This window comes from Histoplasma capsulatum, assembly GCF_000150115.1.
Source record: "Histoplasma capsulatum G186AR genomic scaffold supercont2.7, whole genome shotgun sequence".
Taxonomy (NCBI): domain Eukaryota; kingdom Fungi; phylum Ascomycota; class Eurotiomycetes; order Onygenales; family Ajellomycetaceae; genus Histoplasma; species Histoplasma capsulatum.
Genome location: NW_025544807.1, coordinates 1,377,397 through 1,498,222, shown reverse-complemented (window position 1 = coordinate 1,498,222; position 120,826 = coordinate 1,377,397). Strand labels below are relative to the sequence as shown.

Below are 120,826 nucleotides of genomic sequence, written 5' to 3'. Positions count from 1 at the left end.
TGTTGGATCACAAACATGCTGGGCATGATGCTCTGTCTGCAACGGAGCTGTTTGAATCAAGGGCGGGTGATATCAATTGTATGCTCTGTATCGATGATATGAATAGTTTAATCTGCAATATCAGTAATATCTGCTTAATCAGTAATATGTCTGTTACAAGTATCTATAAATATTCTATTCTCTAGAATCACATATTTTTAAATACTGAAATAAGTTATCAACAGATCTATAAACATTCACTGCATTCAAATATAATAAATGATAATCTAGATTTATAAAGTATTCTTCAGCAGTAAGTACTGCAGATGATTGAGCTATAATAATAATTTACTAAAATAAATATATCTATATTCACTATTTCTTCTACATCTGTATTTTATAAAAAGTCTCTGAAAGAGAAGCTTTTAATTCTCAATAAATATACAGAAGATCTAGTATTATATTTTATATAGAAGTTAAAAATAAATATTAAATTGAATATTGATGATTATATAATAGACTTATTATCAAATCAAATATAATATATTCACAGCAGATTAGATAACAATATATTAGCAAAATTTCAACTCTGAATAAGCTACTGTCTGAATAATTAGTGTATATCAGAGCTAGTTTTTCAACAGCTCAATACTTTCTTTCTTAATTCTATACTTTAAATTAAAATATTAGATTGATTAAATAAAACTCATCAGAAAAATATTATATTAGCAATCTATCTATCTGAATTTAATTATAAACTCTTAGAAATAGATGAACAGAACTGAGATGATGTTATTAAAATTAATATACTATTCAAAAATTTGAACTTTCAGCTGTATAACTGAAGTATAGAATATCTGAAGCTTTCAATATACAGTAAATACTATATAAATCTTCATCTACTTAATAATAATCTGTTTCAATTCTATATATTTCAGAACTGCAAAGAATTTTACTGAATAAATATATATATTTTAAATTGTTTTATAATAATCCTTATATCTGAATCAGAGTCAATGAACTGAATCTCTTATATAAATACTGAATATTCAAAAGTTTTCAATATCTCAGATAAAAATATCATCAATCAAATTATCAGAGAAGTCTGTATATACTGTGATAAATCAGAGCACTTTATAAATCAGTATTCAAATATGATTCTTTCAAATTAATTCTCTGTATATATAAATGCTGTGTTGTCTATAAATAGACAAGAATAGAGAAAAGAAGAGCTCTTATTCTAAAATATAAATAAAAGTTTAAGAAGCAACAAGTCAGCTGAAAATTCAAATAGAAGATATAAATGAATATAATTATAGTCTCTATTATTATAAATAATCTAGTTAATATACACACAATAATAGATAGTGATTTTCTTTATTATACTCTTATAAACATTCAGCTGATAGAGAAGTATAAACTTCAGTATATTTCTTTCTTTAAATTGTATAAACTGAATAAATTCAATAACTCTAGAGAATTCATCTTCTATAATATAGTAAAATTCAATATTGATATAGAAGAATATAAGAAGAAGAGTGTTTTTATATATAAAGTATAGAATCTTGAGTACAATTTAATACTTGATCTGTTATGACTTATAGAATTTGAAACCTTATTAGATATATATAATTATTATTTTATTTTCTTAGAAGATAATTGTATCTACAAAAAGAATGTTGATAGAACTGCTGATCTTACTTAGATATTAATAGAAGTATTCAAGTTATTAACTCATTAAATATATAAAAAGAAAGATATTCAGATGTTCACTGCTAGTATAATGAATATTAAGAAAGTATTAGAAAAATTAGAGCTTAAAAATTTCAAGAAGCTCTGCAAAGAACTCTCTGAAATATACAAGAACTTTATAGATATATTTAATAAAAAAATAACTGAGATACTTCTCTCTCATTAAGAGTATAATATAGATTATATAATTGAGCTTATTAAAAAAGATGATAAGAATCTACAATCATCTTAAAGCTCTCTTTACAGTATATTATATAATAAGCTTCTTATTCTATAAAAAACACTCAATAAATTACTGAATAAGAACTTTATCTATATTAGCAATTCATCTGCTGTAGTATCTGTATTATTTATGAAGAAATCAGATAAAAATCTATAATTCTGTATTGACTATTAAGAGTTTAATAAAATTATATAAAAAAACTGATATTCTCTTTCACTTATCAATGAGATATTTGAATAAATAGAAAAAATAAAATGATTTATAAAGTTTGATATCTCTGCAGCCTTCTATAAGATAAGAATTAATAAAAATAATAAATAACTAACTGTTTTTTATATATATTATAAACTATATAAATAAACAGTGACTTTCTTTGAGCTAGTAAATATTTCTAGTATATTTCAAAAATATATTAACTGAGCTCTATAAGATCTGCTTAATAAAATCATATCAGTATATATAAATAATATTCTGATCTTCACTGATGAATTGCTCATCAAATACTGTAAATATATACAACAAATATTTGACTATTTATAAGAAGTAGAATTACAGATGAATATTGATAAGTATAACTTTAAAATCAAATCTATAATCTATTTAGAATTCATCATTGAAGCTGAAAGAGATGTACAAATAAATTCTAAAAAAATGAAAGCAATTCTTAATTGAAAGACATCTGTTTTAATAAAAGAAACTAGAAGTTTTCTAGAATTCATCAACTTCTATTAAAGATTTATCAAAAACTTCTTAAATATTGTATAATCACTAACAGATTTGACATAGAAGAATACTGTATTTTAATAAATTATTAAAACAGATATTGTTTTCAAAAAGTTGAAGTATATGTTTATAACTGTCTCAATACTGCAATCATTCAATTCAGATAAGCATACAATTCTCAAAACAGATGTTTTAGATTATATAATAAATGAAGTGTTAATATAATATAATAATAAAAATGTTCTACAACTCTGTGTCTTTATTTTAAAGAAAATATTATCTGCTGAATGCAACTAGACTAGCTGATGAGACTATAAATTTCATATTTAATTTAATTTGATTTAATCTCAGTTCATTTCTTGACATTATTTTAGTGAGATCAGAATCAGAATGAGAGTATAAAGTGACTAGAATTATTAAAATATAAATAAAATGAAACTAAAAAATCTTGATATTTCATATAAAGTAACTGACTATCAAAATCAGAATATGATCTGAAATTGATTATAATTTTGACTCAAATTTGATCTCATTCTGATGATTATATAATACATCAATCTGATGATATAATTGATGAAGATATTATCTCTATCTTGCTTAATACTCAATGCTTTGATAACTCACTATTAGATTCTCTATCTATCACTGTTAATCTATCTACCACTGCTAATCTATACTGCTGTCAATCTATCTATCACTGCTAATCTATCACTGCTGTCAATCTATCTACTGCTGTCAATCTATCTATTGCTGTCAATCTATCTACCACTGCTAATCTATCACTGCTAATCTATCACTGCTAATCTATCACTGCTAATCTATTGCTGCTAATCTATCTATCACTGTTAATCTATCACTGTCAATCTATCTACTGCTGTCAATCTATCTACCACTATCAATTTATCTACCACTGTCAATCTATCTATCACTGCTAATCTATCACTGCTAATCTATTGCTGCTAATCTATTGCTGTTAATCTATCGCTGCTAATCTATTGCTGCTAATCTATCTATCACTGCTAATCTATCACTATTAATCTATCTACTGCTGCCAATCTATCTACTGCTGTCAATCTATCTACCACTGTCAATCTATCTACCACTGCTAATCTATCACTGCTAATCTATTACTGCCAATCTATATAGAGTAAATCATGATTTCATTTGATTTCATTTTGTAAAATAAGATTAAATGAAACTGAAATCATTAATTTATTAGTAAAACATGATCTGAGACTAGATTTATAATATAAACAGTGTAAAATGACTAATTTACTAAACATTATATAAAATCAGAACTAAGATATCTAATAATGAAACTGAGGAAAAATTTGATTTCAGTTTTATGTATAATTATATAGTCAGTCTAAATACAACTATAAGATCTACAATAAAAAGCTTCTGACAATTATATAATATTTCAAAGAATGAGAATTTAAGCTTATAAGTGTAGAGAAGTTTGAGATTATCACTGATTATAAGAATCTAGAATACTTTATAATTATTTATAAGTTTACAGAGAGGCATATACACTGATTGCTGTTTCTTAACTGTTTTTTATTTATAATTTATTACTGATCAGAGACAGAGAACACTCTTATAGATACTCTATTTCATCAAAAATAAAATATATTCTCTGATAATTTAGATGACAGATGAAAACACTGAGAATATCAGTTAATTGATTTCATAATTATAAGAAGTCTCATGTAATCAGATAGCTTCTATATATATATTAATCTATTTCAAACTCAGAAATCTTTATTTGAAGAGTAATAGAAGTAAGCAGTAGAGATGAATAAATTCTGATAATAGACTATAAAAGCTGAATAAAGCAAAGCACTCTGATTTTTCACAGATATATTCTCAAAAACAGATATCTCAGTATATTTAATTGATAATAATAACTGTCTATACTTTTGAGATAGATAATGAATCTCTGATTCAGAATCTCTATAAATATAAATTATATAAGAAATTTATAATTTATCAATAATTGAGCACTCAGAGTATAAAATTATATACAGTATTATTATCTGAAAATTCTACTGACTGAATATATTAAAAGATATATATTAATTTATACACAATTGTGATTGCTGTGACTCAGTGATAGTATAATACAAACACTGAAAAAAAATACTAAAGCTGTTATTTATCTCTGAACAAATATAATATAATATAACTATTAATTTTACAGTTTTTTTATCTGAAAATGAAGATTCTATAAATATTCTGATTATTATTAATCAATTCAGTAAAGATATAATACTGCAGCTCTGCAATAAAATAAATACTGAGATTATTATAAATATCTTCATCAAAAATTTATTTTATTATATATATAATCTATTTTTATTTATTATATTAAATAGAGATAGTCAATTCATCAGTGCACTCTGAATCTATATATATCAGCTACTGAGAATTAAGTAAAAGTTGTTAATAATATACTATTCAGAAACTGATAAAGCTACTAAGAGAATAATATAGATAATTAAGAATATTCTTTAAAAATTCTGTAATTATATATAAAATAACTGAAGCAATCTACTGCTGTATATTAAAATTATTATAAATAACTGAGATTCTACTACAATAGATATAAGTCTGTTTTTTCTTCTATATAATTATAATTTAGAAATTCTGAATTTCTCTGAAATCTTCTAAGAGATTATATATATCTACAGTTTTATATAAATAATAAAAAATATAATCAGTAAACTTAAAAAAGTCTATAAATAAGTTGAAGTTTTGATGATTAATATTCAGTAGAACTATAAAAATCAAATAAATATCAGAAAAAGTTTTATAATCTGATATAATATAAAAAATAAAATTTGACTAGATCTCAGAAATATAAAAACAGACTGCTTTTTATATATACTAAACTACTATTATATTAAATACACAGTAATAGAAGTATTAGATATTTATAACTATTGACTGAACACTCTATCTGATATTTATAATATTTTTTATATAAATCTATTTTAATTCACAGCTGAGAATCTATTTCTCTTATAGAAAATTTTTAACTGACAATCATCTACTATTATAGAAGAAAACAATGAATTTGAATAAGAAATTGAAGCAATTTTCAGTGATAGAATCAATTATTGCTGTTATAAATATCTTGTTAAATAAGTAGAATACAATTATTCAATCTAAAAATCTATATCTATTATAAAGAATATCATCATATTCAATGTCTACAAATCCTCACTCATTTCAGTAGAGAGAGATAATATAATGAGTTAATATCTATTAGCAGTTAACTTACACAATCAACTCTCTATCACATACTCATATATTTATATATACTTATAAAATTCTCTCACATCTTCTCACAATTCTATTTTATAATTATATATATTTCAATACTCTAATAATTCTTTCACTCTGCACTTCTTCAGAGTGCAATTTTCAATATTTCTTCTACTTTAATTCTTTTATCTATAAAAATTCTCTTATATAATCTCTTTCTCTGATCTTCTTTTTCTTTTTTTTCTTAATTGATTTATAAACTATTATCAGAATAGTGTCAAGTCTGTTAATAATGCTATTGAAATAAATCATACAAATTATACAGATGATATAAATAATTTAATCTGCAATATCAGTAATATCTGCTTAATTGATAGCATATCTGTTATAATATTATATTTTAATTTGTAATAGTAGTATTATTTTCTGACTCAGTGAACAAACTCAGCAACACTTTATAAAATCTGATCTTATTTTATAATTGATGAAAAACTTGCTGAATTAGAGATTTGATAGCATCACTGCTGAATTAAATATTCAGAATAAATATCTGAGAAATTTTGCAAGAAATCTATATATATCATCACTGAAAAAATCAACTCTGTAATAGAGAATATATTCTAAACCCTCTGAAATAAGAGAGATGCTGTGGTATTGAGATTCAATATTATAAGATGATGCTATGAAATTCAGAGGTTGAATTTCATAAGAACTATTGCCTTCTAGTTGAAGAGAGTCTTCATGATATTGAAAGTCAATATTGTGAGAGAATGATACTGCTGTGGGATTCAGAGATGAATATTATGAAAGAATAATGATAATACCATAAGATTCAAAGATTGAATTTCATGAGAGATATCAGTTTCTTTTTATTTTGTCAATACACTGATGTGGTGTTTTGAGAGATCTTTTTACTTGCCAATGCTGTAATTTCATATATTCAGTCTAGTTCTTATGAGAAAACTAGATGCCAGTTCTTGTAATTAATTATTATTGCAGATTTGAATGATTTGAGTGTTTTTTGTAGCTGTGTGGGCTAGTTGACCTGTGTAGCATGGGGGGTGTTGAAGCTACTACACAAGCTCTATCCCATATGACTCATATATACATATATTGTGGGATGGTTGATCTTGTTATTGTTGTGGTCACTAGTTAACTATATAGAGGTAATCATATGCAGTGGAGAGTCATCTGAGCAACTAGTGCTCAACACTCCTCCATACATCAATATATATAATATGTTTCTACAAATATTCCATACTAGTTATCTTAATCTAAATCATCTTAAAAATATACTATATACAGAAATTTAATTATTCTCACTGCTGTTAGTGAAAAATTCTAATAATTTAATGAAATATCTAAATACCACTGTGCTCAGAGATTTGATTAATCCATCTGCTATTATATTTTCAGTGAGAATATAATTAATTGAAATAACACCTTTATTCAGTTATATACAAGAATAGTGGAAGCAAGTGTTGATATACTTGCTGTATGCTGTAATTACAGCAATGATAGTTAAATCAATTGAATCTTTATTATCTGCTCTGATAGACAAGAGATTCTTTGTTATAATAAATTCTAGTTCTATATTATATTGCATAATTATATTGTTTTATATACTGCTTCACTGAGTGTCATATATTCTATCTTATTTGAACTTAAAGAAATACAAAATTGTTTGAACAAATACTATGAAATTAATGCATCTGCTAATTTGAATATAAAGTCTGAGATAGATTTGTATTCACTATTCAATAATTCTATTCAATCTGAATTCATATAATCTATCAGCAAATATGATATATTAAAAAATTCATCAATTTTATTGTTGAAATCTTTATATAAAATGTCTAGATCATTTATTTCTTTTAGATATTATATAATATAAAGAAGAGCTTTTTATATCTTAGATATAGATACAGTATTCTTCTGTGTTAGTAGAAATGCTGCTTATATAATATCTGAGTATAATTTAACTGTCAGATACTGCAAGCACTCTACTCTATATTGATATTATTTTTTAATGAATTCTTCTTTTTATTCTGATACAGAGATATTATCTATCTTCATTTCCTCAAGTATTGATGTAAAGATAGAGACAGTGTTGTCTAGGCAGAAATCTTGTATTAAACAATTGATATAGTATCTCAATATCAATTTTATAGCATCATCAAAGCAATATTCAATCTTTATACTCAAGTATTTCAAAGATTCTTTCAAATCTTTTATTTCTAATTTATTGATAAGAGTATCAATTAATCAATCAGTATCTGCTGAATCTTTTGCTATAATATAAAGATTATTTATATAAATTATTATATAAAGATAATTACAGAATATATGATATTATAGAGCAGAATTGTAGAGACTAGATTTGAAGCTATTTTTATGAAGTAATGCTGTAAGAAAATTATATCAAATCTTAGTAGCAGAGTTCAATCTATATAGAAAGTCTACAACAGTGCAAATTATTATATATAAAATCTTCATCTCAAATTCAGTAGATTGCTGTATATAAATTGTTTTATTAAATCAGCTGTGCAGATAGATTATAACTATATTAATCTAATATAAAATTTAATCTTACTTTACTGCTACTGTGAACATTATATAATTAGTAGTATTATTGATAACAGATATATATATTTCTTTGTATATACTCTTCTTTAATCAATTGTTATATATTATTCATTGAGATTTTTGTAATATATCATCAGAATCTGTATTGAGATTCTGAAAATGATCTTTTTCAATATAAACTCAGCAGTCAGAGACTACTGACTTATTAAAAAAGATATCAGAATATAGAATTATTGTTTAAATATTTCTTTATTTCAAATCTGCAATTTTATATTTTATCAATTTTTATCAATATTCATCAATTTCTTCAGATCTACTAATAATATTCTTATATTTTTTCAGAACAGAACTGATAAAAGAAAAAGAGATATAGATGACAAATACTTTCACTGATTTTATCTATTTAATATTGACTAATTCAGAAACAGCAGTATTATTAATAAGATAAATTATTGAATTTACAGCTTTGAATATTATATAATTAGTATCAATCTGCAGAGTTGTAGATTTCTTTATAGAGAAAATAATATTACTGATAATAATTATTTTATCAGTTGTAGAATTTCAGAGATAATAGATTGAGTTACTATAGAATTCTATAAGTTTAAATATTTCTGCTCTAACAGACAGCTTATTAATAGATTTTTAAGATTTATAAAAATATATATAAACATCAACATCTAGCTTTCTAAAATAATAAAGTTGAGATGAGATGTTAATTAGTGCTGAGAATGAAATAATATAGAGATATTATATAGATACTTCTTCAGTGTTGATAGATCAGTATTTCTCATTATATAGAGTGATAGATATCAGAGTATTATTGATAATTGCAACTATTATTTCAAAAACATCTGCTCAGAATTTCTTTAGTATATTTATATCTATAAACACTGTTCTAGCACACATCATTATCATACAGATTTCTCTCTCAGAAACATCATCTTGATAAAAGAATTGAGATATAATAGATTCTCAGATAGTATCATCTTTGATCATCATTGTTATCATTTTATTTGATCAAAAAATATCATTAATATCAGTTCTAATTAACATCAGTGATATAAAGCTGAGATTTTTCATGAATTGAATTCAGTGAGTATAAAATTTGATAGCTTGATTTTTAGTGTATAAAAAATAGATTCATCTATAATAAGTGGTATCATCAGTGATAAGTATATAATATTTGATCTTTTGATGAGATTCTATAAAGTAATCAGATATATTATTCAGTGTACAACTGCTATCAGCAAGATCAATATAAACACATTGTATTGCTCACAACACTTATAATATAAGAGTTTATAAGAATTTATATATTATATCTGCTTTGATACAGTTATCACAGAAGAAATCTGTTTTAGATTCTTTAATATAGATATCAGATGACAGATTCTTCACTAGTATAATAATTATATCAGTATAAATATACTCTAGAGTGATATGTTATTTTATAAGTGTTCTTATCAGAGAATTGCAATCACTAGATTGATTGCTAGATTTCTCCACAATTATTAACATTACATCTCTATAATTATAAGATTTGGCTATAAAATAAACAGTCTGAAATGAATAGACTGGCCGCCGGGACCATGAATTACACATTTGGTTTGGTTTGGTTTGGTCCCAGTTCATTTCTTGGCATGATTTTAGTGGGACCAGGACCAGAATGGGAGTGTAAAGTGACTAGAATTATCAAAACATGAGTGAAATGGGACTAAAAAATCTTGATATTCCATGTAAAGTGACTGACTATCAAAATCAGAACATGATCTGGGACTGATTATGATTTTGACTCAAGTTTGGTCCCATTCTGATGATTATATAATACATCAATCTGATGATATGATTGGTGGAGATATTACCTCTATCTTGCTTAGTGCTGCTGCCAATCTACCCACCACTGCCAATCTACCCACCGCCGCCAATCTATCTACCGCTGCCAATCTACCTACTGCTGCCAACCTATCTATCACTGCTAATCTATCGCTGCTAATCTATTGCTGCTAATCTATCACTGCCAATCTACCTACCACTGCCAACCTATCTACCACTGCCAATCTATCTATCGCTGCCAATCTATATAGGGTAAATCATGGTCCCATTTGGTCCCATTTTGTAAAATGGGATCAAATGGGACCAGAATCACTAATTTATTAGTAAAACATGATCTGGGACTAGATTTATAATATAAACAGTGTAAAGTGACTAATTTGCTAAACACTATATGGGACCAGGACTAAGATATCTAATAATGGGACTGAGGAAAAATTTGGTCCCAGTTCCATGCATGGTCACACGGCCAGTCTAGAAATGAATGATGAATATCTATTTGAGATTCTCATTCTATTATCTTATAGATCAATTCTTTAAATATATAAATGACAGTAAAGTTAACACTATTTGAGACTCTTATTATAAAATAAAAAGAAGTGATGTTAGATAGTTGATATCTGAAATCTTGATCTTCTAACTTTGTAAAAAATAGAAGATTAACAGTGAGATTGAGAATTCAGTGAATATAACTCACTGAGATATTTCTCTCTTCTGATTCTAGAAGAATATCATCTATTTTCTCAACTCATTCTATATTACTATCTGTGATGATTATCTCTAAATCCCTTTCAAATAACTTTGTATACATCAATAAATGTCTTTCATTCATTATATTAAAGCTTGCACAGATGTCAAGATACTAAAATTTAAATATTATAGCAGACAACACAGATAAAGCAAATACTGTATTGATATTAGATTGTAAAATAAGAAAATCTGATACTCTGATATCAGTAGATTTATTATTATTTTTATTCTTTTTTTTATTTTTTTTTTCTTTTTGATACTCTCAGTATTATCAGTATTTTTATTATTCTTATTCTTCTTTCTTCATCACTCAGATATTTTATCAGAGTTCAGATAATAATAATTAACTTTTATATACTCTGAAATCTTACAGTATCTACACTGTAAAATTATGATAATAATTGTGATATTATTATCATTATTATTAATGATTACATTGATTTTTGAAACTTTGAGATATTCAGAACTCTCTGATTTACTTATTCAGTAAGTAATTTATTTTATAAAATTATTAATATCTAAATTAATAATCAGACTCTGATCTATTTTATAGAATATATCAAAATATAATTTAATATAGATTCTCTGATAATCTTGAAGACTGATAATAAAGAAATTATGAAGATAGTTTTTATTATAATTCTTTATTAATTGTTGTATATAAGCAGATAGATAGTGATATTAATATATATACATCAAATAATCATCATTCTTGATATGTAAGTAAATAAGTTTTTTGAGAATATTAATTTTTTTTTTTTTAGAGATATTATATATACTGTGTTTATCTTATACTATAGAGCTGCTGTATTATTGAATTGAATAAATTTTATAATCAAATAAATAGAATCTATCAGAGATTGTAACATACAATAGAAGAGTAGTTTTGAATATATCATTCAATATTATTATTTAAGTATTGATAAATCTTCAGATGATTTCTGTTGATTTTTATTGAAAATATCTATATCACTAATCATCTCTGTATCTGAGAAGAATATTATCTTTTATATCTAATAATTGATACTATTAAATATAATGATAGATTTTATATTTAATAAAATCTGTGCTTTCTTCTGATATTCACAAGTCAGTATATTCAGATTTTCTTCTGATATAGAGTTTAAGAAAAATAAAGATAGAGAAGAAAATAATAAAGAAGATAATAATATATATACTGATATCAATTACTTATAGAGTGTAATAAGATCTGCTGCTGTCATAATTATTATACTGTTAGAATTCAATATAGATATCAGTATAGAACTGAGTAGACTGGCTGTGTGACCATGCATGAAACTGAGACCAAATTTTTCCTCAGTTTCATTATTAGATATCTTAGTTCTGATCTCATATAGTGTTTAGTAAATTAGTCACTTTACACTGTTTATATTATAAATCTAGTCCCAGATCATGTTTTACTAATAAATTAGTGATTCCAGTTTCATTTGATCTCATTTTACAAAATGAGACCAAATGGAACCATGATTTATTCTATATAGATTGGCAGTGATAGATTAGCAGTGATAGATTAGCAGTGGTAGATAGATTGGCAGTGATAGATAGATTGACAGCAGTAGATAGATTGGCAGTGATAGATTAGCAGTGATAGATAGATTAGCAGCAATAGATTAGCAGTGATAGATTAGCAGCAATAGATTAGCAGCAATAGATTAGCAGTGATAGATTAGCAGTGGTAGATAGATTGACAGCAGTAGATAGATTGGCAGTGGTAGATAGATTGGCAGCAGTAGATAGATTGACAGTGATAGATTAGCAGTGATAGATAGATTAGCAGCAATAGATTAGCAGTGATAGATTAGCAGTGATAGATTAGCAGTGGTAGATAGATTGACAGCAATAGATAGATTGACAGCAGTAGATAGATTGGCAGCAGTGATAAATTAGCAGCAATAGATAGATTGACAGTGATATAGATTAGCAGTGGTAGATAGATTGGCAGTGGTAGATAGAGGATCTAATAGCAAGCCATCAGAGCATTGAGCACTAAGCAAGATAGAGGTAATATCTCCACCAATCATATCATCAGATTGATGTATTATATAATCATCAGAATGGGATCAAACTTGAGTCAAAATCATGATCAGTTTCAGATCATGTTCTGATTTTGATAGTCAGTTACTTTACATGAAATATCAAGATTTTTTAGTCTCATTTCACTTATGTTTTGATAATTCTAGTCACTTTACACTTCCATTCTGGTTCTGATCCCACTAAAATCATGTCAAGAAATGGACTGGGACCAAACCAAATCAAACCAAATGTGTAATTCATGGTCCCGGCAGCCAGTCTAGAACTGAGTATATTATTTTCAGATTTCTTATATTCTGATATCTTATCAGTATCTTATACTAAGTCAGAGATTGTTATATCTTTCTCTATTATTATATATTCAGTTTAATCACTCTTCACTTCTGAGATGAATTTTTACTCAGTAACAGAGAAGAAGAATTGAGAAACTTTTGATTACAAATATAATATCTTCTTATATTCTGATATGAAGATTGCAGATAATTGAGAACTACTCATAATCAATCTGATTTAAAAAGATTCTGAATAAAAATAAATAAATAAGTTTTTAATTTCTTTAAAATAATAATGAAATCTCTGCAGCAGTCTCAACAGTAATTTCATCAATTATATTATTTTTATAGACAAAGAGCTCTTTTTTCAGAGAAATAATGTCTAACTCATTCAATATAACATTGATTGCAGTGTATTCTAATCAAAATGTATTGTTTTTCTTAAAAAACTGCTATTCAGATCATAACCTGTGGAATGGTTGATCTTGTTATTGTTGTGGTCACTAGCTAACTATATAGGGGTAATCACGTGCGGTGAAGGGCCATCTGGGCAACTAGTGCTCAACATATATTAGTTGCCACTAAATAGATAAACAACCAACCAAGGTTCAACCCTCTCACAGATTATGAGGGCAGGTGCTCTTTGCACTAAGTGCTCTTTGCACTACAACCGCTTCTTTCAAAATCCTAATAATTTCATTTAAATAAATACTCTTTCAGAGCCACCTTTATATAGATTCAAGGGAATCTAAAGAATGAAAATAGATATTATAATAAATGATCATTTTTCTTAGATCAAAAGAAGTTTGGCAATAGTACTGAAATATTACTAGTAATAATGGTTTTTTTACAACAAGAACTATTAGAAATAAGATAGAATGGTTTAAATTTACTAGTTTTTGAGAACACTATTTACAAGTCAAGTTTGGACATTGTATCTCAACACAATCACAGCAGCAGCGGTGGTGAAACTCAATTGAGCTTCACCTTGGAATATAAACCAATCAATTGTTGAATTTATAGAGAAACTCACTTGGATATATTTTACATACTTTTGCTTATTGGATTTCTACAAACAGTTGCTCTGTCAAGGAGTCCTTAAAAGATATATAGATAAACAACTGAAGGGAGCTACAAGGTTGACTTGAATGATGATGAACACTGACAGTATTGAACCCCTTGTGTCAACGCCTGCTCATTGGCTTTTATCCATTTTGTGAACAAAATCGCTCATTATCACAGGTAGTTGTTAGCTACTCTGCGCAGGCAAGGACATTCAACCCTTACAGACTTTGCAGAGGTTACCAAGGAGCAGATCATATGCGATTGTATAATCAAGCATACCCTTTCATATAAATACTGCCTGGTTATCATGTAATTATTGGAGTTAGAATAATAAAATTCAATTTATTTTATCGATATTCAGTATTTGGGTCAATATTCGGACTTTGTTAGTTCCGACACACTGAGTTTCCCCCCACCATTAACTGGCCAAATTTGTCTTGCAGTCTTGTTCGCTCAACAGCCCACTCCCAGAATTCAACCTCTCCATTTAAAAAATCAAATAATCGTGACCTTAAAATCAATCATGGCTGAAAACGATACATATCAGACTCCGCTGGCTTCGCGGTATGCAAGTATGTGTTACTTTCATTTGGGCTAACAGGAATGTCCACTAACACTTGGCCTTCGATTCATGACAGGCAACGAGATGAAGACAATCTTCTCCGCCCGAACTCGATCGACGACATGGCGGAAACTGTGGATTTGGCTGGCAGAAGCTGAGAAAGAATTGGGAATTGAAATCTCAGACGAAGCTATTGCTCAGATGAAGGCAAATGTGCTGATGACGGACAATTGCTTCAAGGTCGCAGCGGAGGAAGAAAAGCGACGTAGGCATGACGTTATGGCCCATGTATACGTGTGTATTATTCCAGTGGCATCTTCTCGAGAGCTCATTTTGTTGTACAACTTCTATGCCTCCATTACAGATATTTCGGGTCCCACGATACTAATACGAGGATTTATCTTAGGCATTTGGTCAAGTCGCCCCAGCCGCTCAAGGAATCATTCATCTTGGTGCTACCTCTTGTTACTGCACAGACAACAGTGATCTGATCAGCATTCGTGATGCTCTTGATCTTGTCCGTCCCAAACTTGCAACTGTGATCCACAAGCTGTCTCAATTCGCCGTGGAATACAAGGATATGCCCACCCTTGGCTACACTCATTACCAACCTGCTCAGCTCATCACTGTCGGACGCCGTGCTGCTCAGTGGGTGCAAGATCTCCTCATGGATCTTGAAGATATTGAACGCGCACGCAACGATCTCCGTTTCCGGGGAGCTCAGGGAACTACTGGAACCCAAGCCAGTTTTATGGAACTTTTCAACAACGACAGGGCCAAAGTCGACAAACTCAACGAAATTATTTGCACCAAAGCTGGATTCCCCTCCTGCTACCCGATTTCGACCCAAACTTATTCCCGCAAGGTTGATTTGCGCGTGGCCAATGCGATCTCTGCATTGGGCACTACAGTTCAAAGAATCACAGGTGATATCAGACATCTTGCAGCCCAGAAAGAAATGGAAGAGCCATTTGAGAAAGATCAAATTGGGTCGTCAGCCATGGCGTATAAACGGAATCCTATGCGCAGTGAACGTATTGCTAGTCTGGGACGGCACTTGGCTAACTTAAATAAAAACGCTGCGGATACATTTGCGCAACAGTGGTTCGAGCGCACACTTGATGACAGCGCGATTCGTCGTATCACCATCCCAGAGATGTTCCTAAGTGCGGACGCGATCCTCATAGCAATGGACAATGTGGTGTCAGGGCTTGTTGTTTATCCAGCCAGAATACGTAGCAGGCTGATGGAAGGCGGGTAACGTAATAACCCTTTAAATAAAGGGAAAATTTCTAACAATGGTGTAGAACTCCCTTTTATGGCGACCGAAAATATCATGATGAAGATGGTGTCTCTAGGAAAGTCGCGACAGGACGCCCATGAGGAAATCAGGGTATTGTCTCATCAGGCAAGCGACGTGGTCAAGAACCAGGGTGGAAAAAATGACTTGATTGAAAGGATGAAGAAATCGAAATTCCTGGCCCCAGTAGCCGGGGATCTCGACCAGTTGCTAGATCCAATGAACTTCATTGGAAGGTGCCCCGAGCAAGTTGAAAAATTCTGTGGACCAAATGGAGAAGTTCAACAGGCACTGAAGCCTTATAAGCATTTCATTCACTTAAGTAAAGTATCTGAGCTTTTTGTTTAATGTTGTCAGATAGTAATTCAGGTTCTGCAGACTCTTGCTTTTCTCATCTCAGTATCTTAGAATGTTCTACTACAAAAATGAATATATGTTGATGAAAGATTACAAAGTGATAACTGGTGTAAAAGAAGTTTGAAATGTGTATTGGAAGCTGATTTAAGAAATTTTGAGTAAATTTAAGATAACTAGCACTTGCTCTTTATTTAATCACTAATCACCTGCTGCTGATGCAATCATCATATTGTAATTGTCACCGCAACACAGTTTGTATTCACTGCGCATACAATATGCCTATATAGGGGTGCCGGGCGCAACTGGCGAAGCCAGTTGTCTTATGTCTTTTTGGCCTAGTTGGTTGGCACTGTAATGCCTGGCCGTTGCTCCCAATTACAGCACGATATAACAGATACTTATCAGAGAAAATGATGACCTTTAAGACAGTATTGAATATAGTAACATCATAAGCATCTGAACTCTTACTCTATAAGCTTTATTTAATACTCATTTTAAATACTTTAGATTATCACTGTAGCTATTGCTAGTCATTCTATCTTTCAACAATATACCTTAATCTGTGATAGTGGCACTACCCCTTCTGATCTAGTGATCAAGCTCAGAAGCACTATATAAGCCCGACCGTATCTTATATACAGTAAGAAGCTTGCTAAATTAAAGACTCGGTAGCAAGTGAGCAATATCTATTCATATAGATTGATCAGATATCGCGCACAGACGTAAATAGATAGATCGCTACCGTTCTTTCTTCTATTAGCAATCGATTGAATATCGAGCAGGTCTTTAGATAAATAGGTGGTTAGAGAGGCAGATAATTCAAGGCTAAGAATAGAGTCGATTGCGAACTAGTCGAAAAGTCAAGTCTCTACTCCAGAAATAAAAGTGGAGATTCTCTGTGTTTAAACCAATTAGAGATGCGAAGCAGTGAAAATCTCTATACTAATAAAATAATTGAGATTGAGGCCACTGTTTTGAACAAACCAGCATCTAATCATTTCAGTCAGGAAATGAAGCAACTTTTGCCACTCTCTCTCAAAGCTTTGCATGGTAGACTTCGCTTCGCTCTATTTAATAAAAATGAAACTTAAAGCTCTTATCAAATTCACTTTAATAATATTCATTATGTAATATAAGTAAAAATAATATTTAAAGTAGTTTATAACTATACATTTGTATATATTTAATCTTTTAAATAATATATTAAAAAAAAACAATTTTATATGTTAAGTGTAATATTACTTCCCTTGCTATCACCTTTATTATGAAGTTTATTTTCTCTGTTATACAAGTTATATTTGTTTTAGCGATGCAAGATATATTAGCGAAAGTAAGTACATTAAATTTATTATTATAAATAATTAACACCATTCATTATTTTACATAACTTATATTTATTAAAAAGTGTAAAATCTAATAAATTATTTGAACATTTAGAAAATATCTGTTCATAACATTAAACATATCACTGATAATAAAAATAATAAGAATAATATAGTAGATAATCGGCGAATATCTACTGCTTCAAAAGATTCTACTGATCAAATTATGTCATCATTATCGAGTACTCTATCATTATCAAATTTTTCGATGCTGAATTTGAATCAGAATAGCAAACAGTCTATATCTACATCTAATTTAGCATTAAATAACCGCTTTGTTCACTGTGAAGATCTTTGGTGCGAATATAATGAAGAATGCTTGGTAATTCATTGTGGTCCTTGTGTTGCAACTCTTGAGGAAGATGAGAAAGTTTGTATGAACATTATCATGAAATAAAAAAATTTCTTTCAGTCATTTGATAATTAAATTAATTACAATATGAGAATAAAATAAACAATAATTTGTGTTTTTTAATATTATTTTCCATACTATAATATTATAAATGTAGTTTAGATAACATATTTAATTAAAGAATGGATATATTTTTACAACATTTCATTTATTGTAAGTTAATTAGAATCCTGCTTATCTAACACTGAATCCATCCCCTCCACTGAGAATCCTGTTGATCAAATTATCCCCCATTTGCCAAGATTCCTTGACATCAATGTTTCAAATTAGTAGCAAAATATCGCTCCAATCTCGAAGGGACGTACTCGTCTAAGATAGAGAGACCTCCATCAAAAAAAAGCAGGGGCAGCATAACGCGATTCCAACACTACTAGTATATAGACTAGTTGAGTTTATTTTAGATTTCCTTCCTTATTTTCTTCTTTAACAATATTTCTTTGTTATTTTAAAATAACTTGAATCTTTCCGATTATTTACAGAGACATCGGTGTTATTCTCAAGTACAACAGACAACATCAGACTAGGTAGATAAAACTATACTCCGCTATCAAAATAAATAATTCCTGCAGTTTGTTTCGCTGAACAGGCCCGAAGAAATACTAACCCCTCAAACACCTGTGCGCTCAACCTAAAAATTTAAAATAAAGCCAAAATAAAGCCAAAAGAGGGAACCAAAATAGGAAAGAATACATTGATTAAATGGTATCGCGAATTGCTAAAAATTTGTCCAGAGGGTCCTCATGTTCCTCCGCCGCCAGGTCCTGCTCCAGCTCCAGCGTCAGATCCCAACGGGGCCCCCCCGGAAAGCCCATCCAACAATCCAAGCCCAGATCCAGTGACGGCCTTCCGACTTCCCGCCCCATAGACCATTTCCATTAACTTCGCCTTCTGTCTCTCCCTCACCCCTTTTAAATACTCATAAGCACCTTCAAGACCTTTGATCTGGCCTTCAACCAATAACTCCACCGAACCCTGCGCACCACTCCCAATCCCTCTCCCCACGCACTCCCAATCACCCCCACTACTACATCGACTACTAGCCCCTAATAGCTCAAAACTAGCCGAACCATTTCTCCTGACCAGCTGACTAACCAACTTCCTCCTCAATGTCTCCAGGTTCACCTTGAGGGTCAACAGCTTCCCGCGATGGTCCATTAGAAGATGTTTATTGGCAACCGTCCGCTGCCGCACAGATGACAGTAACTGACGGTTCTTTTCATATTTTCGCAGCGCGGCAGCGTTGGGGCCAAGCACGCGCGTCCACAGTGATGAGAGCATCTCTCCCTCTGCACGTTCCTGCGCATCTGACTCGCGTACAACTGTGCGCTGCAGGTTCAAGAACTGGCGGTCTATGGACTCGAAGAGAGCGAAAAGGGCAGCAGAATGAGTCAGTTCGCTGTTTATCGACTCCTCAAGAACGGCGAGGAATTCGGTGAAGGTATGGGTGAGGGTGCGGTGGGTGCGTTGAGAACGTGTAGTACCGAACATAGTAGTAATGAGAGAGCCTAGGCGGCTAGGGGAAGGAAGGGGAGATTTACTGCCGTCTGGTAATGTTGTTGTGGCAGTTTCAAGAGCGCCGAGGCGCCAGAGGATGGAGTGAAAGTTGTCAAAGAAGATGGAAGGGAGGGAGTTGGCGGGCTGTGATGAGAGGGCCCCCAGCTCACGCTTCGCCCAGTCCATGACGATTAGTATGGAGTCGATGTCAGCGTCGATATTGGCGAAAAAGCGGGTGAGTTCTAGAGAGAGGGTCTTGAGAGATTCGGAGAGCTCGTCGAGCTGGCGTACGATGATCGGGGCGCTTGTCATATTTGTGGCACGCACAGATTCACCCAAATCCCAGACAGCGACTCCAGTTTCTTGCAAAGCGCCGATTTGCTGTACCCCATTTTCGGAGTAGTATATTAGTGGCTCGAAAGATCGTGCGAGGCCGGAAAGTTTGACGAGATCGGGAACAGGGAGGGGGATAGGGGGAAGCAAAAATGCACGAATGATCAAGAAGGATATAATGCCTATGAGAAATGATAACACGGTGTTTGTGCGGCTTTTAGTCATAGAGTTAATTCTTTGGCTGACATAGCTGAAAATTGCAACAAAAGGTTCCCGATGTTGAACTTCCGCGCGCACCGCGAAACGGATATCTACGAAATGTTAGCTCCCGAACGAGAGAAAGGATATAACTGACATGCCGGAGCTTATGGGAACGAAAAATTAGTTTAAAATGGATTGGGAAAAATTGAAAATATACTACAATTTGTAAAATAATCCGGCGCAAGCTCCTCCGGCAACAGTTCAAGTGTGTCCTTTGTATTATTGGTATTGGTTTCTTCCTCCACCCCGGTTTTTTCTTCGAGCTTTATTGATGGTGCGGGACTAGGCGACCTGCCCTTCTGCGGTGAATCAGCACCCATGGGCAATGGTATATTTGCGGGTATCGTGAGGTCGGCGGGGTCATCTCCTCCAGAGCCGATGGGTTTCTCCAGGGCATCCTCATATTGCGGGCTAACTTCTCTCGACCGCAATGGGCTGAAATCATATGGCGGTCCAAAATATGGCTTGTCGCGCAGATATGGTTGATGCCGGTACCAAGCACTGCCCGTTGTTGGGGGAAAGTGTTGCTGTTGCAAGATATACCTCCGTTGTTGGTATCCTGGTGGAGACCATGGGTCACCAGCACTAGAGTCTATATCTGTTTCCGGATCATGATCATTTATGGTTTCGGACTGGAACCCGGAGTGCTGAGAGGGGAGGTCGAGGAGGGGCGAAGGGCGTGAGGAGTCCTCGAAGTCCTCGAGGGAGGCGGTTAATGAAGGGTGATCATCGAAAACATCCAGTTCCTCAAGACGGGTGGGCGTCATGATGGATATTACGGCCCTTGTTCAAGAAGTAGGAAAGGTACAGGTTCAAGCGCCACAGATTTTCCCGATAATGAAGACTGGAAATGTTGTATGTCGAGCGCTTGAGTGCGTTCGCAGATATTTGGCTCCAAAGGTGTGGGCCGGTTATTGAACATTATGCAGCCAGAAAAAGTCGAAAGATGATATTGGGAGATTTGAACGACGAGTAAACGCACATAAACAGGTCGTATTCGACAGTCAGGACACAGGGCACGAAATAAGGACTCTCAGACAGGAGAAGTAGTCGTTAATCACGATACCAACTGAGGGCCCATCAGTGGTCACGTCACGGTCCCGACGACACGGCGAAATCAGCGCGCTATCGGTGAGCAGATAGGCGGCAGTGATAATTTCGCGTGGATGTTGCTGGGGCGAAGAGATACGACGAGGCAACCAGCGTGATTCTTCGCCAGATGTTCATCCAAACACTCAGTTTGCGTGCAGGACTCGTTGGTTGAAGTGTTCTCCCTCTGGTAATAGCGGGGAACATGGGATGGCACTAGTAAGGACAAGCGTCATCTCAACAGCACACCATGGTTTATCATTGGGCAACACCGTCGCAGCAGGTTCAGCCAGCGATGTTGGTGACTGGTGGGAAGTTGGTGGCTAGGAGTGCGTGGTCAAAGTTCCATCCAGCCACCCCGATGCTACAGTCCAGCGGCTTCGTTTGTGCTACACACCTGAGACATAGGTGCACGCACACCATTTGTCGTTTTGTGCTGGAGTGCTTGAGGAAGTGAAGTGCGCGATCAGATATGAGCGCTTTGTCGCGAACCCACATCCTGGCTCCTCCGCTGAGGAGTAGGAAACTTGGAAGCCACACACGCCCTGCCTTGCCAGCGATTCAGGAATTGGGCGGGGGATATCGAGGGCTACACCAGCACTATCACTCCAATTGACCAAGGCATGTCGATGGTTTGGTGTATTTCCAAGTTTTGGTGCTGTCTCGTGGTACGGCGTATACAGAGTAAAAATGTAAAGAGATACTTCTGCTCCCTGGAGCCGCAACCCCAGTTTTAGCATCAGCATGCCTAACTTGGCAATCAAGATTTATTTAACCTTCAGAAGCTACGTTAGCCATCGTTGATACCGAACAGGCGAGCGAATTCGATTATCACCTCCCGGAACGTTTTTCAGATGAGAATATCAATCAAAAATCATGACCAAAACTGCTTTCAAAAAGCAAGTGTTCTTTTAGCTACCAAAGGGGATTAATTTTTAAGTTTATCTATCACTAACTAATGTTTATATAATCTTAATTTAAACCTTTCCTACCCAACTCTTTACCATCAACTTTAAATATACTGAATAGGATTGTCATGCTGCGAGGCCCGGAAGGCCTAGGTATCTCAAGGGATACCTAACTTATATACCGTATATATAGGCTCCGATAACAGCAGTGGCTGTTATCGTGTGTAACCTTTTTGATCGAGTAGTTAAGCCGGGCACCTCGCGTGATCCAGCTCCAGATCCATACTTAAATCATAATTACAGCGATAGATCGACACTTACATCAGACTCTCAGACTTCTCCTTTCATAAAATGAAATGGTCAGATCTATTATAAGGTCGTATATACTTGTACAAGAATTATTTTGTAATATAATGAGTATTAGCTGGAATATACCTCTAGCACTATCTATACCATAAAAATGAATTGATTGAGAGGGGGCAGAAAATGAGAGGCATATCAGCAGAGTTAGACAAGTGCAGTCAAACTAGCTGCCTTTCGAGAAATTATCTTCTTGTGTTAACTTAGGTATATTTTTATGTAAGAAAGATCTATCTATAAATGTAAATATATAGCATCAAACATCGTATTTTTTGGAAGGCATGAGAATATTCAAAAGTTTAAAAAAGAGAGAGAGAGAAAAGCAAAAAGCAAGAACGAAAGAAAATGACCTCATAAATATGCGTTCAATATCTCAAAAGTCATGTTCCTCATCATGTTTTCCTTCGTCACATTCCACATCCCCTCCTTCTTCATCGGTACTACTATTTTCTTTGTCGTGTCGTGAAGTCGGATGATCGCCTTGGGAACTATTTTCCAGAATCCCTGGCTGCTTTCTGCGTTCAAAATCTTGCGCATGCGCCGTTGCAAGCATGGTACCTACGCGAGACAGTGTCCGTGGGATTTCCAGTGAACTTGGCATCCTGCGTTGTGGACTTGGGCCCGGTTGATTCTCCTCATCGCCATCTGTCGCGGCTTGGGAACTGCTCAGAAAACTCAGTTGCGGTGTGAGGAAATTTTGCTCTTCCAATCGCCCAACTGAGATCCTGGCTTGGGAGGGGATTTCGTAGGGAAGCGGGACATCGCGTGAAGCCCGGAACCGTGAGACGTTCGTACAGTGCTCGTTCTCGACGCGGAAAATCGACCACATTCCTCTTCGGCATACTTCGGAGAACGCGAGGAAGAAACTCAGGATGGCCGAGTGCTGATAACCATGGGGGAAAATGGCGTATAATATCCAGTTGAAACGGAGAATTGGATCAATGGCCATCGCTAAGTAATACACCCAGTGACTGTGGAAGGCTAGAGAATCCCGAAGGAAGCGGTTCTTGGAATAGGGGTTACATAGACTCCAGTCCATGGCAAGGTCCCAAATGGAGGCATAGACCGAGTTAATAGAAGCACAGGTTATGAAGATGGCCCGAGGCTGGTCCACTCTCTGAATTCGGTATAGGCTAAGGGTCATGTAGTAGAGGATTGAAAAAGAGTATTTTCCTAGATTTGCAATGTGGGGGAAAACATTTCTAGTATCGAAATAACGTCGGAGGCATTGGAAGGAGCGCCAGATAGATGGAACTGTCGAGAGGAAGCCCATGACTCGTGAGTGTGAGGAATTGCACCTTGGCGCGTTATCCCATCCCTTGCTATATAGACAGAAGAATAATGCAATATTCTTCGATGCTGTTAGCTTCTTGCCTCGACGTGCTTTTATTGAGGAATTACTTACACTCATAGCATATACTTGGGAGCAGTACATATCACCCAGGAAAAAGTCTCGAAACTCGACAGGATAGAAACCCGCCAGTAAAAGGCGCCACTGCGCAACATTAGAATAATTACAGTTGGAATAAGCGAAAGGGGCGAGATAAGCATCAGTGTTGCTTACATTTGAATATGCCCACCATCTTCTACTTCGATGATAGAATAAAGGTATGGGAATAAACAAAATGAGCAGGGTGATGCCTATTAGAATAATAGGCCAGTAAATGTATAAGCTATTCACCCAGCGGAAATTTAAAAATAGAATTATCCCAAGTAATAGGACAAAAAGACAGGGTACCTGCACTGTCGGTTAGCTAGTGAATGGATAAAAATATTTTATGTATTCATAGGTTACCTCCAACAGTTCACGCCAATCCAGTACATGACGAGAATCAAATTCAAAAACGAAGGCATAATTGATTTTGCTGGCACCCCAAATTTTACAATCCATACAAAAAAGAAGAAAATGGAAGAGAGCGAGGAAATAACCGCCGTAGATCTGAGTTTAGTAAATTAGCAAACCATAAACGGCAATAGCAGCAACAACTCAACAAACCTGGAGTAAGTAAGCGGTGTAAAGGCGGACTTGAGGATTCCCATGGAACAACAGGTGCACTGCATATGTCAAACCCTGAACGCCAAGGACGACGCCTCCTGAGAACATCAAGCCATTACGAAAGGCATTGGAAGAATAATCGTAGGTTCTTGAGGTCTTGCTGCGAAGTTTCCGAGTGGCAACCTTACGATTGCCTCTCTCAAAATAGCGCGCGTAAAGGTCCTCGACGGACACCATGTGATTTTCAACAACTTCGCTTTGGACAAACCATGCCTTGTTGACCTTCTCTGAAACGTAGTGACCAGCCGGGCGTGCGGCGGTAACCTTGTCGTACTTTTTGTTCATTTTGCGAAACGCTTTTCGGTTTAGGTCAGCATAGGCCTTGAGGAGCTCCAGACCACGATAAAACTCTATCAAGGCAACTTTCAGTTTCCTTTTGGCAGAGCGATATGAAACGTCATTTAGATCTTCTCGGCGGACGAAGTCTCGTTGCTCATAAGGGTAGGAACACATAGGCAGCGGGCCCGAGGGAGTTGCAAGTTGCTCCATGGCTTCTGAAGTTTTTCTAGACCTTGCTTTACCCAGCTTATTTCCCAGAGGAACCCCCCATTTCCGTGCGGAAACACCAACGTCCGACTCGGAAACCACATTGAGCCGGGTTTTAGCCTCTGCATTCCGCTTATTGGCCATTAGCTCGCCAACTCTAGTATCTCTCATAAGATGAAGCTGGGCTCGTAACACTCCCAGCCGCTCAGTGGCCTCTTTCTCTTTGAAATGATAAAAAGATTCAATTTTTGCTAACTCCTTCTCCAAGAAAGTAAAAAATTCCGATTCTCTATGCCTAAGTGCCATAAATGCATCAACAGGCCCACGAATTGTTGAATGGTCACCATGTGTCCTAGAAGTAAACACCTTCTTCAACAGAGCTTTTGGGCTACCGAGTACTCGACTCGGAACTGAATGGCGACTTGGCTGGACTATATCGATCGCTCCCCGGGGATAGCTGGAGGTAGAGTTTTGGATATGAGGATTTATCAATTCCATCGTTCCGTTACCAGCTTCCCCAACAGTGTTTAAGGCTTGGGTTCCATCCACGTCGCCGCACGGTATCCTCCGGGTTAGAGTTCCAGGACGGAAATGAGGGTCTTCCATTTCCAAGGCAGGGTCTGGAAGTTCCAGGGAGGGAAGGATTGAAGCTGGTACACGCTGTGGGGCGGGGGCTATAATGTTTCCGTCATCGTCAGTCGGCTCATTACACCGGGACCCTAGAGGGCTCAGTGGCTGTCGTCCCTGGATGCCAACATCGAGAGTAGCCCCAAATTTTCCACGAGATAGGTCTTGTAGGGCAGAATCGGACCGTTGGAAGGGAGTAAAAGATTTCAGTCCTCGGGCAGCAGACGCTTGACGAAAGCCGGAACGTGGCGGAGGAAAATCGACAGTGGGACGGTCCTCATGGCGGAAGATATGGCTGAGACGTCTACGATGGGCAGAAGGAGATTGCTGCTCAGCATGGCGAAGTGCTCTCGATATTGCCTTCACCTTCTTTTTGCCAGCCTAGAAGGCAATGCCTGCGTTAGGAATGGTGTTGGAAGCAGTGATACAAAGAGGTCGCACTCAGGATATTTAGCCCTGACAAAAACCCATGCGCACCTTATAATTCAAGTACTTAGCCCTCCACTCAGGTACCAAATCCTCTTCGAGCTCCCTTTGATAAACAATCAGTTCATTGTAACTGAAACCAGGAAGAACAACGGTCCTGAATACCCATGACGTACTTGGCGAACTTCATTTTTAAGTTCCGGGAAAGATACAACAATTCAACCACAACAAAAGGATTCTCAATGGGGATTATCAATGGGAATTGTCAGTGGGGAGCGAGGAAAACAGAGCGACAGGCCAGGAAACACTTAAGTGAATATCAGATGCCTTGGAAGGGTGCGTGCGGCGCATGCGGAGGGTGGAAAGTCGCATGATGCCAGACCAAGCGCAATGACAACCCGAGATCATCTAGGTCCAACCAACTTCAGGTTTGTTCAATTTTCCACTTCCAGGGACGAACATCCCGTGGGCCATGAACCCAATCCAAGGCCTCCCACAAATTCCATCACAAATTCCATGGTTTCCACGTGTGGGGTCAGCTGACCAGCCAGCCAGCCGAAATCGTCGAGCGATTGGTTGTTCTGCGCTGTCACCAGCTTCCCGGCATGGCGCTGGGGGTGCAAGCTCTTCTCCCCGTGGCACAGCTAATTTTGTTGGCTTCTGGCGTCTTAGAACTTCCTATTGCAGACTAGTGCACCCCACATACGAGGCCATAAGTGTGGATCCGTGGGAGGGTTTTGATTCCCCTCGACTACCAGCATGGCGCTTGGTGTGATTGAGTCGCAGGGACTTTGTGCTCTTCAGGGATGACTAATTCTTCCGTGTTTGATTGCTTAGTTTTTTAAGAACGACTCGACTATTTTATTTTTGTTTTATTTTTTGTGGTTTGCTCTTAAAAAGAAATCCGGGCATAGTTTATAAGAGGAGACATTTTAGGGAAAGATCCATCAAAAATGGCTGTTGAATCGCCTTGGGACAGTATTGAATACAACTAGCTGAGCATGGTGTATGCAGGTGAAAAATTGAACAGCCAGTATCGTACGTGTATTCGGAGGGCAACGAAGAGGGGAAGATGAAAACGAATGAATATTCCATAAAGGATAGCAGTTGGATGCTGTTTAAACATGGCCTGGAGAGTGAACACCTTGGGAAGATAGATGATACATTGCAGAGCATCACTGAGAAATATATATGCAGTCAAGAAGGACAGAAGAACAGATACATTCACAGAGAAAAATAGAGGTACTTTGTCCATCACCAGGCAGTTATGTCTTCCACCTCAGCTTCACCAAAAGTGCTATTCTTCGTTAACTTGCCTACTTGTGCTTCAGCAACATTGACATCTTGACTGCCAGGTGCACTCATGATATCGGGAAGCACTTCCCTGAAAAACTCAAGAATATGGCGATTCACCTGTTCGAATTGCAGGAGGAACGCATCATGGCCTTCAGGGCTATCAATGTTTCGTAATCGCGAATCTGGAATACCATCCGCTAGCTCCTGCTGCTCAGCGAACGTGAACAGCCCATCGCTTTCAATACCAATGACCAGGGCTGGCTGTTGAATTTGAGAGAGTGCATCCTTGACCGGGGTCTTCGAGTTAGGATCGACTCGATGTCTGGAGATGTCATGAGTATCGAGCTTCCGTGTGATCGCGATGTAGCAATTGCTGTCGAATCGCTTAACGAATTTTTCGCCCTGGTATCGCAGATATGACTGCGCGGAAAAGTAGGTAGTCGGCCGCTTGGCAGTTTGGAAGGATGTGGAGGCAGGGGAGTCAGGTGAAGCGAAAAGTGTGGTGCCGTTGAACTGAGGATCCGTGAACGTCTGGTGGGATTCCAAGGATGTATTGTTCACCGATGGGAGTGTCGCCGGTAAGTGTCTAGTACTCTTATGGCCATCATTATGCACAGCCAAATGCTCGTTGGGGGGCGTGGGAAGGAGTGTCGTGCCGTTGATATTTTGCTTTCTCGAGGGGTCGGGGACATTTCTGCCAAAGCGCGATTCAAATGAATCTCGACTTCGATAAGTTAAGAGAGCAGACATACGAGCCGCTCCCAGGCCACTCGCAGGGGGGTCATCAAAGGAGTAATAACCGTCCTCATATTTCGGGTCACTGTAAATACTCTGGCGTTGCGCCTCGCCCCAGCTGATACCCCATGCTGAGTGGCGACTTGAAGTGGCGATTGGCACGATGCTTCGTACGTAGTCCTTGCCAAAATACGCATATTCTAAAACGAGCATACCACCCATAGAGCCACCTACTACTGCTGCAATTTGCCGAACTCCTAGATCATCCAAGACGAGCTTGTGGATTCTGGAGGCGAAAGGTGTTAGCAACTTAGGCAAAGAAATTTTGTTGAATACTGATGAAATTATACCTCACGTCATCTCTAATCGTTGTCAACGGGAATTCAGGGCCATAGAGGCCTCTATTACTATCCCCATTTTTATATGTAACAGCGCTCGCGCTGCCATATGGGCTACCTAAACTGTTCAGGCAAATAACAAAAAATCTGGTCACATCAAACGCTTGGCCAGGGCCGCCGAGCAAGGGCCCCCACCAGTCACTGACGTCTGCGCTACCACTCAAGGCATGACATACGACCAACGCATTATCTCCAGAGGGAGATAGGGTTCCCCTTGTGGTAAACGCGACAGGTACATTGAGAAGGGTGACTCCAGATTCAAGAGTGAAAGAAGGGACGATGGCAATCGATTGATCCGTAATGAGGGCGGAAAATGGATTCTCAGGTTGTGAGGAGACTCTCTCTACGGGATTTAGTAGCTGTTCAATCCAACAGGCTTCTTTTCCCTTTCTTTCCCAGAAACAGAGAGGGGCATAGAATGGCATAATACTGACGGTATTTAAAGGTTGAAACGGGCCCATTCTCAGGCCTAGTGCTTCTCGAGGTCATAATTGTCAAGTTATTTGCCTATTACGTGACGAAAAAGGTGGCATTGACAGCATTAAGACTGTTACACCACTTTGGGAGAAACGTGTTTCTGGGTGAGTCGAAGTGTCGAAGTGAGAAAAATTGATGATGCCATGTCCAGCCAATTATATGTCGTCGAAATGACCATGGCAAAAATCTACGGAAGAATATTTTGCCGGCCTACCATTTTCATCCAAGCTATGCTCCATAAATACTAGTACTGAATCTACTTTATTCAAGCCTGCTAGAAATTTAATATTATGATAGCATAATATCAATGAATAACTGCGGGATGTGTAGTAGAAGATGATTCAAGTACTGGTGTGGGAGTGAGAGATTGCTATGTTGTAGTGCCCTCAAATCATCTCTACTATTGTACCACCTGAATCTCCATAATAATCTGGCAATCTCTCCCCCCAAGAAACGATTGATGGGTAGGAGACAGTGGTTGCTTTATATGAGGTAGAAATTCAATTGGCAACATAGATGAGAAGATTGCGTGTCAAAAGTGGAAAGAAGAGAGACTGCAAAGCTAACTGTGAGAAGCAAGTAGATCACATTACTCTATAAAACACGTAAAACCCATTTTTCAATTATGATACTAGTATGTTTGGATCTCAAGGCCGCGCAGAGTGGAAATGGCTATCGCCAAGATGAACGCAAATCCATCATCTTTTTGGAATTTGTTGAACATGTACAGGGGGGTGGAAACTAAGTCCCTCCACGGGCTAGAAACTTAATAAGGTAGCGGGTAATTACTGGCTGTCAAGTTATACCACAAGGCCCAAAACTTCTACAATGAGGACTGTATTTATTTGAGTGAGCTCTTTGTATTGAGACTTCCATTTATATTCCTGGCATGTGCAAGGACTTATTTTCCGCACCTCCATACTGTATATACTTTCGATGTGCCAACAGAAAGGTCGATATCTTGATAATGGAAATTTACCGCATCCCCGTGTGCCCCTCTGACACCAACGTACATTTCGACATAGAAAATAATACTCTCTACGAGGCTAGGCGTTCAAATATCAATAGTAGTATTATATACTAGCACTGCTACCATGAGCGTACGGGTTACCAGATCTGAAACAAGAAAAATTCTAGTAACAATAACCCTAACCCATAGCTAGCAGGTAGAGCACTTTAAGTATGAAACTGGGTGCAGTGGGCAAAGTAGCCTTTACATAGGCATGGAGGGAATAACAATAAATTGGTTGGGGACTAAACGGGATTTTACCTTTGACTTACTTACCTTATGTGGGCAAGAGGAAACTAACCCCTCCATTATTTAAGCACAAGATGCACCCTTAGAACACAAAAGCCACTTGATATAAAAAAAAATGTCATCAAAAACCATAATAATTACAGGGTCCTCTCGAGGCATTGGCCTTGCCGTCGCCCACTACCTCCTCCGCCTCCCTGCCTCCCACAATCTGATCCTCCTTGCCCGTTCACGGCAACCCCTCCAGCAGCTACAGGAACAATACGGTCCTAACCGTGTGGAGATTCTTACTGGCGACTTTGCTACGTCCCATTATTCTTCCCCATCATTACTGTCACTGCCTGAGCAGGCGGTAGAGGTAGCCTTGAAACAGTTTGGAAGGCTTGACGGACTGGTCCTGAATCATGGAACGTTGGGGCCTGTCAGGCGGTTGGTAGATTGTGAGTTGAGCGAGTGGAGAGATGGGATTGAAGTTAATTTCCTCAGTGTGCTAGGGTTTGTGAGTATTTTTATTATTCCTAACTCCTTTTAGTTATGGTTATTTTTATTTTTTACTTTTTTTTTTTTTTACATTTGTTCTCATTTTTGTTTTTCATTTTATTTATCTCTTGTGTGTCTTGAGATGTGATCCAGGTGTAGAATTATTTACAACACCTTGGAAATTTTCAAAACCTGTGCATTGTTTATTCGCTGACTATCAATACATAGCTAAAAGCTGCAATTCCACACTTGCGCAAAACTCGTGGTAAAGTGGTTTTCACATCATCCGGTGCTGCCACATCAGCAACAACAGGCTGGGGATTATACGGCTCCAGCAAGGCGGCTCTGAACCACCTCAACATGACCATGGCACTGGAAGAGCCAGATATCACATCCATCTCCATTCGGCCAGGGATGGTTGACACGAAAATGCAAGAGGAACTGCGAGCGCAGCACATTGACGTTTTGGGACCCGTGCAAGGGAAGAGATTCCTTGATGCCCATACAGAAGGCAAGTTACTCAAACCGGAGCAACCCGGACATGTCATTGCGAAGCTGGTGCTTGATGCTCCGCGAGATTTGAGTGGGAAGTTCCTCACGTAGGTATATCTTAGTTCTCTTGTACTAAGTCGGACCTAGAACGCTGACTCGGAGACAGGTGGAATTGTCCGGAACTGGCAGCTTTCCAAGAGTGATTGGCTCATCAATCAATTTTGGAGGAATTGGTGTGATATAAACTAATGAACGTTTGTTTTGGCGGCATGTGCGTGATCTTGCATCCAGTGTAACACTAGAGCCACGTTCGGGTTTTGGCCGGCCCGCGTTCAACTGTATATCCATCTACATTTCTTACCATGTCCCTCTTTCCAGATGCATCAATAAAGTTTGAGTCATGGCGTACACGCTCCTTAACCTAATTTCAGGTGTACCACCAATGGGACAATTAAAATAGATAAAATAAAATATGCTGGCATATTCATGTAAATTTGTTGACCAAGATTATCAAAATCATCCAAGTAATATCTCATCGTTGTCGTTTCGTTGTTTTTTGCTTCTTTGACGTTTTGTGGGCTGTGTCACTTTTATTATCTCCTGTAATTTCACGATCATTCGATGTAGGGTAACCATTATCTGGAGATCTTTTGCCGGACTTGCGATTCGTTGAAGGCTTGGAACCAGAGGGATTGGGCGCTTTATCTTCATCCGGAACGGGCCCACTGCCCCGCTGCTTCGTTTGAGCCTGGTGTCTTAACCGACTGAACGCCTTCTCCATCCTGCTCTTCCCATCAGGACGTCGATGTGGAGCAAACGCACCCGCTCCCTGAGGCCCTTGAAAGAAGTTGGTGATATTCGATTGAGTTCCCTCCTGTTCTCTGCGGTTCATATCACGAATAACAGGAACAAGCACCTCATCGGTCCTCTCTTGGCTCCATCCAATAGTGGACATTAGGAACTGGCGTAGAGCATTAAGATCAGGTACGCCCCATTGGAAGGCTGAAGGATCGGAATCTACCTTAGGTTCGAGATATGCAGTATCGACGCGTTTGTCCGGAAACCCCGGAGGTAAAAATAACTTCGTGACATTCTTCTTGAATTTTTTTCGAAAAATGGAGTGGCTGTCTTCCGGGAGTTTGGCCCCCATTTGCACTTGAGACCACCAATCCCTAAAATCTTCCAACGTTGGAAATTCAGTGAGGATTTCCAGGGCGCTAACAGGACCCACTCCAGGTATCCCTTCAGTATAGTCACTGCCCAGCAGATGAGCAAACTGAATAAGCTTATTTCGATCCAGATTGTATTCCTTTTCAAGGTCGTTGCTAATATAACATTCCACAAACTTGGCTTGGTTGAACATGTTCTTGTAAACACGAGTGCCACCAAAGAGGAAAATATCGCTATCGTCAGTCACGACGCCATCCACCAATCCCAAGGACAACAATTCCGCGCATTGCGCTTCAGCCTCCATTGGAGCAGTGATGTAAGGAAGGCCGAAAAGTCTGAGCAATTCTTGACATTCTGAAATCATAATATGTGAAACTTCATCGGCGTCTCGCCGAGCTTTCTTTTGCTGGGAACGAAGCTGTTTCAATTCCTGCTCATAATTGAATGCATTTTCAGCCTGACTTTTCGAGTTGAGAGTTGATGCAAATCGCGCATGCTCTTCAGCTTCTTTCTGAAGTTGGTGTATTAATTCGTCATCCTCAGGATCTGAAAAGTCATCACTATCGTGGTCATAATGCGTAAAATTGTTGTGTCGGGATGTGTCATCTGAGGAATTGTACATATGAGGTGCTGTCTGTAGTGCTTCAGAAGGGCAGTAGATTTTGGCATCCTCAAAATCTGGGCTTGGAGGTAAAATTGCTTCTTGTGTTTTCATTTTGGAATTGGATTTCTCGTTCTGTACGCCCTTGTGGTATGTGGGTTCCCACTCGTAAGCTTCCCCATTATTCTCGACGGAGCCGCGATTATCAGCCCCTTGTTCAGCTGTACCCTCTGGTTCCGTATGCTCCTGGGTTGATGAAAACGTGTTTGCAAGTGGTTCGCGGCTAGAGACTGGTGGATGGCAGGTTCTGCAATTGGAAGCATTTGACTGAATCGGAACGCGGTGCGCTTGGTTATCTCTGCCTGTAGTTTCAAGCTCGTTTATCTCAATTCCCCGAGCAACACCCACGTCAAAGTTGATCATTTCGCCCTCCTTAGGAGTATTATCACATCGTCTTGCATCACTAGTTGGATCAACCCCATCAACCTCATTGCCGGGGTCTTGGTTTAGAAGTGTTTTCTCTGTGAGTTTCACGTCGAACCATGGCGGGAGAGCCTGTGGTATCCTCTGGCCATTCGATGTGGGTTCCTCTGAGGGCCCAGCTACGTTGATAACCTTGTCCCAAGAGGTTGGCTTGCGAATTTTCAAAGGTTCAAAAGGTAGTGGTCCGTCGAAAGGATTCGAAATCGAAGCATTGGGCTTGATATTCATTGCTTTAGACTTAGACAACGCAGCAAAGAAATTCATGTCCTCGTCATCGGCTATATCGGAAACATCCTCCTCGCCAATCGCAACCCTGCTAATTTCCTGATTTTTATCAGACGACGATGACACATCTAATTGAAGAACGGCTTGGTCGTTGCCTGTTTCCAGGGACATTTGTATTGCGCGGAGGAGATCGTCGTTGTCAGAGGTATCTTGGAATCTCGAGTATTTATGAAGGGTACCATGATCAATTGTGCTTCGAGAAGGTTCTTCTAGAACAAAAAGTGAATCCTTTCCTGAATTCGTCTGGTCGAGGGATTTGTCAACTACTTCTTTCGTTCGGTGATCGGTGACTTTCCTGGAATGCTCGCCAAATTTCTTATCGAAGACGCCTCTATCAAATACTGGTAACTTAGGCATCCTGTTAAGCCCCTCAATAGGAACATCCTCAAAGTCCTCATCCTCATTTTCCAAGGCATTGTGGTCATCGGAGAGCAGGTGTTCTCCATACTCCTCAACATCAATTGGTTTGTTACGTTGACCTTCGTCCTTGTTTCCCAATACTCCCAATGCCCAGCCTCCTTCTACTCCACTGTTTTTCACAAGAACATACTCCTTGCCTCTCTCACCAGCAATTCTAGAGTTACCGCCTATCTCATATAAAGAGTCATCATCAGTCATACCGCTAAGGTGCATCAATCTCTGCGTTAGATCATTTCGCTCCTTCACGCGTTCAATTTGGAACCTGGAGAAAGCCATCCGATCCGGAAACATATTGTCCAACTGTTCCTTCGAATAGCCCATTCGAAGCCTACTTCTTAACCTAGCTGCATTCAAAATGTTATAGCGATCACTGGGAGGCAAATTGACAAAAAAAGGACTGTTAAAGTCGATCTTCGAAAAGTCGTAAAGGCTAATATCTTCCCCCGAATGGAACTGACGTGCATACTCCTCGAGTTCTTCATGTGACATTATACGAGGATCGTTGGGAGCACCCATCTCAGCAAGAGAAACATCCAATTCGGGAAGATGATAAGCATCCTGCTTGCGAAACTGCCTGTTTTTCTGTCGTTCTTCGGGTGTCATATTCAGCTCGTCCACATACACGAAATGGTCCGGGAGTGGTTCTTCAGGTTCAAGATTGTTCGCTCTCATGCGTCTTTGTGTTTCTATCTCTTCCTCAGCTTTTCTCTGGATTTGAACGGCCAAAATTTTTCCAGCAGTTCTGGCCGCATTTTCCCTTTTTCCTTCTCGTCTTTGTTTCCGAGACATAATCGTCTGTCGCTTGAGAGTCGGCGCACCCCCGTCAAAGACGAAGACAGGTTTGATACCAAAATAGAGTAGCTTGCAGATTCGCTGGAAGAAGCCGACAATATGCGCGTTTCGAAGCGCGTTTCCTTCCTTATCACGAACTGCCTTAAGAAATTGGTATATCCATATTGATGCATCAACAGCAAGTCGCTTTCGATTCAAGGTTTCTATCTTGATCGGCCTAGCACAGGGTTTGACAACCGTCCAGAGGCCAGTAACACCCATGATAAGTTGACTATGGACTCTGAACGAGTTTGAAACGGCGCACGAAAGTGGTTGGCATTCAACATCAACTGATGGCACAGGCCCAGCTAAGCCCCGGCGCGTGAAGTCAAAGCACGAGATATCGGATTATAAATTATCCGGAAATCGCGGCACGAGGAATCCGGGCTTGGCGTTAAGAGTGAACGCGGCTATCTTCGGCGGCGGTCACGGGAATCCCAAACCCGCTCGCTGGACGAGCTGGGAGATGGAAACGGGAAATGGTTAAGTTGTTATGAACCCCAGGATGATCATCTTCTCTCCTCACTTATTCTCTACCTATATTGCAAGAAAATGGCAACATTGTCCCGAAGAGCTGTGCGAAAGCAGCTGCTGAACTCATTGTGCCGTCTGTACTCAACGCATGTCCCCTCACCTGCGGCACATCTTAATTTGCCGATCAATTATGGCACAACTCCCCTCCTTCACCATTCTCCGTCCACAATATCCTCCTCTGTAGAACTACCAAAGAGCGGAGCGACGAAACGAATAAACCTGTACCAGTCTATCAATTCAGCCCTCCGGACTGCTCTTTCAACGTCAGATCAGGTCCTCTTGTTTGGGGAAGATGTCGCCTTTGGAGGAGTATTCCGCTGCTCTGTGGATCTACAAACCGAGTTTGGGTCGGAAAGGGTATTCAACACTCCTTTGACAGAGCAAGGAATTGTAGGGTTTGCAATTGGCACTGCTGCTGAAGGGATGAAGCCAGTGGCAGAAATTCAGTTTGCGGACTATGTGTATCCTGCATTTGACCAACTCGTCAACGAGGCTGCGAAATTTCGATACAGAGAGGGAGCGACGGGAAGCCATGTTGGAGGCCTCGTGGTGCGAATGCCTTGCGGAGGTGTAGGGCATGGTGCCTTGTATGTAACAGTAAACCCTCCGTCCTACAATTCTAGTTTCGGATCAACCATCTAACATCGTACTTAAACTTGAAGGTACCACTCTCAATCTCCAGAATCACTTTTCACCCACATCCCAGGACTACGAGTTGTCATGCCTCGATCGCCCACTCAAGCGAAGGGACTTTTGTTATCTTCCATTCTCGAATGCAATGACCCTGTAGTATTCATGGAACCCAAGATCCTCTATCGTGCGGCAGTGGAACATGTCCCGACCGAAGCATACACTCTCCCTCTTGACAAAGCAGACGTAATCAAGCCGGGGAAAGATTTGACTGTCATATCATATGGTCAACCACTTTATCTCTGCTCGGCAGCAATTGAGGCGGCTGAAAAAGCTTTCAAAGGCGTCAGCATCGAACTGATTGACCTCCGCACCCTCTATCCTTGGGACAGGTCGACAATCCTAGAGAGTGTCCGGAAAACTGGAAGGGCAATTGTTGTCCATGAAAGTATGTTGAATGCTGGTATTGGTGCAGAAGTGGCCGCCACCATTCAGGAAGGCGCTTTTTTGAGCCTGGAGGCCCCTGTAAAACGTGTTACTGGCTGGGATATCCACCCTGGCTTGATCTACGAGCGGTTCAATATGCCTGACGTTGCGAGTAAGTACCATTTATTTCCGCAAAGCCACGGCATTGTCCAAGTTGGATTTTCCTGACATGGCATACCTATTAGGAATCTTCGACGCGATTAAAACGTCTCTTGAGTACTAAGCTCACGGTTTTCCAATAACCTTATGCACCCAATCGTCTAAGAGTTGCAGAAATCCCTTCAGTAGAACATGTTGAAAAGGTGCTTTCTACCTTTTCCGAGCTGCCATTCATCGTTTTGATTCGATCGGCCAATCTTCCAGGTTCTTACCTCTGCAATATGCAGAGTTTCAACATTCTCATTCGTGGTGATCCTGTCTCTGGGCCTCTTTTTGGTTTCGAGAATTAGATTTTATATGATTGTATCATTTGTCAAGCATTTTATGAAAGAGATGTGCCACTGCTGTCCTAAACATAACTACTGTATACTTTTTAGAAATTTGCAGCCTAGATAAACCGATACGGTTGATTTACATATGTGCTGCTAATTAACTGGTTAATTATATTTACTGTTGATAATGTAACTCTGTTGCTAACAAACTAAATTCACTTTATCAGACACTGCAAGGAATATGTTGAAAAGATTTCTTCTTGAGATAAACAAGTATCCATCACTTGCTGCACTTGCTTCCCATTCTTAAGAGTACCCACCACACTCACTATGATCTGTTATATACTAGTAAATCTAAAAATATTCAATATATTTTATTCAATATTCTGTTGGAGAATATAGTATTTTAGAATAATGTCAATAAAGAAAAATACAAGTAATTATCAAGTATTCATCAGCTGCAAACAGAAGTGATGATGAAGTATATAGTAAGAGATGGTTTGAGGGTAGGAGAGGGAGCTTGCCTCAAATCATCTCTTATAATATAATAGCCTTCTAGTTACCCCTGAAGTAGGCAGAGATTGCTATCTAGTAACTATATGATGATTGAGATTCAATTAGAATAATTTACAGCAGGAGTGTCAGGAGCTGTAAAGCTAACCTTTAGTTAACAAGCTAGCAGACCTTGCACTTGTGCAAAACGCGCCCGAAAACCCGTTGCTCAGTTATTTTTCAAAGAAGATGCAAAACCACTCTGGATGTCCATTGGGTCAGACAGTCTTGTAGCACGACTTGGCCAGAATGTGGCTGGAGTTCAAGATTGGATTAGTACAAATTTTTGGGCGAGTGGATGGATGAGTTTACTGAGACAATGCACGCCATCCTAATTAAGTTATTGAGGAGTAACTATGACTTGCATACAGCGTATTCACCTTGGAAGATCTCAAGGTCGACCACTAGAGCCTCGACAGAAAATATTCGTAAAAAGGATTACATGGACGGAATACTCCAGCGCATGCCCACTAGTTACAGACTTGTACTCGTGCACATGACAAGCCCCTCTCAGCGTGAAGCATCCATGGATGGAGCATGGCAACCCCGGCCGTTTTGGCTGTGGAGACTTCCTGCCTGAATGCGGAGAAAACCTTGGCTGCCCAGTTCGGCTCACGAGGAAGTTGGGAGCAAAACGTCAGTGCTGTTGGAGTTCAAGGCACATCAACACACTGTCCCTGCGTCACAGTCTTTCTCCCTCCGTTTCTCTGGCAGGACAGGGTATTCCGCTCCGTCTTTTTGATGATCCATCCGCTCAATACTCAGTTAGTGATGGTAACCCATGCTTAGCGACTCATTTTTGCTCTTGCCCGATCGCGCTGACTGTCCTATCCTCAGCTCAATCTGCCGTTGAACTTCCTGGGTCTCCAGTTTCAAAATGGAAATTCGCGAATTAGAGGGGAAGGGTATGCGATTCTAAAAAGCTATTTCTCTCTTCCTTTGGCTTCTTTTTTACTAGTTCCCTCTTGTCTTTCTGTGTCTGCGGATCTGTCGATTAACTTGCTAATCATACCACATCTTGTGCGTTGCAGAAAAACTCGAGGAGGTATCGCGATTGGTAAAATCACTTGCCAAGGATATAAAAACAAGCCATTTTCAAGCTTCTCGTATGTTGCTTTCACGCTGCAACCTATATTCGCCCAATAATAAATATTTCTGTGGACTAGCTGCCTGACTGTGGGCCCTGTGAACAGAACGTATCGAGATTCTCCAGCAGCTTCGAATCCATGGACGGAAACCGGAAAATGCAGACAGCATGTATTCAAGAGAGGTACGATCGGGGAAAAAAAAGAAGGGGTGGGTGGGGGGGGCCGCCCGGAGAGTGATACCACACAATATGCTTATTTTCTTCTTTTGTATTTAGGGGATAAAGGTACTGGCTTATTATGGCTTTGACGTGAAATCCTCCACCGTATCGCGCGAGGCTCTCCGTTGTCTCGCAAATGCCCTCCTCCTTGAACCAAGCATGCGCCAGATATTTGTGGACTTGGGATACGGGCCTAACCTCGCAGATCGGCTCAAGGTAGAAAATCTGTCAACACTGAATGCGATCTTGTGCTGATTTTGTGACTGCAACTATTTTCAGGAAGAAAATTCTGATGATGAATTTTTGGCATCGCGTTTGCTATTCCTAGCCACCTACGACACTGATTTAGACTTTGATAAATTGTTTGATAACAACAATCTCGGGGAATATATCAATAATGTATGGGTTTTACTATCCGATCTCTTGCACAAACAGCAATTCTAACAGGTCATCACAGCACATATATCGACATTCGAAACGATTCTCCAAAGCCAGAAAGAAGAAGCTCGATCAAATGGATGAGCTTGCACTCTCAGAAACGTTAAAACTGATGTTCAATATCACCAACTTCTACCCTCACCGAGTTGACGCATTCTCGCCTTCAATTCCGTATATTTTGAAGATACTAAGCCGCATTGAAATACCCACCCCGCCGCTCCAGGCCCCTGTCAACTACCTCATCAACTCCCTTCTTAACCTCGACCTTGAAGCAAAGAAAAGCAAACACTTCGGGACAAACCCCTTGTTTCCCAAATTCGACCAGAACTGCAATGTAGACAAGTTGATAAATATTCTAGATCAAGCTGTCGCGATGCATAAACCCCAACACCTCGAAAGTCTAGCCGTACCTCTTCTCACATTGTTACGGAAAATCTATTCCTTCGCACCTGAAGGCCCAAAAAAATATATGGAATGGCTGCTCCTTCCTGAAGATGACGACCATGACCTTCCTATCGGCAAATCAAATACACTCTCCTCTCGCCTCCTGCGTCTATCAACTTCGCCTGTAGCCCCAAGTCTCCGTGAAGGCATATCCGCTCTGATGTTCGAACTTTCTGGTAGCGATGCAACTGATTTTGTGAGAAATGTTGGGTATGGATTTGCTGCCGGTTTCCTCATGTCGCATGATATGCCGGTTCCAGAGACAGCCAAAGAAGCATTCAGCACCAGTGCTGGTGGGCTTGATCCAAATCTGAATCCCATTACTGGGCAGAGATGGGATGCGGAACCCCAAGATGGAGGCCCGGAAATGACAGAGGAGGAAAAAGAGCGAGAAGCAGAGAGATTGTTTATTTTGTTTGAAAGGTATGTTCACATTATTCATCATATTTTATTTTTACCATTTGCTAATTGCTTTGCTTGGTTATATTCTACAGGCTAAAAGCTACCGGTGTGGTTGACGTAGAAAATCCTGTCAGTGCTGCTCTCCAAACGGGGCGATTTGAAGAACTGGACTGAAGTCCGTAGTTTACGAAATATCCTTATCTGGTGTTTTGAAATATACTCCCACCTGTTTTTGCTGGTTATACTAAATGGGTTTCTCTTTTTTTGCTTTATTTGATTACAGTTCCAAATTACCCCATATGAATGCATCAATCGTGTGCTATCTTTCTCCGCTTGATATATCCCCTACGTACCAGCCATTGATTTAAACGCCATTATAAACCTTGATAATTGTGTATCCGGCATTAATATGCAATTCCCAATCCAATGAGAGTGCACATGATTTTATCGTGTTCTCCTCCCAATTCGCAACCCAATATCATTGATTACAAACGGAGCGAAATTCTATAGGGGGCGAAAATGTTGTTCAAGGTTTATTCTAACAGAGCCTCGAGAACCACTACCTTCCCCACAGCATTCATCCTAAAATAACTTGAACTGATGGGATATTATTCTTATCAGATCTCATGCAGTTGGGGGACGCTCCGATATCACATCATGTATAGTTTAGTGGAAACACTAGCTATATCTGAGTAACCTCTGAATCTGGAGAATGCTGGCTATCTCGCTGCCTTATCTACCCATCACAATTTAAATAATCTTGTCTAATGTCAAAATAAAGGTTTTCCGGTGCTATAAGTGATGTTGCTAATATATTATATTAAGAGATTTAAAATAAGGCTTACGGCCATTAACTATCTTATCAAGTAATTGTGATACAGTCTCCGGCAATAAGTTTGAAACCCCCCCCCTGTGATGCCAAGATAGAACTAACCCAAACTCAGTTATGTCAGTTTGCTGCTTTTACTCTACAATTTTCCCCTTTTCCAAATCCAGAACAACAGATTTTAAAATGCTGACTGAAAAAATCTTTGATAAGATTTTCATTATTAATCATAGCAGTACTTATTTAGAACTTATTCCACTAGCACTAGTTTCAGTTTATCATATATCTTATTATACAAATGACAATGATTTTTTCATATTTCTAGAGAGATTCTAATACTACTAACTCTATTTAGTCTCTAACTCATAGTTCTAGTATTTATTTGTAGTATAGATGATGAGAAATGATATGAGCTGAGTGTTAGTAATATATCTAGATTCTAGTGTGTGTAGATTTAGTGAGTCTTCAAGACCCATATTTTATTAGTCTTATTCATAAAGTCAATAAAGTGGTCTTACATAAAATATTAATAATATTTTCTACACTAGTGAGGATGAGCATGAAAAGCAGCTATATGGATATTAACGCGATATAGCTAGCATGAGCTCGGCCGCCTGAGGGGGGGTTTCAAACAGTAAACTTATTGCCTCACACTGTATAAGTACAGTGCCTTGCAATAAGTTTGAAACTATTGTGACTTCTCATCAAAATCCACTAGTCCAAAAGTAGTTTAGTAGTTGTAGTGTTTATTGCAGAACTAGTTCTGATTAGACTGGCCGTGTGACCATGCATGGGACTGGGACCAAATTTTTCCTCAGTCCCATTATTAGATATCTTAGTCCTGGTCCCATATAGTGTTTAGTAAATTAGTCACTTTACACTGTTTATATTATAAATCTAGTCCCAGATCATGTTTTACTAATAAATTAGTGGTCCCAGTCCCATTTGGTCCCATTTTACAAAATGGGACCAAATGGGACCATGATTTACCCTATATAGGTTGGCAGCGATAGATTAGCAGTGATAGATTAGCAGTGGTAGGTAGGTTGGCAGCGGTAGGTAGGTTGGCAGCGGTAGGTAGGTTGGCAGCGATAGATTAGCAGTGATAGATTAGCAGTGGTAGGTAGGTTGGCAGCGGTAGGTAGATTGGCAGTGGTAGATAGGTTGGCAGCGGTAGGTAGGTTGGCAGCAATAGATTAGCAGTGATAGATAGATTAGCAGCAATAGATTAGCAGCGATAGATTAGCAGTGATAGATTAGCAGTGGTAGGTAGGTTGGCAGCGGTAGGTAGATTGGCAGTGGTAGATAGGTTGGCAGCGATAGGTAGGTTGGCAGCAGTAGGTAGGTTGGCAGCAGCGATAGATTAGCAGCGATAGGTAGGTTGGCAGCGGCATAGATTAGCAGTGGTAGGTAGATTGGCAGTGGTAGATAGGGGATCTAATAGCGAGCCATCAGGGCATTGAGCACTAAGCAAGATAGGGGTAATATCTCCACCAATCATATCATCAGATTGATGTATTATATAATCATCAGAATGGGACCAAACTTGAGTCAAAATCATGATCAGTCCCAGATCATGTTCTGATTTTGATAGTCAGTCACTTTACATGGAATATCAAGATTTTTTAGTCCCATTTCACTCATGTTTTGATAATTCTAGTCACTTTACACTCCCATTCTGATCCTGGTCCCACTAAAATAATGCCAAGAAATGGACTGGGACCAAACCAAACCAAACCAAATGTGAAATTCATGGTCCCACCGGCCAGTCTAGTTCTGATTGATTAAATTACATCTGGAAATCAAATATTTCCACTCAATAAAGAAAACATGTGAGGAAGAAGATAGAAAAAATGAATAAAAAAGTAGAGAATGGTGTAGATGAGTGGAAAAATACAGGTAAATGGATGCATTTGTGACACTATAACTACAACTAATTACTACAAGTTAAACTACTTTTGGATTAGTAGATTTTGATGAGAAGTCACAATAGTTTCAAACTTATTGCGAGGCACTGTATTTCTTTTCATAAACTATACTTAATAATGCTAGTAATATAGGGAAATTTGACTGTGTAACACCATGAAAAAAAATTCGTAAATTTGCTTTACTCTGTTGATTTTAGCAGTACTTCCGGGAACTCTCCTGTATCTAAAAATGGTATGTGACTAGAACCTGATCTCCATTTAAGACTCATTTGAAGTATGTTTGCATTGTGGATTTAAGAGGCGTGTTTGCTCACCTCCCAAAAGAGGTGTACTATTATATATTTATTCTTTAAATTTCTAGCAACTACTGTACGTATATACAGCCCTCTCTTTGGTTACATAGACATCAGGGACCTATACATAATTGTGTTACAGTGTTTCCCTGCCCATTTGCCTTCTTGTTATTTATCTCTTGAAGAAGCCGAAGGACATCAGCTACCAAATACAGGCTACCGGCAACTACCAAAGGCCCACTTTCACCACTTTCACCACCACCTTGCTTTGAGACTTCATCGGCCCACTCCAGCGCGGACACAATATCACCCCCAAAGTCCTTCGATTGCGCTAATTCACGCGTGCTGTCACTGTCGCTGCCGCTGCTCCTACAACTGCTTACTGCAGATAGCAGCTCTGCGCTTTCCACACTCCTCACCCACGGCATCCCATCAACAGGCCCAAACTGGACAACGGCAACATTGTCACCAGGCCTGAGCATGCAGCTGAATAATTCTTGAGTGTTCTTGCCCTGCGACGCAGCAATTACCCAAGTAACACTAACATTGTTTATCTTCTCATGACTGGATGGATGTTTTCGAAGGTTGCGGTCTACATACGAGCAGAGGACACGTGCCGATTGAGGGTTATGTGCACCATCAAGGAGGATCGGTTGGCTGCGGGAAATAAGAGGGTTGAGGGAGAGTTCCTGCAAACGGCCTAGTCGTGGCGTTTTAGGGATGTGTTGGAATAGGCTTGGCAATGGTAGAGATGACGGCAAAATGCCCTTCTGCTGTAGGGCGGCGACTGCACAGGCAATATTCGCCTTCTGGTGTGGTTCAATGTTTAGGCATTTGAATATCTTCGCCAGCTCAGGGAATTCTTCCATGATGGATTCTGGGTTGGTGATGATGAGCGGTGTTTGCGTTTCCCATCCAATTCCCTCAAGGGTAGTTAGAACAGCCGGCTCATTTGTCCCATCAATGACACAGGGAGTCCCGGGTTTCATAATACCCGCCTTCTCCCGCGCGATCTCCTGAAGGGTATTGCCCAGGATCGCTTGGTGGTCATGGCCAATCTGAGCAATGATAGACACAAGAACATTACTTTTATTCAAGATATTTGTCGCATCCAGGCGGCCGCCCATACCCACCTCAACGATCCCAACATCGACATTTTCATGTGTGAAGATTTCAAATGCAGTGGTGGTGAGCAGCTCAAACTCAGTTGCACCAATTCCTAGTGATTGATTGCGGAGTTTGACATTGTGTTCTATCTGGCGGAAGAGAGGTTCGTGGACCACACAGTTGTCGATTGTTATACAATCCCACCGGTCGATGAGGTGCGGGGAGGTGAAGGAGCCGCACCGCACACCAGCTGCTGTGAGTAGAGCAGAGAGGTAGCCTGTAATGGAGCCTTTACCATTTGTGCCAGCGATATGGATGGCTCTCCAAGGCAGGGAAGAGGGCTGGACCAATTTAGCAATGCGGGAGAGTCCGAGTTGAATCATCCTGTCCCATCTGTCCTCACGAACCGGCGGGTCTCAGGAATCAAGGACAGAAACTGGCCAATGCTTGACCTCAGAAGCTTAGCCCCTCGGCTATAGTGGATCGAGTGTCCAATCAGATCTCTAGTAAATCTATAGAGTTTGCATATTATCCCTGAAAGATGAATTCCTTCAGTGGTTAAAATTTCTAGTTGTGTGTCCTTGAAGGAGGCGGGTTACTGTTGCTCAAACACTAGTCCGCAATAGGAAGTCTACCTAATATCATGCTCCAACAACTCAATTTCCTTCGAAAGCCAGGTCTAGCGAACAGCGAAGCGCAGAAATAGAAAACCTCACGATAATAAGGCTAACAGCTTACCATAAACGCCAAAGTGAAAGGAACGTGCCATTGAGAATAATCTATAATACAACCAAAACTAGAGCACATACCACCAATCAACGCAACCAGTAACTTCTGTTAATATGCAAATACATCGCTTCTTCTGTCCTGAAACAGGGAATGGGGAGCCTCTCTGGTGGCTTCATTGGTCCAGGAGCCAATTTCTTACTTTCAATCTCAGTGCTAGCTTTTCGCTTGCCTTTGCCAAGCCTTGTATCTCCACGGTCAATCTCAACTGGGAGGTATGACTCTTCCACGACTACCTGCACAGGGCACCGTCTTACGTTGCCGAGATGTATTGTGGGATCAAAACTGATCAAAATTATGGGACGTTTACCACCCGATGTGGCAGGCGCTGTTGAGTAAACCATAGAGCGTTCATCGGAGGTAGCATCCACATCCCCACATCTTTCAGGAGGGCAGAGTAGCGATAGAAGTTCCGGGTGGGAATTTAGAGGAGGCCACAGCTTGATCCCGCGAGATTCGAAACGCTCGTCGCTGTTTGGTATCGGTTCCTTTTGATTATCCAGTTCTGGCGGATGCAAAAGGCCGTCCTCACCTATGGGGTTTCTGCGCTTCCGGGAACCTACACGAAGCCGTAATCTATCTATCTGTTGTTTTGATTCAGAATTATCATTAACCAAGTCGATAAAAGCTGACGCAGAATGGTTGTATGTTCGATATTTTGTTTTTGCAAAAATGAAGTCTCTGGCCATAGATGAAGACAGCTCATTTTCATCATATTCTGGGTGGTAATTTCGGCGGAGGCGAATTTTGGGAGGTTGATAATTAGGCTTGCTGCGGCCATCGAGAGCTGAAGTTAATGGATCATCAGGAAGAAGACGAACCGAAAGATATTTAGGAAATCCGGGACTGTAGGACTCATCGCTTGAATGGGGTTCCCTTCCCGTTTGTGAATCTTTGCCCTGAAACAAGCCGTCCTGCTTTGAAAAATCTGTCTTGCAGCATGAAAGGGGTTGCATATAGTATGTCCTATAATTTTTACTGCCAGCACCGCTCCATTCTCTTCGACTTTCGATGATTAGGGGTTGATTCGTTGCATCGTCTGATTGAAGTGAGATGTTAGTCCACATGTCGTGGATCGGGCCTTCGCGGTGTTGTCGACGCCACAACGCACGCCATTCGACATTGTGAGGAGTTTGTACTGGAAACCGAATGCAAATATAGTAAGAAGTCCAATCAATTTCTTCATCTTCAAATCTGTTGGCGTTTGAAACGGCGTAAAAGTGGTTATCATGGAGTTCAAAACAGATTGAAGACCCGATTTCAGATCCGACAAAGTTTTCCAATTGGACGGGGCGTTCTGCTAGGGGTCTCCTCTCAACCAGGTCCCAGCCATGAATTACCCATTCGTGGTGGCCATGCTCGGCAAACCGAGAATGAGTTCCATAAAATAAGACCAAATCATTGTGGCGTACAAATATTCTTCGTGAGGATTCAAGCTGTTTCAGGAAAAGCAGTCTCCTGTTCTCTGAAGTAGATTTCTCACGAATATCAAGGACAATTAGCCACGGTTGAAGGCCGGCTATCTCACACAAGCCTGCGACGATGCCGTGGCTATAATTCAGAAGAGAAAATTGCACTCCTTGGTTAAAATCGGGAGGCACTCTCCAGGCACCAAGCAACACAGCCCCAACATTGACAACTTGCTCTTCCCGAGCAGCTCCATGCACATCAAGCGTACGGATCTCGCCTTCATCCAAATAACATAATACACCTTGGTTGAACAAAAATGACTCGCCATATGCAACCAAACATGCCGAGTAAGGTTGTGCAGTTGCCACGGCCTCACGCACGTCATATACTCTCCTGAGAGCCTCAATATATGTGATCTTTCCTTTCGCAGCCAATTTCCCTTCTCTTGTGTGGGAAATACATAACTTTGCAAGGTGTCAGTCCGTAACTAGATCATCAAGAAGTTGACCTTATATCTAGATGCGTTAGGAAACTTACTTGTACTGTCTTGCGGGCGGTGAGGTCACTTTTCAGCAAAGAATATAATTGCCGGTTGACAAAGCTCAAGTTAATGTAATCTTGAGGATCGAGACAAGAAGCAATTTGATACCATAAATCAAAGGGGATATCATCAATAGTGGTAGTCGGCATGATATAAGCAGGTAATGTCTAGGGGTACCAGCGAGGAGCCGCGGTCCATAAGCATCGAGGAGTAGAGAATAGAATGGGAAATGGCAACGTGGTAATGTCACCTTTCCTAGCGGGTTTATATATGCTGTTGTCGATGATGAGGCTGAAAGTTTGGAGTCCGGAAAATAGCATTTGAAGCTGGCACCACCACCCAAACAGATCCGACAGGGCCACATAAGGCTGGGGGTTTATTGGTGCATTCCTAGTCGCATAAAGGAGCAATTTCCGGGACGTTTATTTGTCAACCAATATTGCCGGATTCAAGCTTATCAGTCCCGAGGAGTGTGTCAATTCTTCCGCTAACATGAGGCTCTGCGAGAGAAAACAAAACTTTTCATCAACGCGCTGGCCATGTTCGCTTGCTTCCCAGGTTGTGACAAGCCGGCTAGTCCCAGCCTGTGTATTTTTAGGTTCCCAGGATCTGTTCATCTTGGTCATGGGAGGCTCCAAATGATTCTCTGGAATGGCCTACTGCGTAATACTACTGAGTGGCGAAGCGACAACAGAAACAATAGGGCGGCATCGATTGGCTGGAACTTGTTCCTGGATGTGCTGCGTTTGAGCCGCTTAACTCAGCTTTTCCCTGCAACCCCCCACACATCCCTCATAATACCCATGACAAGAACAAACCCTTGAGCGGGTTCTGATGCAATGTTGACCAGAGTGGCTTCTCTATTATTAAGTAGTATCTAGTAGTTAATATTATTTCAGCCAACAACGCCGTGGTATCCTGTCGGCCAAGTTTTCGCGCACTCCGTTTCCTATGTAAATTGACGCAGTGTCGCGTGTCTCCAAGTGGTGGTCGCCCCTCCGACTTTGAAATTTTGCCAAAAGAGGTTTCGGTTGTGTCCGCTATGAAGAGATGGAGGAGTTGTATCTTGAGCATCGAAGGGTGATTGGGCTAAACTACGCCATCGTTGTAGCTGCCAGCCAATCATCCCTAGAATTGCTGCTCAGGCGTACTCCCGGAGTTGCATATACATACGTACGTACTAGTACAGGATAATCCCGGTGGGTGGCTCTGCACAACGCGCATTCGCCTTCGGCTTCTCGTTACGGCTCTTTTTTCGCATCTGTCCGGGGGTGTGGAAGATCACTCCTTGCACACACTAGAGATTAAATGGAAATCTCAATACTTGAGCCCAAATGAATCCAGTGTCTCAACATCAATTATGACAGCCAAGCTTTAGGCATTAAGCCTCTAAACTCGACCAAGTGTTTGGGGACTTGGCTTGTCAACTAGTTGACTGATTTGTGCCACATGCTTAACTCTCCTTAAAAATGTCTGGTGTATTCAACCATGATACAGGTGTTGGATGCGGCTCTGCCCTGTGGCTATTTGGGGGGGTGCGAAACAGCAAATTGCCATCATCTTTTCTGCTCTTTTTCTTCCAAATCAACGGTCCAATTTTCTCCCCCATATTTTCCCCTGCTATCGGCTGGCTCAATAATGACCGCAGTGGGAATGTATTGTGGATTCACGTAATCCACTACTCAGCACCCATGCTGTTTTCCATATAAAATCAAGGATGATCAGTTATATCTCTCAACAGCTATTGTGTTAATTCCCTATGTGACTTGTAATTTATGGATGTAGATGAATATTTTTAACAAGTATTTTAAAGTCCAAAATCGTCTTTATATTGTTGAGCTATAAACCTGTATATTGTAAGTTAGCTAAGTGCTTTGGCTTTTAAATTACATCAGCGCCACTGACATCCACCTGCTCCTCTGATATGGCCAGTCCTCGATTACTAGTGCTTCTCCGCATGAACACGGCAGCAACCACACTCACCAATCAATCGTAGGGGTGTATACTTAATGGGCCGAATGTAATTTATAGGGGAAAACACTACCAATATATAACATTGTAGCCTTCTGAGTCTTCATTGTGGATGCTCACTTGCAAACTTCTTCTTCAACGCCGCCACATCAAGTCCACAAACCTCTGCCTTCTTTACAATATCTCTTGACCTTTCCACAACAGGAACATCAATCATCATGCCATCCAATGTCCATGCACCCCTCCCATCCTCTGCTGCCTTCGTATCAGCCACAATAACCCTCACTGCCCACTCCACCTCCTTCAACTCAGGACTGAAAAGCTGCTGCACTAACTCCACTTGAGATGGATGAATACACTGCTTCCCATTGAAGCCCATGCGCTTGCCATTCAGCACCTCATCCTCCAATACAGCAGGTGTCTTGAAGTCCGTGCATACTAGATCAATTATTGACGGCAAGTCATGTGCACAAGCAGCAGTTACAATTGCAGAGCGCGCGTAGAGGAATTCGGTTAGCGAGGGTGTTTGGGTTATGCTTAGGTCTTTGGAGAAGTCTGCTGCAGCGAAGACTAGGCCTGATAACTGATGTGTGGTGGCAGTGCAGATTTGAGGAAGATTCAGAATTGATTTCGCGCTTTCAATTAAAGCTATGACGGAGATTGGTGGATTTTTGGATGGGTCTGGATTGGATTCGGTGGGTTTGAGGTTGGAGCGAGTATGGGATATTACATCAGAGATGAAGTGGAGGTCAGAGGCGCTTTCAACTTTTGGAACGACGAGAGTAGTTAGATTTGGAGATTTGAGCTGGATTGAGGGTGAGAAGGTGTATCGTCTCTTGAAACCTTATGAATCGTGCAGGAAGAGTAAATTTTACTGACCATTTCTGTAAGATCAGCTAGGGCCAGCCCACTGCTGACGGAATTGATGCGCACAGCGCGCTCTTTTATGCCAGATGGCTTGGGTTGGTCAATGGCATTTCGAATCAAGGTGCGTGCTTCGGCCTTTCTTGTTTGGGTTACGCTATCTTCCAGGTCATATGCCACACAGTCCGCGACGAGATTGCGAGATTTGTCCAGCATGCGCTGAGAGGAGCCCGGGACTATTTATGAAGAGCGTCATTGTATTGGCAACGATATGAGCAACTTGAGTACATGAAATCGAACATACCGTACAATAAAGCCCGGCGCAAGATGGTACCTGTGGAGGCCATGATGATGTAAGATGGGTAACGGTAGTTAGTCAACGCAATTCTTTGGAGCCAAAGCCGATGCTTATAAAAATAAGTCGATTTGGAAATGTCACATATGCTTCATTTACAAATGTGACCTTAGCATGTTAGACATAGCCCTCGGTGAAGTTGCGGCTGCAAGTTGTCATGCCGAATACAATGGTGCTCTTGGCACTTAGGCAACTGGTAAACACAACTTTAGCTAACTACTTTCAGTTAACTAGTTAGTATTTTATCCTATCTAAAACTACAGATCTGTACAGATCTGTATTGACTCCCAGTGATGACAGTGGCCTACGGTGTGATAGCAGTATAACTAACTACTGGTACATTTAACCTTACACAGCTTTCTTCTTGTAGAGTTGTAAGGATTCACTTTAAATCAAACAGTGAGCCTAGGGTCTTAGGCTCATTTTTACATGGATATTAGTTTATGTTGTACTGTATGAACTGTGTAACATCGGGCTCCATTACGCGGCGTATACAGCTAACAAATATTCAATGAGGAGTCAAAACAGAGTGATGAAGTTAACGAAAGACGATTCAATGATTGAATTGAATACAAGTGATCATATCTAAAATGATTAAAGTAACTTCATATAGAGAGAGCCATATGTCTCATAGATAGCAATTGCTTTTGGTTACTCAAAAATATTTCTATCAATTTCGATTCTCGAACAAAGTTTGTATAAGAGAAACTATCAAAAGTTGAAAAATGCAGTATCAAACGGAGCAAGGTGAAGTTTAATATAGAATTCAAGCTTAGTTTTGATATATACTCAGAAAGAAATACTGAGTAGCATTTGTGTGTGAAAGCAGCATTTTCGCCATCCGACGCTCAGTCATCCATTCTCTGGCTCCCCAAAATCTGCCGGACGAAGCAAACCACCATCCAAAACTGTTCCAATATGCGTCTTCCCAATCTCTTCACAATTCATCCGAACCTTCGTCAAAAATACCTTTAGAAACTTGACAGGACTGTTGACGAAATTCGACTTGCTACTACCCTTCAAAATAAACCCGTCTGCAGCGATCGCCTGACCGCTTCTATCCTCCTCCCAGGCAAGACCGAGAAGCTCACACACCTCCACATATTCTTTGAACGAGCTGAAGTACAATTGCCCAGAAAATAAATTCAGCTGCAGGACCAAGTAGCGAGGCAGGTCCCATGCCACTAGCTGTTTAGGGTTGGTAAACAAATCCAGCCCATCCAACGCGCGAAAGCCCATGTTCATGCGCGGTGCATACAGGTGTAGTGTTGTAACCTCGGACTGTTTTACTACCGGTAGGAGCTCCTGCGCTTCATATGGGCTTATGACGATCATGTGCTGGACTGTAATCGATGAGCTGCCGGTGATGTTTGTCAGGATCCACTGTACTGGCCGCTGGTACGCATCGGAAATGTATTTACCACCGGATATTTGAACTGTGTTGGCAAAATCAGCGCTCACGAGAAGTCCAGCAGGGAATTGAGAAACGTCAATATGTTTGGCGGCACTGGAGTTGCGCAATATCTCAAAAGCAGGCTTATAAGCTTTTGATTTTTCAATTAGCCTACCAGTAGACACGAATTCTATTATATCACGGTGGATGTGATGCTCTGCAGCTTTGGCTGGAGGTGGTCTCTGAGTCTGCCGCTCTTGCTCATTCTCAGGGGAAAGCTCGCGTTCCTGCTCCTCCTGGAGTGTGGCTGAGTTGAGGTCTGCACTGTCAAATTCACGACAGCGTTCCATGATGAGGTTGAGGTTTCTGTTGTTGTTCACTTTCCCAGTGGACGCCACTAGAGTGCTTGGACTGGGTCGATACCTGGCCTCAAGGGTTTGGGATTCCTCTTCAAGAAATCGTGCAGCTTGTGTCGTCGATATTTGCACCTTTGCCTTGGTGCGGGATTCAGCCCAAAGTGAACTGTGACGTTCATATCTTTGACCTTGTATAGCCCAAAGCGGAATGCTCCGTCGCATATCAATGCAGGTTTCAGATATAGCCCAACTCAGGACATCTGACACATTAATTGAAACGTTTTCCGCATTCGCACGTGCCAGAATTTTGGTCTTGATCTCTCCTGGGATACAAAATATAACGGACTGGCCTTCGCCAAGTTTTCTCATTCTCATACATGCTGCCCAAATGTTAGTAGCGTCAATGACAAATTAAGAGGGTAAACTTACCCTGGACCAGTCGGTCTTTTGTCAAATTTGCCCCTAAAGTAACTGCAGCTCGATAGTAGTCCGGCAGTTTTAGATCCGTCCCTCTCGTGTGAGCCTCATCAAGAAATATGAGGCATAAATCAAGTTGCTTAGCGTATGAAGACGTCTGTAACGGTTCGATGTGACCTCTCCGGTCGAGAACAGAAATCTCGTCATGATCGTCAAAGAACACCACAGCCTGCTTTTTCTCCTTATTTGGCACCATCCTTAACCACTCCCTTGCGACCCCTAAATTGCTAAGCTCCAGGATCTGTGCCCCAACATCCAAAATCACTTGCACTTCCGGCTCCATTGTTACCACCATAGCTAGTAGGCGTTCCGCATCCGTATTAGAGGTCTCATCTCGTGGCTGCATAAGGGATACAGAATTTTCGGGTCGCAGGAGATGCTCCAGGACCAAGGCATTGGTATGCTTTTGCCGGGGAAGATCCAGGTGCTCTACACTAAGCGGGAGAGTCTTCCTCGAATCATTTGTCCCACTAAATCCGGTTGTCGGATGGGATTTTATCCTTCCAATATTCCAGCCTGATGCGGACAGCTTGTGTGGGAATTCCTTCACCTCCTTTGGGAAGACGATATGTTCTAAAAAGTAGTCTATGACACTCTTGGCATGCCGAATAAATGGAAATATTCGTTCGAGGCATTGGAGGCGATCTTTGAGGTTTATGCCCGTAAGACGACGGAAATCCGGTGGCAAGTGTGGAGCATCCCTCATCCACACCTGATATTCAATGTCCGCTTGGTCGGATTTCAAAAGATGGGAAAATGTTGCAAACAAATCGGCATCCTCAAGTCCGCCGTAATAGTAGCTTAGCGATGTTAGAGTTATTACAACGTCGGGGTGGCTGAATTCAGATCGCGGGGTGGGGTTGTCCTTTGCTCGGTACGGCACTGCAAGCTTTGTTGGAGGCTGCCTGGTTGCGTCAAGCCCATAATTTACCCTCCAGCGTTTCTGGCCCAATGCAAACCGCAATACTCCCCCAGCTATAAGGCCTCGTAATAGTAGAAGTGTATTTCTTGTTGCATCTGTCCAAAATCCACCTGAGCCCTGATTTTCAACTTGACAAACTTCGTCCTGAGTGAGTTCAGGTTCGGTGATGTATTTGAACACAGCTTGTCTAACATCTTCTGGTTGTCTGGCAATAGGGAAGCCCCTGAGTCCTGTTTTACATATCTGCCGTGCAACAAGATCAAACATATGTCGTTGAGCATCATGTCCGAGGATCCGGGTTCTGGGAAAGCTACCCGGCCAGCGCTCATGAACTTCCATCGAAGGAGGAAAATGTTTCGCCACACTGGCAGAAAACTTCCTCACAATGTCCAGTACTTTATGAATATATATCCAACGATCGGGACTAAATTCAACGGGTCGCTGCATGCCCATGGTGTAAACCAACTCGAATTTTACACTGAAGTTTTCATCACTCTCGTCCACGATATCACGAGAGAACGCGTCAAAGAATTCTTGTGTTTTGATCAAAGAATGACCTATTGATTCCTTGCCTGAAATGAGGCACCCGAGACCCATTAGCTCGAACGACAGAATATGTTCGGGCTGAACAAGTAGGATACCGCCTTTTGACATGCATTCACGATAAAGATCGCCGATCATATTTGCCTCTCGTTCTCTAATCTGCAGTGCACGGGAAAACGGCATATGATAAACCCGTCTATCCAACAATCCCCCCAACTTGGAGACGAGCATCTCGAACATTTGTCGAGATTGTGGCTTAGCCACTATGACACGAACTAACCGTGACCCATTTGCGAGAGCAGCAGCTACGATAGGAACAATTACAGATGACTTTCCCTCACCCATGTTCAGCTGCAGAACGGCGTTGTTATTGGACTGAGGATCTCTCATCTGCGAGGCTATCTGTTCTTGCACCTCTCGAATCATGATGCCGCTCTCCACTTCCAAAAGTAAGGACTCGGGATATTCAAATGGATCCCAATTCGTGTGGCCAGAATTCAACAATTCTTTAATAAGATCGGCGTGGTTGCCGGATAAACTCACAAGTCGCGCCGCTCGTTGAAGTTCAGTGAGGGCAATCCCGTAGTAAACGATGGACCGCTTCCAGTCTGCCCCTATCTTCTGCCACCGATTACTGGAGAGATGCCGAAGGAAAAAGGTTGGAGATAACCGTGGTCGCTGCTCGGTCATAGCAGTTGTATCGACGCACCTCTGTGAAGAGTGTGGATGCCCTGTTTTGTGTTCAGGTGCCGCAGCACAAATCAGTGCATTGTAGATCTTATCGACAGCTTCCTGGCATTGGCGACGGTGTTGAACAAGAATGCGTTTGAGATCATTATCCTTTGTCCGTAAGCAATGACTATCTTTCCCGAAATCCTGTTGTAAGGAACGGAAGCTCTCTCGCAGATCATTGACGAAATTCTTTTCGTAATTAGAGTGTGCTCGAGCACCAAGCTGCGTTATCAGCGCACTAAGGCGACAGGTTGTTTGTTTCACATTAGCGGCAGGTGACAGTAGCCAGGACATATCTGTTACATGACGGGACTCTAAGATAGGTGCTGGACAAGAGAAGATATCGTCATTGCTAATGAAACCAGATTTTTTCGAGATATTCTGTGCAGGAATGACAAAGTTAACCAAAGAGGTATCCACTGGGTCAACCATTTGACGCGAAATTATGGTCTCAATTTGGTGAATATAATCCTTGAAATAATGGTTGTCGAACCAAATCTTGAACTTAGGCTTTACAATTTGGATGAACTTTGGTATATTAAGATATTGATGAAATGCTGGGTCAGCATCATCAACAGGGGCACTAGGAGTCTCACAAGGCCACTGAGATGCTAGTGCTTGATAAAATCTGTTGCGAACACGGCTTCGGTTATTTTGAAAGCTTGTGCTTTTGCGTTTCGCGAACGCACTTTCGGATTCGTTTTGACGGCGAATCAGATTCGCTTCAGGACAATGATGAATTGGAAGAAATGACGATTGGAAAGCGTCTTCCAAACCGACTTGGCTCATGTTTGTACCTTTTTGGAGATTGAAATGACGCACGTACGGAGCAGAAATCCGATCCATCTCAGCCACCGTAAAAAACAAGGCTAATGCTTGAACAATTTTCATATCCGCATCTTTGGCGAAAGCAAGCGTAGAGAGCCAGATCATCACACGGAATTTGTCAGCCGCTGTGAATACGTGACTAAACATTTGGTGAATAGCACACCAATGCTGAGAGATAAATTCGGACGATTGTAGTAGGAATGCGCTGTCGTACACTAGCTCGGAAGATTGAAGCGCATGGTTAGGTCCAAATATTTCGGGAATCATCGAAAGGAATTTCCAAAGATGGGTTCCCAATCCAGTTGAGCCAGCATAATGAAGAGTAGTGCGTCCATGATATACAATATTCGAGATAATAAACGCTCTGCATCCACTTTCTGAGTTCTGGCCCTGATCTCTGGGTTTGTATTTGACATCATGTGCGATGGTGTGGTCTCCAGCCCCAAAAGAAGGGCCACGAAAACTGGACGACCGGATAGAATCACGTTCCAACAGGTATATATCAACACTATCCGGAAGAAGCAGCTCAAGCTTAAGATCCGGGTGGAATATTGACATCCTATCTGCTTGTTCGAATATAGATGTAACGGCCTTATGGAATTCACCATGCTGAGCCATAAAGCCGAGGGTTGATGACCATTCAACCGACTGCATCACACGTTCTGTTGCCGGATAATATCTTCTTCTAGGGGTCAACCGTGCAATCTGCTCCAGGATTTTGACATTCTCCTCAGTTAGCTGATCAAAAGATCTGACGGCCGCGGAGCGTAAGATATAAAGGGCATTTTCTGTCCCGGTATTACGTATCAAGGGATCGGGTAAGCAAAATGAGGTGAGAGCATGGAGATAACAAAGAAGCAATTTGCTCTGTAAACTCCCATTGTCAATTAGCCCACAAATTTGATTGTTTATGGAGTATAAATGGGCTTTTGCGGCAGAGCCTTTCTCAATGGTGACGTTAACATGAGCTTCCTTTTTCACGCAACTTACAGCCCCTTCAGGTAGAATAAAATGTCGACTACCGTCCTCATGTTGCAATACGAGTTTATTGTAAAGGCCGACTAGGGTACCAAGCGACTGATCTCGATCGACAGCCATTCCGCGAAATTCTCTGGACTTCAGAAACGAATCCCCTAGCTTAAGGTAAAATCCCAGCTGTAGTCTGGGAAGCTCAACCTCCACCGACGATAACGCATGGTCGAAGATGATATGTATACGGGAAGAATCCTCAAGCGGGAGAAGCATACCGGAGATCTCGTTTGAAGTATCGCTACAAATGCTAATCAAAGATGTTCCATTTCTTGTCAAACGCCACCGGGAACCGAACTTCATTAGTCTCCAGTTGTTCATGGATGAAGTCCAAGGATCTTCAGTAGGACGAAATTCTACACAACCATTGGTCATGTCGTACCACTGAACGAAATTTTCGACAAAATGCTCAGGGAACATCCCTCGCAAAATCCTGGAGGGAATCAGCTCGAATTTCAGGTCGTCTTTAACAGCTTGGACCAAGATGTCGTATTTTCGTGAGCTTGGGACATCAGGAATATAGTCGTTGAGACCGAAGTGCAATATATAGTCAGCAAACTTCTTCTTTCCTGAAAATTGCATTCCCTGTACAGCAGTGGGCATGACTTCCAGAGCAGATTTCCCAAAAAGCGTATGGTATGTGGGATGTTGTTCGTACTTCGCAGGTAGACGGGACAGTGGATGGCCGTTTACGAGCAGCTCGCCGGTCAAGAGATTGAAATGAATTGGAAGTGAATGGGTATTCCCATCGGGTGCTGTCTTGCTGAGCAACCAATAGTCGAGCTCTTCTGAGGCTACTCGCCAGGCGTCTCCTGGCCGATAAGCTGACCAGGATTTCGTTATGGCGTCGTCTAATGGCCATCTATCTGCTACAATTTGCTTTGCGAGACTAGGGTAACATCGGTATGAAAGGCATAGTCGGCGCTGGTATAGTAATGCGATCGCGGGATCGGATGCCTTGCTAAGACGATTGCTACCTTGTTGGATGACAATGGAGCACTGTATGAAGTCCGAAACAGTTTTTGGCTCGGAAAATAGATTATCGAGATATTCCTGATCGACATTGCATGAATCAGTATAAATAAGAGCGATCTCCACGGCTTTTGATGTTAAGTCTACTCTGTGGCTGTCGTTGGCTGTCCGATGTGCGTAGTCTTTGAGAGATTTGAGCCAGTCGACAGTAGTAACTCGGATAGAAGCTAAATAGGCAAGACACTGTTCCTTGACTTGCTGTGTAGAAGTTAATGTTAGCAAACGCCTAGCCAAAGACGTAAACGTGCTCAGTGCCCAAGAAGATTCCCAGTTCCCTCTAACTCTCCGTAAGGCATCAAATAGACTTGCTAGAAGAACGTTGGCGAAAGTGTCGTCATCAACGATCTCATGGCCATCTCTAAGGACATTCCTGTGGCAGGAAGGTCCGGCTTGGTAGATTGATTGAAGAACTACCAGACCTGTCTCTATCTTTTTGAAGTCAATAGTGGATGTGGAAAGTTGCAATAGGATATTTTGCCACTGAATTCGACAGCCGAGAGGTATTGTGCATAGCGCCTTGTATTCATCCAACGACATGTGGGCAGGACAATCGGACTGGCCGGCTATGACAGTGTTGGGTGGTAGCCCATTGGGTCTTGTGAACGGGCGATGAAGAAATTTCTGAAGAGATAGCGACTGCACAGGAAGTGTGTACATGAAACTCTCAGAAACTTTCTCCCTAACACTGATTCCTGCCACAAAAAGACCCAATGTATTGTCAAAATAACGATAGTGCATACCGTTGTCAGGACAAACTTCACTTTCTGTAGCAACAGAGATTTTCTTGCCACGGCGGTGTGTAGCTATGTGGGGTTTGTTCTCCGACAAAAGACAAACACGTTGTGTCGCACTGAACGGGCTAAAGAAAGACCTAAGACCCGCATATGTGCGTAAAGGATGATGTGATCGCGGGTTAGATTTTGAAGAGTATTCGGTTTTTAAAACATCTAACAACACGAAGATAGTAATGTCGCGCCAACGGCCAAAAAATGGAGGTACCTTGAGTTCAAAAACTGTGGATTGAGCTTGCAAGACGTTTTTAGGCAATGGCCACTCATGGATATTAATTGTTAAGGAGTTAGCTCTGATTCGGTAGCTACACCTTTTGCAGATGGGGCTGTGCTGTTGTTCACTGAAATTATTGGAGTAATGAGGAATGGCTTCGTTGTAATCGCATTCGATTTCATTGTAGATTCGCATTAGGTCATTGTAGTTCTCCTTTTTTCGTCGGAGTTCTTCGCGTTTAATCTGTCTCTCCCGTGTTGCCCACCTCTCAATTTCCTCCAGAGTGTTTTGTAGCTCGTGACATTGATCGAAGTACTTGACAGAAAAGGAATATCGAAGGCCAAAATCGTTGAATATACTCGAAGCAGAAAATCTGGCTCGCGTTTGACGGGAATAGAGATATTTCTCTACCCGAAGAAGCCTTTCCATTTCATCCTTGAAAGGCAAAACTAAAGATTGAAAAAGGCCTTGAGGAATTCCCGGGTCATAATCCAAAAGAAGTTTGCATATATGCACAGCAGATTCGTCACAAGCAACCCAAAGTTCAAGAATGATGAGCAGCATTGCGGAAAAGGCTTCCGGGTTTTTTGAATGAACGGGAGAGGCAATAGCATAGTAATTTTGAATCAAGTCGCCTAGCTTGCCACAAGTGCTGCCGTTCGATTTATGGCACTGCAGCCACTGAGGTAGCTTAGAGACAACCCAATCCTCTATGACCCTCAAATTAAACGACGCATGTTCCTCGGCCAAGATGTTTGGGCAATTTGGAGGTTCGTCAGCGCTATATTTCGCGAGAATGGAAGCTGGTTGAAATGGGCCAAAGTTATTGATGATTTCTCGTTCGGGAAGCAACTCGATATATTCATCTAATGCTGGGAGAGAATGAAATACATCTTGGTTGAAATCCAGGCATCCAAGGCCAGATAGGTCGTAGCGGGGACCGCTATTTTTCACGAGGCTCGACCATATATTTTGAATCCGGTCTCTGGCGTTCTGCATCGTTTTTGTAACGAAAGACTGTGTTGATTCCTGAAGGGGCGAGTCGATTTTAAGTAATCGGCGAGAGATTTTGGCAATCTGGATATATAGGAGATCGCTGTGAAATGAATGTCTGAGTGATGATTTCAGAACACGACTCATGAGAAATATCATAAACTCTTTGTAGAGACCCACTAGAGGCCTTGTCGCAACTTTTGTTTCTCTGGAGAAGACAAGTTGCATTACAACACGGACAAACAGCCATAGTGGAGATCTTCGCCACGGTAGCAAAGCATCGCTCCACAATACTTCTTCCCGAGTATTTTTCCAAAGGCGAGACACGTCCGCAGGTTGGCCAACAGACCTTAGAATCCCCGCAAAAAGCTCAGTTACCATCTTTGGGTGCACAGTGTCTCGGATCTCATCGTGCATTTGTCCGGCCTTCTTCACCTTCGGCATTGTTTCCGCAGAAGGCTGATAGCTCATCTTAGTAAGTGTACGAGAGACCATAGCTTGAAATCCGGGGGCCTGAAATGCACCAGTGCCCAAAGAGAAGACCGGCCCTGGGAAAGACCGTCTAAGCCTGCCTTTTGTTGTGATAACAGCTTGATTGAGTGGAGATAGTTCAAATAACTCGAAATTAACGGAGTTGGCGACCTTGCCGACCAATATGCCTGTATTCTGGGCCCGTATGTGAAGCGGAACCATCCCACCTTTGGTTGATTAGCAAGAAGGAGTAAACTTAAGGAAGAAAAATGGAGGCAATAAGCTTACCATTGTTGCAAAGATTTTTAAGAGCATTCTCAAGCTTCTCTTCGCTGAGGGAACCATCAGAACTTGAACACTCACGCACAGTCTTCAAGTTTGAGATCATAACAATGACCAAATCGACGATTCCATGCTGGTCGCGTGTGACACAGTGCTTAAAATCTAAGAGAGCCTGGAATATGGTGTCCAGCAGTAAATTTTCGTAATGCGAATTGAAGTCATCTTCCTGGGGGAGTTCAGGCGGGAGGAAAATGTGATGAATCAAGTACATAATTGCGCCATGCGACAGTTCCATCGTTTCGGGGGCCATGGTGACTACCGGGTTAAGTGCAATAATCCAGCTAGAAAGAGTGTGGGTTATGAGTGAGCACCGATTAGTATCAGGTTTCGGAGAGGGAAGATGAGGTCCTGAGTAACAGTATCAACATGCAACCCCGGAGGGCAACTCCAATAGAAGGGCGGCGAGACGATTGATAAATACCTCAATATGGTGAGCCGACCGAAGTAGAGACGCAGTCGTACCGCTAGGTTTGATGTAGTAAGAAATATGAGGACTGTCGAGCTCAGGTTGCCATTGTCATTGTGTGCCTTGGAGGAGGCTATTTATATATAGCCCTAACAATGAATAACACCGGGCCGTGGAAGACCGGTGGGTGAAAGGAGCCCTTCTAGCAGGCTTTCAAGATAGCTTCGTTGCATCTTTGAATAGACCTATTCCAAGGCTACCACATCACAATGGTGGGCGTTGGAGGCCTCAAACATCCGCGCATGTTGCCAAATTGTTGGCTGAAGAGGTATGTCATCATCCCCCAGTCAGCCCAGTAAAGGCACAGCATTTGAATGGTAGCTACGTGTAAGTTTTGAGCATAAACTTGAGCCTTCAGCACGAGTCTACCGAGACGTGCTGGTGTGTTGCTGAGACTGATATAAATTCACATGTCAACAACAAATATTGTCTTGAACTCCTTGTGTTGCTGGCATGGTACATCTGTCTCGTAATAAAATCGCTATCGTCAAGAAGAACTTCCGTTAACCAGCTCATTTGATCGCTTAAATGACTTGCTTTAGGAAACGGAGAAAATTCGTTGAATTTCCTGGAGGTATAACCATTGAGTTTGTAACGTGATTCTCATCGTGATGAGAGCTAGTTTTCTAACCACACTCAGCTAGGCATTTTAAAATTAATTCCCAGATCTGCATGCTTTTCAAACCCTGTCCCCCTCCTAACTATCTAAGCCCTCACTTCAGGAATGTTGGGCCAATGGGTAACCTGGGAATGTTGTCGCGGCCGGAAGCATGCATATCAGTAATTTAATTCGTAAGGAGTTGTGTTGTGGGTGTGATTTAGTCGGGTTAACTTTTCAAAAACCACATTCAAGTGTTCTGAAGTAGTATTTATCATAACCCTAAGTAGATACTGTTGGGAGTTCGGATTGGTTCGTCCCCTCTACTACTAGCATGGCTACGGCAGCCTATAGCGACAAATGTGTCAAATGCCGTCATGGCGCTGGTGGTGATCGCTCGAGCTCTTTTACCCCAGTGGCCTAACAAATGCAAGTATCATGCAAATCCTACAACCTATTGAACTCACTCAAATGCAAAATAATTACCCGTCCATTTACTGACTTAAGCCTTCAAGGAATCCTACTAGTACCACTTCACATGTTTCGCATTACTTTTTGGCCTGTCTCTTCCTTACATATGTAGCACCCTGCACCGCTCATACCATGCAATATTTTCATCAGATCACAAGATGTCATTATCCATGATGTGAAAGGAAATCTGATTACCAGATAGATGCCTGTTATTATTGACAACCGAGGAGAAAGTTATGTTTTGGTTGATCCAGGGGTTGGGAGTGCACTCTGTGCTGCCAGCGCTGTTACAATAGCTTCCGTAGCTACTGCTGAAGATAGCTGAAGATAGATGTAAACTTAGATTTTTCCATGATTCACAACACTTTGGGTTTGGTAAGTTATCAGTGTGTGAGTGCTTATACTTCCCGTGCTAACAGTTTTTGTTTATCAAGTTATCCCCACCTCTATGTCCCATGCCAGATCCATTGTCAAACAGAGTCAATTACAAGCCTAGCAACCATATTCTTGAGCTAGAAGATGCATGAGATAGTTATAGATGGAACTTTTGATGGTCCAATCCAGCCACCCATCCGGGCCAGAGCAGTCAGATCGTTTCGAACTGAAAGTTGGGCGAGACTATGTAATAATAGTAATTTGAGAAGGCAGAGTAGCTGCATTGGATTGATTGCCCAGCAAAACCAGCTGCGTATGGATGACGGCAACGTGGTGTACTAGGAATCAACAGATAAAATCACGAGTTACGCAGCACGGAGTAGTGTGAGTAAATTCCATCTGCCTCATCGCGAATGTTGCATGAAAGTTCTTACTACTCCGAAGCACTGCATACATACCAAGAAACAAAATCTGCATGGTATGGAATAATAATAATCCATTCCATAAAGGGCCTAGCAGGATCGACAATGTTACAGTACTAGTAATAATGGATACATTCTTTTTCTCTTCAATGAGGGGAGACTCTTCCCACCGAGATTTTGCATTGCTTCGTATGATAATACTATACTAGTATGTTTGATCAACTTTGTCGCAGTAACTACTAGTATTCGTTTCTTCAGATCAGCATTGAGGGATATATATCAATGTCATACATGCTTGAGGTTGGAATGTCCATAATACTGTTATTGCCTGGTGCGTGCGGGTAAACTAACATTGTTTCCAGCACCTCGACTCCTCACTTCCAGTAACAGCGATTCAAGTGATTGATAGTTCTGATGGCAGATTTATCCTAAGTGGCTATGGGCCATATCTCCAACTAGTTGATGAGGCCAGTGGTACTCGGCTGGATCGGATTCAAATATTTGAGAGAAACACCGTCCATGGTATTCAACTTGCCAGTTTGGCATTTGCGAAATCCGCTGTCAATGTTACCAGCTTTCTCGTTTGGGGTGGTCAGTCCTTCCGACTATTCAGGTTAAATCTTGGAAGTTGCTCATTTTCAGTTTCCAGCCCGGAGTGTGCAGCTCCTGACTGGATCCTGAATGCAAATTTCTATCGTCCAGAGGACAATGATCTAAACTCCTCCATAGCAAATAGAGCTTGTTTGATAACTGCACATAATGTTCTCTTTGGGTTAGAATGGGAAGATGACTCTATGACATACCAGGCGGACATTCGACTGCGCCAGATTGGAACGGGGTTGAAGTCGGTCCTATATTCTGCTGATGTTTCATGGCTATCACCGGAACAGATTCTCGTCGCTGCAGGAACGGTGTTTGGGGAAATAGTTGTTTGGTCATCTCGCCTTCCTACTACGCAGAGATATGTTTGCTGGGAAAACTCCTCCGTTACTATCCATCATCTCTTCACTGGACACGATGGGTCAATTTTTGGAGTGGATATATCTCCCAAAATCCGCTGGCTGGACAACCAGACTCGAAGGTTCCTGGCAAGTTGTAGCGACGACAGAACTATACGGATTTGGGATATTTCGGCCTGTTCTTCGCCTCTTGCAACCGAAAAATATGAAAGGGCAGCAGCAAGACCTGCAACTCGCTCTACCGGATTTGGAAACATTTTCCGTGATGATTTGGATATCGACCCGGAAGCCTGTATTGCGAAAGCATGGGGTCACACCTCTAGGATTTGGAAGGCGAGCTTCGTGGATATGACTATTTCACCGCAAGCAGCCTGTTTGGAACTCGTGTCTCTCGGCGAAGATGCTTCCTGCCAAGTTTGGCGCTTGAGGTTGCAATACGACTCGCATGTTGAAGAACACCTTGTCTCATATAAACATACAATTCTTCAACATATGTCAACGCATGCCTACCATACTGGAAAGAATATTTGGTCCATGGCAGTGCATAAATCACCGGACTCGACGACAGTGTACTCCGGAGGTGCAGACGGAAGTGTACACTCATTCGTTATTGGGACAAATGAGGCGTCCTCTAAACATCGGTCGCAAATACGGACATACGATATATATGATCTTTCGCAACGTCTCCCTGTGTCCGTCGGCTCCATGCCTGGTAAAGCACGGAGACAAAAATCAGATGACAGGTTGAATCGATATGCATTTGTTTCTGAAACTTGTATTCTTGGGTTATCTTCCCATGGTAAGCTGAACGTGGGTCGCATTTCAGGTCTGGAAAGTATAGAGCCTCAACCGATGGATAAGACGCACTCCCCAACAATCTCCTGGGAGAATATTGAGGTTCTGGATTCACCCGGATCTCAGTTTGCTATGGCTAGCCATCCAGAGCTAGGGATTGGGATGATCGGTGATGTGCAAGGTACTCTGTGGTGGTACAGAAATGACACTAGGGGAATCTTTACATTGATTCAGTTGGAAAAGAAGATAACAGGCATATTTTTCGCATCCTCACAGACCAAATATGATAATAACATTGACCCTATGTCTTCAATCGCTGCGGTCACTACATCTCTGGGAACACCGAGCACAAATCTATTTTTGATCCCTGACAAAAATTTTCCTGAGAACTTTACGAGGATATCCCTGGATCTGCCTCCCACATTCCTGACGACAAGCGCTGCTTTCATTGGACACAAGTTTCTCTTAATATTAGGGGCTAAAACAGGGCATCTAAGTGTTTTTGACCTGAAAAATGCCAAAGACCCTACTCCCCGTGTTCCAGCGCTTACCGTTTTCAATTTACATGCAAGGGACACTGTAACGTCAGTCACTCCACTACCACAGCTTCAGCTCCAGGAGGAACGAATTTTGACTACGGGAAGAGATGGATACTATTGTATCCACTCACTCGCTGGGACCGGGGATTCGAAATCTCCATGGGCACTACAGACCATTCATAAAATGGCTCCACCATTTGGACCCTATATTGAAGGTGGTTACTTCGATAAAGCCACAAACCATTTGATTCTCTTCGGATTTAAAAGCACTGAGTTTACCGTATGGAATGAATCAACCCAAACCGAGCGAGCAACTATTGAATGCGGTGGTGCTCATCGAATCTGGGCCTACAACCCATATCACGCTGGTGATTCAAGCGAGGTTTTTGCATGGACCAAAGCATCTACCTTTAACTTGTTTAAAAAAACATCCGTGCTACACCGTGCTGTGACGCTTGGCACCCATGGGCGAGAGGTAAAAGTAGCGGCTATTTCGGAGGCTCCTTTCGAAGACGGAGGCAATAAACATAGGATTATTGCTACGGGAGGTGAGGACACTTTAATTCGCATATCCATCTTCGAAGAAATGACTTCTTCCAAGTCGCGGGCCAGTTTGACTTGCTTGCGAAGTTTGAAAAAGCACAATGCGGGTATCCAACACCTACAATGGTCGCCATGCGGAAAGTTTTTATTCAGCAGTGCGGGAGCTGAAGAATTCTATATCTGGAGACTTCGATCTATTCGCGGCTTCGGGATGGGGGCCATTTGTGAGGGAGAATGTCCAAAGACAGCAGAAGATTCCGACTTACGGATCACAAGTTTTGATGTTCTGCAGACCGCCACCCACGATGAGACAGAAAATTCGTTCCTGCTCTGCTTAGCATATTCTAACTCAACTGTCAATGTAAGCATGACCCTTGTTTCTGTGATTGATGCTAGCTAACAAGCAAGATTTTCCACTACGTCTCCGCCGCTTCCGGTGGTTCGTTTATTCATCTCAGCAAAGGCCGATACATGGCAAACTGCCTTACAGAGATATACTTCTCCAACTCGACTTTAGGGCTATCATTGATTACTGCTTCCACAGACGGATATATTGCCACATGGGACACCTCCGAAAGCTTGAATGATATATATTATCTTTCTAACGACGGGTTAAGACAACCCCGAGGAACCAAGACGTCTGCAGAACCGCGGTCGATAAACTGGCAACATCGGTACTGCATTCATCAAAGCAGCGTCAAAGCCATGGTGATATCTCCTTTATCTAACGGAGAATGCCTAATTGTGACTGGCGGGGACGACAATGCCATTTCAGTTTCCCGCCTTAGAATAGGCAATGGTGCGAATTCGGACCGTGCCAAAAAATCATTTTCTACAATATCACTACCCCAAGCACACGCGTCGGCTGTAACTGCTATGTCTGTCCTGGAGAAGCCGGCCCGACTAGTAAGTATGCGCCAGCAAGATTATGCCGTATTTGAGTTGCTCATCGCATCGACTGGAAACGACCAGCGTCTTAAGCTCTGGTTAGTTGAATTGGACTTTGCGAGATCTGGCGAGGATGGAATTCGCGTATCCCTGTTGCAAGATGTGTACACTTCAGTAGCAGATATGTCGTCGATGAGTAGCTTCAGAACGCATATTGGCAGGGGTGACAACAATGAGCTGAGGACATTGAAAATTTGTTTACTTCTTTGCGGAGTCGGGGTAGATTTGTGGTTCTTGAGGATGGCATGATGATGCCCATTGCATCGATTGGAATTCAGAGTTCTAATTTTGGGTTCCAAAAATTAAAGTAAAGCAAGACGAACAACATTTCTACAATCATACAAATTCCAGAAGCAAACGGAATAAATAAAAGAAGTTTCAGCCTTTTCCCACATGGGCATATACATCTAAGCTGACTCTGATGTATCAATCATCACTTTCGTTGTGGGCTTTTTGCAGTGGGGTTTAGATCAGCGACGATTACGGTGAGAGAAGCAGGCATCAACACTGGTTTACGGGGTAACGAGCAAATATCAAACTTTCCAGCATCCTTGCTGTGTGGCAGCCGGTATACTTTTGTCACGCCCCTGCTAATTTGATATTCAAATCAACGATGCGATCCTTCGCTAGCGCTAGCGAACGCAACATTGCCCGAGTATCCGTGAGGGTTATTTGCTTCCTGGCAATTCAGGCAACATATGGGTCGACCAAATATAACCATATTGATGAGTGATAACCGCATCACATCCTCTTGAGACGTTAGCATAGCTACCTATACTTCCTACAAAGAGGCTAGAAAGCAACGCAAGAGAGAAGATGGCAGCTCAAACCCCCACCAAAACCCTCACGGCTCACTGCTTTTGCCGTACTGTGCACTACAAGCTCACTATCCCCATCACTTCCCTCCCGCTACGCACACACCTCTGCCATTGCGGCATCTGCCGCTTCACTCATGGAGCACCATGTGTCTTCCACGCGCCACTGCCCGCGGGTATAACTCCACAATGGGTTGCACCCTCAGGCCCACATAACCTGACCAGCTACAGACATACTAGTGGTGCTCTTTCCGATCGTGTCTTCTGTAGTACATGCGGCTGTCAAATCGGTGACATCTGGCCCGCAAAGCCTATCAATAGCAAAGAGGATGAGGAAAAGGAAGATGCAGCTGACAATCGACACTGGACCATCTCCACCTCCATCTTCACCGACCACAGCCCATCCAATTTTCAAATTGACAAACATATCTTCACCGACTCCGCCCCGGGAAAGGCGGGATTGCATCAACTCCTCCCTCGTATCAGCGGGCGCGATATGGAAATTTACACAGGTCACTTCCTCCCACCAAATGCCAACAGGATCCTTCCCCCACCCCCAGCACCCCCTCAGGCTGAATTTGGGAACGCGGATGGTAAAGAGGAACGGTTGCGTTGCGAATGCCACTGCGGCGGAGTGTCTTTCACCTTCCCTCGCCCCACCCAAGCCATCCTCGGTAATTCCGAGCTGAACAAATTCGTCTCACCCACCGACCCGCGCAAGTGGCTCGCCTGCCTTGATCTCTGCGATGACTGCCGCTTACTGAACGGCACACATGTGACCGCGTGGACGTTCCTACCGCTGCAACTGTTGGAGCCAGCTGTTGGAACTGACTTGATCATCGGTACGTCAAAGACGTTCGAGTCTTCGAAAGGGGTGAGGAGAGCGTTTTGTGGAACGTGCGGGGCGACGGTATTTTATTGGTCTGAGGACAGGGCCGATATTGTGGATGTGGCGCTTGGGTTGGTGAGGGCGAGCGAGGGACTGTTTGCGGAAAGCTGGGTGACATGGAGGAATGGACGGGTGGCCTACCAGGAGAGCGGGGAGAGGTTTGATAGAGATTTTGCGGAGGCCGTGGCGCTGGGGATTAAAAGCTGGGGTTTGGAGAGGGAGGGAGAAATTTTAGATTTCCAAATTGGGTGAGGCGGGTGAGGTGAGTGAGTCTCCGAGAAGAACAGAGTCATCATTAAGGCACAACAGTACAACAGGTTGGTTTATTTTATAGGTTACTGAGGCAAATTGCTCCTCCAGGCGATGTCGGAAGATATGAGGTCTGGGTCCGCTGGCTCTTCAAATATATGGAAAAATTCGCGATCACTGGACATACGGAAAACTATTTTATTTAATGGGTCTGTATATGAGGGCTGGATGGCTTTGAGAACGCAATATATAAGTTATAAGTGTAAACATTCTTGATTTTACAATTTAAAAGCAGTTGATAACCCCGATTTGACTAATTTCTCAAGGGAGAGTGGGAATATTTGAGAAAAGTAAGCTGAATAGCAATAGTTATGCAAATGTCGCATAATCAGAGTAAGATAGAAATCCATCTCGATGAACAATAATGCGTATGGGGATGTTATTTCATATAGTCAGCTATCATTGATTACCTGGCCATACAAACCAGCCACGAGCTGTGAGGAGCCACCCTGATGCTACGTGCTACCATGCAGTTCAGTGCGGATGGCTCGCCTGTAGAAGATTCAGTACTGGATGGGATGTTAATATTGGCCCTTTCAAACGAATTGGCAGAAAGCGATCAACGCTGGGCCATGTTCCACGGATACATCCTCGACCATAGCGACGAAATCGGATCGTGGACATGGACGGCAGAGAGACTCAAAATGGTAAAATAAGATAATCCAGGTCAATTTTCTACTTATCTGAAATGGCTACAGACGGACATACATCGCGTGCAGACAACACAGCATTCTTTCTCGTTATTATTTAAAATATTTTCTGCAGTGCGTCGTTGTCGCAAGAAATTCCTGAAATCCCCTGCCTTTCCGTGGGTCGGGATCAGGGGGCATCTTATTGTGGCGGATGTAAAGCTTGCGAAAACAGAATTTTCTGCCACCCCCTGAAAAGTAGTAGCAAAACACCACAAAAATAACCAAAATATCCATGTATCTCTAGAATCATTCAAATATCATCCAATTCATTCAAATATGCATCTTTATCATCAAATATGCACCTTTATCATCAAATCTGTCAATATGCCTCACAACACCCACTGTTCTACTGTCTTGCAAGCTTGTAAAAGAACTTCAACTATTCTGTGTCTTTGTCTGTTCAAACCATCTATTCTGAATATTCTGAATAATGACAAAAATTCAACTGATGATAAGAAGAAGAAGAAGAAGAAGAAGAAGAAGACACAGTCAGAAGATTCTTGATTTCTGTGAATATCTATCTCTGAGTCTGAAATCTCATTCAGACTGTATAAATGAGTGATTATCAATGAGATAAAGAAGTCTATAAAGATTAAGTTATGAAATGTCACAACAAATAATATGACTGTCAGCTTCTATTGTATTCAATATACTGTAAAAAGAATAGCTGAAGAGTATGTTATAAAACAGAACTGCAAAAAGATAGAAGTTGCAAATTGTATAGCAGTCATCTCATCAAACAAATATGAATCTTCAATCAAAATCACCCTTGAGAAGGAGATAGATTGAAGAGAGATTATCATTCTTTTGAAAAAGTTATATAAGAAGAAGATGAGTGAATTTAGCATTGAGATTATCATCTCTTTTAATCTTTTTGATATCTCAACTCTATTCTCAAACATCTCTGTAATATATGATTCTGCAGCTTTCATTGAAGTATTGGATTCATAATTAACAACTCAGACATTGACATCAAAAAGAGTATTAGATGTCAAAAAAGAAGTAATCTCATCATCTATCAAATCCCCTCTCTATTGTTCTGTCAAATCCTCTTGAATTCATGAAATATCTGATGATGAAAAGCTGCTGTCTATATGTATAAGATTCATGACCACTAGTCAGCAGCTGAAGAAGGCTTGAAATTGATGATCAAATAAGTATGATTCTTTGTGGATTGAATGTGAGATAACTGCTCACTGATATTGTCAAAAGATGAATTATTATAACTTTGAGCAGAGCACTTGTTGAATGATTTTTGATGATACTCATATTCAACTTCTGAGTAGTGAGATTGTCAGTTGAATAGATGATATTGAATGTGAACATACAATAGTTAAAAATCTATCAAAAAAGATAATAAAAAGATTAATAAATAGAAAGAAGAAGAAGAAATGAAAAAATGAATCTATCTCTGCTTCTAATCCTTCTATACAGACATCTCAGATATCAGCAGTTATCTTCTCTTTCTCAACTTCTTCTTCATCTAATATTGTATCTTCAAATAAGATAATCAATGTGATGATGATGAAATATATAATGAAAGAAATGAGAGATATGAAAGGACTGAATTCAAACTTATTATTGAATTCAAATCTATTGTTGAATTCAAATCTACTGTTGAATTCAAATCTGCTGTTGAATTCAAATCTGTTGTTGAATTCAAATCTGCTGTTGAATTCAAATCTGCTATTGAATTCAAATCTACCTTCTATTTGAAATAGTTCAATCTCTCAGTTTAGTGAATATGTGGATCTGTTTATTGATGAGTTTTTCAACTGATTGATGATAGAGAGATCTTGAAGAGCAGAAGCTCTTTTAACTGTAAAAAGTATTATTCAGAATAAAGAATTTGAACTGAATTATATATAAATAATGATAAATGAGCAGGTGGTTCAGTTGAATATTGAAATGAATATATTTTTGATAATAAGAGATGAGTTAAAGAGTTCTATCTGACAGTCATGATTGAAGAAGATTAAATTATCTTTATCTGCTGTTTATAGTGATGACAGTAGATCTTATACTGCTTCTGCTTCTGAATTTGAAACTTAGATATTATATATTATTATAATTGAATTGTAATCTGAATTTTTCTAGATTTTACAATACTATTCTATATGAGCAGATCTGAAATATTCTCTTATATCTTCTTCTTTTATGAAGTTCTCAACTGCATGATGCAAGAAGGCTTCAAAATCTCCATCAAACTGATTCTCTAACTGACATCTGTATCTTCTAATCTATTCTTTCAATGCATGAAATGACTTCTCTATAGAATTATAATCAGAAGAATATGAGAGTAAGAATAAAAGTTTAATATCAGCTTCTCTGCAGAGATCTTGCAGTGCTTGTAAATAATGAGAAGAGTAATTATTCATCACTAGATAGTGATAATCTTGTTGATATTTGGGCAGTATTCAGATATATACAAACTCATTGAATCTCTCTGTATTATAAAACCTCTGATATATATCATAATCAAGATATTTATTGATATTTATTGCAGATAAGATTGATCATCTGTGAGATTGTTTACAGAGTCTTCTAATGTGATAAAGAAATTCTCTGCTTGATCATTCATATTGTCAATCTGCAGTATATTTATTTGCAGTACTCTCATCTAAAAATATAAGTTGATCAGATTGATACTGAGTAACTTGAATATACTATTCAGCTTAAAGTTCTTTGTTGTGTTGAGTGGTCATGAGTTCAATCTATATCAAATAGAACTGATGAATTAGCAGATTCTATAAGTGACAATTGTAATAATTAATCATCTTTTTCTGTGTCAAATTCAGTTTCTTCAACAATCTAGATATTGATTGAGAATGAATATGTAGTAATTTCGGCTTATTATTCTTCCGTGGTGTATGCCACCCTCTATTATCAAGGATGGTGTATGCTACTGCACTAGTTATTTTGTATAAGAAGAGCTGCAAAGCTTAGAAGCTTTGAGAAGCTTAAGCAATCTTTGAATTATATCTGATAGCATGTCTAAACTGAAGGGAGTATATGCTTCTGAGAATGTGATAATTCTGTCTATGATGTGAGTTGTAGTTATCATGTCAGTGTGGTCATCTCTATACTCAAAAACTTGATTGTACAAATAAGTAATAAAGTTGAAATGCTTCTGATTGCAATATTAGTAGCAGATAACTCACTTCAAAATACAAAGTAAGCTGAGAGTGTAGAAAGATGATATAGAGGTGGATGATGATTCAAAGAATCATTCTACTTGCAAGCTTAAGAAGAAGATGTCAGTCAGTTGTATGATCAAAAAAATATCATCAAGAAATCACTTCATAAGAATAATATTCTTAAGATACAGAGAAAAGTGTATAATTGATGATAATTATTATAGACATCTTCAATCAACATCCATTTCTTGTGTCTGAATCACAGAAAATGCAATTAGTTCTTGAAGATCTATATAAAGCAGTATGTAGAGCAGCAGCTCTTGTATCTGAGAATGACAAGCTTCTCATCCACAATATCTTGTTGAAAGAGATTTTAGTGATGTGTAATCTTTATCAGATGAAACTTGAAGTACAGAAGAAATGTCAGTGTATGAAAGCTATTCAGCAATAAATAATGAATGTCATGAACTTTGCAGATAGCTTAGCAAATATCAAAAATAAATGAGATACTCAGATGACTGATCTTTGCTGAGAACTGAAATATATATATTGTAAGACTGAATACTCAATGACTCTTGAGATTCCACTGTGTAGCTTAACTAGCTCATTCAACATTAACACTTCAGCAAATGACCTTGACTCAGTGTATATAATATAAACAGTGCTCTTGAAGAATATGCTGCTCATCATGAAATATATCAAATCAGATGATCTATCTAATCTGTCATGCTTTGATGATAAATATAAAAATAATGCTGCTCTTAACTGATTGAGTTGTATATATTTCCACTATTGTATGAAGTATGAGCTCATGAGATGACAACCCACTGAATTACAGCAGATTTTATATATAGTATCTATTCTTAGAGAAACAGCTAGATCTCTCTGAATAATGACTGAGAAAATAAATACAGAGATATCTGATAAGTATGAGCTACTGTAAATATGAAATGATTTTACAAGATGAATTCTGCATAACTTTGAGAAATTGAATGCTAAAGATAAGTGTTATGAATGCTTTGTGAAATACAAGTAAGAAGAAGATCTTGCATTGTACTACATTCATTTCAGCTTGTATTATCTTGCAATGAATCAGAAGCTTCTGACATTCTTCTGTTTGTAGATATTTATATATAGTTTGATATCTGAGCTATACACTGAATGAAAGTATCTTAACTCACAACCACAGATAGTAGAATAAGTGTATGAGACTCTACTTACAAGAGAACAAGCAGACAAGCTGTGAAGACAAGTAGAGAGAATGTTGATGAATGCAAGAAGATTCATGTCTATACCCACAGCATCATCACTGAGACATTCAGATATGATGAATATTGATCTCAATGCTATTGTAAAAGCTTCAAAATCTTTCAAAAAAAACTCATCAGAGTGAGTGATATAATATTGCAAGTACAGAGTATGCTTTCACTGTGGCTGACAGAATCATAATACAAGGGATTGTTGAAGTTGTCTGCAGAATAAGAAATTAAAAAACTAGACAGATCAGCAGAGCTGAAGATGCTTGCTGATCAACTACTGAAAATCTCTGAAATGAATGAGTTGTCTATACTAGATGATTCTCTGAATTCTATAAGAGCTAAAGATAAAATTGATGAAGAGATAAGTGCAGAAGAAGAAGTGAATGAGTATCTGAATACTGTAGAACTGCATATACTGATGTATAAAGAATATCTGAAATAAAAAAGAGAAGTGGCAGTGAAAGTGTTATTGAACATGAATGCTTCAATAAAGTATATCAGTGATCATATACTAATAAGATTATCTGATATATAATAAATGAAGAAATCTAAATAAGTAAAGCTTCTGAACAATTGATATCTTATCTCATCTGTAAGAATAAAGATGCTTTTGTATTTTAAAAGATGATTATACTGCATCTGAATATATATACTTCTGAATGTAAAATATGATCTGATCTTGAGACTTAATTGATTCCAGAAGTATGATCTCAGAATTCATTGATATATATATCACATACAGTTGATGAATTATAAGAATCAAATTTATATGATACTACTTATAGATATGAGGCACAGATTCTGTGTGTCAGAGATGGAAGGCTTGAATCTCATCATTCAATATCAAGCAAAGTAAGCACTGTGTAAACCTTCAACTCAGAGCATTCTGTATATCATAAGAGAATCTAAGACAGAGGAATTGCTGTCTGTGAAAGACTCTAAAAATGAAAAGTATATAAAGACACTGCTTGAAAAGTATAAAAAGATCTTCTGAATGAATCTTCTATCTTCTCTGCTGTCTGAAAGAGAATTTATTCACAAGATCAATACAGAGAATGTAAAATCAATAAATTGCAATATGTACTCTCTATTGCAAATACATCTTGAGAAACTACAGTGGCAGATAGAAGAATTGTTGAAGAGAGGTCTTATATGATTATTCTCTAGTATGTGGAGCTTCTCAGTTCTATTTGCTAAGAAACTGAATGGAGAATAGCATATGTGTATCAACTATTGAATGCTCAATAAGCTCACTGTAAAGAATGAATATCCACTGCTGTGAATCCAACAACAACTAGATATAATAGAGAATATCTGATATCTGATGAAGATTGATCTGCTTGCAGAATATTGACAGATTTATATAGATGAACTGTCAGTGCTCAAAACAGTGTTTAACATTCAATAAAAGAAATTTGAATTTCTTGTAATATCAATAAAGCTTATGAATGTCTCTGCAATCTTTCAAACAATAATGAATATGATTTTTGTCAAGCAGAATGGCTGATTGTATCTTGTATATCTTAATAATATCTTGATCTTCTTGAATTTATATGAAGAGTATCTACAATATATAGATCAGATGCTCATGACTCTGACAGAGCACAAGCTCTATACTAAATCATCAAAATATATATTTGATATAAAGAAATTGAAGTTCATAGAACATCTTGTGGGAGGGGGTTGCATATACTCAATCTCTGAAAAAATGAAGGTTATTGTGAAATGATCAAGATCTAGAAATGTACATCATATATGCCAATTTCTGGAATTGGCATCTTATTACAGAAGATTTGTGAAAGATTTTGTATGAATTGCTGCTCTGCTGTCAGATTTTTTTAAGAAAATAAATGCTGAGCTGTATAAAAAGAAATTTTATTTGATCATCTGAAATGTCTTCTGCAAAGAGATCTTTCTGAAATTAAGAAAGTATATAATGATATTCTCAGTGTTTGTTCAACTGAATCATACAAAACTCTTCATAATTGAAACAGATGCATCAGAATAAGCCATTGAGTACTTCCTCTTACAAGTGAGAGAGAATGATAAATTACATTCAGTAGTGTATGATGACTGAAAGCTATTGAATGCAGAGCTTAACTATTCTGTGTATGAGAAGAAGCTTCTAATGATCAAGCATGCACTAGATCTATGAAATTGATATATTGACAATGAGCATACAACAATGATGATCATCAACCATGAAAGTCTTATTTATTTACAAATGATAATCAAACTCTCTAAGTGACTGATATGATGAATATCAGAGTTTCAGATATATAATCTTCAAATCAAATACTGAAAAGAATTGAATGCTATCATATCAGATGCTATAAGTTGTAGATCTGACTTTATGGAAGAAGACTCAGTGAATATAATGCAGAGAGAGCTTATATTGACAGCACTGAGAGATTGTGATGAGACAGAGTGGTTGAAAGCCATGATTGTCCACTTGAGAGATGAAAGTGTATTGAATGATAAATGTCTGACAAAGATGATAGAAGAAATGCTTTCAAAATTCAAGTTTGTAAAGTTGAAGAAAAATGTTGTGCTCTATCACAATCTTGATTACACTGAGATACTGTATCTTGAGTCTCAGTTTCAATGAGATCTGATAAATTGTATGCACAAGAAGTTTGACCACTTGAAAAGTTCAGAACTCTTAGATATTCTGAAAAATCAAATATACTGATTAAGTATAAAGAAAGATATTCAGACATATATACAAGAATGCTCAAACTGTCAAGTCTCTAAGAATGCAAGACAAGACTTGAAGCATGAGAGAGCACAACATCAGATAAAGAGTATAATTAAGCTGTTTGAATGTTGAGGGATAGATCTTATAGAGATATTATCAAGAATGTCAAATAAGAACCACTGAATAATAACAGCAGTTGATTATGCCACAGAGTAGTCAATTATGTAAGTGATGTTAGAAGTGATGAAGAAAATCATTACTAAGTTTCTATATGATGATATCTATATTAGCTATAGTATGTCTTATAAGATATTGATAGATAATGGAGCAAATCTTGTAGAAGAAGCTGTGAGACACTTTGTTAAACAGTTGCAGACAAAGCATCACACAACAATACTCTATTATTCTTATACAAATGAAAAAGTTGAATATTTGAATGAAATACTAGACAGCATGCTGATGAAATATCTAGTGGGAAAGCTTATAAAATTATGAAATGAATATCTTGAATAAGTGTTATTTGCAATGCAAGTTTGTCAGTATACAGTCTCAAAGTGTTTGCTGTTCTATCTACTCTATAAGATACATCTGTATATTCTGAGAAATACACAGAAGCAGATAGAGAAGAAGACAGTAATTATAGATATGAAAGTAAGAATGAGAGAAGTTAGTCATATCTGAGCAAAAGCAAACAAATTACTGCTCAATCATATCATACAAATAAAAAGAATACAAGACTCACTAGTGAAAGAAACAAGTCTCACAGTAGGTATTTGAGTTCTTGTATGCAATAAGAGATCTGAGAAGTTTCAATCAAAATGATTTGAGCTGTACAAAATTCTCAAATCACATTCTCTTGAAATATATACTTTGAAGAAATCAGAGGGGTGGATTCTATGCAATCTCATCAATGACTCTTATCTTATAGAGATGAAAGTAGAAGATTCAAATAAACTGTGATTATCTGCAGTACTATCATCAGTGTTGAAGAAGAGAGAATTTATAATAGAAAAGCTCTGAGAAGTTAGAGAAATTGTCAATGCTTATGAACTGAATGATATCATTTACTTGAATCTCTCCACAATAATCAAAAAGAAATGAAAGGAAATGAAAAAAGTGGGTATATAATATATACTGATAAGTGATGAGACTGTTGCTGGCTGTATGATATTGCAATATAGACAGTGAGTACAATGTGATTGAGAACAAGCTCAAGACAGCTGATCAACACATGAGTCAGATTATAAAAATAAAAGAAATTTAGATGAGAATTCAACTGTCTATACTAGCTTGAGTATGAAGATTTCAGAGAATAAACTGTCAGAAATGTCAGTGAATGCATTGAATCAAGTTAATTTAATATCTGAGAATGCTCAGAGATTGAGCAAGATTAGTTTCAATAAATTATTTGCTGTAGTTATCTGAGCTTGTGAAGAGGGACAGTATAATGCATGGAGATAGAATACTCTTATTGAAAGATATGAGATCTGCTGCATCTGATTATCAAAGTGTAGAACTGATAAAAGATTGCATGAGATTGATATCAGATAAAAAGAAGAGAAAGAGAAAAAGAAAATCAGAAAAAAGATCTATTTGTATGCAGCTCTAGTAGCTGCTGCAAGAACTTTATCTGATTTCTAAAAATATATGAATATTGTAAAATAAAGAAAAAAGAAAAAGATGTATATCAATGAAATGCTCAAGCTCAACATTCTCAAGAATAATTTATACACAATAAAAATTAAAACTTAATCTGTATTAAGAACTTTAAGATCTCAAGATGAGTGTATAGAAGTGCAGAGTATACCTCTGTCTCATGAAGAGTCTGATATATTGATTTAATATTCTCAATGAAGAGATTTGCAGAAAGCTCAATAAAATGATGAAAATATATATATGAAGAAAAATCAATCAGAGTGAAGAAGGACAAGATGAAAGTGAGTAATGCAGTGGAGTAGATATCTGAATCTCTATAAAAATAAGTGATGAATACTCATCTGATAGAAAGTGAAGAAAGAGAAGAAAGAGTAGAAGTGAAAGCAGAAGTGAAGAAGAATGAATGAATTGCAAAAGAATTGAAGATGAAAGCAGTAATAGATGTATATGAGATAGTATTCAAAGTGACTACAAAGTATTAGCAGTTATTATAATGCAAAGAAAAGAGTATATATTTACTGAAAGAATAGAAACTCTTCTTGAAGCTTCATAAACAATTGCAATAGAAGTGAGAATGATCAATGAAACAGTTATATACAGAAGACAGAATATAAAATTGAAATGAATCTTTGTTATATATACAACTCACACAAGAAACAGATGTATACTTACTCTGAGTATAAAAAAGTGCTATATTACCATTCAAACTACTCTACACACATATTTTCTTTCTATAAATAACTAGTTTGAAGATTATATATCAATATAAAGAATGATAGCATTCATCTGATAAGCTGAAAGTGTGTAAAGACAAGAAAATGATGCAAAAACTGATGTGAATGAATATGATGTGAAGATTTTCATCTGTTATAATCTCAATAATACAGAGACTCTGAACAATTTCATCTATAACAAATTAAAATAAAATTTATAAATAAAGAGAGAAGAGTATTGCATATACTCAGTACAATCTGTTTGAATGACAGTATTTTCTCTGAAATGTATAAGATTGCTAAATATTTTGTACTTGCTTCAAGCAAGAGATGTGATCAACAAATAGCTAGTGAAATGAATTGTATTGTACAAAACTTGTGTATGAAAATGTGTTTTTTCAGAAGCAGTGAATGCAGAGAGAAAATGTGAAGAATAAAGAAGAAGACTGCTGAAGATACACAACATCTCTAAAAGAGTGAGTGAAAGTAAAAAACCAGCATAAAAGAAGAGAGAGGAATTGATGTGGGCAGAAGAGATAGAATTGAAGGCAGTGAGAGAAGCACAAGCAATAAAGAAGATAGAAATAGTAGAGAAGATAGAGATATGAATGAGAGCAGAGAGAGCAGCAGCAGAAGATAATATGAGAGCATCTGTTATTATATTGTCATCATAAGCATCACCACCACTGCTCATATCTGCACCAGCAACCTCACCAACTGTTTTATCCATGTTTTTGTTATTAATTGAGACATTCATGTTATTATTATTGTGTCTGATTCTCACAACATTGTCAGACACAACCTTCTCAACAGAAGTGAGATTGTATAAGAGAGGATTATTGAAAAAGAAGTTTGAATGATTGTGAGTCAGATGTGTACTCTGATGATGAGAAGTAGAAGCTAGCAATGATTAGCAACTGCAAGAGTCATTAATTTGCAGTCAAATTAGCTTTTGACAAAATTTGATTGATGAGAACTTATCAGTAGATCAGCTGATGTGACTAAAATGATATAAATTGTGATGATCAGATGCTATATTGTAGAATAGAAGAGAGCTAGACATTTGATAAGATAGAATAGATGTGTAGAATGATTGAAAACAAGGCAGAGAAGATTGAATGAAGGGGTATGAGTGAATGAATAGAATGAGATAGTTGTGAATATGATGTGATTAGTGATGAGATGGTGTTGTTGTGATAGAAATTCTTGTGCATGCAAAGTGAGAGTGTCTTACTGTTTTGAATTAGACAACACATGATCACAACAAGGGCTTGATGAACATATACTACAAACATTTCAGAGATAGTATGCTGTGAAGGTGGGTGTGGATGGCAGAACACAGTCACAAGAGTATAGACAGATTTGATAGAAGAGAATGTAGTAATTTCAGCTTATTATTCTTCTGTGGTGTATGCCATTCTCTATTATCAAGAATGATGTACACTATCACACTAGTTATTTCATATAAGAAGAGCTGCAAAGCTTAGAAGCTTTGAGAAGCTTAAGCAATCTTTGAATCACAAATATCAACATCAAATTCATCCTTCACAAAGCAGACAGTCTCATTGCAATATGCAGTTGGATATATCTCAAAAAAATCCTTCAAATCTGACAAGATATCTGATGTGATCTTTGACTTTACATCTCATGTTGAATGAGAACTTCTAGCAGTTTCAAAGCAGTGAATATTTTGTTGAATTTAATATACAGTGGCTAGATGATACTCAATGATCCACACAATCTGAGCAGGTATATAATCATTGTTTAGAAGATGTATGATCTCATTGATGGTAAATTCACTGAGCTGAGGGGACATATTGGCAGATTTGATGATAAAGGTGTGTATTTGATGATAAAGATGCATATTTGAATGAATTGGATGATATTTGAATGATTCTAGAGATACATGGATATTTTGGTTATTTTTGCAGTGTTTTGCTACTACTTTTCAGGGGGTGGCAGAAAATTCTGTTTTCGCAAGCTTTACGTCCGCCACAATACATCTTACGTGGTGAAACAAACAAACCACTGACTTTGACGATTTCATTGTCGGCGTTTTCGATTCTTCTCCCTCCACTATTTCATCAATTCTGCTTCGCCTCCCGCACATTCCATTATTTATACTGCGGGATAGGTGTTTCTTCCTTTCTTCTTTTCTTCGAATATTAGACTTCTCTTCTTGAATATTATTGACGCCTTGTCCAGCGTATAACTACTATAATTCCTCTAGACCCTGTTCATGCGCCCCTTGAAATATGTCCACAGAATATTGAATATCAAGCGAGCCCGGCGCGATAGTTAATATAATTACTAAATTCATTCCTCATATCCTTTAGCTCTGTTTTTCTCGCCCCAACCTCCTATCCGTTAAAACCGGGCTGCTTTCCCCTCCTTAAATGGCCGCCATGGCCATCCCACGCTCACTGCGCCGAACGAACCCTATTACCCTCATTCTAGCTGGTCTACTCACGGTTGGGTTCCTTTTCTTTATCTTCTCTCCTTCGACTTCTGCCACTGCGTCCACTTTCCAAGAACGGAAAAACTATGCGGCTGCGAGCGTTCTCTCTCCTCCTTCCAAACCCTTCTTCAAGGAATCCCCGATGAAATCGAATGGCCGTCCTGCGCCGCCCCCAGTCGTCCGATATAATATGAATAACAACACTGCGACAACAGACTCGGTCAAAAACCATGAGCGTGTGCTCATTCTTACGCCGCTAGCTAGATTCTACACAGAATACTGGGACAATTTGGTGAAACTCTCATTCCCACATCAATACATCTCTCTGGGATTTATTATCCCGAAAACGCGGGATGGGAATGCTGCGGTATCAGCATTGCAGGCTGCTATTAAAAAGACCCAGTCAGGGCCGGTCGATGATAGATTTGCTAGCATTACTATCCTACGGCAAGATTTCGACCCCCCAATTCCATCTCAGGATGAAAAGGAACGACACAAAATGGAAAATCAAAAGAAACGACGGGAAGCTATGAGTCGGGCGCGGAACAGCCTTCTCTTTACGACATTGGGGCCGTCGACATCCTGGGTCCTCTGGCTCGACGCCGATATTATCGAGACCCCTGCGAGCCTGATTCAAGATCTGACAAAACACAACAAGCCCGTCATCGTACCGAACTGCTATCAACGTTTCCAAAATCCAGACACAAAACAGATGGAAATACGGCCATACGATTACAATTCATGGGTAGACAGTTTGCAGGCACAGGAACTCGCCAAGGATATGGGCCCGGATGAAATTCTGCTGGAGGGATATGCAGAAATGCCAACCTACAGAACACTGATGGCTCACATGGCCGACCTCTCTCCAAACCGGAATACCGATGTAATAATGTCACTTGACGGAGTCGGGGGAACAGCTCTTATGGTAAAGGCGGACGTTCATCGCGATGGCGCAATGTTCCCTGCTTTCCCTTTCTACCATCTAGTAGAAACGGAGGGTTTTGCAAAGATGGCACGAAGACTCGGGTGGAAGTGCTTTGGATTGCCGAATTATTTTGTGAGTACCCCACCTTCTTCCTACTTATAGAAGCTGATACATCATACCAGAGTGCGTTGCACCTGTTGCTAATTTTTCATTTTCCTTACAGGTGTATCATTATAACGAGTAAACTGATTTGCATTCAACATACTTGACATTGATTCTCTATCCATTAGAAATCCGGGTTTACTATAAGTATTTTGGCGCCTCATATTTCATCTATTTGTTTCCCTTCCGTAATTCTTGATCCGCTTTGGACTTGTTTACACTTCAATTTTAATTTGCTTCCTTTTGGTCACGGAGTATCTAATGGTTTCTCTTCCCACATAACGTACTTCACCACTTTCTCAGCCATGTACCCATGTGACATAAAACTCAATTTAGTTATTCCTATCAAACTGATTGACCTGCTTGACATCACTATATGACTACTAGCCGTAGACATTAATATAGAAATGCAAGTATTGTCTAGATGTTGTACGCAGGCTTCATATAACTAGAGTAAAGAAGTGTAAATATATATAGATAAAATTCACTATACAAGACCAGCTGCTATAGTAGATCACAGCTTTCATCATTTCAAATCTGTAGCGTTTTTATTTATACAAGTAGTGATACAATTAATCATGTATATAGTGCTTCGGCTCTTCACTGACTTGTCACTAATTTTCAAAGGATAGAACACTCAAAATAAGTTGATATTTACACTTAGAATTTCTGAGTATATGAATGTACTGTACAAAGATTGGAGCCGCATTGTTCTAACTCGTGCTCACATACTAGACTATATCTCATAGGTAGGTAGGCATAACGCAATACACTTGTTGGCTGTGTCGTTACTACGTATATTTCTCAAAAAAAAGTTCTGCCGTAACAACATGATTATCTCCAACCATCCAACCCGCCATAACTTATATGCGCACCAAGAAAGAGATAGAGTACATAGGGCCTTCGTAGTTTATGTAGGCGTCCTCAGCAAGAATTATGTTGTTATGTCGTTATTAGATACTAACGTGATCGTGGTGTTAATGTTGTGACACAAGGTGGGTGAGGTGAACGCGGTGAAGATGGTGTAACTATATATAATTGAGGCATTTTTATATTTAAATAGTGATCTACACAAAAAAAAGACAGCTTTGAAGAAGTACCAAAAGCACCCTTTCGTTCCTCGTTTCACGAGGTCAAAGTATTCATCGAACTCCAAATTCAAATGATTTGTTAATCATTTGGCTGTACATTCGGGATCTGGGAATGTATTTCTAAAGAAAAAGTGTGTCCAAACTGCTGCGAGGAAACGTTACTGAGTCATTGACCGAGTTACTCAAGCTCTTCTTATTCCTGTTGGTCATATTCACTCCAACGATGCCTCAATCAAGCCCACGATATGCTAGACAGAAAATAGTCAGTAACTAAAACAAATAATAATCCTCGACCAAACTTACCAAAGCATAATTCCCGCCCCAGCTGCCATTGCAATAAATTGTTTAACTGCCTTGCTCAACTCATGCCCTTTATCCCTGCCCGTCTCCAATAGCTCAGGAATAACTGCAACAGTGCCCACATACAAAAACGTTCCCGCAGTGAACGGAAGAAGCATATCTTTCATTGTCAAACTCGTGCCAAGAAGGCCTGTTTGCAACGCCCTCGCCCCAGAATCCGAGAAGTCTCCTACTTCGCTGTTGTTGCCAAACTCTTGAACCGCGATTCCAATGAAGGTTCCTAGGAACGCTCCAATGGCAGTGAGGAATTGGGCACCCATTGCCTTCCGCTTGGAAAAGCCAGATTGGATCAGTAGTGCAAAGTCGCCGACCTCATGGGGGATTTCATGAAAGAAAACTGCCACAGTCGTTGTTGCGCCGATGGTTGGGGAGGCGTAGAAAGATGAGGACATGGCGAGCCCGTCGGTAATATTATGAGTGAAGTCCGCGATTAGGTTGAGATATCCACTTAGCTTTGTGCTCGGGTTTATTTCCTTCCCGTCGGTCTCCGACAAACTGTTTGCCTCAGGTTTGGTGTTTGGCTTGCGCTTCTTCAGCTCGCCTTTGTTCTCCATATTGGAGGTTGCGGAGCTAGAGGATATTGCCATACTATCTTCCACTGCATGGCTATGGCTGTGGCTATGATCATGTCCATCCTCTCCCCCGGTAGCGATACGGAGCCCCTTGTCCATGGCCACGAATGTCAAGAACCCTACGAGGATAGCAAGACCAAGGAGAATGTTTCTATTTGGTTCGACGAGGACAAAGCGGGCATGTTCGGGGGAATCTTCACCTAGGAATATCTCGGGTAGAAGATGAAAGAGAGTATCGCCGAGAAGTCCACCAACCGCAAACGCAACCATTATCGATAACGAGGAAGGATCGATGTTTGGAGGACATAATGCGAGGAGGAAATCTGCCAATTGTGAGAATGGAACTGTTTCAGGGCTCAGCTGATAAGACGCATACTGGGTGGTCCTGATATGTAGAATGTCGCTAGTATAGCATTTACCGCTGGACTGCCAGGGAAGAGCACCGCGAAGAGTTGAGAGGTGAAGCCTGTGGATTCGGGGCTTGTTGCAAGTTTGTGCGCGTTCAGTTCTTGGACAAAAGGGCATTCCTAGTTTAATTGATCAATCATTTATGATGTTCCGCTATTCAGTTTCAAAATCGGTAAATGAAGGTGTTTCGTACTTGCAACTTGGCTTCTATCTCTGACGCTGAGAGCTGTTCAACGGGTATCTGCTCGCGTGAGCTCTTAGTCGCCGCGAGACATGTGAGGAGTAGAATAGTAAGTAGGAACAACGCCCGATGGCGTCGTGAGATATAAGAAAGCATTTAAATAAGTAGGGCGCTTGCGCCCAATGATCGTGGAAGATCGATTGTCAAAATCTTTGGTTGATTTCAATCCTGAGCTTTGAAAGCTGTTGCATTCGAATGAAGCCAGCGACTGCATGTAAGAGACACGTGATTTATGACACTTGGGAACTTCTCAACGCATAATCTGTAGTCGAAAATCAATTCCAAAAACCTTCGTAATTGAAAATATGCAGTATTTCCTGGGTATGAAGTGCCATGTACTTTGTCATCAGAAAGGCGTTATAATACTTAGTCGAAACGACAGAATGCGGACCCATCTTTCAACCGATTTAGGAAAAAAAAGAGAAGAAAAGAAGAAAAGAAAAGGCTACAGGTATCAAAAAAAATTACAACACCCCCTTTGTACTCCCTACCTCCCCACCGCCTCCAACCTCTCCATCTCCTCTTCTCCGACAAGCCTGTCTCGTCGCTACCGCAACAGCCTTAAAAGCGCTCTCTGCCCGATGATGATCATTTTCCCCATAAACACATCCAACATGTAATGTGACGCCCGCCGCCTGCGCGAAACTCGCAAGTCCATGCGAAATCATCTCCGTACTCAATGCGCCGACCTTCTCGCGCTTCAGGCCTAGGTTTATCACACTGTATGGACGGGAGGAGATGTCGATTACTGCCCACGAGAGGGCTTCGTCGAGGGGGGCATCCCCGCGGGCGAATCGGACAAGGGAGACGCGGGGGCCGAGCGCTTTTGTGAAGGCGGTGCCGAGCGCAAGAAAGACATCTTCCACTGTGTGGTGGTCGTCGACTAAGGAAGTGAATTAGCGACTTGCTTTTCTTCTTTGATCTTGTATGGGAGAGAAATATCTATGAGTGAAGGAGGCGGGGTGACAGAAGAAACTGCCGCCAAACTCCTGCAAAGCAGAAAATAGGTATCCAGTAAATAAGAGAGGGGGAAGCTAACTGATCAAATCCCCTTTACATCGCACTGCCAGACTCCATCCAGCATGCTTCGCTAGCGCATGTAGTAGGTGATCCAGAAACCCTATGCCGGTAGTTATGGTGATCTGTTGCGAGGGGGTGAATTGAGTGGAATGTGCTGCTTCAGGAGGAGGTATTACGCGGAAGGATTCCTCTGAGTTTGTCCGTGGGAAGTGCTCGCACGGTTCGTAGGCCGGGAGCACGCCACCATCAAGTGAGAGGGAGACTTGCACCTTTGTCTCGTTGGTTAGGCGGGTAACGGTAGTGCTGCGAGGGGTGAGGGACATGGATGGAGCTTTCGAGTATGATATACCCTTATGTCAGGATAGTTGGTGGCTATTTGGGTATTCAATTGGATTGCAAATAAATCGTAGAGGGACGAATATGGCGATAGAAATGCCGATGAAATTGTTCAACAAATCCGAGTTACATTATGTTTGCCGATCGGATAAATATATGTCCGAATCACTGTCAACCTCCTTTCGGCTTTTTAGATCCGAACGAGGATAGCGAGGGCGGAGACGAAAAGAAACCAATCCCTCACATCTACCGATCAACCTGACTAATTTATCGCGTTTCGAGGTGTGATGGCTATAAATTGAGCATCGTTGTTGTGGAAGAAGTCCTAGGCTATCTATCAAATAATAGCTTCCCTGCTTTCAACTGTATCCTCCGCGACCCTCCGCCGCACGCAGACAAGAAATTCATCTTTACATGCAGATGAACCCCACATGTTCGATATTCGCGTACAGCGGGGCTCATACATATAAAACATAACACAATGCCAGCGCCCTCGAATCAGCGCGGAGACATTGACCCGCCCCCCGAAGTCATGCAAGAAGCTCTCAAGGGTTTCTTCACTGGTGCCGCTCGTGTACGTCTAAACCCGTTTAAATTTAAATAAAGGAACGGAAAGGAAAAGGGCAAGGACTTCAAATACCATCTCTTCTTCTGCTACATCAAAAAATAAATTAAAAAGGGAAAAATGTATCCAACCCCACAGTCAGGAAATAACCAAAGTAGAAGAAAATGAAGAAAAAAGAACTGCTAACAGACCCGGCTTCCCTCCAACACCCTCCAGTACGGTTCGATCTCTATCCTCGCGCACCTAATCCTCCTCCTTCCACACCCACTCCGTTTTGCCTCCTCTAATCCGCCTTCCAACACCTCCTCATCCCCAAGCTCTTCAATGTCTAGTTCCCATGGACACCCCGAACCCAAGCGCAGACCTACCCCACACACTCCCCTCCTCTACCGCCCCTTAACCTCCCTCTCCGCCAACCTCGCCCCAATCTCGCGCATTTACCGCGGCCTGACTCCACAGTTCAAGGTGTTTCTGCAGCTGAGCTCAATGACGCTGGGCGGTTGTATCTGGGCGGAGAAGAGGGTGAATGAGTATTTGGATGTTATGAGGAAGGTGAAACGGGCGGAGAGGCTGGAGGCGGAAGGTGGGAGGTAAATGCAAGCTGGGCGAAGCGGCGATGCCTCTTTCTGCGCATGTCTTGAATGTATCTGTATAAATACTTATTTGCTGATAACCACATCTTACCTCTCTCATGAGCCTGCTTCTGTGCGTTCTTCCATCCAAGCGAATGTTGTCATGTATGGGCTTCAGATTCCGAGGATATTATCGTGACGTCACCCTGCGATTGCCAGGATTTGTGACTTCAGGCTGTTGTCCTTGGGGACATGGGATCCTTGTTCCAGAAAGGTTTGCCAGTCGTAGAATGCGTCGGTTCAAAATTCAGCATTGTGATCTTGTGTTAACCAAATATCTCGCGAGGATCCCGTTCGATGATTTAGCGATAATGCACTGTACATGTACTGTACAGCACATGCCGCTCCCCTCCCCACCTTCAATCAAGTCAGGGCTAAGTTGCCACAACTCATCGGTCCACTTGCTAGAAACCCGTATTGATAGAAGGTGAGTTCCGCAAGAATTGGTCAATTCACGTTCTGTAGGCTTCCAACATTCGAGAAGGTCTCCACAACGGGATTAGGAACTACACCGCAGCTTTGGAGACGTCCACCACCGAATTGATACGGCGTCGTGTCGACCAGGAGTCTGCGCTTCTAAAGGGAAGCCTATTTTAGCGTCGTCAATTAACCACCAAGATTTGACCAATCGATGGGCCTGTTGGGGGACTGTTTCGCTAGTAAGGTTAAGAGTGTAGCAGTTTTCCAACTTTTGAAATCCATATTCCTCACATTCTTGGACTTTGCTTGATGAAATATTCAATGATGGCAGTCCAAAGGTCTCTGGAATAAATATGCCATCGCTCAACGTCATGGAAATGTTCAAGAGATCCTGTAGAAAATGATGCTCTGGTATTTCTTTAAAAATGGTCGTCAGACCGTCTTCTAATGAGGAATCATTCTGGAGGTTGTCAACGCTATTACGTAGAGATGTCATCCCATGAGGTTTCTGAGCATTGTTATAGGATCTGATCATGTCGGGCACACAGCTCACCACCGCGGCGGAAAACCACACCCGACGCCAATACTGATAGTGGTGGCCGTCGTTAGAACTCTCTGGGCATCAGATGAATAACATAATGGATGTTAAAGAGTTATCTCCGCTAAAGAATGTAGCCACCTCGCTAGTGGCCAACCCATACCTTGATATTTAGCAACCTAGGTCTATCAAGAACCTTTCGCTAAGCAAGCCATGTTTAACGCTGTTGCTGGCTTAGGGCTGGATTGGACCTAGGTACAGGTATCCAACTACGGAATAAGGTTGCTTAAGTTCCCATGGGCCGAACTCATAGCCCAACGGCAACGAAGGGAGCCGAGCTTCCGTTGGGAGCAATGGAGACTCTATTGCATATTAAGATGATGATTCACTCTCGATATCTTGCTGTTCGCTTGTCTGTGCTCTGTTTCTTCTTTATTGGGCTGCCGATTGCTATCATACATCTCTGTTTTTCACCATTCTTCGCGTGGATACGGTTTCATACTGTGGCGGATCTAAATATTGTGTTCTCTAGCACTCCATATTCATAAGAAAGGATCCTGTCCGACTATCTGTCTGCCATTTCTAAGTCGATCCGGCTGCCCGACCTAACCTCGCTGCAATCTGGTAGCCTGCTGTGCCATATATGGTCTCTCTGCCTGGATCATGGATACAACAGAATCACCGCTTCTAGAAAATTTCATCACCACACCCAAGCACAGCCTGGAAGCTGATCGGCCAATCTCACCCTCGTCAAACTCACTGGAGCCAATCGTCTTCTTTCCTAAAGGTATATACTCTTCCTCTTTGAAGGTCCGCGAGCGAAAGCAGGCCAGATCGCAAAGTTGTATATAGCTAACATAAAGAAATACATATAGCACGATGGCCAGATCCGAACCGGAACGCTGTGGCACGAATGAACCCGATCACTATTGCTCACCGCGGCGCCAAAGCCAAGTTCCCAGAGAATACTATGGGCGCGTTTATCCACGCCATCGATGTTGGTGCACAAGTCATTGAGACTGACCTGCACCTTTCCAGGGACGGGGAAATTGTTCTATCTCATGTATGCTGAGACATTTCTTTGTTATATAAATATACCTCCATGCATTCCTCGAAAAACTCGAATCAAGTGCTTTTATTTTCCGTTTTTGTTTCAAAATTCTAAAAACAAAAACCCCGATCATCAACATCAAGGATGCGACCCTCCAACGCTGCTTCGGTGTGAAAAAACGGATCATCGATTGTGATTGGCAATATCTCAGCACCCTACGGACGACAGGAGAACCTGTCGAATTCATGCCCCGCTTGGTTGATGTGCTGCGGTACGTTTCTGCTGCGCCTGAACGGAAAGACGTGTGGATTCTATTAGATATCAAGGTACACTTTGCCATTCGCCGCTGCATACATAGTTACACTTATATCCAATTTCCAACCGTTCATTCTTTGCCATGCCATGCACATCGTACTAATCTATACTACTTCCAAATAAAACAGCGTGACAACCATCCCGAAACCATCATGGACACTCTTGCAGACTTACTCCGCTCCACCCCTTCAGAACACAAGCCGTGGAACGAGAGGATAATCCTCGGCTGTTGGACAGTGAGTTCACCTTCGCTGATGAAATGAATAAATCAAACAGATATATATAATGTCTTATATATCTCGGATTTACAAAATAACAATAATCATCATCATCCATCAGACTAAATACCTTTCCCTCGCCCACCGCCTTTTCCCGGCCTACCCGGTCTCCCTAATCTCCTTCTCCCTCGCCTTCGCCCGCCAATTCCTGAAGGTCCCCCACATAATCTTCAACATGAATATGCACGCGCTCATGGGCCCTGGGGGTGCGCAATTCCTCGCCGACGCCAGGGAGGCGGGGCAGCAGGTCTTCGCGTGGACGGTGAATAGGGAGGAGTTTATGCGGTTGTGCATTCGGCGCGGGCTCGATGGGGTTGTCACGGATGAGGTGGAGTTGTGTCGGCGGACTTGCGACGGGGGGAAGGATGGGCCGTGTCGTTTGCTTGAGAATGGGGGAGATGATGATGGCGATGACGGGCTAACCGTGCTGCAACGCGCTGGTGTGCTGGTTAGGGCTGTGCTCTTGTACGCGGTAGGGAGCCTGTTTACCGCTGTTTATCGGGTGGATTTAGATCACTTTATTTATGGGTTGTATCATGATGGGAACGGAAAAGAATATAAATAGAGGCCTAGATTTTCCCCGTTTTTTGAATTGAGTTAGATGGAATTGTATGCTTGACAATGAATAAGGAGCATGGTAAATATGTGACCGCTATGTGCGTGTTGTCTTCAATGGACTTCTTTCCGTGTCGTATCATCTTAACAACTACAGCACCAGAAAACACAGGAGAAATATAGCCTAACATCTAGCCGCACAGATACACGATGTAACAAAAGAAACACGCCAGGTATACTTGCTCTTCCATTTCCAAAGCTAGAAAGGTAGGTTTTTTACAACAAAAAGAAAACGCAATCATTAACACCATTTACGTCAGAAATAAAAGGGACAAAAAAACCCAGGCAAGAAACGGAAAAAAAAAAAAAAAAAACAAAACAAAACGAGAAGTGATAGATCCAAATATGCACATGTACATGCAGATTTAAAGAGAAGAAAGGAAATACCAACTAAAATCATAACACAATAACAGGCAACATATCATCCCTTGTTCTCCCCCACCCAAAAATTTCCGTTTTTTGCGTTTGTTTTATTGGTGGGGAAAGACAACCTTAAGGGCTGTGGTAAAGACGATAATATGAATGTACAAGGAGATATCGTATCTACAGATCTTGTAGTTCGTGAGAGACCCAAATAAAAAGGGAAAAGTTCATGGTACAGTGAAGTGGGCCAGCCGAGGGGTTAGAGGTTAGGAAAAGCAATTTAGTATTCCAGACTTGGAGTCTGGCCCTTCACACGTCCGATGACGATGTGAGAGGCATATTTGGGGATGACCTCGTCGTCGTGAAGCATCTCAAATTCTAAAGTCAAAAGAGAAGGAAAGGTTGTTAGCACTTTCAAGCCATGATGAGTATCAAAGGGTGAGCATCGGTGCAGAAGACGTGACGCTTACCTTCCGTTGCATCCTTGCCCATATGGCTAAAGAGAGCCTGGGCCCCACCAGGGTGCTCATCGAGCCAATTAGAGACATCCATCACGACACCCTTAACAACGATCCATAGGTCATCTTTCTTGTTGTGCTTGGCAACCTCTTCCATTGTGAACTCCTTGTTAGGGACCTTGAAGTTCGCGATGTCCGCAGCACCGTCTGCGGCCTTGGCAGATGCAGCAGATGCAGTAGAAGGGCTTGTGGCCGCCACGGGAGCAGGAGAAGCTTGGACAGAAGCTGAGGCACCACTTACACCAGATGGAGTAGTCCATTCAACGGACACTTTGCCCGGCTGGGACGGATCGATGTGGAGGGATATTTGGTTTAGGCGAGATGAAGCGAGAGCTGAGGGGTTAGAGAGGAGTTCCTGGAAGAGGAATTGGCTGGCGGAGTCACCAGCAACACGCCCGTAAACGACACATCCCAAAAGAGAGGAACCACCAAGACGATTGGCACCATGGACACCACCAGCAAGCTCACCGCAGGCAAATAGACCCTCAAACGGTTTCTTTTCCGAGTTCAAAACCTGAGCCTTGTCGTTGATCTCAATTCCGCCCATTGTGAAGTGGAGAACGGGTTGCATAAGCGCAACATAGAAAGTATCATCAACACTCATAGGGCCATTGTGGAAGTATTTCTTCCCAAACGGATCCTTCTTCTTACCATCAGCAATCTGATTGTATTCGTCGAAGGTCTTCCTGAGAGCAGCTTCTCCGCAGCCAATTTCCTTAGCCAGCTCTTTGCCAGTCATCTTCTTCATCAGGCCACGGCCGGAATAGTGGCGAGTGTGGAAGTCAAGGACATTGGAAGCTTTGCTGTTAAGTATAAGGCGAATTGGCCACTTGCCCTTCTCCTTCTCTTTCCACATTTCGCCAGACACATAATCTCGGTGGCCCAGCTCATCAGCGAATCGCTGGCCATCAGAGTTGAGGAGGAGACCTCCCTCCCCACGAAGAGCTATTTACCAAACATTATTAGTCAACGTAGTACTTTTTGACGGGAAAATATATCAAACGTGGAGAATACCTTCGGCAGCCAAGAACTTCCACTTGGAGTCAGGATCCTTAGGATCAATGAGGCCAGTTGGGTGAACTTGGACCTTGTCCATATCAATACCATTAGCACCAATGGCCATGAGCATTTTCTGGCCATCACCTGTGGCATGGACACCGTTGGTGCTGGACAGATGGAAGGTGTCCGGTCTCCATTTTTTCAGGAGAGAATCTTCCGTGAAATCAGCAGCGTATCCACCAGTGGCCAAAACAACAACACCATCGGCCTTGTGGGTCTCGCCATTATATTCATAGGTGACGCCAGTGATCTTGTTTCCTTCCTTGTTGACTGCGGTGACACGGGCCTTCTTAAGCACCTGTACGCGGTTTGGCTCGCTTTCTGTGAGCTCCTCGAGGCGCTGCATCAGAGCATATGTGATAGCCATACCGGGGAATTTGGCATCATGGCCGCGATGGGTGCGGGGGAAGGAATGCCCTCTGGATAAATCAGCCAGCAATTAGCATTCCTAGAAATATCGTATTTTGAAAGGGGTATGATGCAGGAAGAGCAAGCATGGGACAAGTGATTAGATTTTAAAAACAGAAAGGAAGAAAGAACAAAGGATACGAACCCGAGTCGCGACACAAGAGTAAGATCAAGCTTGAAGATCTCTTGTAGCCAATGAATAGCGGAGGCAGAGTTGTAAGTAAGGACCTTGATTAGATCTGGGCGAGCCTTGTCTCTGGCAGATTTGAGAGTATCCTCATAGAACTGTTTCACACTATCCGCTATACCCAGATCGATCTGTGTCCGTGTGAGAGCACCATTGATGCCTGAAGTGGCCTTGGTGGAGTTGCCGCCAAAGAAGCCTATGAGAGGGAAAATATAGAGTCAGCTAGTTGCTTGTATCGTTTCTCAGGCTATGGCAGGGCAGCAACCAGGTGCAACCTGTGAAGGAGGGGGGGGGGGCTTTAGCTACTTTGCTTGTCAAGAACCAGGACATTGCCGCCATTCAGATAGACGGTGTGAGCCGCACTGAGGCCGGACACTATTCCATCACACAAATGTTAGCAGAGCCAACGGAGAGGAAGAATCTGGGGAAAGGGCACCAGCGTACATCCACCACCAACGACGATAACCCTAGGAGGCATGGCTGATGATAAGATAGCAACAGAGGAGGGGCGGATAAGGTGTGCTGTAGAGAAGGTGAAAGAAGATGCAGCAGATGCAGCAGATGAACAAGAAGACGAAAGAGGAGAAGATGAGAAGAAGCGAGGAAGTGAAGCAAGGAGGGAAAGAGAGAAAGAAAGAAAGAAAGAGAGCAAAAACGGCGGCGGGTTTGTTCGTCACAAGCTTCATCCCTTCCCAAGCTACAGACACAGACTCGGCCGAGGTATTGCATCCATTACATTGCGGGCTGTAAGTTACCCGGTATTCTATGACGAGATCGTTTCCAAGATAATCCGCAGCAGAGCAGGCAACTAGTCGATATATAGTTTAGCGTTCCCCTGCAGCCTCCTTTCCCCAGGCCAAGCTGGTCGCTCTGAGGACAAAGACAGCCAATCAATATCGCATGAATAAGCCTAGGTGCCCCCCAGGTAATCGACGAACAATACAGAACAGCGGGGAATAAGATTCAGCCATCGCTCGGAGGTCAGGGTACAAGCACATGATGATGTTTTTTCTCCCGTTGAGCTACGCCCATCCGGATGCATGGCAGCAATTCTCACAACTTTCCACGCTGTCGAAGACCGATCAGACGGGCCAAATCAATGCCAGATGGTGTTGACAAGGAGATGGGCACCATTGGGCTTTAGGAACTTCCCACCCTCTCTGATGAAACTACTCGGTTGAATGTGCCAAACCTGTTTGACAACGGGTTTTTTTTTAATACTTTGTTTTTCTTCATACTGAGATTCGTCGTACATAATCTAACGGTTCGATTACCGGGATGGGATGGCTGTGGGCCATACTTCCATCTGTCAGGCCTGGATGCTAGTTTCTTGCTTGGGCAGCTGGCCCCAAAATGACATTTCAGCCTTGGTTCCTCGAGGCTGCAAAATAGAGCTCTGCTCCTTGTACGGAACTTAAATTCAGGTGTCAATTTTGAAGGTGGTTATATATTCGGGGTTTCGTTACTGACGTTGAAAAGACTGGTACTTACAATGGCATCGAACTATGGAGCGCGGAAGGGCTTGGATATGATATGTTGATAATGGATGGGGGATGGAAGATCATACAAGAGATTTGCTAACATCACGTATGGTAGTAGACGTGTGATGCTTTATCTTACTTAAATACCTAATCCCCGCAGCGAATGAAAGCACGTACTGCACATAGGCTGCGTACATTAAGTTCTTCAAACCCAATCGGGAAATATTAGCTTCGTGAGCTCTATTGGGAGCAAGTGCAAAACAAAAGCGTGTAACATTATACCACAACCCCATGCTGAGCCGGGCAATCATCGTCCCTTTGTACCACCCCATTCGACGACAGGGAGTAATCAGCATCCCTCCTCCGCCGCCGCCGCACGCAGTGAACGGCGGACACTCACGCAAATATATCATTTATTTATATTCAAGCCCCCATTTGCTTTGGGGCATATCTGGTGACATGTAGCCAGAGGCTGCGAGGTTGGAAAACCAAAGTGGATAGATAGATACATACTCCGCTAACTAGTTATCAGAGCTCCTGGATGATGTCATACAATGTGAAATAGTCAAATAGCTAGTCATGTGCATGGATTGTCAGTCCCTTGGTAGCCCGAGAGATGCGCTGAGAGACGCCACAAACCATTGGTTTCTCCAATTAGGGTTGGCCTTCGGTTGTTCAAAGAGATCATTCATTGCCTAGGGAGAATTACAGGAGAACATCAGAGAGTGGTGCATCTGTATATCTCATTGCTAGGTGCTATTTACATGAAGCATATACGAGCTAGCTTAGCTACATTTATAGAAACATTTTGTTCTGTGCAAAATGTCATTCTCAAATATGATGGAAGTTAGACGGAACGAGAAAGCCAAAAATAAACATAAAAAATAAAAATAAAAATAAAAATTGAATAAAAAGTTGTTGGACAACGCTGGATTAAAACATCCGGAATAAAGGAGAGAAAAACGAAGGGGGAAAACCACCCAACTTATTTGGCATACTTCTGATGGAACGCCTTCACCTTCTCGATTTCGTCGTAGCTGCCCAAGAAGACGCCACTGCGGTCATGGATATGCTCTGGGGAGAGAGAAAGCAATCTTTCCATCTTCGAATTAAGCGCCTGGCCTCCCGCGTTCTCAAACACCAAGGCCATAGGCGCACATTCGTACAGGATACGCAGTTTGCCCTTGGGACTCTTCTTGTCGGCGGGGTATGCAAAGACACCTCCGTACAGCAGTGTCCGGTACGCATCAGCAACCATGCTGCCGATGTATCGGGAACTGTACGGTTTGCCGTCAGCCGGGTATTTCAGGTCCTTGAAGTACTCGAGCACCCAGTCATCCCAGTACAAGGAGTTTCCTTCATTGACACTGTAGATCGCGCGCTTGGCGGGGAGACGCATGTCGGGGTGGGTCAGGATGAACTCGCCCAGAGATGAACTCGCCCAGAGAGCATCCATTGTGAAGCCATTGACCGTGCCGCCCTTCATGGTAATGACGAGCTGAGCCGAGGCGCCGTACATGGTGAAGCCGGAGGCAACGAGTTCAGTGCCGGGACGGAGGACATCCTTGGCCGTGACGGTGTTGTTGGGGCCCAGAACCTCGTCTGGGAGCATGAAGATGCCGAAAATGGTACCGACGGACACACCCGCATCGAGGTTGGAGGAGCCATCAATCGGGTCGCAGACAACAGCATATCGCGCATCGGGGCTCTCGTTGAAAATGATGGCTTCCTCCTCCTCTTCAGAGACAAGGATGCGGCACTTGCCTGATCCGCGCATGGCCGCGATGAACAAGTCGTTTCCGATGACGTCCAGCTTCTTCTGGTCGTCGCCGGTAGTATTAGAGGAACCTGCTAGGCCGGTGAGGTTGATCAAAGTGGCGCGTCGGATGTAGTACGAGATGGATTTGAAGGAGAACTGGAGCGCATGGCAAAGAAGGCTGTGAAAAAAGGTCATTCACTAAGTTAGAACTAAATCGCAAATCCAGGGAGAGTTTAATCTGATTTAGCTATCCTGACAAGAGGCGGAATGTATCAACTTACGTGAAGTCGCCCGTTGCTTCAGGGTGTTTCGATTGCTCCTCTGTCAGGAAGCGTGTGAGAGAGATGATGTCCGTGTTGATCTTTTCCTGGCCCACGGGCGGATTAGAGGAGCCGTTTGCAGCGGCCATATTGACGAATTTCTTTCCGGTATATTCTGGGCGGACGAAGAGAGGTCGGGAAGCGAGAAGGAGCTTGGTGATAGCTTTTCTTTGTCTAAAAAGATCTATAGCATCTGTTGGAAGAATAGAACACAGACACACACACACATACACAAGTATTGAGACTGAGAGGGGGCGAAGGGATAAGAGACAATAATTCGAAGAACGAACGTAACCAAATTTAACTGTCTGTGGGAATGGATGGAATAGAGAAGAGTGTTATGCCCGGGTAAATGGAGGAGGGGAAAGGAGAATCGCAACCAACTGGAAAAGTTGGATGATGTAGTAGAGAATAAAGGCCAAAGGGCAAAGCAGACAGACTTCGGAGCAGCGTCAGATGGTCAATTGACATCTAGTTATTATTGTTATCCTGGCGTAGTTAGTTGCCTCCTTTATATACAGATGGAGACGGCCGCCGAGGTTTCATGTAGCGCGGAAAACCCAGGCAAACGGTCCCCAGCAAAAACCCAGTCCGTACCGTGGACAACCGGACTCCCACACCACACCACACGAAACCAGGAGAACAGAGACAGACACAGGGACCGCATCTGCTTCCTTCTACGATGTAGGTATTGTTGTAGCCTGTGCTGTGGTGCACCCCACCGGTGTATTGACCTCACTACTCAATAATACTTTGCTGGCCATTCCTCATCGTGATACAATTCAGGACCCCGCCATGATGATGAGCCTGGTGCATCTGCGATGGTTCCAACGGGAACGTCCACTCTAGCTCATCCGGGTTATTTTCGGAGCTTGTCCCGCCGGCTATCCCCACCAGCGGCCGGTTTTGAGTTCATGATGAAAGCAAATCTTGGAAATTAATCATCATATTGTCAGCAACCGACGAAAAGGTTGAACCGCGGTGGTAGTGATGGTGGTCAGTTAAATTGATGATAATTGCGAAACGGCCAGGCTCAGGAAGGGGAAATGGGATAATAGTCATTGATTTGAAGAGAATGCCGCCCAATGTATGAGGGGTGAACGTCGCTCTATGTGGATGAGTTGACGCTGTGCTCAAGCTTGCCCCTCACTTGAATGCTCAGGGACCGTTTTGTTTTGCTCCTGGAGCTGGTTGACCGCTACTAGCTACAGTGGTAGCGGAAAGTGACTTGAAATTACATAACTACACTGACTTCTAATTCAGCAGTTAGTTAGTTAATACTACGTGATAATTAATACTTGATCCGCGGATATTGGGGGAAATCAATGAAGCTTTTCAAATGCTGGGAGGTGAGAATTACCAGACAAGCAAACAGTGCAAACCTCCAGGGGCCAGTGGTAGTTAAACTGTATCAGGAAAGGCGTCTCGGTAAGCGGCGCTATTGAAAAGCTCGAATTTTTTATTTTCTCTCAGCTTCTCTCCCAACATCAACCGTGATCACAACCGATGCTTCACCTACAATTGGGCATGGAGAATCCATATGTCTCTGCTAAAGCTGTGCATGTGCTTCTTCGGCGCTTGTCGTGCGTTGTAATTACTTACCACATACCTGGTATGTTTCCCTCTGGTCATCAAGCCTGTTTTTGTCTTCCCTTTTGGTGATGATCAAGCACAACCGCATAAACTAGAGTCTTTGACCCCTTTAGGGGTGTGAAACTGCTTTGCATGTCAGACTGATATATTATATTTATTTTCCTTTCTTCCTTGAGATTACGGCTCTACTATTGTTTTGGAGAGCTTTCAGGCTGACCTTGGAACAGGATCAACAGCGCGTTGACCACGCACCCATCGCATCTGGAATCACAATGGTACGCTCTTTCTCCTGTCCAGATCGCACTCAAATCGCTCTCTTATGATGATCATTTATTGTATAATATACGCTGGAAATTACCGGCCGAGACCTTCGGGTTTTTGACGATACAAAATGGCTATTACTGATTCAACAAACTCTTTTACTTTTCCTCAATATATATCGAAATTCGATGACATCCGCTAACCTGTCAACTTGACAATAGATGAGCTTGTGGGGCCTCTGGTCCCAGAAGGCAATAGTTTCCGCTGACCCTAGTGGAAGCTACGAGCTCCATCCCGTATGAGCCCTAGCCACATTTTCCTTTGTTCCCACCACTTTTACTTTCCAGGATGAATGGCACTGGGCTCCGACGGTGTTGATATCACAACCCGGTTATGATGGACATGCCCTTTGTGGCAGGCCTAGAAAACCTCGCCCACTGATTCTGCAATTCCATTATCTATTTTCCGCTATGAACACCTCGATATCTAGCTTCATTTCTAATGCTTCTCTCAACATTGCAGAACCGGTGAGTATAATGTAAATATGGCTAGAAATCTAGACGTGTTAGGTGTGTACGCGAACATTTCAAGTTTTGCTTCCTATCCGTATCCATTCTATGATGATTCCCTAGATGACGAGTCTTATTCGAGTTTTCGATGCAGACAATTTTCTCTTTTTTAATACCATTCATGCTTTTCTGAAAATAATCTGTCCATTTGAATAAAATATCCAATTTCCTTAATGGGTCTCCCACTAACTCTCTCTTGACGCAGGCGCCTGCTGGACTGGCGACAAGGCGTGTTTTTAGCCCCACCACTGACCGTACGTCGCATCAACCGCAACTCTCCCTACATCCTCATGATGATACATGACATCAAATAGACAAGCATATGTCCAAGTCGGCTTCTGTTGACGAAGACGATACCGTCTCATACCTGATTTGATTTGACTACGTTCAGCCATTATGTGAAGAAAACTACTGTTCCGACACTAACTCTGAGCAAGACACACTACAGTTGGGTAGTTTCAGCTTGGGTAAGAGTCTTCTGCAATGTAGGTGTGTAATTCTACTTACCTTCTGTTTCCATTTATCTGCCCTCCCCCCAACTATTTCATGATGATTCTTCACAATTTTATCACGACGGTCAACATAGTCTATACATTGATGATCACCGCCTTTGACAGGGCAAAATTATATCTGATACACTTTTGCCTCCTCTTCTTCTATGACTGCGTTTCCTCGCCTTTCCTCTGGAAAACAAGCAGCTAATATCTTCGCTTAGATATTGCGTCATGCGATTACATCGTTCTGGGATTTTCTTCCTAGTGGTGATGTCTTGCGATTTTGAACCGCACGAAGCGGCCTTAATGTTATGAGCACATATGAGATGCAGAATTATGAATGAATGGAGAGAGGAAAGGGGGATTGAGGGAGATTGCATATCGATTTTGAAGAGTCAACGATGAATTGATTTGGCTTGATTCATTCATTTTTTGGGTGCCGTGAGGGCTTCGGCGGGAAAGCAGGAACAATCAACTAACAATCGTTAGACGAACCTGCACGTAGTAATAATAAAATTATTACAAGAGCCTCGGATTATCATTAATACTGATTATTTATTTATTTATTTATTTGTTTTTTTTTGCTAATATTCAACGATCGTGTGAAACAAGCATCCCTCGTAGTGGCCCAACTACATGGAGTGTACCCAGCTGACTCTCAATACTTCTTCCCTTCTCAATTGCCTGGGGGAATATGTGTATACTATAATGCGGAATTAGCCCCGCTATCGCCCCAAATCCATCTTTGCTTCACGGGGCTAGCCCGGAGACCATTTGAGGTTGTCATCTCCAATATGGCTGGCTGGTCCCTCAACTTACCTTGGATTTATTTCACCCCTCTCGCAATGGGGAACCATTCCTTGTCATCTGTGTTGAGTCTTCCATTAAATTTATTTCACATCTTGATAAAGAGAGAGGTATATATACAGCGCTTGCGAACACGGTTCCAGTTGGGCTTAAACGAGATCCCGACAAATGCCACACGGCTCGAACGCATGCAAGAGGATACGCAGTCCTGCGAGTTGGGCATGCCGCTCGCAAGATATTCACGAATGCGCTTCAGCACCCCAAGGCAATTATGAACTGGAACCCACCTCTCATTTTCGGTTTGTAACGATACGAGGAGGATTTCCCAAATCCATCCATTGCGTGATCGTCGCAGTGTGAAAACTGAATTCCGTAAGCAACTTCCGTTGCAGAGGTGTATGTGTTGCTCCGATGAAGGCAGCGGTATGTCGAAGTCTGCAGTCAACGACGCAAAAAAAAGCCCATTCCGTTTTCCGTTCAAAGGGAAATTTCTCTTCTCTAATGGAGCGACGCACGGAGACGTGCTAAGAGCCTTGCTGCACGTAGTAAGATTGATGAAATATCCAACTGTAGGCCGGGCGTAAACGTGGTCCTAACGGGAAGCAATAACATTGCGCTTTAGTTAGGCATGCTGTGGGGTCGAATAGTTCCCCTAAACAGGGCCCTTGCTGATTGCCAAATTCTTTAGGAATCTTGGAGGGAGAAATTATCATTAACGTCCTCCTGAAGCTTGGTTGAAGGGATCTTAAAGTTTCTGCCTCTTCATAGGCTACGCTTGCGGTAACTACCTCGTACAACAGATGATGGATATAGACAGGGTAGTTATTTACAAAAACCCCAAAGTTACTAATATTCACGCCCGCCAATCATCGAAATGTGGAAAATTCGGTGTTGGCCACTTGAAATCCCGCCTGGATGGGTTCTTCAGGGCGGGAGAGGTTATTTCGCCCCCTCACTGGAACCTCAACTGGCATTTTTGCTGCGAACAAAGGCGAATTCACAGACGGATTCCCAGCAGAACGGTCCAACCTACATAGTACGCAGCTGGACCCGACAGTCAGGTTCGTAGGGCGGCTGGTGAACCATTCTTTGGGGTCTGGCAAATGCTCCGTCCCAGCAGATGGGGTCAACTATACCAGGTCCAACAATAACGATACTAAAAGAGGTCGTCTCTGAATAGGCGGTATGCGATCCTGAGGTACTTTCACGCATCCGCGTGGGGGGAAATCATGGCTTACTCCAATCACAAGTACAGTATACAGCCCGACCGCTAGGTGATAGGTCAATAGCAGTCCAAGACTGAGACGCCGCCCGTTCAAAACGGCTCAGCCATCTCGCTGGCTCAAGAGCCCGATGGTGCATCCTTGTCTCGACGGCCCGGATACTTTGGATACCACTATTCATGGAGGAGTCTCGGCATCATCCTTCAGTCGCTGAACAGGCGTTCACCGCGACATGGGTGGTGTACACTGAGTTGTGGCTGTTCGTCCAAAACTTACTATCCAACTCTAAACAGACGCAGCCTTGGGTGGTTCCATGAACCGCCCAGTCCATGATCAATCCAGCCGGGCAAGAAGAGGGTGAAATCCTGGGGGAACCAAGTAAATTTTACCCTTTTTTCGTCGTCATAAGCTCTCTTCAGAAACCTATCTCTCTGGGCCCCTCAACCCTGCCCTAGTGAAGGAATTCAAGGATGTCAGATTACGCAAATCAAAGTCTCCACAGCCATTTGCATGCTTATTCGTCCCGTTGCCCTCCCGTGCTCTTTGCTTTTTCCCATTTTCGAAAAGGTGGCGCCCCTCGCTTGGGACGGATGGGTTTGGAGGGGCAGGCGTGGATGCGGCAACATGGCCGCAGATATATAAACATTTTCTGGGTCGATCAACTTTTGATAGGGAAGGTCATTCCCGTTCATACAGCACGAGTTGTGCAGAGGCTGCATATGATACGTATAGCCCGCTCAAGCGCCCGTTTTATGGCGTCGCATTCCTCCGGCAAAGTGTACATGAAATGAAAACTCGTGGGTTTTAAAATGCTGCACCCCCAGCAGGTATCTTATATCCCGATCACTTGTTCTGCACCCTGCAAATGGCTGGTGGGCGACCCGGATATAAATTTATATATTGATTAAAGTACTCCGATTACACATTGGGCTAATCCCCTCTCTTCTTAGCACTAGTCATATCCTGTCACTTCAATTGATATGAAAGCAAAATACGCAACAACAAGCCTGGGTACTTCAATAATACGCCGTACATGCAAAACAGACTAGGATCTACATTTCAACGAAGTCCGATCCGCTTTCATTGAATGCTCTCGGTCCCTTTCTACGGAGGCGGACGAAAATTATAAAATATCGCATTTCGCAAAGGCAAATTCATATACGGAGTTCAAAACCGGCTTCCCACGCTGCTTCTAATTCGATTCTTTTGCCCAACTGTTTCCCCTGCGACACTTTGAATGGTGAAAGTAATGCGTTCTGATAGGCAATAAGCCATTGGCTCTTCTCCACGGCGCAGTGACTTGACCGCCGGCATTAGCTGTTCTGAGACGTTCAGCATATAAGCTTGCGCCTTTTTCCCTCCCTGGATACAAAACGGATAAAACTGTTCAAAGACATTCCTGGCGGATGTCTCTGCACGACATCCCATCTCCGCGGTCAGAGGTTGCATGGTTTTCGGACAACTGCCTCCAATGAATCCGACAATAGGGGGCTCGCCCAAGCCCAGTGCTGATAGTCCGAGACATCATCAGTACCGGCGTCATTCGCTGCGAAAGGCGCCTTTGGAACGACTCCCGATCGAGTTGATCCAAAAAATATTTTTTGAATGTTTAGAAATTAATCTCCCTCGCGCGTCTCTCCCCATCGCCCACGCTTTGTCCAACGACGTCATCCATACCTGGCTCATCCGCCTAGCATTCAGCAGCAACAATGAGTCTGCCCGAACTGGCTTCTTCACAAAACCTTACCTTCCACTCGACTACTTCTCTCTCTCTAATTCGCAACGCGCTTCTCTTCAAACCGAAATTCTCAAATGCCGGTGGTGCACCTTATCTCTCATGCGCAAATGTCAGCGGGAGCACGTAGAACATGTTATCCGCCAAAAGTGCAAAGACCTTATAATATCCTGCGCCGATCGCCTGAAATTGGAAAATCTCAAGCCCTACTGGCAGTCCATGGACCGCTTCGACCCCAGGCCCCCTGGGAGCCGGGGTAGTGGTGATCTCACTGTCGAGGGCCGACTACCGCTAGCACCACCCAAACACAAACTGATACAGCCGGAGAACAACCACTCAACATCATCTATATTCACGTCTCTAACGCCAACACCCACACCTATCACTAACGCCAGCGTGAGCATTAGCGCGGGTGCTACAATACCCCGCACCACGCACGGAGAATCGCGTAAAGTAGCCATCTGGTTCAACTTCGGTTCCGTCCAGATCCGCGAACGCAGTCCCATCTTCCAAGAGACAGATGTCTTCCGTCTCCCCTCATGCAGTATCCGTGAACCCTGCCGGATGCCTGATCACCTCCTGCGCCCACCCTGGACGCCCGAGAAACTGGAATTCCTCACCCTGCTATCTACAGAAGCATACATCGACGAAGACGAACGACGCGAGCGTTCCAAGGCTGTGTTACGATGGGTGATTGATGCGCGTGACCTAGAGACCTTCAAGCACATGCTAGGCATGCACATCCGTGCTAAGAATTATGGATATGCGTTTCCGTGGCCGGCTCGCCGGACGCATTATCACGCAGCTGCTAGAAATGCGGGCTCGTCGGACGATGATCCATTCTTGAGGATTTTGTTCACAGATCGCAAGGGGGAGGTTCCGGCTGACCACAATATCAAAGCCCTCATGGCGAGGTATGAACATAGGGAGAGGAAAAGGGAAATCTTTGGAAGCTAAATTTTACTCAAGTCGCAGTTAACTAATGTGGGTTGGTTTAGGGTTGGTTTGGTTTTTTTTTTTTTTTTTTTTTTTTTTTTCCTCTTTCCTTTCTCATTTACAGCCGAGGGATTTCTCCTGTCGTTCCAACGATGAAATTTTACGATTCTGCAATGATAAATTGATGTAGAAGTTAAAGCTAAAAGTGTTTTTTATCAAATGGATGGGAGTGGGATGATATCGCCTCCTTTTGGAGAAGCTCATGTTATATATCTATCATATATATCTAAATAAATGTCTTTCCTTGTCTTTTCTTTTCGTTTCTCCCCTTTTTCATTTCTTGTTCTTTTTTGCATCGCGAAGATATACTAGTAGTTAGTGAATCAGTATAAAAAGCTAACCAGCTGGCTTGGATGAAATTGAAGTCGATAAAAAAATCATTCGCAGTGCTGCGTACATGGCAAGCGAAAATACGAGCCACCCCTTGAGGAATGTATGAAATACTAGTACTTGTACATACGTATACGTATGTGTACGGAGGACATGCAGGATAATAACGCATCTGTTGCATCTCGTCATTGGCTCCCTTAAAACGCTGTTGAGAGCTTGCGGCTGGGTATATCAAAGAGGTCTCGGCCTGGCTGGTGGGTGGCCCGGGATTTTTATTGATGCTGCAAGGGCGGCTGGGTTCTGGTTCTGGCTGCATGGCGAGGCTTGGAAACAGGTACAGATACGTAAAACACCATACATAAATAAATAAAACAAAGATGAAAATTAGAGGAATAGGCAGATTTTCTATTTTCGGCTGAAAATACTAGTATGTAAAAATTCTAGGGAATGGGCTAAGGAACATCGCTAGTTGATGGGACACAGCATGACGCGCGACTGGCAGCTAAGTTTGTGTGGTATCGTCACAGAACATTGGGCCACACCGTTGCGGTTAACAGGCGGCCGAGGCTCAGAATTCAAATCTTAATGTGGATCTATTGTACACGTACATTTTGCTCCATCCTGTATTCTTCGATGCAGTGTTGATGCAGATGAGCAGGGCTAGGAAAAAGCCGGACTCGATCATGATCGGAGACCATTTTCTCATCTAGAATTGATACTCATCCCCGACTTTTATACACGACATCTTTTTAATGCTCTTGAAAGTCTGCACTCTTAAATCCAATATTTTAGATCAGTTTTTGTTGAGAACTGAAATGACTTGTGCATGTATGTTTGAAAGAGAAAGATTATGCTGTGACCACGATCATTTTTTATTTCATAACCATGTCATGAGCGACCGGAGTTTAGTAGTGCTCACTAAATAAGATTGTTTTGACCTGCATATCTTTCAAAATCGGCCCACCAAATGGAGCATCCTGGATCATTTGGATAATCACGTCCGCTACGGCGGCGACGTGAATCCCAGCCTCCTGTGAAAAGCGTGACTCCACACTGCCTTCGAGATGGCACTTCAATGAGATAGCCCAGGAGCCATCGACCGAACCCATGATTCGCTTGCCTCAACGCCCACGCTGTAATGTCCGGGTCATCATACGGTATCGACTCCGCGTGGGCACGGAGCAGAATCTGAAGAAGGCCTGGGTTCTCGGATCGGTTTACGGCAGCTATGAAATGTTCACCGCGTATCTCATACCTGAAAATGTCACCTCCATTAAGAGCCTGATATGCCCTTTCATCGCAAGCAAGTAATTCACAAAGCATCCAAATATTTTCCTCCATGATGGCGATGTGAATGCATTCCTGTATTCTCTCTCGTGAGATGTCTAACGACGATAGACTGGGGTAAAACGCTTCCAGCCTATCTGGAAGGAGACCATAGGGAGAAGCCGTGAGGAGGTGATGTAGAAGACAGAATTTTTCCTCTGTCCACGGCTGTTTTGCAAAGAATTTGTCGGGAATTGTCCAAACAGCCATTGGTAAATAGTGCGTAGTCCCGAGTCGGCTATGAGTAAAAGAGACCGTTGAAGGGCAAATATTCAAAACACATTGATTATTGTGTTTGTCAGTTCCTCGAAAGTTCATGCTCCAGTGCGTTGGGTTCTCATCAAGGCTTTGATTCAAAACATCTCTTGCCGCGGAATCCAACACCATCGACTGTCCAAGTGGTGAGGGACCAAATATGCACGTCTGCAATATTGTGGAAAACATATCACGCTGGCATTCTTTGAGAAGAGGTAGATTGAACCACCGACAACCAATGACATCATTCTGGAGCGCCTTTTGTGTATCAAAGTCCAAAGGAACGTATTTCAGGGGCCGGAGGATGTTTGAGAGATATCCGGGAGGTACGTTATCTCTCCCAGGTCTATAATCATTGAAGAAGGCAAGAAAAGTTAAGATTTTGTAGATTCGCTTCCTGGAGAGTATGGCTCCAAAATGTGGTGATGCCCGTGCTAAATTGAGCTCTAGTGAATCAAGGAAGATTTTCTCGATCAATTCTGCTGGGAGCGCTTCAAGGTGGCTGCTCTTCGAACCCCCACACTTATTCCTTTTGTCATTGTGGGAGCTGGTATTTTCCCGCAACTTTCCATTGGCTGGTTTAGCGGGAAGGTGGCCTGCCTGATATTCATTACCAGCATGCGTGCGTCCTTTTCGTGCCACCTTTTTGTCCGGAAAGAGTGGCTTCTTATGTCGCTTACCCCTGACCCTTATCGGAGTCAGGCTATCGTCAGTCATTCAATTTATTCCCGGTTGATTCGATTAACATGTATAGAAATTCAAACTTCTATAGGGAATCTACCAACCCTGTCAGGCGTTCTTCACCTTCACAGAACCGAAACAAAGCACGAAGATAAAAATATGTCGAGTTTGTTCACGGGGGTAGTTCTGCCTGAGCACACCGCCTTCGCTTAGCGCTCTCAAAATGGAATTTCCCAAAAAAATAACAGTGATGTCAGCGTGACGTCATAATTGAATTTTAACCTGAGGTTAGCTTGATGTTTCCTATTTGGGATAAACATCATCAAGGGACCCGACGTCAGCGTAGTTCTTTGCGCCCGGGTTCTCTATGGCAAAATAGGTATTGGCAGTTTAATTCTAGCCCCTTAGGGGGACGTATGACGATGACTGTTGTCGTGGTTGACCTCAATCCTGCAAGGGTTTATCCCTAGAAATAGTGTAAGAAACGACATCATAAGTTCAGGTAGCTTCTGAAAAATCATGGTTTTGATCAGAAGAATCCGTATATATACTGAAGTAGACTTCCACTATCTCAGGTCCGGAGGAACTATCGAATATTCTACATTTATATCTCCAACTTAATATCCCATAACCTACTTCGCTCTGGCCTACTGATAGTACGCAAAATAGTAGAGGAGATTGACTTCTAAATTTATATTTCATTAGCGCATCCTCTCCGAAGAGACGAAAAGAAGAAAAACCTACAAGAACCATCATATCTTCACGATGGGCGCTGTTGTTTCTTGCGTAAGTGAATCCTCCCTGACTCGCCACGCAACAACGGGGTTCCAATAATGTCTAACGCGGATCTTCCTGGTAAATAGATCCAAGGTGTTCTGGGATCCATAGGGGCTTGTCTCATGGCTATCACCAGTACCATTGGGGCTATTCTAACCTCCATCGTCAGCGGAATTGTGTCCATATTCAACGCTATAATCTCTTGTCTGACCTGCGGCGGCTGCTCCAGGCGGAGAAGGGGCGCCCTGACAACGCATACCACCGGTAGACGCCGGCACGGATTAACGAGGACGAGGGTTTAGAGTGAGGTTCTTTTGTCTAAGAGGAGTGGAGTTGAGCCGGAGGTGGGAGGGCCGTACGGGCTGACGGAAATAGTTCATTCAATATTGATGATTAAATGCACCATTCCATTCGGGCCACCTTGGCATGCATTGACGAAGCAACGACTGTTTTTGGCTTTGCAAGTGTTGAGAGAACACTGTAGGGTTGGTATCGTTGTGATTATTGAGGAACTGCGATGAGGTCTTTGCGTGCTTGAGTACCCGGTGTTTGATTTTGCGCACCATTCCGTGTCCCGCGTTATGTCCCATTTCCACCCCATGCATTGCTTTAATAAGACCTTTTGTATTGTCAAGAAAATAATTTCTGACAATCAATATCTGAATGAAATTAATCCCAATTAATTGGGTTGTATTAGTTATTAAAATGCGGCTTTAAAAAACATTACCATTGGCATTGAACAGCGCAATGCAGCATTCTAGCCTTCGAAGGCGTAGAACTAAATGTCTTGGATCACTTCGCTGATCATCATAGATTCTTCAAAATTTTCCCCACACCCTTCACCTTACCCACAAGGGAAGGTTGATACCCTGTCTCTACAATCCCTTTGCACATTTCCCACGCTCCCCGTCCATCTTTTTTCAACCCATCCCCTTTTTGAATAGGGTAATCGAGAGGCGGTGGTATATGTGTCTGAATTGAAGGATACCGATCTTCACAAATAGCTTTCATATTGCACAAACTTTTCAACCCTTCTGCTCCGCCAAATCGACCATATCCACTGCCTTTCACTCCGCCAAATGGTAGCCCCACAGCATAGTACGTGCCAAAGTCGTTCACAGAAACCATCCCGGCGTTGATTTGCGAAACGCATTTCTCGACGTCCTTTCGATTGTGCCCAAAAACGCTCGCTCCTAGACCAAACTCTGTGGAATTTGCGATTCTGATGGCATCGGGAACGTCTTTTGCCGGCATGAGGAGGAAGACAGGTGCAAAAAGCTCGGTGCTTGCGATCCGCATGGTAGTGTCCACGTTGGCTAGAAGCGTAGGTGTGAAATAATGCCCAAGAGGGTGTTTTGGGTGTTTATAGCGTTTGCCGCCGTGGATGAGACGCGCGCCTTGTTCGACCGCCTCGGCGATCAAAGTTTCCAACTTGTCGAATGTTCCCTGAGAGACCATGGCTCCCATGTCAGGAGTTGAGAGTCCTCGCCCAGGGTTCTTTGAACATTCCCTCAATTCAAAGAGCACGGATCCGAGACGGAGTGCTTTTATTCTAGGGGTTATCGCTTCCAAGATTTTGTCGTGGGTTCCTGGGAGTGCGATGACGCGCTCAATTCCAACACAATTTTGGCCAGCGGATTGAAAGACGCCCCGCATGAGGATAGAGGTAATACTAGCAATGTCCTTGACGGTGGCTGGATCGTCGAGAATGACAGCCGGATCTTTTCCACCGAGCTCCACCGTGACAGGAGTGAGTGACTTGGCAGCTGAGTTGCAGACATGGTGCGCAACCTGTCGGGAGCCAATGAAAATGATATGGTTCACGCCACGATGAGATGTCAAACTATCTGCTTCCTTGGGAAGACAAACGACGGTCTGAACTAGATCTTCCGGATGTCCACAACTTGCCAACGCTCCTCGTATGACATCGCAAAAGTAGAGGGAACTCCAGGCTGTATGTTCGGAGGGTTTAATGATGATAGAATTTCCAGCAAATATGGAACTGATAACCGGAGAGATTAAGTTGTGAAATGGGTAGTTCCACGATATGCAGGCGAGGATGACTCCAAGAGGCTCATAACGGACAGTGTTCTTCTTGTATATCATAAGTAGATTTGTCGGGCGACGGTCAGTCGCGAGGGATTTTTCTCCATGGTCAATAGTCCACTTCAGCTTCTCGACCGTAACCAAGACCTCGCCAAATGCGGCATCAACTTTTGTTTTTCCGGAGTCCAGACAAGATGCGGAAACGATTTCATCCTGATGTTCAAGAAGATATCTGCAAAGTGGCACAAATCATTAGTTGCTGAAAAAAATATGGCTGTAAAGTACAGTGGTTGGGACTCGCATGCGCACTTTAACAGTGTTTTTAATACTCTCCTCCTCTCAGCAAAAGTTGTATGCTGCCATACCAACTGGGCAGCTTCCGCTCGTTTGACGGCGATATCGATATCCTGTTTCGTTGCTGGTTTAATTCCATGATTTACATCTCCGAGAATACGACCATCAGCTGGGCAATAACTAAGGATTTTCTCATTGTTCCATTTCTAGATTGAATAGAAAATATATTAGTGATACTAATAAGTCCGTCCACACATCCGGTTTTCAAGAAAGTTATTTTTGGAATAGTACTTCTATTTCAGCAGGGCAAAACTTACCCCGTTTGCCTGACACTCCAAAATATCTCTATCCTTTTCACTAACATCATCCCACGTCTTTGGGTCCCATTTATCCGATAGCTCAGGGGGGATTGGCACTTGATACTCAACGGGGCAGGCTTCGCTTCTGAACACGACCTGCTTGAGCGTCCAAACGGCAAGAAGAGCTCCAAGCAGCGCAGTGAGCAATTGGCTCGGTGTGCAGTCGCTATACAGGTCGAAGAGGGACTGAAGTGTATCCATCGCCCTTCCGCGTATTCCAACCAGGTGGATGAGTTGCGGAAACCCAGACCGGATGCACGTCTCGGGTTTTTCCCTGGGGTAAAAACCCCTGTATTAACGTTATCTGGTTTAGCGTTACCGTGCGTCAGGAAGTTGGCTGCGAATACTGTACATACATAATAAAGGAGAATAAAAGAGCAGTACACCAGCATACAAAGTGAGGAATAGTAACTAGTCAATATGATAATGAGATGATGGAAACAAAAGAATGTCGAATTTGAACGCGCAATATAGCAGTAGGTACTGGTATTTAATATAAAGTCACGACGCTGCGTAGAAATGACTGAGCTGCTGTAAGAGCCGGCTTGCTCTGCTGAACATTGCATACATCCTTGCCCTTGTTATATTTCTGGTTTTTAAACTCCACGTCCATAGATGCTTCAATACCACCAGTAGTATTTAAATATATTGCCGTTTGTTGGTAGAAATAACTGTGATAAGTGTTCAATGTCGATTTTTGCCTGCAGCTCCCAATAGTCCTAATCGCAGATCAGAGCAATAAATAAACAAAACGCTATGGATATCTTTTGTTCATGCATATGAAGTGAAATTTTGCAGTGTCATCATCTGTGATCTGTAACCACAGACCTCAGAACCCAAACACACACATAGAGAACAATAAAGCATAGGGCCTAGGGAGCATCCACCCTCTCCAAAAACCCAGGGTCTGCATCAATCCTATTTTCAAACTTTGCCCACCAATCTCTAAACACTCTTAATGGCACAACCTCCTCACCTGGCACCCTAGGGTCTGAAACTGCAAAGCTAGCCAAATAGTTAAATGCATTTCCAATAATCTGCTTTGCGAGGGTTTTTGCTGAGACTGATGATGGTGCCCACTTAGCCATCGCTGCACCCTGTTGTCCTGTGGACAATTTGAGTAGGTCCGTTGTGGACGGGAACGACGACATCTGCAGCTGGATCTGGTTCTGAGTCTGGTTCTGGAGGTCTGCGATCTTTGATGCAACGGCCTGCACGGGTTCGATGGTGATGCCCAGTGTGATTGTAGCGTTGGGGTTTATATCCACTGTGTTGGCAGGAGTGACACTAGTGCCTTCATCCATCATATCATCTTCTTCTTCAGCCTCAGTACGTCGCCGCGCGGAAGGGAAGTTGACTTTGAAGATTGCGGATGGCTTCTCATTGGCAATTGCGCCTAGGAACTTAAATTCCGGGTCCGCATTGGTGGCGGACGATGAGAGGGGAGGGGCAGCGGTTCCGGTGTTGGGGTTGAGGATGAGGTCTTTGGGGAATTGGACGTATACTGCTGCTGCGGTGTCAGCCGGTAAGACAACGCCTGGAAGAAGGAAGATGACTATGTGGGAGAACTTGGGGAGGGCGGGAAATGTGAATGCGAAGTTGTTTGCGGGGACTGTGGGGTCTGACGAGAGCGGGACGACGTCAGTGAGGCAGGGCCTGCTGGGGAGGATGACGGAGAACATGGCTGGGACTCGTAACGAGCTGCGCATATATGTATGAACTTTGTGTGCACGTAGATATATAGTGCATGCGTCGCTTTTTGTAGCTTTTAGAATAGGTTATGATTGTTTTCGGTACAGGTGAGTGCTTATTTTCATTTTTGTTTTTCAAGACCTATGACGTTTTGCCTCAAGAAGTTAGTAGAGATTTGTCTGGTATGTGAAGCATTATCGTCAATTCGCACTTTTTGTTTCTGTTGAATCAAGGAAAGACAAAAATTTATTTGAGCGCATCGTCTTTGTTTGGCTTCGAGCCCTGACTAAGCAGATCTAACAAACAACCAACCAAAAGATTGTAGCAAGACTCAAGAGAATCTGCCAAAATTTTCCGGTCACTTATGGAAAAGGGACGACATATAGACGTGTTACCCAAGGAGCATCCTATTTATCACTATGAACCAAGGATGAGTTGTTTGGATGGATTGCAGAAGCAATGGAACGGGTTAAACAACTCTTACCCTACATCAGACAACATCAAACACTATTTTCAAGCCTTGTCAAGAGACCCATTATGGGCACGCGGAGTACCAGAAGTGCATTCAGGGTACTTTGCACATATGCCGGTATTTTACGGTCGAGTATTCTCACAATTTAATTTAGCCAGCCAGCTCAGAACTATACATGGATAGTGCAATACATGCTTGATTGCCCCTCCTCCTTTTCAAGTCTCTTCCGTTTAGTTTTGGTTCCAGAGGTTCTCCTCTAGTTTTCGAGATAAGATCCGAGCAAAAATGGAAGTGCCTGCGCTTCCAAACGAACTCATTTTGCACATTATCAGATGCCTTATTCCATCTCCACCTCCCGTGGCGTTCGCTGCCCCGCATCCGGTGACAAAAACCTTGCTCAACCTCACGCTGGTGTCACGTCTTACATCAGGCACTGCAAAAGGTCTTCTCTTGAAGCACTGCCTATATATAGAGTCCAGTGATCGCTTAGCAAAGCTCGTCCATCTCAGAGAACGGTCACTAGTCGATCTCACAACCGCAGCACCCAAGGGACTTTTCCTAAGTCCCTTCCCCCAAGAGAATCTCGATTTTCCCAGCATTGCACAGAATGTCAGCCTGCTGCTGTCCGACATTAAGAGAACACTCACCCGCCTCGTTATCAACCTGCCACTGCGTTACCTCCGGCCGGAATATGATGAACATCTCGTACGTCCGGTGCTTCGGGAAGCGTTTTCCGGCTTGACTGCCCTGGAAGAATTCTGCTCCATGCAAGATGAGCTCTATCTGGACACGGATGAACACCACCTACAACCCGCGGTATGGCCCGCGTGGCCACAATTGCGGCGCCTTGCCCTGTACAATGCTTGCGTCGATGATGCTACGTTCGTGGCAGGTATCAAACGCTGTTCCAACCTGACCCATCTGGTCCTTCCGCGTGCAGATGGGATATTCTACCAAGTCCCAAATGACCCCGCTGGATTTGGAGCCTTGGCAAAACTCAAGCGCGTTGTTGTCATCAATACTAAGCGAGGCTTTAGTCATGATCTGAGCTTCGTCGAGGACGATCATGCTGCGGCAAAAGATACCCTTTTGGGGAGATTAAGGGGTGCTTGGTTGAGTCATAATGTTGGTCAGGCTTCTGTACAGATGTCTGAGTCTGACCACTTTTGTGTGGCGGTTGAAGTACCTATCCCGCCTAATCTGGAGCAGGAAGGTGACAGCGATATCTCATTATGCCAGGAGTGGGTTGGTAACCGTGCTGTGGATGGAACATTGTGGGATGTGACAGGCAACCCTTTCCTCGACTGGCCGAGGTCTTGATGCTCTGCGCTCGGTTTCCGAAGCTTTATTTTCAAAACGCATTTTCGTTCTAAACCAACATAGTTGTATCCCTTCTTGCTTATCACGGAGAGTATGAAGGAGAGCTACTACCCATATTTTAGATCAATCTCTATGTACACAGCGGTGTTGTAAGTGCATCCAGCTTATAGCGTAAAATACTTCTGCTCATCACTTAACAAACTGTTAGCATTGGGATATCTCTTCCTAGTGTGGGCAGAATCTAATCCATGAAGGAATCGTAGCCACCTGCTTATTCTTTTAATAAAACTCAAAATGACGCAGGGACGGAAGTACACACATTGGCGTATATAGTTTCTATTCAACAGAGCTCGTGGGTGCATCCTTGGAGTTCAATGCCCTTTCCTCCCTATCAAACCAGAATGCTAACCCGAATCCTACCCCACCCACTCCTCTACCCTGAAGTGGAGGAGCATCCGAATCTCAATACCCAAATAAAATCAAAGACGTGAATATGCAAGGTATCACGAGAAGAGAACTATCATAGCCAGTAACTTATTAGTAGCATAACTCCCAGCACTTCTCCCCCCTCTCAATCGTACAGTTTTAGCCCTCTGCCACTTTATCCCCGCGATAGTTACCCTGCGAATCGGTGTCCCGATTTGCCCTCCACTCGCCCTCCTCTTCCCCAGCCCCAACAAACTCCTCCCGCTTCCAGATCTCCACTGCCGCCTTACATTCCTCCAAAACTTCCTCCCCAGCCCTCCATGCGGGGCGCCTATGTCCCGCAGCGACGGCAATAGCAATTGATTCCTCCGCAACCCGGACCTCGCCCAGGCGATGCGATATACTTATGCCACACAGCTGATATTTGGTCACTGCACCGCGGGCGATTTTCTCCAATGTGCGCAGCGCCAGGGGTGCGTAGCTGGTGTATGTGAGGCGGGCAACGGGGCGGTTGTCGAACGTTGATCGGGTGGTGCCCAGGAAGAGGACGTTGGCACCTGCGTGGGGCGAGCGGATCTGTGCGAGGCTCTTTGTTGGGTCGAGGGGGTTGTAGGTTAGTTCTAGATGGATGTTTGAGTCGGAGAAGTAGCGGGTCTGCGGGTAATTGGCCGGGTTTAGGTGTGCGGGAAGAGGGTTGGAAGAGGAGGAGGCGGAGGCGACGGGGTTGAGGTCGACTTCCGGCTGTGGTGTTGGGTTTTGCATGGTTGCTGTTGTTGAGTCTCGAGCTTGTCAAGAGGAAAGGATTACTGGCCGCCGAACTCTCGCGGTTCCAAGGTTATTATTAAGAGTTACGTTCATTATCACAGTACAGTGGTCTAAAAAAGAGGATCAAGTCAAAACCGCAGATTCAATTTTTAATTCTAGCCCATTAGCGGGTTTAAATAGCAGCCCAATCTTCTGCAACACTACTGGTTTTGACACATGGCAGAACCTCCATCGCGCTACGAGCTTCATAACCAGGACCTTGACCTCAAGCATTGCGAAAGATTTACCTAGGCAGGCTCGCGGACCGGTATTGAACGCCTGGAATGTGTATCCATCACGAGCTGAAGTTGGCAAAGTTTTCCAACGATCAGGATCAAATTTCTCCGGATTTCTACCCCATATAATACTGTTAGACTGAGGCATAACTGGAAACATGAGGACATGTGTGCCAGCAGGGATAAGTTGGCCGCATATTGAAACGTTATGAATGGCTTCACGCATGGAACATGTGGCTAAAATTGGAGCTACCATCAGCTTTCTTCCTAGCCTATTAGTGTTCATTATATCGGTTAGTGAGGAAGGCACTTACAGGGAGGATAGCAGCGGAGAACTTCTTTGACAAAGTGATCTAACAACTCTAGCTTGCAGATGTCTGAATACTTGAGCTCGCTGCTTTTCCCGTCGCCCGCTGCGTTAATTTCGTTTCGCAGGCGATCTTGTACATCCTGGTGGCTTGCTAGTGCATGAAATGCCCACAGCATGGTGGCTCCGACAGTTTCTAGTCCTATTTCTCATTGTTAGCTATCGGGTTCAATATGGAAGACATGCGGTACTTACCGGCAGCTAGGAAAGTTCGGAGCTACATTTTTGGGTTAGTAAATTCCCTTTTTTTTTTTTTTTTTTTTTTTTTTTTTTTTTGAAAAAAAAAGGGGGGGGAGGGGAGGGAAAGAACCATATTCGATCGTAGGCCGAATTCATTGACAGAAGTTAAGCTTACATGGTCGACAATTTCATCTTCAGGGAATTCATCACTTTTTTTCAGTTGTTCTTGAATTATTAGTGTCAATATGTCTTTGTTTTTCGATTTCAATCTTTCTCTCCACAAACTTCTTATTTCGTGAGTTCGCTGCTGTACATGCTTCTTCAAAATTTGCTTTATCTCAATATTTGCATCAGTATATTCTCGGTTCGTTTTCACTGGTAAAAGCCGTCGTACCGGCACACACGTATTGAGAACCAGCATAACACGGGACATCGTGGTAGAGCTAAATATTGTATGATAACATCGTCCAAGCTCGCTGGCAATAGAATGGCCGTCGAGCTCGAGTCCGAGGATTGCTTGGCTGATTATATCAAGTAACGATTTTGATATCAAGCATGAAACTGTCCAAACATTACCATTGTCCATTGTAACTTGCAGACACCAGTTCTTACTTTCAATAGCTCCTGTTTCACTATCCACAACAAGTGTCTCGATGGAAGAAGAAAGCTCATCAGCATTCTGTTCGAAAACGGGTAGTAGGTGCTTGACGTTTTTATTCAAAAAAGGACCTTCAAATTGTCAGTCAGAAGCTCAACTCCAATGCAATGGGTAAGCTCTAGGTCCAGCTCGGATGGAGGCTCGAAATACCGGCAAGTAACTTTTTCTGCTTTCTGTGGACATCGCCTTCGGCAAAAAAAAGACCGCCTCCAATCATGTCCCCTACTAAACGCTTAAAGAATCTTGGTTTGGCGAAAGAATACGCGTGGGTAAATGTTACCTCGCGGAATGCTCTTGGGCTATTGACAAGAACCACTTCGTGGTTCCCTGGAGCAAAATATCGAATTAGATCCGCATCAGGAAATTTCTTCATCCATGCCAAGGCAATCGAATTCGGACAGGAAGCGGTGATCTGGTTGTAGGTCTGACCAAGAAGAAATTGTGTATACTACCAAGGGAGAGAGTTAGCTCTTCTGTCCATGAGAACTTTTGACAGAGCGATGCACACAAACATTTGGGCCAGGAAGAGAACGTAGTGGCGACGCAATGAGCGGATAGATCCATATCCAATAGGTCTTTAAAACGACATATTGAACAATGAATAGGGTCCAAAAGACCCGCCGACTGAATGATGTGGTGACTTGATCAAAAATATGGAAACCATAGGTTTCCACAACAGATATTGAAACAACCTTAAGGATGTCCATCCGCACGACAGTCTCCAAAGTGGGATCGATGAAACTTGAGTGGCCTGTTCCGTCAAGGATATAAAAAAATTCTCTGGAATAGACGCAAGAAAAATGTAAAAGGTGCGATTCTTGAGTTTTAGTTATTGATCTAACGGCTCAGTTCTTCCAGACCCTGGATGTTTTCAGCCCACTGGGCCGATTGACCAATGCGCTTTTGTCGAAACACTCTGCTGGCCAAGTCTTCCATATGACATATTAAAGGCCTTCAAATGGAAATGGGTATGGGAAATCAGAAACAGCAAGGCGTGTGGAGAGGAAGATGTTGTGACATCGACCACAGCCCACACACAACAGGGGAAGAAACATGTGGGTACATCCATGTTTTTAGAAGCCATATAGATGCTAGGGAAAATCAACAGGGAAATATCAATATGATCGGCAGATACCTTGCGAAAACTCGCCCTTTGAAATAGAATTGAATCGAATCAATTCCTACCATATACTCGGCGGAAGTTGACGGGGATGCGGAATGCGTTCTGGAACTAGACTTGGGTCTCTAGTAAAGATCGGGCTTCATTTCCGGTACAGGGCTCGTCTAAATAAATATATTAATCTTTTAAGCGTCAAATATCCCTGAAAAGCAAACTGTAGTCAACAGACAAACTGCAGTTGACAGACCCTTGAGGGTTGTGACAAACTACGATAGCACCGTCGGGTATATTTACCGAGGTCAGAATTACCCGAATGAATATTAAATCCGACAACGTTGAAACCTGAATGGCCCAGCGTCAGGGCAAAAAACCTTCGACAAGAGTTGATAATGTGAATTAGTCAAAGAAGTAGCGGCGGATTTGGTGTCCGCATTCAGTTTGGTTCTCAAGAATAATATTGGAGCTATGGGTACCAAGGCCAAATAAGAGGCTATCGAGGTACTTCTGACGTGTAGCCATGTCACCCCGCAATGAGTATTAATAATTATTCACGAGAATGGCACCCTAAGCAGTAACTGTGTTCCAAGCAACTTGAAGCAAACTATGGACCATGTTCTCCAGATTTTGTCCGAACCCAAAGTTTGTGGAAGTTCAAAAAGAAGCCGGTGCCATTTAAACCAAACTAGCCTAATAAAGCTAATGGCATATTGCCCATGCATAGCTATCCCGATGTCAATGGGAGAGCATGTTTATCCCTTCTGATCTGGTTATTTTTGGTAGTCAATAACTAGTAAATATACGCTCATGAAGTGAGGACTCACTGAAAACTCAGTATCTTACTTCCAAGCAATTCCACTGCTTTGACAATGTAAGTTCTCATTTTTTAAACGAATACTGAAGCACAAAACAACCGATTTGGGAATTAACTCTTAACATGTTCAGCAGAAATGTGATGACGGTACGGAAGTTGGCCCAGTATGAGGTTGCTTGCAATCACATGACCCTGTGCCCCTTTCCATACATACTCAGACATCATACATACAAAAGGACCCTGGAATCTATGTTCCTAGTACTTCTTCAAGACCCGGACTTGTAAACCAATCGATTTCGTGTTCTTTGGCCTTGGGACAAAAAGGTCATGGCTAATCTCAATATCGTTCTTTAGCGTACCCCACAGCTGAAGTTCAAACTTCCTGAAAATAGTAGCAATTGCGATAAGCAGTGTCGTCTGCGCTAGACTGTTAAATGGTAGAGCAAGCATCAGATTGGTGAGTTTGCTGATTAAAACTGGCTTGAGCCATAAACCAGCACCGTTTCTTGGAAAAGAGCTAAACTAACCGTTGCCCAACGCATCGCCGAGAACCCTTCCCGAAGGACACCAGGTATCTCTCAAGTCGCTTTCGTTCCTGCAGGTCCAGCCAGCGCTCTGGAACAAACTTGCATGAGTTTGGGAAGATGGTTTCATTGTGGTGCATGAGAACCGATGTCATTCCAACGGGAGTCTGTCAATTGGAAGAAAGGGCTCATGAGCAAGGTCCGTCTTGTCGATGTTCAAATAATAATAAGATAGTTGGTCCACCGTCTACTTACTCCTGGAGGAATACAGTAATTCTTGTACTGAATTGCTTGCTCAGGCGACTTCCGTTGCAGCCGTGTGCTTACTCCGTACGACAACCTAGGAGTCAAGTTTCAGTATGGCATCCTTTACATCACTTTCCACTGGCCATCATTACCGCAATCCCTCAAGGATGACCGAAGTCTAACACCGAAGAGTTAGTTAACCTTCTGTCAATCTGGGTTCCGTACACCAGGAGACAAACCAGGTATGGAAGCTTTCCCAGCTCGTGGACTTGCTGCTCAGAATTGCCACCGTCTTCCAAAATGGAAAGCTCGTTTTGAAGTTTTTGGAGTTTGTCTGGATTGTCGAGAAGATGGTATGTTATGACAGTTAGCGCGTTTGACGTTGTTTCAATACCCGCAGCTGTTGTAGATCGGATTTCTTGGAGAATTCGCTCAGGAGTTTTCTCTTCAACTTCCAAATTAGAATCAAGGATTTGGTCGATCAACGTGTATCCCTTTGATATTTCCGTTTCCACACGCTGAGAGCCTTTACCTCTATCTATTTGTATTTCATCAATCTTACGACGAAATCGTTCTTCCAGTTCAAAAAACAAGCCCAGACCAGGGTTTGAGGAGGATACCCAGGCTCGAGGGAAGTGTTTTAAAATTTCAAGTAACCAGGTGACCTGCCTAGATACCATCACCATTTCTGATAAAGTTCGCAACGCCCACCTCCAATGTGGAAGCCACTCAGGTGCGTCGAGCCATTGTTGGTTTTCATCTAGCACGTATGAAACGATTAGGTCCGTCGCCAAACATGTATACCCAAGCGACAGTGGCATTGTCTTGCCAGTGACCCGGAATTGCTCCCAAGTATTCGCAAAGTCTGTGGACAAGCTGATGGACAGACCTTCACGTTGTGCAACTTTTCCATTACAAAACATGGGTTCAATGCACCTCTACGACGACGTGTG

General features: G+C 41.8%; 32 protein-coding genes across 32 annotated transcripts in view; 11 read left to right on the top strand and 21 right to left on the bottom strand.

Moving 5' to 3' along the window:
* Positions 1 to 15,025: 15,025 nt before the first annotated feature.
* On the top strand, positions 15,026 to 16,712 carry HCBG_05791 (adenylosuccinate lyase; the record flags this gene model as incomplete). Its single annotated transcript, XM_045432840.1, has 4 exons — positions 15,026 to 15,074; positions 15,141 to 15,358; positions 15,471 to 16,299; positions 16,372 to 16,712. 4 exons carry the CDS (start codon positions 15,026 to 15,028, stop codon positions 16,710 to 16,712), a joined length of 1,437 nt encoding a protein of 478 aa, XP_045286956.1.
* A 2,541-nt stretch (positions 16,713 to 19,253) lies between these two features.
* On the bottom strand, positions 19,254 to 21,370 carry HCBG_05790 (uncharacterized protein; the record flags this gene model as incomplete). Its single annotated transcript, XM_045432839.1, has 2 exons — positions 19,254 to 20,653; positions 20,761 to 21,370. 2 exons carry the CDS (start codon positions 21,368 to 21,370, stop codon positions 19,254 to 19,256), a joined length of 2,010 nt encoding a protein of 669 aa, XP_045286955.1.
* A 711-nt stretch (positions 21,371 to 22,081) lies between these two features.
* Positions 22,082 to 22,432, bottom strand: HCBG_05789 (uncharacterized protein; the record flags this gene model as incomplete). Its single annotated transcript, XM_045432838.1, has 1 exon — positions 22,082 to 22,432. The coding sequence occupies one exon, from the start codon at positions 22,430 to 22,432 to the stop codon at positions 22,082 to 22,084; it is 351 nt and encodes a 116-aa protein (XP_045286954.1).
* A 717-nt stretch (positions 22,433 to 23,149) lies between these two features.
* HCBG_05788 (uncharacterized protein) lies at positions 23,150 to 26,745 on the bottom strand (the record flags this gene model as incomplete). Its single annotated transcript, XM_045432837.1, has 7 exons — positions 23,150 to 24,311; positions 24,366 to 24,455; positions 24,525 to 24,698; positions 24,756 to 24,899; positions 24,957 to 26,510; positions 26,607 to 26,661; positions 26,732 to 26,745. 7 exons carry the CDS (start codon positions 26,743 to 26,745, stop codon positions 23,334 to 23,336), a joined length of 3,009 nt encoding a protein of 1,002 aa, XP_045286953.1.
* Positions 26,746 to 27,489: 744 nt separating this feature from the next.
* Positions 27,490 to 29,473, bottom strand: HCBG_05787 (homoserine O-acetyltransferase; the record flags this gene model as incomplete). The annotated part of the gene is made up of 3 exons (XM_045432836.1): positions 27,490 to 28,872; positions 28,937 to 29,327; positions 29,419 to 29,473. 3 exons carry the CDS (start codon positions 29,471 to 29,473, stop codon positions 27,810 to 27,812), a joined length of 1,509 nt encoding a protein of 502 aa, XP_045286952.1.
* A 1,361-nt stretch (positions 29,474 to 30,834) lies between these two features.
* On the top strand, positions 30,835 to 31,891 carry HCBG_05786 (short-chain dehydrogenase; the record flags this gene model as incomplete). The annotated part of the gene is made up of 3 exons (XM_045432835.1): positions 30,835 to 31,215; positions 31,425 to 31,795; positions 31,855 to 31,891. The coding sequence occupies 3 exons, from the start codon at positions 30,835 to 30,837 to the stop codon at positions 31,889 to 31,891; spliced, it is 789 nt and encodes a 262-aa protein (XP_045286951.1).
* Positions 31,892 to 32,220: 329 nt separating this feature from the next.
* On the bottom strand, positions 32,221 to 35,700 carry HCBG_05785 (DNA excision repair protein Rad2; the record flags this gene model as incomplete). Its single annotated transcript, XM_045432834.1, has 1 exon — positions 32,221 to 35,700. The coding sequence occupies one exon, from the start codon at positions 35,698 to 35,700 to the stop codon at positions 32,221 to 32,223; it is 3,480 nt and encodes a 1,159-aa protein (XP_045286950.1).
* A 246-nt stretch (positions 35,701 to 35,946) lies between these two features.
* HCBG_05784 (2-oxoisovalerate dehydrogenase) lies at positions 35,947 to 37,792 on the top strand (the record flags this gene model as incomplete). Its single annotated transcript, XM_045432833.1, has 3 exons — positions 35,947 to 36,599; positions 36,675 to 37,240; positions 37,314 to 37,792. The coding sequence occupies 3 exons, from the start codon at positions 36,031 to 36,033 to the stop codon at positions 37,349 to 37,351; spliced, it is 1,173 nt and encodes a 390-aa protein (XP_045286949.1).
* An 856-nt stretch (positions 37,793 to 38,648) lies between these two features.
* HCBG_05783 (uncharacterized protein) lies at positions 38,649 to 41,136 on the top strand (the record flags this gene model as incomplete). Its single annotated transcript, XM_045432832.1, has 7 exons — positions 38,649 to 38,875; positions 39,143 to 39,217; positions 39,305 to 39,407; positions 39,475 to 39,633; positions 39,697 to 39,816; positions 39,875 to 40,722; positions 40,794 to 41,136. The coding sequence occupies 7 exons, from the start codon at positions 38,649 to 38,651 to the stop codon at positions 40,873 to 40,875; spliced, it is 1,614 nt and encodes a 537-aa protein (XP_045286948.1).
* A 2,725-nt stretch (positions 41,137 to 43,861) lies between these two features.
* HCBG_05782 (dihydrofolate synthetase Fol3) lies at positions 43,862 to 45,238 on the bottom strand (the record flags this gene model as incomplete). The annotated part of the gene is made up of 1 exon (XM_045432831.1): positions 43,862 to 45,238. The coding sequence occupies one exon, from the start codon at positions 45,236 to 45,238 to the stop codon at positions 43,862 to 43,864; it is 1,377 nt and encodes a 458-aa protein (XP_045286947.1).
* A 363-nt stretch (positions 45,239 to 45,601) lies between these two features.
* On the bottom strand, positions 45,602 to 47,741 carry HCBG_05781 (F-box domain-containing protein; the record flags this gene model as incomplete). The annotated part of the gene is made up of 2 exons (XM_045432830.1): positions 45,602 to 47,515; positions 47,589 to 47,741. The coding sequence occupies 2 exons, from the start codon at positions 47,739 to 47,741 to the stop codon at positions 45,671 to 45,673; spliced, it is 1,998 nt and encodes a 665-aa protein (XP_045286946.1).
* A 1,660-nt stretch (positions 47,742 to 49,401) lies between these two features.
* Positions 49,402 to 50,879, bottom strand: HCBG_05780 (citrate lyase subunit beta-like protein; the record flags this gene model as incomplete). The annotated part of the gene is made up of 3 exons (XM_045432829.1): positions 49,402 to 50,368; positions 50,443 to 50,663; positions 50,732 to 50,879. The coding sequence occupies 3 exons, from the start codon at positions 50,772 to 50,774 to the stop codon at positions 49,667 to 49,669; spliced, it is 966 nt and encodes a 321-aa protein (XP_045286945.1).
* A 755-nt stretch (positions 50,880 to 51,634) lies between these two features.
* Positions 51,635 to 61,155, bottom strand: HCBG_05779 (uncharacterized protein; the record flags this gene model as incomplete). Its single annotated transcript, XM_045432828.1, has 3 exons — positions 51,635 to 52,911; positions 52,961 to 60,790; positions 60,852 to 61,155. 3 exons carry the CDS (start codon positions 61,153 to 61,155, stop codon positions 51,635 to 51,637), a joined length of 9,411 nt encoding a protein of 3,136 aa, XP_045286944.1.
* A 2,364-nt stretch (positions 61,156 to 63,519) lies between these two features.
* On the top strand, positions 63,520 to 67,270 carry HCBG_05778 (uncharacterized protein; the record flags this gene model as incomplete). Its single annotated transcript, XM_045432827.1, has 3 exons — positions 63,520 to 63,537; positions 63,600 to 66,434; positions 66,482 to 67,270. 3 exons carry the CDS (start codon positions 63,520 to 63,522, stop codon positions 67,268 to 67,270), a joined length of 3,642 nt encoding a protein of 1,213 aa, XP_045286943.1.
* Positions 67,271 to 67,837: 567 nt separating this feature from the next.
* HCBG_05777 (DUF636 domain-containing protein) lies at positions 67,838 to 69,826 on the top strand (the record flags this gene model as incomplete). The annotated part of the gene is made up of 5 exons (XM_045432826.1): positions 67,838 to 68,973; positions 69,060 to 69,105; positions 69,301 to 69,324; positions 69,508 to 69,681; positions 69,800 to 69,826. 5 exons carry the CDS (start codon positions 67,838 to 67,840, stop codon positions 69,824 to 69,826), a joined length of 1,407 nt encoding a protein of 468 aa, XP_045286942.1.
* Positions 69,827 to 81,274: 11,448 nt separating this feature from the next.
* On the top strand, positions 81,275 to 82,816 carry HCBG_05776 (uncharacterized protein; the record flags this gene model as incomplete). The annotated part of the gene is made up of 2 exons (XM_045432825.1): positions 81,275 to 82,704; positions 82,796 to 82,816. 2 exons carry the CDS (start codon positions 81,586 to 81,588, stop codon positions 82,814 to 82,816), a joined length of 1,140 nt encoding a protein of 379 aa, XP_045286941.1.
* Positions 82,817 to 83,514: 698 nt separating this feature from the next.
* Positions 83,515 to 85,518, bottom strand: HCBG_05775 (ZIP Zinc transporter; the record flags this gene model as incomplete). The annotated part of the gene is made up of 4 exons (XM_045432824.1): positions 83,515 to 84,073; positions 84,129 to 85,080; positions 85,134 to 85,284; positions 85,359 to 85,518. 4 exons carry the CDS (start codon positions 85,500 to 85,502, stop codon positions 84,058 to 84,060), a joined length of 1,263 nt encoding a protein of 420 aa, XP_045286940.1.
* Positions 85,519 to 85,698: 180 nt separating this feature from the next.
* Positions 85,699 to 86,825, bottom strand: HCBG_05774 (imidazoleglycerol-phosphate dehydratase; the record flags this gene model as incomplete). The annotated part of the gene is made up of 2 exons (XM_045432823.1): positions 85,699 to 86,289; positions 86,446 to 86,825. The coding sequence occupies 2 exons, from the start codon at positions 86,747 to 86,749 to the stop codon at positions 85,871 to 85,873; spliced, it is 723 nt and encodes a 240-aa protein (XP_045286939.1).
* Positions 86,826 to 87,243: 418 nt separating this feature from the next.
* HCBG_05773 (uncharacterized protein) lies at positions 87,244 to 87,921 on the top strand (the record flags this gene model as incomplete). Its single annotated transcript, XM_045432822.1, has 2 exons — positions 87,244 to 87,336; positions 87,544 to 87,921. The coding sequence occupies 2 exons, from the start codon at positions 87,244 to 87,246 to the stop codon at positions 87,919 to 87,921; spliced, it is 471 nt and encodes a 156-aa protein (XP_045286938.1).
* A 537-nt stretch (positions 87,922 to 88,458) lies between these two features.
* On the bottom strand, positions 88,459 to 88,914 carry HCBG_05772 (uncharacterized protein; the record flags this gene model as incomplete). The annotated part of the gene is made up of 1 exon (XM_045432821.1): positions 88,459 to 88,914. The coding sequence occupies one exon, from the start codon at positions 88,912 to 88,914 to the stop codon at positions 88,459 to 88,461; it is 456 nt and encodes a 151-aa protein (XP_045286937.1).
* A 462-nt stretch (positions 88,915 to 89,376) lies between these two features.
* On the top strand, positions 89,377 to 91,209 carry HCBG_05771 (glycerophosphoryl diester phosphodiesterase; the record flags this gene model as incomplete). The annotated part of the gene is made up of 5 exons (XM_045432820.1): positions 89,377 to 89,704; positions 89,793 to 89,980; positions 90,112 to 90,294; positions 90,412 to 90,519; positions 90,623 to 91,209. 5 exons carry the CDS (start codon positions 89,581 to 89,583, stop codon positions 91,124 to 91,126), a joined length of 1,107 nt encoding a protein of 368 aa, XP_045286936.1.
* Positions 90,583 to 94,189, bottom strand: HCBG_05770 (fumarate reductase flavoprotein subunit; the record flags this gene model as incomplete). Its single annotated transcript, XM_045432819.1, has 6 exons — positions 90,583 to 91,917; positions 92,010 to 93,002; positions 93,072 to 93,535; positions 93,670 to 93,907; positions 94,018 to 94,086; positions 94,156 to 94,189. The coding sequence occupies 6 exons, from the start codon at positions 94,187 to 94,189 to the stop codon at positions 91,820 to 91,822; spliced, it is 1,896 nt and encodes a 631-aa protein (XP_045286935.1).
* Positions 94,190 to 95,924: 1,735 nt separating this feature from the next.
* Positions 95,925 to 97,740, bottom strand: HCBG_05769 (fructose-1,6-bisphosphatase; the record flags this gene model as incomplete). The annotated part of the gene is made up of 2 exons (XM_045432818.1): positions 95,925 to 97,129; positions 97,233 to 97,740. 2 exons carry the CDS (start codon positions 97,358 to 97,360, stop codon positions 96,178 to 96,180), a joined length of 1,080 nt encoding a protein of 359 aa, XP_045286934.1.
* Positions 97,741 to 101,083: 3,343 nt separating this feature from the next.
* HCBG_05768 (uncharacterized protein) lies at positions 101,084 to 102,399 on the bottom strand (the record flags this gene model as incomplete). The annotated part of the gene is made up of 4 exons (XM_045432817.1): positions 101,084 to 101,562; positions 101,606 to 101,841; positions 102,029 to 102,167; positions 102,234 to 102,399. 4 exons carry the CDS (start codon positions 102,397 to 102,399, stop codon positions 101,084 to 101,086), a joined length of 1,020 nt encoding a protein of 339 aa, XP_045286933.1.
* A 1,290-nt stretch (positions 102,400 to 103,689) lies between these two features.
* HCBG_05767 (uncharacterized protein) lies at positions 103,690 to 104,910 on the top strand (the record flags this gene model as incomplete). Its single annotated transcript, XM_045432816.1, has 1 exon — positions 103,690 to 104,910. One exon carries the CDS (start codon positions 103,690 to 103,692, stop codon positions 104,908 to 104,910), a length of 1,221 nt encoding a protein of 406 aa, XP_045286932.1.
* An 855-nt stretch (positions 104,911 to 105,765) lies between these two features.
* HCBG_05766 (uncharacterized protein) lies at positions 105,766 to 107,577 on the bottom strand (the record flags this gene model as incomplete). Its single annotated transcript, XM_045432815.1, has 1 exon — positions 105,766 to 107,577. The coding sequence occupies one exon, from the start codon at positions 107,575 to 107,577 to the stop codon at positions 106,198 to 106,200; it is 1,380 nt and encodes a 459-aa protein (XP_045286931.1).
* Positions 107,578 to 108,963: 1,386 nt separating this feature from the next.
* Positions 108,964 to 111,232, bottom strand: HCBG_05765 (meiotic recombination directing protein; the record flags this gene model as incomplete). The annotated part of the gene is made up of 3 exons (XM_045432814.1): positions 108,964 to 110,596; positions 110,674 to 110,864; positions 110,976 to 111,232. The coding sequence occupies 3 exons, from the start codon at positions 111,216 to 111,218 to the stop codon at positions 109,126 to 109,128; spliced, it is 1,905 nt and encodes a 634-aa protein (XP_045286930.1).
* A 657-nt stretch (positions 111,233 to 111,889) lies between these two features.
* HCBG_05764 (DUF775 domain-containing protein) lies at positions 111,890 to 112,699 on the bottom strand (the record flags this gene model as incomplete). Its single annotated transcript, XM_045432813.1, has 1 exon — positions 111,890 to 112,699. One exon carries the CDS (start codon positions 112,697 to 112,699, stop codon positions 111,890 to 111,892), a length of 810 nt encoding a protein of 269 aa, XP_045286929.1.
* A 767-nt stretch (positions 112,700 to 113,466) lies between these two features.
* HCBG_05763 (uncharacterized protein) lies at positions 113,467 to 114,501 on the top strand (the record flags this gene model as incomplete). Its single annotated transcript, XM_045432812.1, has 1 exon — positions 113,467 to 114,501. The coding sequence occupies one exon, from the start codon at positions 113,467 to 113,469 to the stop codon at positions 114,499 to 114,501; it is 1,035 nt and encodes a 344-aa protein (XP_045286928.1).
* Positions 114,502 to 115,086: 585 nt separating this feature from the next.
* HCBG_05762 (molybdopterin synthase large subunit CnxH) lies at positions 115,087 to 115,689 on the bottom strand (the record flags this gene model as incomplete). The annotated part of the gene is made up of 1 exon (XM_045432811.1): positions 115,087 to 115,689. One exon carries the CDS (start codon positions 115,687 to 115,689, stop codon positions 115,087 to 115,089), a length of 603 nt encoding a protein of 200 aa, XP_045286927.1.
* A 126-nt stretch (positions 115,690 to 115,815) lies between these two features.
* Positions 115,816 to 117,879, bottom strand: HCBG_05761 (uncharacterized protein; the record flags this gene model as incomplete). The annotated part of the gene is made up of 7 exons (XM_045432810.1): positions 115,816 to 116,204; positions 116,282 to 116,476; positions 116,530 to 116,551; positions 116,690 to 116,739; positions 116,800 to 117,243; positions 117,323 to 117,620; positions 117,685 to 117,879. 7 exons carry the CDS (start codon positions 117,877 to 117,879, stop codon positions 115,816 to 115,818), a joined length of 1,593 nt encoding a protein of 530 aa, XP_045286926.1.
* Positions 117,880 to 119,358: 1,479 nt separating this feature from the next.
* The window catches only part of HCBG_05760 (benzoate 4-monooxygenase cytochrome P450), a gene marked incomplete at both ends in the record, with an annotated part of 2,879 nt that continues 1,411 nt past the window's right edge, over positions 119,359 to 120,826 (bottom strand). Inside the window, 5 exons of the mRNA XM_045432809.1 lie at positions 119,359 to 119,530; positions 119,631 to 119,794; positions 119,883 to 119,967; positions 120,001 to 120,051; positions 120,075 to 120,777. Of these exons, the coding sequence (XP_045286925.1) occupies positions 119,359 to 119,530; positions 119,631 to 119,794; positions 119,883 to 119,967; positions 120,001 to 120,051; positions 120,075 to 120,777 (1,175 nt within the window). The remainder of the gene's footprint in view (positions 119,531 to 119,630; positions 119,795 to 119,882; positions 119,968 to 120,000; positions 120,052 to 120,074; positions 120,778 to 120,826) is intronic.